General features: G+C 43.3%; 3 protein-coding genes and 2 non-coding genes across 18 annotated transcripts; all 5 read right to left on the bottom strand.

The window, feature by feature from the left end:
• Positions 1 to 17,530: 17,530 nt before the first annotated feature.
• PPP1R8 (protein phosphatase 1 regulatory subunit 8) lies at positions 17,531 to 35,968 on the bottom strand. Of its 12 annotated transcripts, XM_036349686.1 has the most exons (7): positions 35,474 to 35,968; positions 33,621 to 33,681; positions 29,019 to 29,172; positions 27,533 to 27,753; positions 25,591 to 25,735; positions 20,812 to 20,876; positions 17,531 to 18,973 (listed from the first exon to the last, which is right to left on the bottom strand). In XM_036349686.1, exons 1-7 carry the CDS (start codon positions 35,527 to 35,529, stop codon positions 18,620 to 18,622), a joined length of 1,056 nt encoding a protein of 351 aa, XP_036205579.1. In that variant the 5' UTR covers positions 35,530 to 35,968; the 3' UTR covers positions 17,531 to 18,619. The 12 variants fall into 12 exon arrangements, with proteins under 12 accessions (XP_036205579.1, XP_036205587.1, XP_036205584.1 ...); XM_036349694.1 differs by lacking the exon at positions 29,019 to 29,172 and having other exon boundaries at positions 35,474 to 35,559; XM_036349691.1 differs by lacking the exons at positions 27,533 to 27,753; positions 33,621 to 33,681; positions 35,474 to 35,968 and adding exons at positions 27,795 to 28,231; positions 28,787 to 28,910 and having other exon boundaries at positions 29,019 to 29,161.
• On the bottom strand, positions 31,417 to 31,581 carry LOC118678023. The gene has a single exon (XR_004974709.1).
• A 5,206-nt stretch (positions 35,969 to 41,174) lies between the features above and the next one.
• Positions 41,175 to 74,313, bottom strand: STX12 (syntaxin 12). Of its 2 annotated transcripts, XM_036349486.1 has the most exons (9): positions 74,087 to 74,204; positions 60,282 to 60,351; positions 57,877 to 57,976; positions 52,005 to 52,142; positions 50,990 to 51,033; positions 48,857 to 48,962; positions 45,335 to 45,407; positions 44,540 to 44,622; positions 41,175 to 42,662 (listed from the first exon to the last, which is right to left on the bottom strand). In XM_036349486.1, exons 1-9 carry the CDS (start codon positions 74,202 to 74,204, stop codon positions 42,567 to 42,569), a joined length of 828 nt encoding a protein of 275 aa, XP_036205379.1. In that variant the 3' UTR covers positions 41,175 to 42,566. The 2 variants fall into 2 exon arrangements, with proteins under 2 accessions (XP_036205379.1, XP_036205378.1); XM_036349485.1 differs by lacking the exon at positions 44,540 to 44,622 and having other exon boundaries at positions 74,087 to 74,313.
• Positions 74,314 to 82,000: 7,687 nt separating this feature from the next.
• On the bottom strand, positions 82,001 to 105,259 carry FAM76A (family with sequence similarity 76 member A). Of its 2 annotated transcripts, XM_036348818.1 has the most exons (9): positions 104,997 to 105,255; positions 103,856 to 103,920; positions 99,967 to 100,021; positions 98,684 to 98,836; positions 94,826 to 94,983; positions 90,155 to 90,241; positions 88,245 to 88,380; positions 85,031 to 85,132; positions 82,001 to 84,277 (listed from the first exon to the last, which is right to left on the bottom strand). In XM_036348818.1, the coding sequence occupies exons 1-9, from the start codon at positions 105,075 to 105,077 to the stop codon at positions 84,191 to 84,193; spliced, it is 924 nt and encodes a 307-aa protein (XP_036204711.1). In that variant the 5' UTR covers positions 105,078 to 105,255; the 3' UTR covers positions 82,001 to 84,190. The 2 variants fall into 2 exon arrangements, with proteins under 2 accessions (XP_036204711.1, XP_036204712.1); XM_036348819.1 differs by lacking the exon at positions 90,155 to 90,241 and having other exon boundaries at positions 104,997 to 105,259.
• LOC118677838 lies at positions 87,470 to 87,575 on the bottom strand. Its single transcript, XR_004974564.1, has one exon. It is a non-coding gene; the product is annotated as a U6 spliceosomal RNA (small nuclear RNA).
• Positions 105,260 to 106,159: the final 900 nt, after the last annotated feature.

The following is a 106,159-nucleotide window of genomic DNA, read 5'->3' as shown; positions in this document are numbered from 1 at the left end:
GTTGGGAGTCTGTGTAATATTCTTTATTTCAGTCAGTGTATGCTTAATTTCTAGTTGGTTCTTTATCACAACATTGAGGGTCTCATTAGATTTCTTGAGGATCTCACTACATTTATTGGTGGTTTCACCAGTCTTCTTGAAGTTCTCACTACATTTATCAGCGGTCTCACCAGTCTTTTTGAGGGCCTTATTAAATTTATTAGCGGCTTCTAGACAGTTCTTTAAAGACCTTAAAAGTGTGGTTTTGAACTCTATATCCAACAGTTTGCTTTCCTCCAATTCTGTTGTTTGTGTCCTGTTTCTTTGTCTCGGCATTTTTTATGCTTCGCTGTGTCGATAGAGTGCTTTTCTGTGCTAAGTGTCCCAATTACCTGAGGTAGACACTCTTGGTGCACCCCCTTTGGGCTTTGTGCACAGTCTTGTTGTAGTTAAGCCTTGAATGTTGTAGTTATCATTGTGAGGAATTGACCTCCAGGCCAATTGGCTGTGAGAATCAGCTGTGTCTGCAGTGGGAGAACTTCTGTGCTGGAGACACCCCTCTGGGGCTAGACTTGCTTCGATGGGGCTTTGGTGCTCACTGAGTCTGCCCCCTGAGTGTGTCTTTTATGGTTCCACGGAGCTGCAAACTAGATGCCCACTCTGACCTCTGGGCTTCCTGGATCCTGGATCTCTAGGGAGGTGCTAATCTAGCCTTTGCCTGAGGCTATCCAGCAAAAGTCTCCCTGCAGGGCTTGGGCGGGGCAGGTCCCACGGGATCAACAGGGCGAGGTTAGCAATTATGGCTGCTCTCAGTCTTGGGCTCAGAGGCTCTGCTTCTCAGTGTCCCAGTAATCGCTGCAAGCCCCACGGAGAGAAAGCTTCCCTAGGGTTCTGAGCGATGCCAGACAGTCCCGCTTCTCCTGTATGAGTCTGGGTCCCTAGAGACTCGCCCGGAACTGGAGCTCAGAGCCTGAGACTCCCTCCGATTGAAAACGACAACCACGCCCTCAGCCGCCAGCCTGCTCTACATGCACTCCGCACCTTAGTACTTTACTTCAGCACTGCACCTCCTCTGAGTCTCGGTATGTTTTTCTCTTTCCTCCTAGTTGTAGAACTTCCACTCAGCCAGCCTTCCTGTGGTTCTGGGTGATGTCCGTTCTGTCTTTTAGTTGTATTTTTGAAGTGGTTGTTCGAGGCAGCAAACTCCGGTGTTTACCTATGCCGCCATCTTGGTTTCTCCTAATTAATCCCCTTTCAATGTGCACAAATTTTGTGCATTGGGCCACTAGTTTATATCATAAAAGGCCTGTGGTCATGATGCCGTAATGGTGGAACGACCAAAGACTGGTCACCAGGAGGCTGTGTGCACGGTGAGGCGCACGTGGGTGGGTGGGGACTTGACTCTGGGTCCCGGGTCCTGCGTCCTGCCCGGTGCTGCAGCAGTCAGTCTGGGTCCCACCGGCGTGGTGGGTCCTGGTTTTGCGTGATATTGCGCACTGGGCCTCTAGGTCTGTAACCATTAGTTAAACTGTGTGTTTGTTTTATGAATGTTTATATATGTGTAATACTTCACAATAAAAATGTTCTTAAGAATAAATAAAAGAAAAAATACAGAAAAAAAAAGAATATAAAGACAGGCTGTAGAAAGAGAGCTGGGCTCAAATCCTGGCTCCTCCACTCCTTGGGCAGCTGTGTGACCTCCAGCAGTTCCTTCACCTCTCTGGGCCTCAGGTCCCCTCTGTGCATGGGGACTGCGGGGAGCTGGGCTGTCAGAGAAAATGACAGTGTAACCGGGCACGTGGGCACACGCCACGTGCTCACCCTCATTGTCATTCTGGGCTTCCTGAGCCTCTGACATTTCTGGGGGATTCAGGTCTCGTGTGCTTCTATTTTAGGAAAAATATGATTCTGAGTGGGAAACGTCTTCCTTGCTGTTGCACAACATGCAAATGGGGAACTGGAAAGCCCTTTCCACTTACGCACCCTGGTAGCCCGGCTTGGGGCTCCCTGGCTCCTTACGGGCTGAGCGGGGGGCCTCCCCCCTCCCCCCTGCAGCCAGGGTCCCTCCAGTGCTCCCCGCCCCTGACAAATTGCTTCCGAAAGGCAATGCGGAGCCTGAGGAGGAGCTGGGAGAGGAGACACAGCCAGATGAGACCCTGCCGGAGGGACTCTGGGTCTGAGGACATGTTTCCAGAGGATCCAGTCCGCCTGGAGCCTCTCTCCCTCTCTCTCTCTCTCTCTCCCTCCCTCCCTCAAAAAACATCCAGTTTTCCAGGGCAGCCTTGGGCATTGGGACAACTTCCTCCAGGATCCTGGTTCTTCCTGTTGCCTTTGAGACGCAGATGTTGCAAATGGAGCAGCAGCAGCAGGTGCAGCAGTGGCAGATCCTCCTGGGGCCTAACAGGGGGAATGCCAGGCTCCACCGCCACTTCCCAGAAAGATCTAGAGATGGGTCCTGCTGTATTGACCTGTCTTGGAGGGAGACGTTGGAAAGTTCAATACTGTCTGAGCTGCTGTTTATTTTTTTCTTCTTCACCTAAAAAACCTGGCGGGGAGAGTTTCCCCCACATCGTCTCATGGAGAGACTCCCAACTTGCAGCTGTGCCTGGGAGCTCCCCTGACTCCCTCTGTCCTCACTCCCACACGGAGGGCAGCAGCGACGCACGTGGCCACTCCCCTCCGCCCGCCTCTCACTAATGTCTCCTCCCCAGACCTCAGCCTCACTGTGGAGGAGGAACTATGCCATTCCGAAGGCTGGACCATTGACGACTGTCTTGTTTCGACATGTGCACTACATACAAGATGCATGACAGCGATCTCGTAAAAGCAAAAAAACAGAACTGAGCGGGAAGCTCGGGTGCACACGGAGGTGGGGGAAGTGGGTGGGAAGGAGCCCTGAGGAGGAGGCCTGCCCCAGCCCCAGCCAGAGTCTTCCTCGCACCCTCCAGGCTTGTCAGAATCTGAAGGAGAATGGCTCTCACAGCCGCTGGTCCAGCAGCAGGCGACACAGACGGACTGGGGACTGGGGACAAGCGTGGGCCCCTGCCTGCTGCCGTGGCACCCTCCACGCTTGCATGTGACATCACGTGGCCTAGCATTTCCCAGCAACACACCAGGGGTGGGGGGGTCCTGCCTGAGTTTCCAGGAGGGGAAGGGACCCCCATGGACATGACGGTGGTGGTGGTCGCAGTGACCTGCTGTTCACGTCAATGCCACCAACTTGGCACCCACGCAGTGGCCAGCAGGCCACCGTCCGGAAGGTCAGGACTGAGGCCTCTGCTCCTAGCGGAGTGAGATGGGCCAAGCCTCTGCTTGCCGGCCCCTCCGGCCGCCTGGCCCCACAGCCTGGGGGCTTCCATGGGCCCCTGTGGGCTCCTTCCTCTCAGCACAGCCCTGAGTGGCCTTGGACATGTGTCCTTTCACAAGTCCCCAGGCCATCTGTCATGCGTGGACACGGCTGGGCGAGAGGGCGCCCGCCAGACACATGCCCACCTGCGCCCATAGTGGTGGTCCCTCCCTCTCTCCAGAGTTCCCTTCTCCCTGGGAGAGCAAGACCCCACCTCGTGCCAGAGCCTCCTGGGGAGAAAGTGCAGAAAACTCGCAGGATGAGGCCCTCGGCCCTGACACCACGGGGGCCTGAAAGGCGATCTGCTGTCTTTTCTAGATTTTCTGTGTCTAATGGTCTTAGGAGCAGCTCCCTGCCAAGGATCCCCGAGACCATGTGGAGTCTGGAGGGCTGCTCCTTCCCCTCGCAGGCTTCCCTGGTGAGGAGAGTCACTTCTGGAGGAAGACACTCCCTGTCCTCAAGGAGGCCAGCGCGTCTGGTTGTGAAGCTGGGAAGGGAGGAGGCCAGCGCGTCTGGTTGTGAAGCTGGGAAGGACAGGCCTGCTCGGGTGTGAGGGGGAGGGCGCGGCAAGCCTCCTTGCTTTCTTGACCTGGTGAAGCAGGGAGCCGACAAGGGGCCTCTGAGTCAGGAAGAAGATGAGAAGGTGGGGCAGAGGGTGAGGGGAGGAGGGGGGATGAGGAGCAGAGAGGAGAAGGGAAGGAGGGGAAGGGAGGAAAAGAGGAAGGAGAGGATAGAGAAAACCAGGGCGGGAACCCAGGGCCTCTGGGAAGGCACAGGGGATGCTGTCAGGAAGGAGGGGGGTCCCCAGACACCTTGTCAAGATCCGTCAGGGTGGCCCCTGGGGAGTGTTGGTCAGCTGCTCAGACCTGGGACCAGGCCAGGTCCCCAGGGTGAAGCTGGGGAGAAGCAGAGCCAGAACAGAGAGTGAAACCTTTGACCTTGGGCCTGAGGAAGTGGTTTTGAGCCCAGTGAGAATTTTCACCCCCCGAGTTTCCTAGCTGGGACTGGGTGGAAGCCAAAACTGTGAGAGAAGCGACTGCAGCGCCCACCTGGCCGCACGGCCGGAGCAGAGAGGAGGAAGTGGGCCCAGGCTGGGAGGGGGAGATGGTGGCATCGGTTTTTGAGCTCCAAACACTACAGAACCTCTGTGTAGCTTCTGGGTTTGGGGGAGTGGCTACGGCCTTTCAGCAGAGGTTTAATGAAAAGTTCTCTCTTTCTGAAAATATGAAAAGTGGTGTTACCATATGACCCAGCAATCCCACTTCTAGATATATATTCAGAAGAATTGAAGGCATGATCTCGAAGAAGTATCTGTGCAGCCATGTTCGTAGCAGCGTTACTTACAGTACCCAAGAGGGGGGAGGAACCAGTGTCCACCAGCAGGTGGACAGATAAATAGAATGTGACGTATTCACACAATGAAACAGAATTCAGCCTTAAAGAGGAAGAAAATCCGGCCCTAACTGGTTTGGCTCAGTGGATAGACTGTCGGCCTGCAGACTCAAGGGTCCCAGGTTCGATTCCGATCAGGGGCATGTACCTTGGTTGCGGGCACATCCCCAGTAGGAGGTGTACAGGAGGCAGCTGATCGATGTTTCTCTCTCATCGATGTTTCTAACTCTCTATCCCTCTCCCTTCCTCTCTGTAAAAAATCAATAAAATATATTTTTAAAAAAAGGAAGGAAATCCGAACACCCACTGCCACGTGGACGAAACTTGCGGACACTATGCTCATTCAAATAAGCTGAAGGACAAGTACTGTGTGACCCCACCTGTGTGAGCACCTTGGTGTCACTACTACCACAGACGCAGACGGCAGGAGGATGGCCGCAGGAGCCGGGAGCCGGGGACACGGGGAGCTGCCTGGCAGGGACTGCGTCTGAGGCGTGCGAGATGAGACGTTCTGCAGCACAACAGTGCGAATGTACTTAACACGGCTGAACTGCACACTTAAAATGGGAAGACGGGAAATGCTACGTTATGTGTATTGGATCACAATCTTTAAAAAAGTGATCTCAGGCTGTTTCTCATATCCACTGCACAGGAGTGGTCATTCGTCAACAATGACCTGACTGGTATTGAGGCCCAGATTGTAAACAGTGTCCCCCCAGATTTGGCAGCAAGTCTGTGCAGTGACGTTTGCTGCTGGGAAGTCCCACGTCATTCTTTTTTTTTTTTTTTTTTTTTTTTTAAATATATTTTATTGACTTCTTACAGAGAGGAAGGGAGAGGGATAGAGAGCCAGAAACATCCATGAGAGAGAAACATGGATCAGCTGCCTCCCGCACGCCCCACACTGGGGATGTGCCTGCAACCAAGGTACATGCCCTTGACCGGAATCGAACCCGGGACCCTTGAGTCCGCAGGCCAAAGCTCTATCCACTGAGCCAAACCGGTTCTGGCTCCCACGTCATTCTTATTGCAGCCCCCTTGTGTGTGAACATTGGGGACCTCCTCTCGGTGCCGGTGCGCGCTCACTTCACGTGCTCAGCTCTCTGCAGGCCTTCCATTCTGGACACTCGTAGAGCTTTTAAATCTGGGGGCTCATGCCTCTCGGTTCTGGAAACTTCCTTGTTTTTCTCTCTTTCAGGAACTCCTTTTAGTTGTGTGTTGTGTTTTCTGGACCAATACTCCATCTCCCTGTCCTTCTGTTCTACTTTCTAGGAGATTTCATAGCCTCATCTTCTAAGCATTCTACCAGTTTTACTAATTTCATTATTAACAATTTTATTTTCCAAGTATATATATATATATATATATATACTAGAGGCCCGGTGCACAAAAATTTGTGCACTCGGGTGGAAGGGGGGGGGGTCCCTCAGCCTGGCCTGTGCCCTCTCGCAGTCTGGGACCCCTTGGGAGATAACGACCTGCTGGCTTAGGCCTGCTCCCGGGTGGCAGAGGGCAGGCCCAATCCCTAGGTGCAGCCCCTGGTCTGGCTCAGAGCAGGGCCAATTGGGGAGTTGGGGCGCCACCCCCTGTCACACTCAAGGCAGGGTCGATGGGGAGGTTGCAGCGCCACCCCCTGTCATGCACAGAGCAGGGCCCATCAGGGGTGTTGGGGCTCCGTACCCTGTCACACACAGAGCAGGGCCCATCAGGGGGTTGAGGAGCTCCCCCTGTCACTCACAGAGTAGGGCCGATAGGGGAGTTGGGGCACCGCCCCCTGTCACACACAGAGCAGGGCCGATCAGGGGGTTGAGGCGCCACCCTCTATCACCCAGAGAGCAGGGCCGATCAGGGGGTTGGGGCGCTGCCACTGTCACACTCAGGGCAGGGCCGATGGGGAGGTTATGGCTCTACCCCATCACACACAGAGCAGGGCCCCGTGGGGGAGGGGGGGTGCCACACCCTGTCACACACAGAGCCGCAGGACGATCAGGGGGTTGGGGAGCTCCCCCGTATCAGGCACAGAGCAGGGCTGATCAGGAGGTTGGGGTGCCTTACCCTGTCATGAACAGAGCAGGGCGGATAGGGAGGTTGTGGCCCTGCCCCCTGTCACACGCAGAGCCACAGGGCGATCAGGGGGTTTGGGCGCTGCCCCCTGTCGCGCTGATCCCGGTGCCGGGAGGCCTCTCGGCTCAGCTGATCCTGGTGCTGGGAGGCATATTACCCTTTTACTATATAGGATAGAGGCCTGGTGCATGGGTGGGGCTGGCTGGTTTGCCCTGAAGGGTGTCCTGGATCAGGGTGGGGGTCCCCACTGGGGTGCCTGGCCAGCCTGGGTGAGGGGCTGAGGGCTGTTTGCAGCTGGTCACACACCCTTCAGGGTAGGGGTCCCCACTGGGGTGCCTGGCCAGTCTGGGTGAGGGGCTGAGGGCTGAAGCTCCCAACTGCTCCTTTTTTTCTTTTTTTTTTTTTTATTATGGGCCAGCTTTAGCTCTGGCTCCAGCTCTGAGGCCTCTGCTGCTGAAAGCAGGTATCTGGTTTGTTTGAGTTCTATAATCGAAACAATGTATAACTCCAGCTCTGAGATCCCGGCTCGCTGAAAGCAGGTTTCTGGGGTTTTGTTTAGCTTCTATATTTGTTACAATGTTTCAAACTGCAGGCTCAGAGGCCGGCAAGGCAGGCGGGGAAAGTTGGTTTCCTCTGTCACTGAAGCAAGCAAGCCTTATGTTAGTTTCAAGCTGCCTGGCTGCCGGCCGCCATCTTGGCTGGCAGTTAATTTGCATATCGCCCTGATTAGCCAATGGGAAGGGTAGCGGTCGTACACTAATTACCATGTTTCTCTTTTATTAGATAGGATATATATATATATATATATATATATATATATATATATATATATATTTAAAATACATATTTGTATTGATTTCAGAGAGGAAGGTAGAGGAAACATCAATGATGAGAGAGAATCATTGATCGGCTGCTTCCTGCACTCCCCACACTGGGGATCGAACCCGCAACCCGGGCATATGCCCTGACTGGGAATAGAACCATGACCTCCTGGTTCATAGGTTTACGCTCAGCCACTTAGCCATGCAGGGTGGGCTCTCTCATTTTTTATTTTTGTTGTTGTTAATCCTCACCTGAGAATATTTTTCTATTGATTTTTAGAGAGAGTGGAAGGGAGAAAAACAGAGAGAGGGAAAGATCGATGTGAGAGAGACACAGTGAGTGGTTGCCTCAGGCCAGAGCCTGCAACCGAGGTACAAGCCCTTAGCTAGAATTGAATCTGGGACCCTTCAGTCTGCAGGCCGATGCTCTATCCACTGAGCAAACCAGCTAGGGCTCCCATTCTTAAATGTCTTTGAAATTCCTTTTACTCATCCTGTTCTTATGTTGTGGATATTATATATCACTAGAGGCCCGGCTTCGTTCAGAAGGTCATCCGGACGGTCGTCCTGCTGTTCGGTCTAATTAGCATACTAATTAGCATATTAGCTCTTTATTATACAGGATGTGGGGGAGAAGGTGTTGCCACGATTGTCTTCTGCTTAACCCACCCCTCCAAAGAACAAAGCTTATAACTAAATAACAGAGGACAATGTGGCAAAATTATCACGGCTCAGGTTATCAGTGAGGGTAGTCGATTGCCATCCCAGACTTGCGTTTGGAATTTAAAAGCTCCTCCCGCAGAGTGTCCTGTAACCTGAAGTCCGGCTGCCTGTCAGCATTCTCTGTGCGAACTGCCCTCCCACGGACAGGTTTCTACTGACAGTTACCGCGTTCCTCACGACTCGTCCTGCAAGCCCCCACACTCACAGGAAGACAGGGCAGGGCTCTCCTGTCAGGACAGATCTCCTTTGGACCCATCACATCTCACTCTTGACCTCATGTTCCTGGTGGAGCATAGTAAGTATTTTTGTTTCTGCAGCTTCAGGGGAGAAAGGGCAACTTTTCATCTCTCTGAGGTTTACTTTTATAGCAGTGGCTAATCAAGAAGATTTTCATTCTTAGGGCCAGACATTGGAATTTTATTAACACTACTAGTGGTCTGGTGCATGAAATTTGTGCACGGGGTGGGGGTATCCCTCAGCCCGGCCTGCACCCTCTCCAATCTGGGATCCCTGTGGGATAGGACCTAAACCGGCACTTGGACATCCCTCTCACAATCCAGGACTGCTGGCTCCTAACCACTCACCTGCCTGCCTGCCTGATCACCCCTAACCACTCTGCTGCCAGCCTGATCAACCCCAACTGCCCTCCCCTGCTGGCCTGATTGCCCCTAACTGCTTCTGCCTCGGCCCTGCCACCATGGCTTTGTCCGGAAGGATGTCCAGAAGATCTCCTGGTCTAATTAGCATATTATCCTTTTATTAGTATAGATCAGTGATGGTGAACCTTTTGAGCTCGGCGTGTCAGCATTTTGAAAAACCCTAACTTAACTCTGGTGCCGTGTCACATATAGAAATTTTTTGATATTTACAACCATAGTAAAACAAAGATTTATATTTTTGATATTTATTTTATATATTTAAATGCCATTTAACAAAGAAAAATCAACCAAAAAAATGAGTTCATGTGTCACCTCTGACATGCGTGTCATAGGTTCACCATCACTGGTATAGATAAGAAAGAACAGGCCAGAGGAGGCCAAGTTCTAGAACTAGCAAAAATATACAATTATTGAATATTTCCATTATTTAGCCATACTGGAATCTAGAACATTTTGGAGCTTTTTTCATGCCATAGTTTGAGGTAGGAAATACCTTCCTAAAAGATGAAGTTCCTGTTTCTCATTCTCATTGTACGTGTGTGTGTGTTGGGGGGGGGGGATTTTCAAGAAAAAGAAATGGGGAAGAAGATGCCTCTACTCCACCTTCTTGAAAAGGTAGATTTGGAGCATTTTTCTAAATTGTATTGTACTTCTCAGCATAGGGCCTTTGCATATGTCAGTCCCTCTGCCTGGAATGCACCCCACTTCCTTGCCTGGATAACTGTGAGGGGGAACCCTGTCCTCACAAAGAATTTCCCCTCACACCAAGTAACTCCCTGCAACACGGATTGGGTGTCCTACAGTTCTACTCCATCCTGACACTGTCTACCTACAGACAGCATCAGATGACACAGGTTAAGGACTCAGTCCCACAAGACTGCTCTCTCTCTCCTCTCTCTCTCTCTCTCTCTCTCTCACACACACACACACACACACACACACACACACACACACTTCAGATGCCAGTTGCAAACCCAGGTTATTACCTGTGCTTCTGACCAACCACCTATTACAATTCGCAGGCCTCAATGACCCCCTCCTTTGGTTCAGTTAATTTGCTAAAGCAGCTCACAGAACTCAGGGAAATACGTTCTTACATTTGCCAGTCTGTGAAAGAACATGATAAAGGATACAGATGAACACCCAGGGGAAGAGACCCTAGGTGAGGTCTGAGAGGGTCCTGAGTGTAGGAACTTCTGTCCCTGGAGTTGGGGTGTGTCACCCTCCCAGTATGTGGGTGTGTTTGCCCACCTGAAGGTCTCTGAAGCCTGGACTATTGGGGTTTTATGGAGGCTTCCTCACATAGGCATGACCAATTATTAACTCTGTTTCCAGCCCCTTTCCCCTCTCTGGAGAAGTGGGGGTGGGGAGAAGGGGCGGGTAGGGAGCTGAGGATTCCAAGCTTCTGATCCTGGCTTGTTGAGTCCCCATCCAGGAGCTCACCCAGAGTCACCTCAATAGAACAAAAGATGCTTCTAGTGCTCTTATCACTTAGAAAATTACAAGTGTCTTACTTTTTATTTATTTATTTTTTAGAGAGGAAGGGAGAGGGCAAGAGAGAGAGAAACACCAATGATAAGAGAGAATCACTGATCAGCTGCCTCCTGCACACCCCACATTGGGGATTGAGCCCCCAACCTGGGCATATGCCCTGACTAAGAATGGAACCGTGACCTCCTGGTTCATGGGTTGATGCTCAACCACTGAGCCACGCTGGCTGGGCTACAAGTGTTTTTATTTACTTATTTACTAGAAGCCCGTTGCACGAAGATTCATGCAATAGGCCTTCCTTCCCCTGGCTGCTGGCACCGGTTTTCCTCCGGCACCTGGGTGGGACCCAGGCCTTTGGTCCGGCCACAGCGGAAAAGCCAAGCCTCTTCAGTCTTCAGTCTTTGCTCTGTGCCTGCGTATGCAAATTAACCATCATCTTTGTTGGGTTAATTTGCATAGTCACTCTGATTGGCTGGTGGGTGTAGCGGAGTGACACCAATTTGCATGTTTCTCTTTTATTAGTGTAGATTGCTTAAATACATTTTTATTGATTTCAGAGAGGAAGGGAGAGGGAGAGAGAGAGAGAGAAACACCAATGATGAGAGAGAATCATTGATCAGCTGCTTCTTGCATGCTCCACACTAGGGATTGAGCTTGCAACCCGGGCATGTGCCCTGACTGGGAATTGAAACGTGACCTCCTGGTTCATAGGTTAACACTCAACCTCTGAGCCAAGCCAGCTGGGCTGGGCTACAAGTGTTTTAGAAGCTCTGTGCCAAGAACTGGGTCCAGAGGCCAATTCACACACACACACACACACACACACACACACACACACACACATTTTAATCTCACAGTAACTTTTTCATCCATGTAAGCCTCACATCCTCAAGAAGACTTCCCTGAACTACACCCACCTTCAGATAGAATATGGTCCCTTATTACACCCTTACACTGTATGGACCATGAACCACTTCTCCATCGCCCTCCTCACACTATAATGCTACATTTATTTGTGATTTCTTTTTTTTTTTTTTTTTTTTTTTTTTAAATATATATTTTATTGATTTTTTTACAGAGAGGAAGGGAGAGAGAGAGTTAGAAACATCAATGAGAGAGAATCATCGATCAGCTGCCTCCTGCACATCTCCTATTGGGGATATGCCCGCAACCCAGGTACATGCCCTTGACCGGAATCGAACCTGGGACCTCTCAGTCCGCAGGCCGACGCTCTATCCACTGAGCCAAACCGGTTTCGGCTATTTGTGATTTCTTAACTTCTCTTCCCCAGTAGGCTAGATGCTCCATGAGGAACTTATTTCCTCAGAACCTGGGGTTTGTTGAATGATGATGGCAGGATTCTGGGATGTGGCACTTGTCATTCAACGTGAGAGTCCAGGAGAGACGCTTCAGTGCCACACCTGCCTCCAAGCAATGTTTGAGCAGCAGCAACAGTGCCACCACCTCTTAGCCTCAGTTTCCCCAGCTGCAATGAAAAGAGATGGAAGGACAAGCTCAAAGGGCCCTCCTCCAGCCCCAAGGCCCTGTCCCACAGCCCATAGACAGCACATCTGCCCTGATGTCCTCTGTCCCCTCTGCTGGGTCTGTCTCATCCATCCCTGGCCTGGGCATTGCACAGACTTGAATTCTCACACGTGGGGAGGGAGATGGGAAGGCCTGGGGGCCTGAGAGGGGAACTTGGCTCAGCAGGCACGGTGCTTGTTTCATGAACACCCTGTGATGCAGCTTATCTCGTTTTTTCCACTTTACAGATGGGAACACGGCCACCTGGAAAAGGCAGTGCACCCAAGTCCAGCAGCCAGGAAGAGGCTGAATCAGGCAGGGCCCCAGGTTCAAACCACCCCTCTGCGCTGCCCCACCAGGAAGCCCCGGGGCAAGTTCCCTTTCTCAGTGGCCTCTCTGCCTTCCGCACAGGAACTCCCTGTCTCCTACTTCCCCTAAGGGCTTGGGAGTCTTGTAGAAACGTGACTTCGGTTTGGTGGTGTCACTGGGTTTGAGACACAGCCTCTGGACTCAGGCGTCTCCTTCCTTCCAGCTGGGAAGGACACAGCCCTGTCACCCATCGGGGAAGGGAGTGGGGAGGTTGGGGGACGGGGGGAGGCGAGTCAAAGAGCTACATGACGCATTGCAGTTCAAGGCCGTCCATATTCTGGCCCACTGTGGGGTGGCTAGGACCCATGGTCAGCATAGCAGTCTGCCCTCCGGCACTCCGGCGGGGAAAACCCAGTGGATGAGGGTTACTCAACCAGACCCTCCTTCTGCATCCTGGACGCCAGGGAAGGCCGCCCAGAGATAGTGATGAGCTAACCGAGAGTGAGCTGGAAACAAGGGGGAGGGCAGCAGGGAGAACGCACATTGAGGAACTAAAAGAAGTTTCGAGTGGGAGCCACACTGGAGGCCCCAGCAGGGACTGAGAGCTGGCCCCCGAGGCCCCAGGAAGCTTGGCCTTTGACCCAAAGGCTTTGGGATGAGCCCTGGTTGATGTAGCGTGAAATCCATTTTTGGCAGGACTCTGCTGCAGACGTGGAAGAGGACTTGGCAGGCAGGGAGGGGCGCTTATGAGGCCGGGGCTATGCTCGGAGGAGACAGCAGGGAAGCCCAGCCTGGGATGCTGGGCACACGGAGAGGCATTTAGGAGGCAGAATGGAAAGTGAGGGATGGAGCCCATGGAGTCTGGGTTCAGGTGCCCATCTCGGGCAGGGCGGCCTCAGCTCTGGTCAGTCTTGGGGGGCGGGTGGTTGGGACCACTGGGACAAGGAGGCAGTGTGCCAGCCGGTGCCAGGCTTGTCCCGAGGCCCTGCTGTGTCCTGCTGATGGTAACATAGTGCCTGGACTTCCTATGGTGACCACCCACGTCAGCCCCGGTTCTGAGCGTTCCCAGAATAATGGGCCCGAGACCCAGGGCCAGGCTGCCCCTCCACTTCCAGTCGGGGCCCTGCTTCCAGAGCTGCAGCTGGCTGCCTGGGTGCCCGCACAGCCTCCCCTCTGCTCTCTAAAGAAGCCAGGGCAGTGACTTATTAGGAGAGAAAGGAGATCTCTGTCCCAGCAAGTGATTCGAGCCCCTGGGGGCTCCAGGGGGGCAAGGCCAGACCCTCAGGTAGAAGTCTTCAGACGCCCCCTCTCGGCCAAGGCCTAGTACCACTGCATGTCCACCTTCCAAGCCCATGTCTCCAGGCGAACCGAGCTGCAGGGGTGCTGTATACAGCTGCCCGCGTGGCACCTCCCCCACTGTTCACAGCATGAAGTGCCTCACACTCAGCCCCTCCCAGCAACCTCCCTCCCTCTCCCCTCTGCAGGGAATGGCCCCTCTGAACACCAACAGCCCAGGCCAGGGACCCCGGGGCGTCTTCTTCCTTCTCCCCCGGACTCTGCCAGGGCGGCTTTTCTCTTTCCCACTTGAAGGCTGTGAGGGAAGGAGCCACGCTGACATCTGGGGGCGGAAGCCGAGCCCGGGGACAGGGCGGGAGTGTGCCTTGAGGGCTGGAGGACCGAGCAGACCTGGGGGCGCTGCGGGAGGCTGACTGAGGGGAGAGAGGGAGGCGGGGAGCGAGGTAGGGGTGCAGGCACGACGTAAACTGCTCTTACTCTGGAGAAGATGAGGGGCCTCTGGAGTATTCTGGTCAGAGCAGTGGCTAGGACTGGCTGGGTCATTAGCAGGCATGTGTTTTGTGTTGTTTATATATATATATTTTTTCATTGATTTCAGAGAGGAGGGGAGAGGGGCGAGAGAGAAACGTGAATGATGGGAGAACCATTGACCTGCCGCCGCCTGCACGCCCCCACTGGGATGGCAGTTTGAATGGAGTGTCGGTCGGCTGGGGTGGGTTTCAGAGTGAGTGGAGGAGAGGCGCTGGAGACGGCGAGGTGCCGCGAGAAAGGAGGGGAAGCTGAGGTCGCTGATGGGGAAGTGGAGTCAAGGGATGGTGTTTGTTTGTTTTTAACCAGAGATAGGACAGAAGGAGTAGGAAGTAGAGGGGAAATCAGGAAGAGACAAAATCCAGTTTCTCACAGACCCGAGCCAGGAGCTCCGTGCTGTTCACCGCCCGAGCGCCAGCCGCGCGGGGACCCTGCTTCCCGCTTGCCGGCTGCGACCTGGGTCGCGGCGCGCTCTCTGAGCCTCAAGTTCCGCAGGTGTGAAATGGGAGACCTCCCCCCTACCAGGGCCCTGGGGACAAGCAGGGGATAATGCACAGAAAGCGCGGGCGGGTGCCGCACAGGGAGCGACATTCTCTCTGTGCCCCTCATCTCTCACCTCACAGCCCCGCCCCAGGCTTCCCGCCGTTACCATGGCGACTCCATAGATGGGAGCAGGGCCCCTCCTGCTGGCTGACGCTGGAACTGCACCTCGTCCCTGTTCAGAGGTGGAACTTCCAAATCCAGTTCAATCCCCCCCCCCCCCCGCGCCCCCGCAATGATTTCATTCCGCAGCAGATGTCATCCAAAATCAGTAGTGAGCGCTCCAGAGCCTTCCCACCTCCCATCATACACTGAGCGAGATGTTAACCCACCCGCCCCGCTTGGTCCTGCAGCTGCCCCTGCTCGGAATGCGGTCCCTCCACCACTTGGAAACACAAGTCCCCCCTCTGAGGCTTTCTGTGACGCTCTCCCCTTAACCACCCTTACCCCCTGCAGACTGAACTGCTGGAACGTTCTCTTCCATGGTCTCTTCACATCTGTACTTACCTCTAGATTTGCTAGAACACCTGTCTCACCTGAGGTCAGGTATTGCCTTATTTATCAGCTGCCAGAGGGATTTTATAACAACTGAATCTCCCCCACTGTGGGTGAGGGTGTGTGTGTGTGTGTGATGTATGTGTCTCTGGATTATCCAATATTTTTACATTTTTACTTATTTTTTAGTAAAGAAAGAAATCTGCCTGGCAGGCATGGCTTAGTGGTTGAGCATTGGCCTATAAACCAGGAGGTCACGGTTGGATTCTCAGTGAGGGCACATGCCCAGGTTGTGGGCTTGATCGCAAGTGTGGGGCGTGCAGGAGGCAGCCATCTCTCTCATCATTGATGTTCCTCTCTCTCCCTTCCTCTCTGAAACCAATAAAAAAATATTTTTAAAAAAGCAAAAGGAAATCCTTCAGGGCCTCCTGTTACTTTCAAATTCCCTAGCAAAGCTTCCAGGATGGGACCTGGCCTCTGCCTGTCTGATTCCTCCCTCCTCCTTGCCCACCCTCCACTAAAGCTCCCAGCTCGACAGCATTGTAAGTGGCAGGTGCCTCTCAAACAGGCCTCCCATGTTCAGCCCTGCTTAGTTGACAAGAGTTCCCACTGCCATGGTTTGCTCACATGCAAAATGAAGGATCCAAACAGACAAGATTTCACAAATCCTTCTGACTCTAAATTTCTCATTTACGGATAATGGTTAGCATATCTTAGGCAACTGTCACCCAGCAGCGAATCCTGAGCAGGGATCTCCTAGAGAAGGGGCTCCAGGGGATTCGCCCCTCTACCACCCTGGGCAGGGGAACACAGCTGTCCTCTCCCTCCTTTACACATGGCCCATTACACACAGGACCTTGGGGAACCCATGGTCACTTCTCATCCAGGGTGGACTGTGTCCTAGGATGGGGCGGGGCTATGTCTTCAACAGCAAGTTGCTCACCCGAGTGATGAGCGATAATCATGTTAATCCTTGTGGTGAACAGGAGGGGCTTATCTATTCATGGTCAGTGCCTAGAGCTGCATTAAGCTTGTGAGGCAGCTGAGGCCCCTCCTGCAGTGCTCATCTTTGAGGGACACTAAAACATGATCGGAAGAAATCAGAAAAATAGTGCCAGGCAAGCCAGGTTTCTGCACCTACAAGCCTCCTTTCATCACATAACTACCAAATTCAAGCACTCCTGCTGCCATGAATGTAAACTGGGCCTTTGAAGGAAAAAGATAAATAGCTTTGCAGGCTGGGATAGTCTGTTGAGCCTTGAGACACAAATGCGAGTTTCACTCTGCAACTCAAATGCCAGAGCCAAATAGTACAGGGCATGATCTCTCTCACCAATGACTTATTTTACTATGTGAACTAAAGCTAAATCCTTTAATATACCATAATGATAAGTAGGAACTTATCATTTGGAAAAAAATCAACTTTAAAACAAATGCCTAACTACAAATGAATATAACCCCAGCCTGCTGAGAGCATTCCACATGTGGGCCACACACATCCTTCACCAACTCATCCTGGAGGCTGTGTAAACCTGTGCTCGGGACTCAGACTGGTTTCAATCCAGACTTCACTACAGTGGGATCATGAGTTTCTTTTGTCTCAGCCAGTTTCCTCATCTGTAAAATGGGGACAAAAGCGTGTTCCTCTTAGGGCTATGTGAATTAAACGACAGGCCGTGAATGGCTGGCGGGGTAGGTAGGGGCTCCATGTGTGTCTAATGGTCATCTTTGCTATGAGATGAGGGGAAAGTGCTCTCCTAAGATGAAGAGACTCGTTTTTACAGAGGCTGATGAGGTCCGCTTCCTGTAAACTTGTGATTTTATAGACTCTGTTATGAGGTTGCTCCTGCTGCAAGTCCACACTCTCGACCCAAGGGATCTGGAACTTAGCTGGCATCCGCATCACAAAGCCACCTGTAATTCTCACCACACACCAAGTGCACTTCCTGAAAATAGGCTCCCGTATTGAATGGACACATCCATTCAATCCCAACTCTGGCTGAAATCCCTTCTAACCCTCCTCAACTTCGGCACCTGAGCTGCAGCTGTAGCCAGAGGGCGGATGACCAAGTTTAAACCATGCCCGCTCCAGGCCGAGTGCCCCAAAGCCCAATCTTTTGTCACATCTGTGGTTCTGCCTCCTGATGAAGGGCGACTGGCATCTCTCAACCCACTTGGCTCCACGAGGCTTCACTCTGGGGACCAGTATCTCTAGTTAGTTTCTACATTCATTAGGGGGCGTTCTCATTCGTGGTAATAAAATGGGGACAGGCACCACCTCCCAAGCCGGACAGCACACCCTGGGCAACATTTCCTACTGTCAGCGGGAATCGGTGCGGCGACCGAACCACAACTGCACCAGATGCCAAAAGTCACGTTTAATTTACAATGTAATAAAGGTTACAGGTAAAAAGCTACACATAAAGCGTGAAAAGGCCTATTACACAAATGTACAAATCTCTATACAAAGCTCTTATCGATGTTTCCTACCTTCGTCTCCTATGTTCATTAGCCAGATCTCATCTTAGAGCTTCAGATAATAAGAGCTCTCACAGGGGGGAAGCGCCTCCAAACCGACATCTAAAATGTCTACTTAGAGACATCAGTTACTTGCAAAGTGAAATCTTTTCCTTTTTAATTGAAATTGTTCTAACTGGTCAAATGCTTTAAAAATTGCCTTCATAACACACTTGAAAAGGAAAGCCTTGGAGAGTACAGTACTCTGGAATCAAATGAGAAACTTCAGCAAGTAGAGAGTACTCAGGTTTGACAAGAAAAAACAGGTAAAGTTCAAACAAAGTAATAAGTTTAAAACTATCAACCTGTGTCTATGGCATTCACTGGTCACAGACCACAATCAAAATATTCTCATTCCAACGGAAAGGACAAAAGAGAAAAGCCTAACTACTGGACCTCAAAACCACTGACCCAGAAAAACATTATTTAAACTTTAGCTTAACTAAGGAATTTTAACCCTTTTTTATCAACCTCAGATCCATGGCAACCCTTTTGCTATGTGGAACTTATAGGGATAGTAAATATAAATTAGGCTGCTGGACCCATGGCTGGTGATGCCACCATCACCTCTCCAGCTCTGAATTCGACTCTTTGGGCCTGGAGTCTCTCCACAGGGTACATGACTTAAAATAAAAATAACCCTGGAAAGAGGGAAGAAAGAAAAAGGAGGTCATGGAAGGCCTGGGAGGCTCCAGGGCACCAATTTAAAATGACGTATGAAACGTTCTTCTACACTGAAGTGTTCTGAAGAGCAGTCTTTACGGGACATTTCAACCCCACCCCCAGTTTTGGTATTAGATGTTTAGGACCCCGGGAGACGTTCTGAAAGACGATACTGCACACATGGAAAATTTTCCTCCCAAGTTCATCAGCTCCCCCATCACCCTTCCACCCAATTCCCACCCAACCCCACCCCTTTTCCATGACCAAAAATATCAAATCAGTAAGGAAGGCGTCGGCTTCTTGCCCGGCCAAGCTTCTTTTGCATATTTCTTCTTCTTGGGTTCGTTAACAGCTTCGGGGATGTAGACTGCAGGGTTTGGTGTAGGATTCATGTTCACTGCTGATGGCACAACAGGAGTCAAGTCCACATCAGGGGCGAGGTTCGGGTATGGCATGGGCAAACCACCGATGAGTGCTGTCCCGTGGATGCCATGCGGCTGGGAGCCAGCTTCACTGTGTGTGGGGGGCAGGCCCCCGTAGAGTCCTCCACTGAAGGCAAAGTTCTGCATGCGCCTGCTCCCCGATTCTTCCAAGCCCAGGGAGCCAGGGCCTTCCATCCGCTTCTTCTGTGGTTTACAAGGAACAGAGCAGACAAGAGGTGAGGCACATGGATGGTGCTCATTAGCCTTTTCTATTCCAGCCCTAAAACACTGGGGAAAGCCCCTAAACCTCTAGCTTATTTTGTTTCCCAAACAACCGATTTCCCAGTCTTGAAATCTCAGTGATTAAAGAGATTTTACAGTGGTCCTCTAATGTGATGGGTCCACATAAAGTATTTACCATCCCAAGTCACACTGAGAAAAATGAGGATAGTGCGTGAGCATTTTATAAAGTAAACCTTATCCAGTTTAAGTGACTATCCTTAGCTTGTCATACCTCTCCCTCTCTTTTTTTGGTGTTAAAATGCCCTTTAAGGAAATAGGTGATAATGGGTGGTAGTAGGTATTTAGATTTGGAGGGGGGGATCAGAAGTTAGTATTTATCTTCATGTTGGGCACCAAATGTCTCAACATTAATCTCAGAGCAAAACAAATCTGTAGTGAATGAAAGAAGTTTACTGGTTGCCTGGGGCTGGGAGTGGGCAGGTACTGACAGCAGAGGGACATAAAGGAATTTTCTGGGTGATGGAAATCTTCTATATGTTGATTATAATGGTGATGACTCAGGGGTACACATTTGTCAAAACTCAAACTGTACACTTGCCATGTGTGCATTTTACTGTATGTAAATTATACCATAATAAATCTGATATAAAAGTAAAAATATCTTCTGGTTTGTACTTTAATGACAACAGAACATTCCAAAAGAGAACAGAGCTCAGGGGGAAATGTGACATGAGCTCTATGGAGTTGCACAGGAAAACTTCACCTTGTACGTTTTCACAAGAGACTAAAGAAAGTTCATGAAAGATCCCCTCACTTGTCTACTCCTTTTGAGTTAAAGGCTAACCAGGAATTTGACACATCAACCTAGTCTAATATATTCTAAAGACTTTTAAAAAATAAAACTCTATCATTGCAAGTACATAAAAATATAATTGATTTTTGTGCATTGAAAACAAACAAAAACTCTATAGTATCTCTGACCAGCATCTTCCAATTTCTTTTTTTTTTAATATATTTTTATTGATTTCAGAGAGGAAGGGAGAGGAAGAGAGAGAGATAGAAACATCAACGCTGAGAATCATTGACCAGCTGCCTCCTGCACCCTCCTTACTGGGGATCGAGCCTGCAATCTGGGCATGTGCCCTTGACTGGAATTGAACCTGGGACCCTTCAGTCTGCAGGCCGATGCTCTATCCACTGAGCCAAACCAGCTAGGGCCCAACTACTTTTTAAATACCTCTATGTACAGAGATCCCAATATTTAAAGGACTATTTATTCCTAGCTGTCAGGTAGTTCCTCCACATGTTTAGCAATTAGAACATCTTTGTAACTTCCATCTCTTGGTTCTTCAACATACCTGGTCTTTATAAACCTAATCCAGGTTTGGGCTGGCTTTTCTATCTGTGCCACCCCCAGGCACAAAAAATAAAGGCACAGCAAAAGGCAGCAGTGCCATGCAGAAATACCACAACGCCTTTCTTGCCTAATAGCTAACTATGAGTGAAAAGGGAAAGGCTAAAGAAACGTGGGCCTCTCTGCAGCCTGCTGGCGGTAGATTTACATTGAACCATAATTTACATACAGCATCAAGCTGGCTGGTCACCTGCAGCCTTATTATGGGCTCCAGAATCCTCTAGACATAGATGGAGTAAAAGTATGACCACAGGATAAAAAAATGGAAGAGGAGCAAAGAATATGTTTTAAAATTAAGTACACCTAACCTATTTATAAAAGAGTGGATTTTTAAACCAGACTGTATGAAATGGCATTTCAAATATTGTTACAATGTGCTTCCTACCTTCACTGGGACCACTGCAGTCTGTACCATGTTCCGGAAGCGTCCAACTGAGGGATCCACATCCTCTGCAAAAAGACATGAGGGAAGGATTAGTTTGGTATTCTCCTGTGAGGGTTAAGGGAAGAGGGCTCACTACAAACAAAGCAATCACAACTCACATTAAAACAATAAAATACAGCTAACACACCAACTGTTTCTATGTGCCGGGCACTGTGTTAAATCCTCACAACAAGCCTGAGGTGAGAGCATGACTACAGTCAACATTTTTTTTAAAATTTTTATTTTTTTAATATTTTTATTTTGATTTCAGAGAGGAAGGGAGAAGGGGAGAGAGACAGAAACATCAATGATGATAGAGCATCATTGATTGGCTGCCTCCTACACACCCTGCTGGGGATCTGAGACTGCAACCCAGGCATGTGCCCTTGACTGGAATCGAACCCAGGACCTTTCAGTCCCCAGGCCAACGCTCTATCCACTGAGTCAAACCAGCCAGGGCTACAATAAACATGTACTAGACAAGAAAACACCTCAGGCTAAGAGGAGTAAAGTGATGGGCCTAGTCACCCTAAGGAAGAGTGGAGGAGCCGGGATTTAGTCCAAGTAGCCAGAAGTAGGACTGGACCACTGTGCTGTGCTGCCTTCCACGAGTTCTTTTGCATTCGACATACTTCCCTTTTTTGAGGGAGAAACAAAAGAGTACCTATTAGCAATCCCATGATAGTGACAAAACAATGACGTGTCAAGAGGTCACACACCACCTATCTTGGTAATGCCCACTCATTAGCAAATAACAGAATTAGGATTCAGATCCAGGGCTTCCAACTTCACTTGGCCTTTTGACCTGAACAACTGTATACAATCAAGACTTTTACTGCCATGGCCGGTGTGCTCAGTAGAGTATCAGCCTGCCTACTGAAGGGTCATGGGTTCGATTCCCCATCAAGGGCAAAGATTTGGGTTGCAGGTTCCATCCCAGGCCTGGTCATGGTGCATGCGGGAGGCAATCAATCAATGTGTCTGTCTCACATTGATGTTTCTCTCTCTCTCCCCTTCTCTCCTTTCTTCCCTCCCTCCCTTCCACTCTCTCTAGAAATCAATGGGAAAAATATCCCCGGTAAGGATTAACAAAAATAAATAAAAAAAATTATATATATATGAAAAAAAAAAGACTTTTACTAAAGGATCTGAAGCCCTCGTCCAGGCAGAGTGGGAGGGCAGCACCCTTTTCACAGCTTACACACATTGTTATACCCTACAAACTTCTAGCTTCACTCACTCTGCAGGGAGGAAGAGATAAGACCAAGTAAGGGACATGTTTGCAGTGAGTCCACTCTCTTGTGCCTCATTTATTAGACATCAGGCATGGAAATAAGAGCAAGATACTGCCCTGCCTTTAAAGAGTTCACACCGTAAAGCCAGATAGGCTAGAACACACTGGAGGTGCTTCAAGACAGGTAGCAGAGCTGCTCTGTAGCACAGAGAGGATGGCTGCGCTGGGCCGCCTAGGATGAGCAGTTTTCTCGCTGAAGGCTGTGTGTATGGAGACAGGCAGGCTGACTTGTTAGCATTACTAAAGAAAACTACTCCGAGTCCCCTTCATCTTAATGTAGTGACAGGAATTATGTCCCTAACTGATGTTGTACATCTTATTTTAAATGCATTGAGGGAGCTTGCTATTTTAAAGTTGAGCACTCATATGAATTCCTTTGGAAAATAAAGATTCCCTATTTAATCTGAATAATTACACCTGGTTGATTTAAGTCTGACTTTTCCCTTTAGGATGCCTTTAAAGAATATGCCCTGGTATATTCATTGATTAACCAATCTTTGTTCAAGGAATGAACGAACAAATGGCTTCTACGTGGAAGAAGAGAGGAAAGATGACCAGACTCAGGAAGGAGACAAGTTCTCTAAAAAAGGCAACCTTATCTTTCCTCACCCCCACGGGAGCCCTGTTCTAATCATCCCTTCAGCAAGGAAAGCTGAACGAGGCGCACAAGCAATGGAGCCTGACAGGAGTGGCTACTGGGGGATGCACCCCATGCGTGCACTAGGCCTGTAGAGGGGAGAGACTAAGCCTCTCTGGGGAACCCTGTCCTGTGTTGGCTGATGGTCAGGCCCTCTCCTCCTTTCCTCATTCTAGTCGTAGAGAATACGCATGTTCTAGGAGAGCCTTGCTCCTGGAAGATCTACCAGCAGATTCCTTACGAAGTCTACTTCTAGTTTAGGAAAGGTGCACAGGTAGAAGGCAAAAGTTGTGGCAGATAATGATGGGGATAATGGCTAACATTTATCAAGAGCTTACAAATCCCAAGTACTGGTATGAAGTGCTTTTACAAATGTTAATCATTTATTCTCCTCACCAATCCTGTGAGGCCAGTAGTCTTTTTTTAAAAAAATATATTTTATTGATTTTTCACAGAGAGGAAGGGAGAGGGATAGAGAACCAGAAACACTGATGAGAGAGAAACATCTATCAGCTGCCTCCTGCACACCCCCCACTGGGGATGCGCCCGCAACCAAGGTACATGCCCTTGACCGGAATCGAACCCGGGACCCTTCAGTCCGCAGGCCGACAATCTATCCACTGAGCCAAACTGGTCAGGGCAGGCCAGTAGTCTTTTAGGTCACTTGGCCAAGGTCATACAACTACTAAGAGGAGAGGTGGATTTCAAACCCAGGCCCTCTGACCACTATGCTATACTCTGCCTGAATACAGCACCTTAATAAAGCTCTGGGGCAATAATTTTCCAGGAGAAAAACAAAGCAGATCAGACACTGAGTCCTGAGAGAGACTTAGTGTCTAGTCCAGTAATTCCCAAGTTATTGGCTGTTCATCAGTACAATTAAGAGCTTGTTTGAAGCTACAAATTTTTAGGCTCAACCTCTAGAAACTTACTCAAGAGGTTCCAGGGCCCAGAAATAAGTTTCCTAGATTGGTTATCCAGCCCCTGCCTAAAAATTCCTCTCGGGCATTCACTACTTCTAGGAGTAATCGTTTCCACTTCACACACCATCAGAAAGTAAACTTGTCATTAGAATGAATGCCTCAATCTCTTTCAGAGGAATCCTTTTAATTCTTCTAAATATAAAGATTCATTGTTGCTTTTTATGCTGAGTCAAATACTTGCTACTCACTAGCTCTGGTTTTGCGCACTGTTCCCTTCTTAAGGTTAGTCCTGCAAATACCTGACTACAGTGGCCATGCCCCCTCCAATCTGCTCTCCCTCCTGTATGGTTCCCCACATTCCCAGCATGCAGGGCACTGTTTTCTGTATATATGAATCTCCTCCTCCCTCAGGACTACATCACATTTGATGGTTAGGGCCATGCTTGTATTTAGTAACATATGGATGAGTTATGCTCAGAACAGTGATGGCGAACCTTCTGAGCTCGGTGTGCCAGCATTTTGAAAAACCCTAACGTAACTCTGGTGCCGTGTCACATATAGAAATTTTTTGATATTTGCAACCATAGTAAAACAAAGACTTATATTTTTGATATTTATTTTATATATTTAAATACCATTTAACAAAGAAAAACCAACCAAAAAAATGAGTTCGCGTGTCACCTCTGATACGCGTGTCATAAGTTCGCCATCACTGGCTCAGAACACAGACCAGTGGGGTTACTGTCCCCAATTCTCCTATTAATGAATCTTACACTGCACTTGATTAGTTTTCACATACTCCTAATGACTAAAACTATATTTTCTTTCTTCCTTTTTTTTTTTCTAATCCTCACCCAAGGATATTTTTCCATTGGTTTTTAGAGAGAGTAGAAGAGAAGGGGAAAGACAGAGAGAAATATTGATGTGAGAGAAACACATCGATTGGTTGTCTCCTGCATGAGCCCAGACCAGGGCCGGGGCCGGGGAGGACCTGCGACCGAGGTATGTACCCTTGACCTTAATCAAACCCGGGACCCTTGGGTCTACATAAAACTGCATTTTCAATTAACTAAAATCCTTTGACCTTTTTTTTTTCATGCTGGAGCAGACCATCTCCATTTAAATAATTGACATTTTGAACCTAAATGCAGGACTTGAAAGTAATTCTCACTGCATTTTACTTTGGAAATTAAAAGCAACTTGTTAGTCTGGGATCCTTGTTTCTTCTATCCATTGAGATTTATTTTCAAACAAGGTTTTTTCAATTCCAATTCCATCTTCACTGTATAACTATACCTCCCAGCTCTATGTCATCCATCCACCAGAGTACTTAAGATACAACATAGGCCCAATAAATAAATGTTGGGTGATGGAACAAATTGGTAAAGTTAGTGGCCTTCCCATAATACAATGCTCTTACCTTACTGACATTTCCATTCAAACTATAAATTACTTCCTTCCAGAGAGGCAAGTCTTCAATGCAGTTAACAGTAGCAGCAGGAGGTTCTCCAATCTTACAGTTACCACTCATACTAGTACACAGAACCCAAAAAGACAATAACGTTCTGCTTTGAGGTCAAGACAGAAAACACTTATGCTTAACTTAAACCTCCACTAAGACACAGACACTCTGGGTCAGCAGAGAATTACCGCCTTGCTCTGTACACTGAACTAAATGGACTCTCCTGTTAGCTATTTCTTCCACAGTGCAAATGGATAATGCCTGAGTTGTTGAGAGCACTCCACCAATGAACTGTAGAAACTCTCTCTCCTTAAAATAGCACCTGTTATTCTAAACCTTGGGAACATTACAACTGACCTATAGGTTGTGCACACTACTCTCCGAGACCACAGCTTTTTCATCAGAAGCTAGAAAGACACCTCACCTGGGTTGATGATCTCATCATCCTCACTGAAAGTCACCCGTGAATTCTTCCTCTTCCTCTTTGGTCTTTGAATATCCAGATTCCCCTCCTCAATGGTGAGGGTGGAAATCCGCTTGTTGTGGGCAGTGTTGAACTCTGTCAGGTTCTAGGCCAGGGTTCATAGGAAAAGACAAGTCAGTACACAGAAAAGTGAAGCAGACTATCTTACTAAATGACGGGCAGAAAGGCATTCGGGGCTAACCTTGACTTCCCCAGGCAGACAAGATTCTCCTCTGTATTCAGAAAGAACTCATTACTATCCCCAGATTGCTAATATTTATAAGTCACCTTTGACAGAATGTGCCCCTCTTTGACTAGTGGGGCAGTGATATTCAAAAGGTGAGGACCTTGAGCTGAGAACAGGTCATCTGTACAAACATCTTTGAGTTGAGGTTTTGTTGTTGTTTTTTTATTGATTTCAAAGAGGAAGGGAAAGGGAGAGAGAAATAGAACATGATGAGAGAGAATCATTGATTGGCTGCCTCCTGCATGCTCCACACTGGGGATCAAGCCCACAACCTGGGCATGTGCCCTGATCAGAAATGGAACTGTGACCTCCTGGATCATAGGTTGATGCTCAACCACTGAGCCACACTGGCCAGATGAGATTTGCTTGTTGTTTTTTTACAAAGGTTATCATGTCTTTATGCTGAGAATTAAAAGAATGTAACTGGAAGGAACTCCAAAAATTGTTTTAAAGTAACAAAACAGAGATGAGAAAGGATGATTGACAGCTTTCTTCCCAGTAACTCTCTTTGAGAACTCATAATGACACTGTCAGTGCACTTACACTTGGCATTAATATTCTGTCACTCCCCATTCCTGTGTAGGGCCCCATTTCTATTCATAACTATCCATCCATCTCAATGATTAAGTTGGCCTCAGCACTGCTGCCTGCCTCTTCCCAATCCTCTGGACTTATTCCAAACTGCATTGCGGTTTGAGATATTCAAAATGTCTTGAGAATAAAGACCCACAGAGGACCTCACATACTAATTTAAAATACAGGAAAGCATGGAAGAAGGCTGGAGGAGAAATGGGTAAGAGTGACCACCATCAAGGCCTCTGGCTAGGAGGCTACTTCTTTAGAACAAAATAACTTCTAAATTTTAGATTTCCATGGTGCTTTTCTTCCTAAGGGCTGGGACACTGCCTTAGTGTACTAGAATAGTAAGTGCATGTGGGTGGTTAAGGACATGCTTACAGATGGTCTACCTGAATAGACCAGTCACACCAGTGTAGTGACTGACATGTAAAGGATGACGGCCACTTCACATATTGGGGTCAGCCTCTAGAAAAGGAAAACTTTAGCACTTAAATACAATATTGTAAAATTCATAGCCTTCAGGGCAGCCAGGCCCATAAGAACAAAAGCAGTCTAGTTCTATTCAGAAGATTCCTGGGCTATTTGGACAATATCAAGAAAGCAATGTAAATGAATGAAAGCTTCAGTCTAAGTCAGTGCCGTCCAATCGAACTTTCTGAATGATGAAAATGTTCTCTATTTGTGCCATTCAACATGGAAGTCACTAGCCACATGTGACCACTGAGTATTTGAAATGTAGTTAATAGCCACCGCATTTGATAGTGCAGCTCTAGAAAAATTTAACTCCCAGCCTTGGCTTCTAACATCCAGTGAAGGTGCACAGACAACCATGAGGGTCTATTGGCAAGAGACCAGTTTCCTTGTTACCCCTGGTCATACATAACCAAATCACACAATGCAGCTCTCCAAAGTGTGTCACAGTTGACCACCTTATAACTGACAAAGTGGCAAAGGCCCATCACTGGGCTCAAGAAAACCTCCTGCTTCTAAGTCTTTGGCATTTCAAGCTACACAGACAGCTACATAATGGAAAAACTAGAGTCCCAAAAGACAAAATAATGACAGACGTGGAATTACATCAAGTTCGGTTTCCTCCTCTGGAAGCCCCAGTAAGCCCTTGAGTTCATCATCCTCTCCACCCATCTTCTCATCTCCTTTCACAGCCGATGGCAATGTCTGAGGCTTCTCACGTAGAGTGTATGCCCTTGTGGATGCGCCAAATGAGACTGTGGAATCGATGGGAATTTGCTGAGGCTTGTGAGGTTCCAACCGAATGTGACCCAAGAAAGTGCCGTGTGCTGGGAATAACCAAATCAAAAATGTAAGAGAAAAAACCAACCTGAGTTGTAGGAGAGCAGCTCCTCCCAGCATTATCAGTTCTGCTTTTTAAAATAAAAATGACACTGAGTCCACTTTGCATCCCTTGTCATGAGTCACAATGAAAAGGAAAACTCCTTCACTGGGTCTTGAATCTCTTCAGTGGAATTCTTACACATCTTCAGACCTGCTGTTAACCCAGATAACAAATACCACTGCTTGCTCTCCTGCCCGACAGGCTTGGCTCCATTCTGGGTCCAGCAGGATGGCTCCAACCCAGCAATAACCATGCCACCCAAGGCAGGAGACAGGCATCGCTGTGGTCTGACCTCTCCAGCCCCAAGTCTAAGGAATACAGGCCCTGGTGGCAGTTATGCTGGGTTTTCCCCAGAACAGGAAAGGTTGGCTGAAACAGGTGCAATATCAATACCAAGGCAAGCCAAAATCCTACTGCTGAGTCTGAGTATTTTTCGGCATGTTATAAAATGGACAGAAAAGATGAGATAAATTTGCAAGTAAGTACTTGTGAGACAAGGCTCTCCAAAACCATTCTATCAGCAGACTGGGGTGGGGTCTGTGTTATAAAAGTGGGGAAGGAGAACATGGTCAGCCCAGGAAGCAGCATCCTTTCTATTTTACATTGTATTTATATATGGGAAAAGTGAAACACTTCAAGGCTCCATGTAGTTAAGTCTCAACTGCATTTCTGGGATTATCTTTGGCAAAGTTGAAAATCTTATTAGTTGGAGTATATTCATGAAATTAAAATTTATATTATTACTTAGTCAAAGCAGAATGTAGCTGGGATAGAGAACCTTTAATAAAAAATTAAATATTGTTCAAAACAAGTATTGTTGTTAATGTCTTGCACAACTACTCTACTATATTAATGGAGCTACTCTATCACAGCTGCTGCCTAAATTAGACCACAATTTATCATGGTCCTGTAAACACTTAGCTACCCATAGTCCCTAGCTCCTGAGTGTTTTTGTTGATGGTGTTCTCTATATCTACCTAGTGCCTCCTCCAGGACAGTCCTCCCCAAAACCTTCTTCTCTCTCCAGTCATCAATTATTCAGGAAAATAGGCGATATCACAGGAGTCAAGAAGAGTTGATTTAAAAATCAAATGTAAACTTCTTCCTTGGTGAATAATAAAACACAATTTTGAAACTGAAGAACTTAAAGAGAACTTTCACATTGCCCAAAAGAAATGTGTGAGACAGAATGGGATGTGAATTACTTACTACTATTGAGATCTATTAGAAAAACTCTCTTCAGATGCTTGTGGTAGACCAAGGCAGCGTGGACCCGAGAGCAAGACTGGTGGTCAATGGTAAAGTCACACAGATCAGGGTTTCTCCCAAATAAGTAATATTTCTTCTCATCAATAATCAGTTTCTAAATAAACATTAAATTAAATGTTACTTAAATAGTCTCAACAGGGTTAAGCAAAAATTCTTCTTATCAAATAAGTAGAGGATCTTGAATAGGAAAATTCCTTGCCACAGTGAAAAAAGTTTATTTCCTATTATTCTTAAGATAAAGAGCTCAGAAAAACTTACTAACATGTTGAGGGATAGATGACATTTAATATCCCCAAATGTAGCGGTCAAATGTTTACTATTGATATGAAAAGAAGTTTTCCTACTAATTCTATTACGTAAAAGTGACCTGCAAAAGGGGTTGTCTCTGTCCATTGGAAATTTAAGATTTCAACCGATAGTAACTTTAGGTCAAGCAAGAAATAAGAACACAAAGCATGTTTATAAAGTAATGACTGCTTTTCAGAAACATAACCAAAGGAAGATTATCAACTGGTTAGGAAAGAAAGGGGTTATAAATACCTATTTATATTTGAATCATGCTATCATAGCCCCAAAGCACTTTGGGAATACTGAGCTGAATTTAGCTTTATGAAGAACTCACAACACTGTCCTTATTTTTCTTTTAATCTTGGGTTAGTAAACCCTGACACAGCCTGGTTGTAAACTGAGCTGTCAAAGATAAAGGACTCTTGATAAATTTTTACTAACACTTCTTCCAGTTTTAAAAGTCTACAATTTGACCATTTTACAGAATAACCCTTTCAAGGTTTCACTAAGCTCTAGTTCACATTTCACATGGCACTCCTTCTAAAACCCCTGAGAAGACAGCACACAGCTGAGTAGAGAAGCACAGTCAAGTTAGTAGGTTCCAGGCTAGGAATCAAGAGGTTTATATTTCATTCCTGGCTATGTCATTGCGCTCACAGTGGGCACTATTCTCCCTTATGCTTTAGTGTTCCCCTTACAAGACCAGAAATATATCTCATGCACTGATAACAGTAACAGCCGTTGGGTATTCATGAGCCACACACTGGTATGTGTTCTATGCTGTTATTTCACCCTCACAGCCACTCTATGTGGTGGGTACATACTATTATTCCTGTTTTTATAAATGACAAAACTGAGGCATAAAGAAATTAACACATTCAAGTTCACACAGCCAGATATTTAAAAGCTGAATTAAAAATTCAGAGAGACAGAGAATCTGTCTGACTTCAGAGTCTAAGCTCTTTTAACCATATTATATATTTTCTTCACTCTACCTGCGTCAGAAAATGTACTACATGGCAAGGAACATTTTAATGAATAATGGACGATGGGCCACACTCTTCATTTTTCTTTAAACAATCACTTTCCCAGTTTCTTTAAAGCTTAGCCTTAAGGTTCAAAATTAGTTCAAGCGAGTATAGGTATGTGGGTCACTGCTGGGAAACGCTGTCCAGTGACCATCTGCTACTGGCAAGGCTCGTTCCAGACCCCACTATACTGCTAGGCAGCATCAAGAATGAGCAGCCTGACAGCTCAGTAAGACGATCATCCCCAGGTCTGCCTAGGCCAGCGGTTCTCAACCCTCCTAATGCTGCGACCCTTTAATACAGTTCCCCATGTTGTGGTGACCCCCAATTTCATTGTTACAAATTGAACATAATTAAAGCATACTGATTAATCACAAAACAATATGTCATTATATATGTGTTTTCCAATGGTCTTAGGCGACCCCTGTGAAAGGGTCGTTCGATCCCCAAAGGGGTCGCGACCCACAGGTTGAGAACCGCTGGCCTAGACTCAAGTTTTAAAACTTGGGTTAAATAGAAGACATTGTTTTAAAATTGAGAGAGTTCTGAAATGTCAACATCTTATTCTTTCTAGGTAATATCTGCGCAGGTTGAATCTCACTGCATTTCTCATTCATATTTATATGCACCCAGATGATGCCCTCACAAACTTAAATTTGCTAAACACAGGGCTCATTGGATAGTCTCAAGGAAACAGTCTATAAGACCACCAGATCTTGGGTTCTACTATACCACTGACCAAATTTCTATGTTTCTAAGGTGCCAAAGACATACCAGAGATCTAGGTATTTAGAGGGCGAGGGGGAGTGAAAGATCCTCCAAATTAAATATATACATTCATTATTAAAGGCATCTCAATGACAGAAACATAACGATGTAGCGGGAAAATAGTATGTCTTCGGATTAAGGAAAATTGTTAACTCCTGAACAATGTACTTTCTCTGTCCAAGTAAATAAGATAATGCATTGGTGTTTCAATAGTCACCAAAGCCACAATTTCTTGACTAGCTATACCATTACCCAGTTGTGCCACTGAGTTATAACTCAGAGTGTGTCTTTACACACTGGGCTAAAAGACTCACGGCTTTTGTTTTAATATTGCACTTCTTAAACCCAGCTATCACAACACATCACAAGCCTCTGACACAAGGCTAGGATATAGATAGCTCGGTTAGTATCAAGTGCTGTCTAAATCTTTAAAAATAAGCACATAAATCTATTCCTCTCAGAAACAGCACAGTGATGTCTAAAGACTGCAACTTGACAATTGTATGGCAACTCAGCACACCTAAGAGCAATGAAAGACAGAGACATTATCAGTTAATAGAAATCAGTAATCAGAGGAATGTCTGACAACTAAGAGCACTTTAAAAATATAAATTATTTCACAAAGGAATATGATATAATCATTAAAGCTAGGCCTCCTTTCTTTCTTCCAGTAGCAAACGGGAGATTTACTAAATTCTGGTAACAAAAGAGATTCTTATGTCTTCAGAGCTTCATGCTATTTAGCAACAATATTTTGTATCTGTGGAACAGTCTATAAAATAGGTTTTACAGACAATTTAGCGAAATTATTTCATTGAATAATCTTGAAGTTTTGTAACTTAAAATAAAAGAACTCTACACTGATGATGTATTATGGAATTGTACACCTGAAACCTGTATCATTTTATTAATCAATGTCACCCCAATAAAATCAATTTAAAACAAGTAAATAAAATCTCTCTATATAAAAGCCTAATCTGCAAAGTATCCCCTTGGGAGTTTTTACTATTCACACCAAACAAAAACAACTGCACTCAAAAGTGGGACCTTAAATCTAAATTCTATATGAGCGAGCAAACATAAAATTGGTCTAAGAGCTGGAGATTCACAGCTCCATAGTTACAGTGGGTTTAATCTCCATTTCTTGGTAAATAAATGTGCCGTAAGAATTAAAAATAAAATAAAATCTCACACAACTTAGTATCTAATAAAAATTTATGTTATCTTCAAGTTCTATGTGGTGTTCATTCTAGAGACTTGTAGAAAATCTGCAATTCTGCTAAACTTTTCCTTTATAGAACTTATTTCAGGTAATTTTTATGTAGTGTCTTCCCCAGATTTCTTTGAGGATCAGAACCACGCTTGTTTTGTCCACTGTTGTAGTCCCTACAGTGAGCACAATGACTAGAACAAAGTAAGCACTCAATGTTTTGAGTAAATGAATGAATTTCATCACCATTCCATTCTCTTTGAAGGGCTCAGGCCTGAATATCATAAAAGCAACTTAAAAGCTAAACTCAATCTATGTCATTCACTTTCTTCTTCAATTACTAGAGGCTCAGTGCAAGAAATTCGTGCATGTGGGGGTGGAAGTGGGGAAGGCCCTCAGCCTGACCTGCACCCTCTCGCAATCTGGAACCCCTCGGGGGATGTCCAACTGCTGGTTTAAGCCCGATTTTGCAGGGAACCCTGTGGGATTGGGCCTAAACTGGCAGTTGGACATCCCTCTCGCAATCTGGGATGGCTGGCCCCTAACCACTCTGCCTGCCTGCCTGCCTGATTGCCCCAAACTACTCGCCTCCCTGCCTGATACCCCTAACCACTTAGCTGCCTGCCTGATCACCACTAACTGCTCGCCTGCCTGACTGATCACCCCTAACCGCTTGCCTGCCTACCTGATCACCCCTAACTGCTTGCTTGCCTGCCTGATTGCCCCTAACTGCTCGCCTGCCTGACTGATCGTCCCTAACCACCTCTGTCTGCCTGCCTGATCCTCTAACCACTTGCCTACCTGCCTGATCGCCCCTAATGCTCCCTGCCTCAGCTCCCGCCAGGGCGGCTTCGTCCGGAAGGTTGTTTGGCTATCCGGTCTAATTAGCATATTGTGCTTTTATTATTATAGATTGCATATCTTGTACCTTCCACACAACTCCATGTACTCAAAGAGAGGGAATTTACCATATTAAAGGGCTTCCAGTTTGATTAGGGCTCATAGGCCTATGATCTATTAAAATCCTTTATTTAAAAGGTGAGAGAAGTAAAAAAAAAAACACTGAGTGTCTGTGGGAGATAAGAGGTTTGAATGTGTTACATCACCATGTGCTTTTAATAGAAAAAAAAAATCAGGATGAACGAAAGTAGCATCAGAAAACAAAGCACAGTAGAAGGGGTGGAAAAGTGAGTCACTGGCAAAAATCTTTAATGTGATGGGAAAAAGGAAAGACATGTATTTCTGTACCTCAATTAGTTTGTCTCCTTTGACTACATCCAGATGTAATCCAGGTGGGGGTTTACCTGCCCTGAAAAATAAGAAGGAAAAAGCATTTTCAGAGTGAGTTCATAATGCCATTTACAATTACTGTCCCATTCAACACTGCAGCTCTACCAGCCTATAATTAGCTCATGTTCAAGCAGAAATGTCATCTACTTCACTGTTATTACAGCTCCCTTCTAAGTTTGACACTTGCTTCCCCAGTGATTCAATTGCTCTAACACAGATTTTAATGGATTTGTATTTAGAGCAGCACCGAAGAAACCTGTACTTTAACACTGAACATCGACCTCGGAGAGAAGGCAGCATAGAGAGTGCACGTACTACAGCTGGCGTAGTCTGATCCTTTGAGTTTGAATCTAAGCTTTGTGACTACTGCAAAGAACATACAAAGGCTGAGCACATCGCTGGTGTTCTGTGCTGATCCAAGATTAGTCTCATCACAAAATAAACAGAGCTCTGAACTCTGAGACCAAATCAGAGGTATATAATTAGGGAGTTAGGGCAATCCCGTATCGTGCCTATGAAACCAGGTACCAATGAATACAAGAGATGTTTCTTACCCTCGAACAGGTCTTTCTATCTATAATGGCTTGTTCAGGGCACTTTTCTCTGTATTTCTATAACCACAGCATTCAAGAGGGATACATGTCAAAGCACCTAACACAGGAGCTGGTGCATACAGGACTGAAGAAATGGTAGGTGATATGTCTCTTCTAACTATAAGTTTACTATCCTGATCCAACATCAGAAATCACGGTGGCAGGGAACCAAAATGGACATAAAATTTGTAGACTGAAGCAACTGGGTGTTACAAAATGCAAAGGAACCCAGAAAACAGGCACACATTCACTTGCTTCCTGTGTTTGCTCCTTTGAAGTTTGAAAAAAAAGAACAATCTTGCCAGAGTCCTTTTGCATATTTGCATAAAATATGCAATCCAAATTCCCTCTAATTTGAAGAGCAACATAGTTATCTCACAATCCTGCCCCAACTCCTCTACGGCAGTTGCTGAAAACAGTGCATTGGGAAAAGCCATGTTACATCCAAAACATGCTTTCTGAACTCCTACTATGTGCCTGGCTAAGGCCTAGGCGCTGGTAATATAAAGGATGCATCAGACGCCTTGCCCTTGAGGATCTCAACATAGCGGGAGGCAGAGAAGAATAACATTAATCCACCGGTGAGTTACTGCTGAGATAGCTCTAACTCAAGGCAATGAATGCATAATTACTCATCTTGTACTCTACTCCAAGGCGAAATGAAATTATCCCACTCTTCCCAAGAACTTGAGAAAGGATGGAAGGGGTTCCTTCCAACAATCCCAGCGCCGGTCGCTGCGGATGCAGGGGTGGGTCGGCGCCTCCCTGCGCTCAGGGGGCTCCCGGGCCGTTGAGAAGCAAGTGCTGGACCAGGGGAGCAGCACAGCGGCGGGGCACGGGCTCCGCGGCGGGCTCGGTCCGGGAAGCCGGCTCGCGCGCGTTCGGGACAGAGAGCAGGGGCGCGGTCCGCTGCTCCCCAAGAGCACTCGATCCAGTCGGGAGTGGAGGTAAGTTCAGGGCCACGGCCCCGAAACGCCCAGGCAACCGGCGCACCGCCGGGGGGGCTGCGTCAGCGAGCGCCTCAGAGCCCCCAACTCTGGGTTCCTCAGTGCCTGGGCCTGGGCTCCCGGTTCCTCCCCACGCTGCCCGGCCCGACGAACTGCTCTCCCTCAGTCAGTCCCCAAACGTCTAAACCGTTCGGCCCGCTGTGGGAAATGGGCCGCCCAGCCAGCCCAGGCCAGCCCAGGCCAGCCCAGCCCTGGTCTCCTCGCCACTCACCAAGTCGGGCAGTCGAACAGTGGGAGGCTGGAGCCGGAATTCGTGGCTGCCGCCATCTTGCGTCTCCCCCGCCCATTTGGCGGGCCCGAAGCACGCCGGGAAACTGGAAGACTCGGAGGGGAGAAGCGGCATCCCAGTAGCCTGTGCGTGCGCGCCCGCGTGCGCGCGCACACACGCACACACACGCACGCACGTAGGGGGCGCTTCTAGGGGCGGTGGAAACGGGGATGGGATTTCGAGGTGTTTGTCAGTGTCTCCGAAGACTAGGGTTTCTCCTGGCTGGGAGGTGTCTGAAGAAAAGGTGCTTATAAGGGCGGGAGGTGGGGGGTATCGGTCCCCCGTCCGTTCTCCTGCACACACTCTGCTGGACTCTTAAATCTTGTGACTCCGTCCTTGCTACAGGCTTGCACCGCAAGCTAGAGAGGAATTAGAGCGCAGAGCTTAGAAATTACAGTAATCACTCATTCTGTTTCTCTTACGGCCCTTCTCTGCAGAGTTGCATGCTCGCTTCCTCTTCCTAATCCAAATCGGGACCTTGTGGATTTATGTGTATTATCTGGGAATCTGCTTTAAGGGGCCATCTCGTCTATTTATGAAAAGTCTGGATGTGCTGGGGAAGAAGGATCCAATCAGAGGCAGACATCCAGATCTTCAATGGCTCATCAAGGCGTGGCCCCTTCGGGATTTTGGTCATGGTGACTGAATTAGGATTCCAGGCCTGCCCTAGGCCAACAGCTGCCTGAAAGAGACCATGAGCAGGTGCTCTAGTTGTAATCGCTGTTTGTTGGGTGCTTACTTCCCTGGGCAAGTAGATATTTTATGTGGATCATCTCATTTAATCCTCACAACACTCTTGAGGTAGGTATGATCCCTGAACGCTCAAACAGATTGAGTGGCCCAGCCTCACCCTAGAGCAGTGGTTCTCAACCTTCTGGCCCTTTAAATACAGTTCCTCATGTTGTGACCCAACCATAACATTATTTTCGTTGCTACTTCATAACTGTAATGTTGCTACTGTTATGAATCGTAATGTAAATATCTGATATGCAGGATGGTCTTAGGCGCCCCCTGTGAAAGGGTCCTTCGACCGCCAAAGGGGTCGCGACCCACAGGTTGAGAACCGCTGCCCTAGAGGGTGAGTGGGATTCAGACCTAAATCTGTATGATGCCAAAGGCCAGCCATGCTCTTTAATCACCACTGTCTCACAATTAGATGCTGATATATTATCATGCAAATGATGCCCAACACCTTTTCACTTTTGTAGAAAGTTTGGGTTATCTGACCTGTTGTTGTTTTTTTGTATTTTTATTATTTTTTAAAAAATATATTTTATTGATTTTTTTTACAGAGAGGAAGGGAGAAGGATAGAAAGTTAGAAACATCGATGAGAGAGAAACATCAATCAGCTGCCTTCTGCACACCCCCTACTGGGGATGTGCCCGCAACCAAGGTACATGCCCTTGACTGGAATCGAACCTGGGACCCTTGAGTCTGCAGGCTGACGCTCTATCCACTGAGCAAAACTGGCAGGGCTGTTTTTTTCTTTTTAAATTGAAAATTGTTAACCAGAAAGAGGCACTGCACATAATTTCTTTTCTTGATTTCCTTGCTGCTGGTCCTCTAGATTTTAAATTGAACATCAACCTGTTCAAAAGATTTTGTCCTTAACGACATCTCTCCAGGAATCAAGATTTAATTGCAACATAATATTAACTTGGATTTTGAAATTATCAACTCTTAGGCAGGTAGGAGAATCACTTTCCTCTGGCTTTCAAAAGCACAATAAATTTATCCAGCAAGGATGTTAATTGATCAGATGACTTATCCGCTGACCTGTGTATAGCCTCCTTTCCAATCTTGATTCCAAAGACTAGGCTGATGGGGGAAATACAAATTCTAAACTTGGTCTCAAGAAAAGAGGCTCTTCCCTTTAAAAAATAAAATAAAATTTTTTATTGATTTCAGAGAAGGGAGAGGGAGAGAGAAACATCAATGATGAGAATCACTGATTGGCTGCCTCCTGCATGCCCCACACTGGGGATTGAGCCCACAACTGGGATATATCCTGACTAGGAATAGAACCGTGACCTCCAGGTTCATAGGTCAACGCTCAACCACTGGGCCACGCCGGCCTGGCTGACTCTTCTTTTGAGCACAAGGACATGATTCTTGAGAAGGAATTAAATTAAACACAACAGTGTTTTTAGTGTAACAGAAAAGAACACGTTCATTTTTATCTACAGAGACTGTGCAGGCCTCTGAAGTTCCATGCCCCTTGCAGGCATGTGGTGCTGCTGAAGCCATTTCTAGCTTTGAGTGACCTGATAACATCTATGTCAACTTTGCCTTTCAATGTCTCAGCTTTTGTGTGTGGTCCATTATTTAATCCCTCCTATTGCTGACTATACACCCAAGAAAGCTAAAGTTAGATTCTTACCCTTGTCTTTACTCCTTGGTCTGTGTTCCCTGCTTTCAGCACAGCTGACATTCACACTAGCATGTGATGTAATGGCACCTTATACTTACCTAGGCCTTATAAAGCAAAACGTTCTTTGTTTGGGCACCAATGATGTCAGTATAGATCAGCGAATTGGAGGGCAGCAGTCTAGACCCTTAACTTTTTGAAATGGGAAGACGAGCTGCTTTTGGACTTTGGTATCTCAACAAAGATAGATTCATTTCTTAGACACCGAGACTTCCTTAGACTCAAATCTAAAGACATTAGCATATTGATGTTAGAAAACTGTCTTAAAAACAAAACGTGTATATAGATAGTATAAGCAGGAGGCTTCATTAGGGTGGTTAATGAAAAGTTCACAAGGTACTGACAAAAGAAAAGACATTCATGAAAAACTGGGTAGAAACTGCCACTACTCCAGATTTTAAGAGAAAGCTTCATGGAAGAGGTGATACGGACAGTTTGTATCAGTGATGCATGGAGACATTGTCTAGAATCTGAAGGTGTGGAATTGAAGTCTGAGATCAAATCCTGTCTCCATCACTCCTAAACGGTGTGACCATGCACAGGTTACTTACTATGCCTCCTTTTCCTAATCCATACAAAGAAGACAAGAAAACATATCTCCTAGTTGGTTTTGTGGATATGAGATATTAAATATAAAAGGTAAAACACTTAACATTTAGCATTGTAAATTGCTGGCAGCAAGAGTTCAAAAATGACCCTACAAATGACCATTCACATGTAGAGAGCACTTCCTTAAGACTTTTAATTCTTGTAGTAGACTGCCATTCCTAGCCTCAATTTCTTCAGTTGTCAAGTGATGGGACTACTCTAAATGAGTTGTTTAAACATTAGAGATGTCATGGACCAGGAAAAAATTTATAGGAATGTCGACTTTTATTTTGCCAAATAAGATTTTAAAATGAAGACTGCCATCTAATATCACCACCTTTTCATTTTTATAATCTTGATATATCCTTTTAAAAAAGTTGAAAGAAAGAAAAAAATAGAAAATTTAAAAAAAGAAAAATAAGTAAGTTGAAAGGTCATTAGCTCAACCTCAAAAATGGTACTTTGAAAAGCCTACTATATCATTTCTCTCATTTTTCCATGGACTGGTAAAAGCTTGGTCCTTAATCACAGTCCAACATTAAAAACTCTATTATTTCAAGTTTATATTTAAAAGTTCAGTGCTGTCCTGGCCGGTGTGGCTCAGTTGGTTGGGTATTGTCCCATACACCAAAAGGTCTCCGGTTTGATTCCTAGTCAGGGCACATACCTGGATTTTGGGCTCGATCCCCAGTAAGAGGTATGTGGGAGGCAGCCTATTGATGTTTCTCTCTTACATCAATGTTTCTTTCTTTCTCTCTCTCTCTCTCTCTCGCTCTCTCTCTCTTTCTCTCTCTCTCCCTTCCCCTCTCTCTAAAATCAATTAAAAACATATTTTTTTAAAATAAAAAAATAATAAAAATTAAGTGCGACATTGTCAATCAAATTTCATGTTAGATAAGTATTTAAAATGAACTATTCAATTGGCTTAAAAGTAGGTTGGGAATCAAAACCTTTCAAACTCCTGGATAAGCGTAGATTTTAAAGTAGTTGTATTTCATAGCACTGGAAGGCAATACTGAAAAATAATTTGAAACTAGGGATATAATAACATGCTTAGAAAAGCCAGAAGAAAGCAGGTGATACCTAGCCCTAGGAAACAGGATAGACTAAAATCTGAACTGGGTTCTGGTCTGCATTTTTTTTTTTTATTGATTTCAGAGAAGGGATAGGGAGAGAGATAGAAACATCAATGATGAGAGAATCATTGACCGGCTGCCTCCTGCATGCCCCCCTACTGGGGGATCGAGCCCACAACCCCTGCATTTGCCTTTGACTGGAATTGAACCTGGGACCCTTCATTCTGCAGGCTGACATTCTATTCACTGAGCCAAACCAGCTAGGGCTCCGGTCTGCATTTAATGACCAAAAGCAAATGCTTCATTCGCATGACTGAGGACAGCCTCTGAAAAGAAGACAAGACAAAGCTGAATGGAGGAGACTCAGGTTATTTTACTTTGAACTGACTGAACAATAATTTCATTTTGATATTTTTGCCCAATGGTAAGGCAGTATATCACCACCCTTAGCAAAACAAGACAAACCTACCCTGGAAGCATCAGCTAGAAGCTCTTATTCTGGTATATTCCCAGAGAAAGTGGCCAGCCCGACATTTCTACCTTACCGTACATAGTACTACAATCTTAATTCACTTGAACAGCAAGATCTGTCCAGTATTTCTAAAACATTGCATAAAGGAAGGAGATAAGAGGAAAAGGAAAGGAATACAGAGGCAAACAGAATTTGCATGTTTGGACCAAACTCCTATGGTCCGTATAATCAGAGAATTTCACAGCTAGAAGAGAGCTGTTGAGAAAACTTGGGGGTCTATAGGTTATATGACTTGTCTAAATACCTACAGCAAGTTAATGGCAGAGCTGAGATTCTCCAGGCCTTCAGTATCCCAGTCTAGTTTTTGACCTCCAGACCAATGGTTCTCATGAGTTATCTGGAGCTTTTCTAAGTCCTTATGCCTCGCTTATATTCCAAACTAACAAAATTAGAATCTTACAGCAGGGGCACCCAGGTATCAGTAATTTTCTAGTTTCTAATGTGAAGCCATGGTTCAGAACAATTGTCCTAGACCAGGGTGCCCCTAATGATGAATAAAACATAGATAAGGTGTCTATAAATAAATAGGTTTTTAGGACCATCTAGCAGAACCTCTTGGTAACTGCTACAAGTTTCAGGCCATGCAAATTCTAGGCCATTCCAATTCTATTTGCTACCTATGGCCACTATTACCACCACCACCGGGTTATATAGTATTACAGAACAGAACTATGGTGGCTTCATTTTACCCAGAGTGCAACAGTTTTTCACGATCAAGACTTTTTTCTTGCTTGGAATGTTACAAATGATGTATCCAAGTCTAGCTGTAATTTGGAGCTTAAGGGGCAGTGATCATAGAACCAAGAAATTAGCTCTGAAGCTGCTGCTTTGGCCACTGTGACACCCCAATAGCTCTATCCTGTTTTCCAAGGAAAGGATTGCAGCAACACCAACTCCACCCCAAATCAATCCTCCTCTGATTCCCAGTCTTCTTGCAGGTCTCAATTTTTCTAAAGAATAGCACATTACCTAAAATCTACCACATTAGGAGGTTTAACTCATAAAAACTTACTACGAAAGTTTTTTAAATGTTTATTTGTATTAAGTGGGTAGAATGGTGCAAGAATGCATCTGGGCTCTTGTTTCCCTACCATTCACATTAGCTTGGTAAACGAAGATTAAGTAACATTAAAGGGATTGGAAGAAATTAATATATCCAGCGTGGTCAAATCCTCTAATTCACTAAAAGATGAACTGAAATTGTTGGTCCAATTCATATAAATCATGTGACAGCCTGAAGAAATTACATTCCCTTTAACTGTTCTAAACCTGTTAAAAAGGGAAGTGAACAATATTTATATTACAAGACAACAATCTTTTATTGAAACATTTTTTGTCTAAAACTATGCATAGAGAGATTAATTTCTTGTTCATAAATTAAGATAAGTCTAATATCACTATTCCAAACCAGTATTATTTACAAAAATGAACCTTTCCTTTGCTTTATCGCCAGGTTCACAGGACTAAATTTTAAACCAACTACAGTCTAGCCTTTCAAATCTTTCTGCCATCAAATGCCCAGTGACCCTTATAAGGGAGGACAGTGTTTTGACAGTAACATCATCATTCACCAGGAATGCAGAACCACAACTGAACAACAACAAAATGATCAAATCATTCCAAACAATTCCTACTTGCTTTCCAAAAGCATGCTTTGTCTAATTATCCCTTTCTATATAAGCAGGTGGGAAAGGAACTCCTTGGAGTATAGTAATGTCAATTAAATTAATCTCTTCAAAAAGTGAACATGATGGGTTAGTGTGTATATGGATGATCTACTGTGGATGACATTAGCAGATAATAAAGTAAACGTTAAACCCACAACTGGCCAGCTCAAATCGATACTTCTCATTTAATCTGGATCACATGTGCAATTCTTACCTTCTAGTTAAATACATTGCCAAAATCTTTCAAAGCAGACAGAGAATAGGCTTCTTACAAATTCAAATTAAAATGTTAAATAATAAAAATTGCGAGCTTATTATACAGTTTCTGACAGAGTCCAATATGCTGGGTGCTAAAAAGTAATTCTATGTCAGTTGCTAGTAAAAAGGTAAATCTTGTATACACATAAAAAGAAATTTACAAACTGTAGTGTCCCTGTTAAAACAAGAATATCTAGAATGGAATTTTCAGTAAGTACTTGGGATGAAGGGTAAATCAGAATAGAAGAGAAAGCAAAATCTACATAAATTAATTCCTAATTTGAGAAATCAATAAAATGTATACATAAATTGATAAATACTGTCTCCATAGGTCACTGATTCCAAGGACTGGTTAGTAGTTAGTTTCTAACTAAGTTATTCCAGGACGTTCTGATGTATGCTCTCTTCTGTGATCAGTTTGTTCTGGTAGACTCCAGCAAGCATTTGCCCTTGAAAACAGTTCCGTGGGAGAAAGCTCTGAGGCAATCACTTTCCATAAACTAACCACATAATAAGTCCGAAGATAGCAGCAATCACTGTCAGGACAAGCACCAGGATACAGATCTTCTTGCGAGATTTTCTCTGAGAAGAAAAATATGTTAAGAAGACACTCATGAAACAGGTGAAATTTTTTATTCTAAGAGTGCTTCATAAATCTGCCTCCTGGTAATTCAAAATCAACTCTATCCATGAGTGGAATATGCAGAGACCTGCCCAAAATCTTAACAGTTACCAGAGCTAGGAATTAGTGCAAGTTTTAATTCCAGGTTCCCAAATACAATTTATCAAAATAACTGTTTATACCAATACTGCTAGGCATTATGTGCAATGAAGTAAGTTATTTGTGCATGTATATATTAATAAAGGTTTTATACCTATTGTAAAATTTCATGTTCAATGTAAAAAATACAGACAAGCAGAAAGAAAACAAAATAATCACCCACAGATAAAACTGTTGACATTTTGATTATAGTTCCTCATTTGATATGCAAACTGTTATCTGATATAATTGGGATCATACTATATGATGTTTGATGTTTTTCTCACATAACATTTTAGCATAAAAATTTTGTTATTATAAACTCTTCATAAACATCTCCTTTAATTTCCACATAATATAACATTGAGTGGATATAGATAATTTACTTAATTATTCATTTGCCATTAGATACTAAAGTCATCACTCAGTTTTTAAAAGGAAACACTATTATTAAACAAATTTCTTTAAGAACATTCCCAGGTAAAATACAGCTATCCTAAGAATACAGAAAATTATTAAAATGCTATTTGTTTCTAAAAAGTCATGCAACACCCAATTGAGAAATGAGAAGGACCTCATTCACAATATTTGTACACAGATAAAGACTCAGATACGTAATAAAACCAGTTTCAATTAATATGTAAGAGAATATCACTTTCCAGAAAGTATAACGATTAGCTCCTATTTACTCATAGATAAATAATCCCCAAATGATAAATCCCTATATATTCATAGATAAACAGAAGTCAGAGTTGATTTTATGTCCATCCTCTATGGCAAAGTCAACAGAAAGTATCTGCAAAATCCTTCTTTGTACCAATTGTTACCCTAACTGAAACCCTGTATTTCAACTGTTTAGGATATAAAATTAGCCTTAAACCAAATTTAGGTATCATGTTAGCATATGGGGTTAGCTAAGTAGTTAAGAAGCTTTTATATAAGTTTATTCAAGGTTTGATGCCTTTTTGTAGATCTCTCTGCAAAGGAAAATACTAAAAACGGAACTGGCACTGCAATTATGACTACTTGTATCCAACTTAAGCCTAAGAAAAAGGCTGCAGCTGTTCTCAAGTGTCAGTGTATTCCAGCGATTTTCAACTGGTGTGCAGCAAGAATTTTTAAAAAATGCAATACCTGACCTCTTCTCCCTTAGATTGTCAAATTAAAAAATTACAACAGCCAACACAACAGTAGCGGTCTGGTATGAATGAATCAAAATTATACCTATTTTTTGTAAAAACAACAACACACCAGACAACCTAAATTATACCTATTTTATATTTTTTGGTCGGCTGCAGAGTTTTAGAGATTAGTTTATGTGTGCCATGAGATGAAAAAGGTTGAAAATCGCTGGTGTTTTCTAAGGGCCCATAAAGCTTGTAGCACAGAGTGACTTTCTCTGGTACAGTGGGGCCTTGACTTAAGAGTTTAATTCGTTCCGTGACGGAGCTCGTAACTCAAATTACTCATATGTCAAATCTTAAAGTGAACGAGTGAGACACGTGATGCTGGGCTGATGTTGTGGCGTTCACTGTGACGTTCGCTGCGCCAACTAGCGGTGGGGTATCTGAAGCTGGCTCGTAACCCGAATTTTAGCTCGCAACTCAAAGCAAAAAATCAGCCAAGAGACGGCTCGTATCTTGAAAAACTCGTTAGTCGGGACACTCGTAAGTCAAGGCCCCGCTGTACCTCCTTTTACCTGATAGTAAGCAGCTCGCTGTAACTGATCAGTGGCTCTTTCCACATGCACCTCTGAGCTTTCCACATTGGCTTCTATGCTATCTGCAAAAAAGAAGGGCAGTGGAAATTTTACCAAACTCAGATGTTTGCAAGGCAGCAAATTGAACAAACTTCTGATGTTATGGGGATCCTGGTTTCACCACCACCATTCTAACTATCCAGCCATGAAAACAAAAGTTACTAACTCCGGCCCTGGCCAGTGTGGCTCAGTTGGTTAAACATCATCCCATGTACCACCAAAAGGTCACCGGCTTGATTCTGGTCAGGGCATATGCCCAGGTTGTAGATTGGGGTGCATATGGGAGGCAACTGGTCAATGTGTGTGTCTCTCTCTCTTTCTCTCTCCTCCTCCTCCCTTTTCCTCTCTTTAAAATCAGTATTAAAAAAAAAAAAAGTTACTAACTTCGTAAGAGAATAGCCCTATTCTTTGGAAATAAACACTTAAGTATTTACAGGAAAGGGTTATAAAGTATACAACTCACCCACAAATGGTTGAGAAAAAATTATGTACACCTACGACAAGAAAAAAATTTCTAAGCTACTCTAAATTAAAATTATAGCAGCCATGGGGTACAAAAAAGAGACAGAATAGTTAACCTGTTAATAGCCATGGACCAGCTCTGACAAAAGACCGCTCACATTTGTGTATATCTATTGGAATTTAGGATTAATTTCCAGATGGCTACTTCTACATTATCTAAAAGAGAGAATAGGCAGGTGACAAAGGGCCCCAGAAGGTATTAATAATACATACCAATCAGATCACCCTGGTCATGGATCATCATAGCCAAATCTTTAAATATCTGATTGACATCCAAAATGTCAGCCTAAGGAACACAAAAACAATTAACTAACATTAGGCAACATGTTAGAGATTCATTTCCTCTACTTACCTGAAGTTAGTAACATAACTGAAGCTATTAACATAACACATGTGTTTTTTGTTGTTTTTTTTAAAATATATTTTTATTGATTTCAGAGAGGAAGGGAGAGGGAGAGAAATAGAAACATCGATGATGAGAGAGAATCATTGAGTGGCTTCCTCCTGCACATCCCCCTACTGGGGATTGAGCCCACAACCCAGGCAGGTGCCCTTGACCGGAATTGAACCAGGGACTCTTCAGTCTGCGGGCCAACTCTCTATCCACTGAGCCAAACTGGCTAGGACAACATATGTGTTTTTAAGGCTTATAAATCATATATAAAGTTCTTAGAACTGTGTAATAAGCACTTCATAGTGTTAGCTATTATGAATTATTACTTACTTGGTCCTCATGACACCCAATGAGACATGTTTATCCTCATTCTATAGAAGAGAAAATTGGGGCTCAGAGAGGTTTAATGATTTGTGTCAAGGTCTCACAACAATTGGCCAAACTGAGAATTAAAAGTTCATGATGTTTTCATTATGTTACTATACCTCCTTTATATTTAAATTAATCATTCAGCCCTAACTGGTTTGGCTCAGTGGATAGAGCGTTGGCCTGCGGTTTGAAAGGTAGCCAGGTTCAATTCCGGCCAAGGGCATGTACCTTGGTTGTGGGCACATCCCCAGTGGGAGGTGTGCAGGAGGCAGCTGATCGATGTTTCTCTCTCATCGATGTTTCTAACTCTCTATCTCTCTCCCTTCCTCTCTGTAAAATACCAATAAAATATATTTAAAAAATAAAAAATAAATCATTCAAGCCCAGCTGGTGTGGTTCAATGGTTGAGCATTGACCCAAGCACCAAGAGGTCACGGTTTGAGTCCAAGTCAGGGCACACGCCTGGGTTGCAGGCTCCATCCCCAGTAGGGGGCATGCAGGAGGCAGCCAATAGATGTTGATGTTTCTCTCTCATTGATGTTTCTATCTATCTCTCCCTCTCCCTTCCTCTCTGAAATAAATAAAAACATTTTTTTTTAAGAGTTTAAATTAATCATTCAGTAACTCTATGAAGTAAGTATCTTGGAGGATGATGAGGCTCAGAGAGATTATGTAATTTGTCTAGTCACATAGCTCCTCAGTGAGAAAACTAAGTGTTGCAGCTAGGATTACATCTCTAAAACCCATCCTCTTTTTATTGCAATACATTGCCTCTCAGAATGCTACAATAAAAACTGATACCTTGAAAGCAATGACTTCCTAATCATAACTTGACAAGAATAGTTCGTCCTATCACCCTCAATTACTTGCTAAGAGTTTGCTTTTGTTGGGACAAACTACTAGTTGCTGTGGATACAAAAGGACTTAATAGCTAAGTAGGAATTGAGGGGATCAGCACACAACAAGATAAAAAAGAAGGGCTTTTATATGGGAAATGACTAATAAATAGTATAGAACATTGTGTAGAGGAGAAAGACTGCAGGAGAGGTAGGACTTGAGTTGTGCCTTAAAGCAAAAGAGAAGCCATATAAATGGAAAGGTAACTGAGTTAAAGAGCAAATAGCCCAGTTTGGCTATAACACAGATGCAATATTGTTATTTATAATAAATATATATATCTGGTCTTTGTCCCATTCCCATCACAGAGCTCCTAAAACCTTGGAATTTCCTAAGTGATAAAAGATAAAGGTGTCTTGTTATTCATAACAAGCCTTATTCAACCACACCAAAGTTTATGTTAAAGACTTGACTTCTGGATAATCCCTACGGATGGGGGATGCTTGCCTGGGGAACCAACCTTGTGATCAGAGGTTTGGAACACTCAGCTGCACTCTGGGGCGGGGAGAGGTACTGGAGGCTGAATCAATCCCCAAAGGCCAATCATTTAATCAATCAAGCTCATGAAATGAAGCCTCCACAGAAATCCTAAACAATAGGTTCTGAGAGCTCTGGGTTGGTGAACACATGGTGTTCCTGGGAGAATGCACACCTGGAGAAAGCATGGAAACTCCACACCCTTTCCCACATACCTTGCTGGCCTCATGTATCTCTTCCATTTGGCTATTCCTGAGTTGTATTCTTCTATAATAAACCAGTAATCTAGTAAGAAACTTGTTTTCCTGAGTTCTGTGAGCCACTCTAGCAAATTAATCAAAACCAAGGAGGGGGTGATAGGAACCTCCAATTTAGAGCCTGTCAGTCAGAAGCACAGATAACAACCTGGACTTGACAATGGTATCTGAAGCGTGGGCTTGAACTCAACCTGTGGGATCTGATGCTATCTCCAGGTAGATAGTGTCAGCATTGAGTCAGGTTGCAGGACATCCAGCTGGTGTGGCAGAATTGCTTGATGTGGGGAAAAACCTACACATTTGGTGGCCAGAAGTGTAGTGTGAGAAGACAGGAGACACATAAGAGTATGTTATTTCCTACTAGTGGCCTGGTGCATGGATTCATGCACACGGAAAGGAAATTAATTAGAAGAAATATTGTAAATATCGCTATTCGCCCTTTCTCTATAAAGAAGTGTCAACCAAATTCACAATCGACAATGATAGTTCGAAACACATGTGCGATTGGCGCCAGCGAGCGCTTTCTGTGTATTGCGCAGGCGTAAGTCAACTTAGCTTTTTATAGGTATAGATTAGAACAGGGATTGTAGGATTGTATATTAGATATAGGAAATGACTGGACATGAAAATCGAGCCTGGCTAAGGAATTTGGACTTAATTCTGTTGAATGTGAAGTGCCCATTACATTCACTAGGTTACTTTGCTCAGTATGTCTCTCTCCCTGCATGATAGTATTTCTAATGTTAGAGAACCAATAGCAGGGGGGAGAAAAAGAAAGACACGATATCTTTGAAGGAAATTAAATAATCCAACTTGAGGATGAAGTATCTCATCTAAGACCAGACACTGACGGGACCCAGGGCAGTGTGTCTCAACCCTGAATGCATATTATCATCTGGGAAATTAAAAATATATATATCTATCTCTGATGCCCTGGCTGGTTAGCTCAGTTGGTGGAGCGTTGTACCAATATGCCAAGGTCGCAGGTTCAATCCCCAGCCAGGGTATATGCAAGAATCAACTAATGAATGTACAAATAAGTGGAACAACAAATCATTGTCTCTAAAGTCAAAAAATTAAAAAAAAAACACAACCCACCCCCAGGGCCTCTTGTGGATATTTGCCCATTTTTAACTTACAAAAAATAGGAGTTTCACATAGTCCAAACTAATAAATGGTGTGTGAGGGAGGAGAGCTGGGGATTTTTTTAAATAAGTCCAAGTGGTTCTAATGTGCTGTCAGGGTTCGCAACTACTGCCACAGATGAAGGTCAGGGAGGAGCAAGTGGATTATACAGCACTGATACATTAAGTCAAACAAAAAACATGACCTGGCTCTCACCTCCAGCTGCCGAATCGCCGTTTCCCTCTCCTTAATAAGTTCCAGATCCTGCTTGGTGATGGCCACCTCATCCTCCTGGCTTTGCATCTGGTTCCACTCCTCATGGCTGCAGGGAGACAAGCACTCTAGTTGATTCCTCCTCTCAAAGGTGTGCCTGAGACAGCTACAGCATCTCTTCTGCCAGCAGGGCCTCTCCGAGGATACTGCAGGCTCCAACTCCTCTGGTATCAATCAATATAAAGGCCCTGGGGCCACAATTTTCATATCCAGAGGCAAAACGCTTATAACACCAAGAAAACAAAGTCCCAGCTTTCATGGGCAAGACTGGGATGAAGCAGAATTATGAGGGATGGGACTCCTTGCTGTTTCCATTTAGGGGTACACTCTGCAATCTTGCTAGGACTTGCTAGACAAGCAAAGTAGGCAGCGATCTGAAGTCAACAAAGAATACTAGCCCATTCCCCTCCAGGACACTCTCAAAGTGCAAGCTGTGTTGGTATCTTGGGTACCAAATGGGTGGAGAAGGGAAGGCTAAATGACCTGGCAGTCCAACAGAAAAACATCTCCTGGTTTTCAGAAATCTTAAGATTTTGCTTTGAGCCCTAGCTGGTTTGGCTCGGTGGATAGAGCATCAGCCTGCAGACAGAAGAGTCCCGGGTTTGATTCTGGTCAAGGGCACATACCCAGGTTGTGGGCTCGATCCCCAGTAGGGGGCGTGCAGGAGGCAGCCAATCAATGATTCTCTCTCATTGATGTTTCTCTCTCTCTTCCTCTCCCTTCCTCCCTGAAATCAATAAAAAAATATTTTTTAAAAAAGATCATGCTTTGAGTTAAATACCTCTTAACAGAAAACTAAAGTAAAAAATTAGTGAAATGTGGTAACTCTTTTTTTCTTGGTACCATATTTGAAAGAATGGCATGTGATACATTATATTAAATATGCAACACTTTGAAAATCCAGTATTAAGCATTTGTTTTCACCAGTATGTATAAATCATACATTGTCCTTACATTAAGAAAAAAAATTCCTCCATGTGTTGGAGATACAAAGCTGAATAATACAGCACCCCTATCTCAAGGTTAGGGAAGGGAGATAGGTATCTATCTATGACAAAACATTTTAAGTTTTGAACTAATAGTACAAATACATTTCTATGGAATTACAGTAAACACTCAATGTTGATAGGTTCTGTGACTTTAAAATGACATATAATGAAACCAATTTTACCATAGGCTAATGGATATAAACAAAAATTAAGTTCCTATGGCATCTCGCCAAGGCTATAAGAAAATAAAGTTGGGGTGGGGGTGGCCAGGGAGTGGTCAATGGCGGAAAAAGGAGACTTACGTAATACTTTAAACAATAAAGAATTTAAATTAAAAACAACAACAACAGCCGAAACCGGTTTGGCTCAGTGGATAGAGCGTCGGCTTGCGGACTGAAGGGTCCCAGGTTCGATTCCGGTCAAGGGCATGTACCTGGGTTGCGGGCACATCCCCCAGTGGGAGATGTGCAGGAGGCAGCTGATCGATGTTCCTCTCTCATCGATGTTTCTAACTCTCTATCTCTCTCCCTTCCTCTCTGTAAAAAATCAATAAAATATATTTAAAAAAAAAAAAAAAAAAAAAACAACAACAACAAAAAACAGAAAAAAAACAAAGTTGAACAAAACGGTGTTGGAGGACCTACTGTAGTTGATTCAGTGTGAACAAGTTAAGAAAAGGGAAACTGAGTTGCCTCCATTTTAGAGATGAGTAAACAGAGACCTAATAACTTTGAAGAATTAAGTGAGAAAATGATAAATCTCAATTAAAGATAAAATGATTTAGAACTTTAATCTGTAGATTTGTGGCTTCATACTTATTCCTAATGAGCCAGGTTCTCTCCTCAAGATATAGACATCAGGGAGGGTTCCTGATATTTTTTATTCACCTTGATATTACTCCTTAAATAATTCAAAGATCTTTGGGAATCCCGTGTTTTGACATTGTTTTATTTGGTGGATTATAAATCAACCTCCTCTGGTTTCTCTTTATTTTTCCTTGGTTTTTTTCACTGAGTTTTAAAGTTAAAAGTATAAAGAATAGAATCCCATCTCAAGTAGCCAGCAGGTGTCTGAATAATTCCTTTACCTGTCAAACGAGACGAGCTGCTCCTCTCTTTGCCTCTCTTCCGCCTAGAAAGCAGAGGGCATTATTGCTGCTGTTATCCAGAAACATGTCACAGACACACAAAACAATAGCTTTCTTTAGCTAACGTGTCAAGAAGCAACAGCCCTTGGCTCCAACAGGATCTACAAGATGGCACAGGGCTCTGGCAATCTGTCTTGACTAGAAAATGGGCGAGAAAGAAAAACTGCATTCCAGTTTGTGCTCAGAACTGAAAGCATACTGAACACGATGAGAGAACATGGGCAGGAGAGAGGCTTGAAAATAATGAGCCCTGGCCAGCTTTGCTCAGTGGTTAGTGTGTTGGCCCATAGCCTGAAGGGTCTCAGGTTCCATTCCAGTCAAGGCCATGAACCTGGGTTGCAAGAAGGATCTCTGGCCCTGGTCAGGGTGTGTGCGGGAGGCAACCAATCGATGTTTCTCTCTCTGTCTCTCTCTCTAAAAAGTCAATGGAAAAATATCCTCAGATGAGGATTAACAACAACAACAAAAATTGAAGTTTATCCTCAGTAAATGTACTCAGTGCTCTGCTTACTTCTACAGGTTCTCACTTTCTCTTAGATTTTGACCTTAATATTCCCATGGCTCTTAGGTACTTTTGAGAAGTTGGGTTGATAAAATCTAGTATTTGTTAATTCTTTTCAAGGAGAAAGCTAGTCCAAATAACCTACCGTACTATATTCCAAGAAACAGATTCATTCTTTCTTTTTTTTTGTTTTTAACAAAAGACCAATATAATAAAAAAGAAAATTGTACATAATCCTGTCACTTTTTAAAACCTTTGTTAACATTCCTTTCTAGTCTTTGACCATATGCACACATTATTTTTTTTACACAGGTTTTACTAATCTGGCATTTTGCAGCAGTTAATGTCTATATTTATTATTTGGGGAAATAGAAACAAAGGGTAATGGTCAGGGGGGAAAACTTAGGAAAGAACATCCTGAAATTTGCAAAGGTCTTTGGGGAATAAACTTACCGAAAGTCGAGATCCAGCTCTTGCTCTGGCAATACTCTCCTTTTCCTTTTCAGACACCTTTCTCTGCACCGCCTGGAAATTGTTCAAGGCTGCAGAGAAGTCATTCATGAGGCGTTCCTTCTGAAGTCTCTGCTGGCGCTAAGGAAATTAAATGAAAACTTAAAACTTCATACTAATCTCAAACCATTTGGTTTCATACCCACTCAAAGCAGTATATTATACCTCCTAAAGATTTCCTACTGGGAAAATTACTATGAAATAGGATCTTCCTTAAATTAATAAATTTGCTCATTGCTAACTCAAATTCCTGGTTAATACCATAGGCCACGTCAGAATGAAAATATTCATTCTGACAACCCTGGGAACTGGGTGTCATTTACCTTGTAAGGCGATCTCAGAAGGAACTGCAGTTCAGAATTTTGGGTCCCTGAATAATCAAAAGCCAAATAAACGCCTTTGAACTCAGAATGGACCCAGGGGTTGGTTTTTATGAAAGTGTTAAAACTGTATTCATACCGAAACCGGTTTGGCTCAGTGGATAGAGCGTCGGCCTGCGGACTGAAGGGTCCCAGGTTCGATTCCGGTCAAGGGCATGTGCCTGGGTTGCGGGCACATCCCCAGTGGGAGATGTGCAGGAGGCGGCTGATCGATGTTTCTCTCTCATCGATGTTTCTAACTCTCTATCTCTCTCCCTTCCTTTCTGTAAAAAATCAATAAAATATATATTTAAAAAAAACAACTGTATTCATCTATGCTGAGCTCACAGCTTCCCTGAAAACCCTAGGGTCATTTTCCTTTACTATGGTGAGGTTTTAAATCTGAAAACTAGTTTGTACAAATATAGGCTACCTTAACTAAGCGTATCGATTCTATGGCTCAAAAAACACATAGTGGGCCGAAACTGGTTTGGCTCAGTGGATAGAGCGTCGGCCTGCGGACTGAAGGGTCCCAGGTTCGATTCTGGTCAAGGGCATGTACCTGGGTTGCGGGCATATCCCCAGTAGGAGATGTGCAGGAGGCAGCTGATCGATGTTTCTCTCTCATCGATGTTTCTAACTCTCTATCTCTCTCCCTTCCTCTCTGTAAAAAATCAATAAAATATATTTAAAAAAAACAAAACAAAACACATAGTGAGAGCACTTGCTGTGTGCTGAGAACTTAAAACTTCACCCCTGATCTCAACAACTTACCATGTATTTATAGGTAAAGGATGTACACATACAAGTAACAAATCATTATAAATAACTGCTATATCCAGTCAGTACTATAGGAGTTTAGAGGCAGGTATAATCAGTAAGAACTCAAGGAGTCAAAAGGGCCTCAAGAGGAGGGGTCACTGAAGAAAGAGTAAGGCGTGAGAGAAGGGGCTGGCTAGGCAAAGCCAGGCAGGAGGACAGTGTGAGCAAAGGCACCGTGGTAGGAATCTGAAGAGGACCTATAAGGCTGGAAGCAAAGATTTTTTTCACGACAATAGCTAAACGGTGAAATTGGAAAGGGAGGAAAGGGGCTGACCACAGCAGGTTTTAAGTGCCAAGCTAATAATTTTGGGACTTAATCTCTAAAGAACAAAGATTTCTGAGTAGGAAACATAATGGGTACAAAATGGTAACTTACAAAATTAGTCTGTGATATTGTACAAGATAAAACAGAAAAAAAGAAACAAGCCAAAAAGATTACTGCAATAGTCTATTGTAGATTGAAGGTTAGGAGGATACGTCTCTGTCAGTAATGGGAACACAAAAAAATAAATTTAAGAAACATAATGGCTTAGTGAGTGGCTGTGGGGGAAGGGGGTAAAGTCAAGAATGACTCAAATTTCACACTGAAGAGAGTGATGGTAATACTGAAAGCAAACTTAGATGAGGAACTTTTTTTCCTTTTTCTGGGATTTTTATTTTTTCATAAACATTGTAACAATAAGTGGGGGGGAAACATCATGTCCCAATCTATCCAAAAATACTCTTTTAAGTATAGCATACACACTTTCCAAGTTATCATACTCTTCACAATTACGGTCTTTGTTACATAATATTCCATCAAACTGATCTAGTAATTTTATGTAAACATTCCTTCTAGATTGTTCCCACTTTTTAAATATTCTAAATAAAGCTAAAGTGATAGCTAGTATTTATGATAGCTCGTACTGACAGAGTGCCTACTATGTTCATGTACTGATATAAGTACTTTATATAGTAATTCATTTAATCCGTACAAGATCCTACCTTAGTTAGGTACTATTATAGTCCCCCCTTTTACCGAGGCAGAGATTGGTTAATAATTTGCCAGGGTCACACACAGTAAGTGGCACAGGTAGAATTTAAATCCAGGAAATTTGGCTCCAGAGTATAGTTGTTTTTTTCCTCTTAGTACTTTTTCCCTCAGGACAAGTCTGGTTGAGTGGGAATATTAGGTCTAAAGACTAATTTTTCTATGATAATACGTATTGTAAATCAGCTTAGTTAAGATGTTTAGGAGGAATGGGAGGAATTCAATATAACACAACACACTACATTTCAGATGAAGAGGAGAGTTCAGAAAGGAGTTGGCAATAGAGGCTTAGAGGCTAGGGCTGGAAAAAGATCTGGGGGTCACGTTCATAAAGATGACAGGGAGCTTATAAAAGTAGAGAGGACTCCTGAGGGAGAAAGCAGAGTGAGAAAAATCACAGGATCAATGGATGGCAGAGCATGTCCATTCTAGGAAGCAACAGACTCAGAGAAGGAGGCCGAGACGCAACCTGGGGTTAGAGAAAATAAGCCCGAAAAGGTTCACCAGAATTGAGGGACAGAATGAAAGGAAGAAGAAAGTTTCAGTGGAGACAGGCTGGGCGAGAGGATCAATGAATCAGAGAAGAAAAGTGAGTAAGAACCAAAAAGGCATTGGATTTAGCAACTAAATAATCACTGATGATAGTATATAAATATGAAAAAAAATACTGAAAAGTAGAGTATATGGCTTGAGGCGTAGGACAGCAGCACAAGATGGGTAATGTGGCTAAGATTAATTAGATGAACAAAGACTTGAAAGGAAAAGAGTATTCAGCACAATAGGAGGAAGGAAATCAAGGAGTTATATTTCACTAGAAACAGTATGTTTGTAGATCTATTTCGTGTTTTATGATCCAAGATAATGGAAGGGAACGATAACATGCATAATCCAAAAATAACTTCTATCTGATTTTGGAATACATTAGATCCTTTTTTGTTTGTTTGTTAGCAGAGTTGACTTTCTAATTATATTTCGCTTAGGCTACTATTTAATTCTTAAGTACTTTCAATGCTCTGTTTGCCTCAGACCCTTAGACTCCTTTTTTACTACTAAGATTATCTACAAGAGTGTATTCTCTAAGTGCACAACTGGGAGGAAAAGAGGGGTAATTTTGAAACAATTTAGAGATATCGGATGGAACTTTGTCCATATTGAAATATCAGCACGCGTAACAACTAAAACAGCACACATACGGATAACCAAAGAATGAGTACATGAAGATTACTTTCCATCTTAACTACTCTGTAGCAGGAAGAGAAGGCATCCTCTCTTTTGTGCAAGGGGCACCAAAACTCTAAAGACTGAACATACACTTCATTAAATAGCTTGTCAGGTACAGATTAAACTAGTGATCTTCAAACTTTAGAGGCACACAGTAAGACTGACATCTTGATCCAGTATCATATACATACATACTAGTATATATGAAACAAGTTTCATGTAACAACAACACACTCTTATTTCTACTCTATGTCAAAATGATGGTAACAACACACTAATATTATTTTATGTTCCAACAGCCACAACTCACTGAGAACCCCTGTAGGCTTCATATTTAGGGCCATCATAGATAACACATCATCACTTAAAAAGTTCAACAATAAGCCCTGACCAGGTAGCTCAGTTGATTAGAGCATCGTCCCAATATACCAAGGTTGTGGGTTCAATCCCTGATCAGGGCACATACAAGAAACAAGCAATTAATGTATAAATACAGTGGGGCCTTGACTTACGAGTTTAATTCGTTCCATGACGGAGCTCGTAACTCAAATTACTCATATGTCAAATCAAAAAGTGAACGAGTGAGACACGTGACGCTGGGCTGATGTTGTGGCGGTCACTGTGACGTTCGCTGCGCCAACTAGCGGTGGGGTATCTGAAGCTGGCTCGTAACCCGAATTTTAGCTCGCAACTCAAAGCAAAATCGGCCGACAGACGGCTCATATCTCGAAAAACTCGTTAGTTGGGACACTCGTAAGTCAAGGCCCCACTGTAAGTAGAACAACAAATTGATGTCTGTCTGTCTGTCTGTCTCTCTCCCCCTTTATCTAAAATTTAAAAAAAATAATATAAGGTAAGTGCCCCCATGAAAGGTATAAAAGTTAAAAGCAGCCCTAGCTGGTTTGGCTCAGTGGAAAGAGCACTGGCCTGTGGACTGAGGGTCCTGAGTTCGATTTCAGTCAAGGGCACATGCCGGATTGTGGGCTCGATTCCCAGTGGGAGGCATGTAGGAAGCAGCAGATCAATGATTCTCATCATTGATGTTTCTATCTCTCTCTCCCTCTCCTTTCCTCTATGAAATAATATGTGTGTGTGTGTGTGTGTGTGTGTGTGTGTGTGTATACATATAATTTAAAAGTGCCTAAAATGTAAAAAAAAATGGGTAATTTTTTTAAAAACGTTAAAAAACAAAATGGACTCACAACAGGTTTAGGTAGGTGAAGGTTTTTCCCCTGGAAGGGAGAGAATTTGAGGTAGATCATGAATGACAGGTAAGAGTCCAGCCACAATGGAAGGAGCACATCTGACTTCATGAACGTGTGAACAAAAGGCAGGGCAGATCAACGAAACAATGAATCCCTATAAAAAGTGTGTGATTAATAAAAAACATATTTAAGAAAAAAAAATGAGGGCAGCCAGTGTTTTTTAGTGGTTGAGCATTGACCTATGAACCAGGAGGTCACAGATTCCCAGTCAGGGCACATGCCCGGGTTGTGGGCTCGATGCCCAGGGTGGGGTGTGCAGGAGGCAGCTGATTAATAATTCTCTCTCATCATTGATGTTTCTATCTCTCTCTCCCTCTCCCTTTCTCTGTGAAATCAATAAAAATATATTTTTAAAAAGAAAAAAAAAAAAAGTGTGTGTTTCTACCCTAGCTGGTTTGGCTCAGTGGATTGAGCATCGGCCTGCAGACTCAAGGGTCCCAGGTTCGATTCCGGTCAAAGCCCAGTAGAGGGCGTGCAAGAGGCAGCTGAATCGATGTTTCTCTCTCATCGATGTTTCTAACTCGCTATCCCTCTCCCTTCTTCTCTGTAAAAAATCAATAAAATATATTTTTTTAAAAAGTGTGTATTTTTAAGGATTTAAATGGCCACTGAATAAAATTACTTGAAAAGAGAAGTCTTTTTTTTTCCTGAGCATTTCCTCAACCTGAGACCTATGAAAGACTTGTGATGGGACGTGAAAGTGAAGGCAAAATGTAAAAGACATGTGACTGGAATATAGAGATACTAGATACAAAACAAATTAGGATGAAGCCTGAAAACGTAAAGCTGCTAGCCCAAACCCAAAAAGATGCAAACGCTGAGATTCTTCTTCAGCTAAACCTATTTTATTAGTATATTAATGTTATTATTAGTAGTAACTGCAGCCACCACATATTGAGTACCTACTAAATGCCAGGCACTTTGCAAGATCTGGTGCACACATTCTTTTTCTTGTCACAATGGCCACATACTCCCATTTTACTGATAATGAGGTTGCGGTTTAGAGAAGGTCTATCTAGCACCAAAGGCCAAGTTATTTTTGTTTCACACACTGTACTTCCATTAAAACAAATTCCTTTTTTATTAAAAAACAAAACCAAAAACCAGAAAATACCTACCTGTTCTGAGGTCGATAAGGGGAGGGGCAAGGACCCTAGTTCCTTCAGTAATTCATTTGTTTCCTTGGCAAGCTGATTTGTCGAGTGTTGCAACTGCTGCCTAAGAGAGAAAAGACAGGTTTCAGAATCTTCTCACTTCCTGCGAGCTGCTACAGTTAGTATCAGCTTATCCTCCGAGTGTCTCACAATGCAGAGAATAAAAGGGTACACGAAGAAATAGGTTCCTAGATGCCTGCGTTCACAACAAGATTCCAGAACTACCACCCAGTCAAACCCATGTCAAGGCTTCCTCCTAATACCGAGTAGAAAGAACGTGTCTCAGTGAAACCTGATGGTCAGGTATTTTACTCTTTGGGGAGAAAAGAAAAGCATATAGCGGTTGTGACAGGAATGTAAGAAGAACCACTGCCCCACAGCTAAATCTAATAGTTTTAACACGCTGGACCCTCTCACAAAACTCTCTCAATGAGTTGTCCAGGAGTTCGCACGGCTATGGTCACAGTCCACTGCCTAGAGACAGAGTCCTGGCAGTTGGATGAAATGTGCATTAAAAGCACAGCTCCTACCCTAGGGAGCAAGCTCCAAAGATCTACTCCCAAGTTCTTGCTAAAAGTTGATGCTCCTTCAGCTTTAGCTTTGACTCCCTAACCAGCCCTTTATGCTTGACTTTCTGCTTCTTCCCTCTAAAACAAAAAGCCCTATAGTGTGAAAACATATATCAGGAGTAGAGAGGGAAGGACATTAAAGAGGCAAGGATATATAATATATTAGGTGGAAGTGAAAAGTAGTGGAAATAGCCCAGCCGGTGTGGCTCAGTGGTTGAGCGTCAACTTATGAACTAGGACAGTGGTCGGCAAACTGCGGCTCACAAGCCACATGCGGCTCTTTGGCCCCTTGAGTGTGGCTCTTCCACAAAATACCACGTACAGTGCGAATGAAACTTTGTGGCCCACGCGCAGAAGTTGGTCATGGCACATGCCTGGGTTGCAGGCTAGATCTCCAGTAGGGGATGTGCATGAAGCAGCCGATCAATGATTCTCTCTCAGCACTGATGTTTCTATCTCTCTCTCCCTCTCCCTTCCTCTCCGAAATCAATAAAAAAAAACAACCCTTAAAACAACCCTTTTCACTTTTTTTTAAAATATATTTTATTGATTTTTTACAGAGAGGAAGGGAGAGAGAAAGAGAGTTAGAAACATCGATGAGAGAGAAACATCGATCAGCTGCCTTCTGCACACCCCCTACTGGGGATGTGCCCGCAACTAAGGTACATGCCCTTGACCGGAATCGAACCCGGGACCTTTCAGTCCGCAGGCCGACGCTCTATCCACTGAGCCAAACCGGTTTTGGCAATAAAAATATATTTTAAGAAAAAAGAAAAGTAGTGGAAATACAAAAAGAGCTCCTGTCAGTCATGATTTCCTCTATCTGGCCATTTCTACAAAGGTTTTCAGGGAGGACAGAGAAACCACACTATTAATTATTAATGTTTTCTTCACTGCAAAGGGGCCTTCCAAGATAAAAAACAAGAGGGAGTCCACAGGAGCCTGAACATCCCAGACAGGACTAACATATCCAGAGATATTTCATATCTCCCTGGAAAACGCTCAATGTAGTAAGTTATTCTCTCATTTCACAAAGTCTAGGACAGGAAATAAAGAACATTATTCAATATCTTTTAAAGATCAAGAAGAGAACTTCTAAAAGCAGAAATGTACTCAGAAGGATATGATCAAAAGAATCAGCCCTCGCTGGTTTGGCTCAGTGGATAGAGCCTCGGTCTGTGGACTGAAGGGTCCCAGGTTCGATTCCAGTCAAGGGCACGTGCTCAGGTTGTGGGCTCAGTCTCCAGTAGGGGATAGCTGATCAATGATTCTCTCTCCTCACTGATGTTTCTATCTCTCCCTCTCCCTTCCTCTCTGAAATCAAATTTTTTAAATACAAAATTTTTTTTAAAAAAGAATCACATGTGCCTACTACCAGTCTACTATTCTCTGACTCCCCCGGAATCATTCTGAATACATTTTCCTAATAATGTATATAGTTGGGAAATCCAACTAGATGAAATGAGCTCTGCAGATCATCAGGCCTCTGCCAATAGGGAGGCTCATTTAGGCAAAATATAGTTTAACAGAAGTAGGGTTCCCTTCTTTATTTCCCTAAGCTGTTCTGCTAAACTGCCCAAGGGAAGAAAGATCCAGAGATCAAGGACTTTAAGAGGCAGGAAGATCACAATCCATTGATTTATTTTGTTGCCCCTCTTCTAGATCCAGCTATTACCTCATGTCCCACTGCCTCTCATTCTGACTTCATAGGCCTGACACCTAAGCAGCCACGCACCAATGACTTTATGTGTGTCCTTGAAGGACCCTCACAAAACCCAGCCTTGTTAGGAAGCTACTTACAGATTTTCCTGTAGCTTGGCGGAGTCCTGCTTAGTTTCTAGTTGGCTCATCAAATTCTTTAGCTGAACAGCTGCAGAGAAGGGGGAGAAAGACTTGTTTAAAGAAAAATAGATTCATCATGAGCACCCTACATCTAAGATCACCAGTTTCTTTCTATATCCTGAACAAGTACATGCAACTAATAGAAAGCTTGCTATGATCAAAACCTTGGCATATACATATACATTCCCTTTAAAACTAAAGTCCTGCCCAGCCAGCATGGCTCGGTGGTTGAGCATTGACCTATGAACCAGGAAGTCACGGTTCAATTCCTGGTCAGGGCACATGCTGGGCTGCGGCTTGATCCCCAGTAAGGGGTGTGCATGAGGCAGCCAATCAGTAATTCTCTCTCATTGATGTTTCTCTCCCTTTCTCCCTCTCCCTTTCTCTCTGAAATCAAAATATGTATTTTTTTAAAAAACAAATTTCGGGGTTCACCTTTGTCCTAAAGAGTAACTACATCTCTAAGTAGAGGGTGATGGTTTTGTTCATCACCCCCAAAGAACTTCTGAATTCTTCCAGATTTCCCATGGTACTGGATAAAAATGAAATAACTATTTATTTATTGATGTATTTATTTATTTATTTTTATTGAGTTCAGAGGGGAAGGGAGAGGGAAAGAGAAATTGAAACATCAATGATGAGAGAGAATCATTGATCAGCTGCCTCCTACACATCCCCTACTGGGGATCGAGCCCTCAACCCGGACATGTGCCCTTGACCTGAATTGAACCTGGGACCCTTCGGTCCACAGGCTGATGCTCTATCCACTGAGCCAAACTGGCCAGAGCTGTAATCACCTTTAGAATTGCCTTAATACCAAATATCAATTCACAATAAAAACTACAATCCACTAGTACACAATAATTTTTTTTATAGCACACTTTTTATAGCAAAGACAATGTATATTTTAAAAAAATATTTTTAAAATTGATTTCAGAGAGAGGAAGGGAGAGAGCTAGAAACATCGATGTGAGAAAATCATCAATCGGCCACCTCCTGCATGTCCCATACTGGGGACTGAACCTGCAACCCATGCATGTGTCCTGACCGGAAATACGCTCAACCACTGAGCAACACTGGCCGGGCAATGTATATTTATTATTAATAAAAAGTTACCACTGACTGAGCACCTCTGTGTGCCAGGCACTATATCAGGAGCTTTGTATACATCATCTTACTTTCACAGCAAAAAATCTGAAGCAGATATATCTTCATTTTGCAGGGGAGGAAATATAAAGAAGTATCTTATATAAGGGTACACAATAAGTAGAAGGGCAAAAAAGTCAACCTCAGTTATATACCTGTGTTCTTTCAACTATGCTAACTATAGTCAAATACATGGTTTTGTTAGATAATTCTACCTTTTCCTAGATATTTTGCTAAGACTAAGGAATGATCATGTTTGAATCCTGGATGTTTAAGCCTCTAGCCCTGAACCAGCAGTGATCCAAAGGAATTGATTATCTAGCAGTAAGAAGGAACACTTTTTAAAAAATGTATTTTATTGATTTTAGAGAGGAAGGGAGAGGAAGAGAGCGACAGAAACATCAATGATGAGCGAATGATTGATTGGCTGCCTCCCGAACACCCCCTACTAGGGATCGAGCCTGCAATCCAGGCATGTGCCCTTGGCCAGAATCGAACCTGGGACCCTTCAGTCTGCAGGCCGACGCTCTATCCATTGAGCCAAACTAGCTAGGGCAAGAAGGAGCACTCTTAACAACAGCCTGCCTGGGAATCTGAACACCCCCACCCGTCCTCATTGATTTCTGCAACGGGAATAGAGCCCTCAATTTCTTTTGTGTCCTGCTACCATGTCCTTTTTTATGCTGTGGAAGTTCTAAGTTCATTGAGCATCCTTATAACCAGTGTTTTGAACTCTGAATCTAGTAGATTGCCTATCTCCGTTTCTTTTTCCTCTGGAGTTTTGTTCTGTTCTTTCATTTGGGACATATTTCTTTGTCTCCTCATTTTGGCAGCCTCCCGGTGTTTGCTTCCATGTATTAAGTAGAGCTGCCACGTCTCTGGGGCTTGATACAGTGGCCTAATGTAACAAGTGTTGTGTAGGACCTAGTGCCACAGCCTCCCTGATCACCCAAGCTGGGCACTCCAGGCGCTCCTCCTCCACCCCATGTGGGCTGTGTACACCCTCCTATTGTAGTTGAGCTTGGACTGCTGTTGGCACATCGATGGGAGGGGTTTACCCCCAGGCCAGTAGGCTGCAAGGATTGGCTGCAACCACTGACTACCAATCCCTGATCACCGTGCAGGATCAGCTGTGCAGGGACCACCCCATGGAGCAGGACTTATTTCAGCGGGGCTTTGGTGCCCACTGAGTACACCCCTTGAGTGTGTCACTTGAGGTGGTTGGGTGGTGCTTCGAAATGGTCTGAAGCTGTCCACTGGGTGTGCTGGGCCTCCTGAAGGTACAGGCCAACGTCAGTGCCACCTACTTTCTGCCTAGGGCAGTGGTTCCCAACCTTGGCTGCACATTAGAATCACCTGGGAATCTTTTTAAAATCCTGATTTCTGGGCCTCATCCGCCGGAAATTCTGTTTCTTTGTTATGGGGTGGGGCTACAACATTAGTAACAAAGAAACTGAATTTCCGGAGGATGAGGCCCAGAAATCAGGATTTTAAAAAGATTCCCAGGTGATTCTAATGTGCAGCCAAGGTTGAGAACCACTGGCCTAGGCCCTAGGGCAGTGATGGCGAACCTTTTGAGCTCGGTGTGTCAGCATTTTGAAAAACCCTAACTTAACTCTGGTGCCGTGTCACATATAGAAATTTTTTGATATTTGCAACCATAGTAAAACAAAGACTTATATTTTTGATATTTATTTTATATATTTGAATGCCATTTAACAAAGAAAAATCAACCAAAAAAATGAGTTCATAGGTTCGCCATTACTGCCCTAGGGTGACCCAGCATGAGCTACAAAGTGATCTGCAGATGGCTGCTACCTGTTCTGGGCTTAGAGGTGCCCAGGTGAGGTCAAGCTGTGAATCCAGACCAGCTGCTGCTAGTGCTCGGTGTGGGGCCACTTTTCATGAAGTATGGGCACAATGAGACCATGTGCTGCTCTTTTGAGAGGTTTTAGGAAAGTCAAAGCATGAGCCAAGACAAGCCATTCCTATAAAAAAAAAAAAAAAAAAAAAAAGCCACTAGAAACAGCTTGGGTGGGCCCCACAGGTTGGGTTGGGCAGGCTCTCTAGAATCACTAGGGTGGGGCAAACAGTGTGAGCCTGGTGGATGCAGACTTAGATATGGTGCCTGCCTGCCAGCTCTGGGGGTCTCAGAAAAGGAACAATGGCCTCTGCCAGCACTTTTGTGTGACAGAAAGCCACCCCACCCCAGCTTTTACCCTGATAACAAATGATTCAGTTCCTCCCCTCATGTCCCAGCTGCCTTTCAAGCTGCTTGCCTCCGGAGCTGGAACACAGAGGGAGTAAATCAGAGTAAGTCCACGTGTGGGCCCTTTAAGAGGAACTGCCTTGGGCTCCAGCAGCCTTCTGTCTCACTCAGCCATAATCCCTGCTGATTTTTACAGCCAGACGTTATGGGGATTTCTCTTCCTGGCACTGGAACCCTGGGATCAGGGGCTGGTGTGAGGCTGGGATCCCTCACTCCTCAGAGGGACCTCTGCAGCCAAAATATCCCTCCCGATTATTACCCATCACACGTGTGGGACCAACCCATTCTGCGTCTCTGCCCCTCCTACCGGTCTCAATGTGGCTTCTTCTTTAAATCCCTAGTTGTAGGACTTCCATTGAGCTAGATTTCAGGTGTTCTGAACAGTGGTTATTATGTAGTTTAGCTGTAATTTTGATGTGGTCGTGGGAGGATGAGAGGACTGCATTTACCTACAGTCATCTTGATGGGAAGTCTACTATCTACTGTCTTTTTGCATCTACAATAACATACCTTTGGAATGTCAAAGTTATCTTTTCCAGACCCCTCAGGACACAGCCATCACACCAGAACATGAGGCCCCACAGAACCCTTCCTTGTTATCTTATTGTCTACACACCATATTTGTGTTGTAATTGGTAACTATTGTGTACCTACCAATGTAAAAGAAGTGTCTCTTTGTTTTACTTTCTATCCAATTTCAGAGATTTCCCTGCTTTGCTTTCTCCCACATCTCTAATCTACCAACAATGGACTTCATGTAACGCCCCCACCCACCCACCCGCAAGTCTCCTTTGATTCTAATGTATAAAATAAGCTGTAAGCCCTGAGGCACCTGTTAGTAATTAGTGATTTCTGACAAAATATTCAGTTTAAATATATAGAAATATGGTTTACCCAGAACATTGAAAATTAAACATTTAGAGCCTCCAGGGGCATTCTTAAAAATAATAATGAGCTGTAAAACTGCCATTACCTGGAGCATTTTCTCAATTCATTGAGATTTTGCTTCCTGGCAATTGTCATCAGTTTGGCTCAAGTAAACGCTTCTACAAGACTTTTTCTCAAGCTGGACTTTCTTTTGTGGACAGTCTCTAACTTTGATAAGAAACAATGATTAAGCAAAATCTTCTAATTGATTGCTGGGTGACTCTACTCCTAAGTGGCAATTGAACAACCTAGTCCTTAGCAATATGCACAAGTTACTTCTCCCTAGCCAAAACAATCACTATATCATGGATGTGTGAATCCAAAATTTCTAAAGTCAAGAACATATAGGTTTATAGCACTTTTTCCCCCATTTTTTTAAAATCCTCACTTGAGGATATTTTTCCATTGATTTTTAGAGAGAGTGGAAGGGATGGAGGAGAGGGAGAGAGAGAGAAATATCAACATGAAAGAGACACATCCATTGGCTGCCTCCCACATGTACCCTGACTCAGGCTGGGAATCCAACCCATGATATTTCAGTCAATGGGCTGATGCTCTAACCACTGAGAAAAACTGGCTAGGGCAGGTTTACAGCACTTTTAGTTATGATTTTATCTTATTTTGAGACCATGTTTTTCTAGCAAAAATGTAACTAACTTTATAATGGAAATATAGGATTCACTTGATTATAGGAAGACGTAATCACTATAATCACTGCATTCTGCTAAGATAGCACTATATGACCAGCTGGTATGGCTCAGTTGGTTGAGCATTCACCAGGAGATTGCCCATTCAATTTCCAGTCAGGGCACATGCCCTGTTGCTGGCTTGATTCCCAGAAGGGGGCATGCAGGAGCAGCTGATCAATGTTTCTCTCTCATGGATGTTTCTATCTCTTGCTCCCTCTTCCTTCATCTCTTTGAAATCAATCAATTAAATAAGTAAATAAATAAAATCAATTACAGCATTATATAAGCTATAATTTTTCACATATATAAGCTACAATTTTTCACATCAATTTCTTTCAAATGGGAATCAGGATATCACTAAAGGTATCAGCTGGCTAGCCAAACAAATAATTTATGAAAGAAAGCAGACATTCAAATTTACTGAGCATTTATTATGTGTTATTGGGCTATATTTTCGATATAATAAAAAGTATATTTGATCTTTGTTTCTGGTTCTTGGCACAAACCCTTGGGATTTCCTGAGTGATAGGAGTGTCTTTAGTTATTAATAAAGAGCCCCTTTTGAGCACACCAAGTTTATGCTAATGAGGTGACTTGGGTGGGGCCTCTAGATAACCTTAGATTGGGTGGGACCGGTCACCACAGTGACCAAATGATTAGGAGGTTGGAACTTTCAGCCAGACCCAGGGACCTCTCATTTTGGCCTGTTTCACGTAAATGGGGTTTCCAAATTGTACAGCTCTGATTGGCCTAAATCATGCAGTTATGAACGGTTGGTATAGATGCAAATGAGGATATTATTGGCATAGTTCTGACTGAACTGGGCAGGTCCCGGTCCCTTGGTAGAAAGACTAAAACCAGGGTTTCCCCGCTGTGGTGGACTCAGACAGCATAAACAAGTGGAGGGTGGGGGAGGCATTGTGTACAGAGTTCAGTCAAGACATTTGCTCTCAATAAACTTACATTTTAAGGAAAAGAATAAATAATAGCGTATGCCAGGTTGTTATAAGTACTATAAAGAAAAATAAATTCAGGTCAGGGCTAGAATAACAGGGGGTGGGGAGTGGGTACCAGTTTATATAGGATGGTCAGAGAAGACTTCTGACCAGGTGACACTGAGCAAAGATCTTAGAGGAAGTAAAAGATCCAGCCATGTAAGTATCTGGGGGAGAAGTTTTCTAGCAGAAAGAGTATCATGTACAAAGTCCCCAAGGCAAGAGCACTTGGTGTGATGGAGGAACAGAGAGGAAGCCAGTGTGACTAGAGAAAGAGAACAGAATGGCCAAAGAGGCAGAGGGGAGCTAGATTGTATAGGGCAGTGGTCGGAAAACCACAGCTCACGAGCCACATGCGGCTCTTTGGCCCCGTGGCATGGGCCACGAAGTTTTAATTGCACTGTATGTGCGCGCCCGCACGTGGTATTTTGTGGAAGAGCCACACTCAAGGGGCCAGTTTGCCAACCTCTGGTAGAGGGCCTTATAAGCTAGTGCAAGGACTTGGATTTTAAATGAGAAGCCACTGGGTTTTGAGCAGAGTGTCATAATAACCAGAATTCAAACCCAAGACTAATTTAAATGGTTATATTCTTTGTACCATGTTATGTTATCAAAAGGCTAACAAAGGAAATAGACTGTAGTGACACAGGGCTGGCCTCCATATCCCAGTGTTCCACTTAGCCCCACCTTGCCTATCTGATACCTCCCTAACTTAATAGCTCTCTACTCTAGATAGGCTAATGTCCTTGCTCTCTAACTTGCTCCTTTCCCAACTTCCTCCCACCTTTGAGAATATTCCTGTGTGCTCACCAGAGTCCAGCAGAGTGACACTCAGTGGGTATATAAGTAATTACTGATTAACTGAGTTAGCCTTCCTTTTATATCATGACAGTCTTTAAGGCAGAAGATATGAATGAACATGAGCTAGCAATGAGACCTGAACTCTAAACCAGACCTGACTAGGTATTAACTAGGTATGTGGCACCACTCAAGTCATTTCATGTGCTGGGTCTCTTTTCACCAACTGTACATGACATTCAGGTTGAACTACCATATACTGCGTACTTACTATTTGCCATTGTACTTTTTATTTGTGTGGGTGGATTTGTTTTTCTCATGAAATCTTTACAACTCTGTGAGGATTAAATGATCTCTAAGTACTCCCACCACTGCTCAATGCTAAAATTCAGTAATAACAAAGACGCTCTAAAAAAATTTTAAAAAGCTCTAGTCCCAGAATGATACTGTGTAACCAAGGAATTATTTTGCAAGCCAGAATTTGGCTTAGAGAGGCTCTACCAGTGTACAAATGGGACTGGGTTGATTATATGCTGCTGGAGAGCAGGAACCACATTCTTCTCATTTTTGTATTTGCATAACCACACACTCGCACACACATCCCTCTAGATGACACATAAAGGTAGATCTTACAAAAGTTCAAGGAAACATCTCCTTTTATTGACTGTCTTTATAAAGTAGAGCGCTCTCCGTAGAAACTATAGCAATGTGTCAAAACATCAAGTTATTAATCATCTATCCAAACTTATTATCCTAGAGAGCAATGGGAATTTTTATTTAGAAAATCCATTAAAAATCAATTGTTATTTCTGTATTCCCATCTGAGAACTTTTTTCATGTAGATTGTTTTTTACTTCTTTTGTTGAGCTTACCTGAATTTGTGTGTGTGTGTTGGGGGAAGGCAGCGGAGTCAGGGAAGTATGGGAGAGGGAGACCTTATAGGATCATTTGCTAGCTAAGCACCAGAATTAATCCAAGCCTCCATCAACTCCTTCTAAATTCCTAAATATGAAGAGATCTTCCTAGCCCGGCTGGTGTGGCTCAGTGGTTGAGTGTCAACCTATGAATATATTTTAAAGATATCTTCCTAAAAGTTTTTATCAAGATAAATATCACATGATCTTACTCATTTGTGGAATATAATGAACAACATAAACTGATCAACAAAAATAGAACCAGAGTCATAGAAGCATCGAACAGACTGTCCAACCTATGAGGGAAGGTGGGGGATGGGGAGGTAAGAGATCAACCAAAGGACTTGTATGCATGCACATGAGCACAACCAATGGGCACAGGGATGTGCTGGGGGGTGGGGGCGGCCGGGGAGAAGTCAAGGGGGAAAACAGAGACTTATGTAATACTTTAAACAATAAAGAATTTAAATTTTTTAAAAAAGTTTTTATCAAGATTCAAGTATCAGATACCCCAAATTTCAAATTATAAGGACCGTAGTTTACTGGAACCTAAAGAAGCAGAATATTTTGCATACTGCCCTCCATAACCACCACCATCTGGGATTTATTCAAAAATAGTGTCACAATGACCCATTTATTTTACATCTAAGAATTGTGTCCCTTAATAAACCTAAAGCACAAAAATAAATAGAATGTTTACATATACACTTCTTTTCACTTGAGTGTATTTAAAATGTCAAAAAGTAAAGTGATACTTTTTGAAAAGATTTTTATCAAAATGAATTGAATCTAAAAGGGTTTTCTGATCAACCTGGTTAATAAGAAAACTCTTTTCTAAGCATTCTAGTTCCATGTAAGCAATTTTGTTATTTATAAAACTAGGTTTCACCCAGCTGGTGTGGCTCAGTGGTTGAGTATAGACCTATGAACCAGGAGGTCAAGGTTCAATTCCTGGTTAGGGTATATCCCCGGGTTGCAGGCTCTCGCTCCAGTGTGGGACATGCAGGAGGCAACTGATCAATGATTCTCTCTCATCACTGATGTTTCTATCTCTCTCCCTTCCTTTTATTGAAATAAATAAAAAAATATATTTTAAAAAAACTAGGTTTCAATTTCTCCTATCACTGACATTTTTTTCTTTGTGACTTTTCATTTTTTAAAGGATGTCCTAGCTAAAACTTTTAAAAGACTACAGAGCAAATCAAATTATTTGTCATTACAGCTAACATCCACACTAGGAACTACTCTAAACTGAACACTCTTTATGTGCTTTTAGCTGATATCAGCTTTAAGCAGAATCTGAATCTCCATCCAAATCAAATCAAAGTCTAGTCATATCAAAAGCATCATGGCGGGGGGGGGGCGGGGGGGGGTAAGATCCTCTTCATTTGACAGACTCTAATGCTCTAATTTATACTTCAAAAAAACAAAATTCAACCAAAAACACATTACTTACAACAAATGAGAAAATGCTAGCCTATGAGGTGCTTATGAAAATGATGTCATTTTGTGTCTTATTCTGAAAATTAGGTTTACATTGTTTTTATATAGCTTCAGTGAAAATGACCTGACTTTTAAAAATTAACTGTAAGCCCTGGCCAAATAGTTCAACTGGTTAGAGCATCGGCCCGACACACCAAGGTTGCAGGTTCCATCCCTGGTCAGGGCACATACAAGAAGCAACCAATGAATGCATAAATAAGTGGAACAACAAAGCAATATTTCTCTCTCTCTCTCCCTTCGAGTATCTCTCTCTCTCTCTCGCTCTCAAATCTATAAATATTTTTTAAATAAACCACTATATTACAATAGTAAAGCTCCAGACTAAACAGAAAATGAATACTAAATATCAAAGGTATGATCTTCCATTTACCAAACCAGTGATAGTATATGTAATGAGCAAAGACTAAATTATGACTGCCTATGTGTTATTCCTGGTTCCACCACTTTCTAGCTTCGTGATCCTGAGCAATAAAGTCCACTCCCCTGTGCCTCAGTTTCCTCACCTTAAAAATGAGAATAGCAAGAGAATTTTCATGTGGTTGTTGTGAGAATGAAATGAGATAATATGAAGCTAAATTTAGAACAGTGTCTGGCATATAAAAGAACTCAATTAAAGATGGCTATTATTATCAAACTCAAGAATAAGAAAAATGTACTTGGCAATGATAAAATCAACTAGGGACATATTGAATGCCAATTATATATCCACTGCTGTGCCAGGAACTGTAGCTAACTGAAGAGAAACGTACAATGTATGGTCTCTCTATTCCCATAAAACTAACAGTGATCTCTCTAGTTGGAATGACAAGGTCAAAAAGCATAAATTAATTAAAGAATTCAGAATATAAGCAAGCGTGAAACTGTGAAAACAAATTGCCTGCAAATTCAAAGAAAAATAAAAGATAGCTAACATTTCCTAAACACTATGTTGCAGGTACTGTTTTAAACGCATGAGATTTAATCCTCATAGCCTTATGAAGTAGATATTATTATTAACTCCATTTAATAAATGAGAAAATTGAGAAAAAGAGGGGTAAAGTAACATATTACATAGCTTATAAGAAGCAGATCTAGGATTCAAATACAGGTGGCCTGACTCCTGAGCCTGCTCATCTAACTAATAAACTATAGTTGGGCAGGGAACTAAACCAAAAATACTACCATTTACTGAATGACTACTATGTGCCAGACACTATACTAAGCACTTTCAAACATCCCATTTTAACAATACTATTCATTTTTAAAATGGATAACAGATAAAAAGGGGAAGTAACCTGTTCAAGGTTAACAGTACACAGAGGAGCAGAGACTCAGTCACAGACCTACTGACCCTAAAGCTCATGCTTTCTGATTTCACTGTCAAAAGCAAAGGAAGGCTTAGTTAACAAGTGGCAGTAGTTAAGTACCACTAGCTATCCAATGTGTATAATTTGGGTAGCTAGTGAGGTAGGAAAAGATATTAAAGAAAGAAGAATAGAATGAGCAAAAGCTAGTGATTAGGTATGTTAAGAAGGAAAGCCTGACTACAGCAAAGGGTGTAGAGAAGAAGACAATATGGCTAATTTGGGTTAAGATGATAGAGAGGGTAAAAGCAAGGAGGAATGTTAAGATCTGATGCAGGAAAAATTCAGAGCCACTCAGGCGCTTGAGAAGGTGAGTGGTATAATGAAAACAGGATTTTAGATATGCTGCAGATAGCATTATCAGGATGCGCCTGAATGAGAACAGAGACACTGAGAGAATGCCGTTGGAATACACATGCTGAGATCATGAAAACTTGAGAGGGTGGCAATAAAATAAAAAGCAAAGGGCAAATATTAAAATAACTTTGAAAGAAAAACCTACAGAGTTCCATGATAATCAGTTTTAAGAGTTCAACTGTTTTTTATTTTTTGTAGACAAAATAATATCAATAAATATCAATATTTATTGATAATATCAAAATAATATCAATAAATTAGCAATAAACTAGTTATCTATTCTTCAATATCAATAAATTAGTTACCTATTCTTCATAACTTAGAGGCTATTATTATTTTTCCTATATTTGCCTCAGCAATACCTGCTCAGACCCGTCATTCCACAACAGGAAGAACCAAGTATTTTTCTTCTGTACCCCACACATACTAACAACCCTCTGTACCGAGCAGTCAACCTTAGCTGTGCCTACAACAACCCACACAGCGGCCTCACAGTGACCTGCTGTATTTCAGGGTTGTTATAATATTAATATAATGCATGTAAAGAATGTTTCATACTGCCTGGCACCCAGTATATACCTAAATGTTAGTTAGTAATGTTATTAATGGTTGACTCCGATGTCCCTTGGGCCCAATTCCCAATCAACAGTTAAACCTTATCAATTCCATCACCAAAGAAACCTCTCCTATCCTTTCCTTCCTTTTTACTGTCACAGCCCCTAATGGTGTCTCTGAACCCAGTGTCTCCCTTCCAATTCAATTTACACATTCCTAAAGAATTAAATCCAACTCCCCCTAGTTCAGCACTTCAAGCCCTTCCTGTTTGGACCCCAACTTACCTTTCCAAACCTATTTTCCACTACTTTCTGAAGTCCATCACTCTAGCCAAACCAAATCACTTTACTTTTTTCTATATACAACTCATGCTGTCCCACTACCACGACTTTCTCATTTTATTCTTTCCTGGGATGCTCTTCCGCTCTTTACTGTCAAAAGTTCAAATCCGCCCTGACCGGCTTGACTCAGTGGATAGATAGAGCATCGGCCTGCGGACTCAGGGGTCCCGGGTTCGATTCCGGTCAAGGGCATGTAACTTGGTTGCGGGCATATACCCAGTGGGGAGTGTGCAGGAGGCAGCTGATCGATGTTTCTCTCTCATCGGTGTTTCTAACTCTCTATCCCTCTCCCTTCCACTCTGTAAAGAATCAATAAAATATATTTTTTAAAAAAGAAAAAGTTCAAATCCTTTCCATCACCTTTCCAGACCTAGCTCAAATGCCATAATGCCTTCCTACACCATTCCCAACTGAAAAAGATCTCTCTCCCCCTGGAATACCTACATAATGTTATTTATACCTCTTCTAAAATTGTGATCCCTTTCAACCTTATATTTCAGTTATGTGCTCCATAGAAACCCTTTTGAAAGGATCCATGCCAGTTCCTATAGTATTTAACACATATCCTCATGCTCAAATGTAGAATGATTTCACAGACATTAAAATGAGATTTCGCCCCAACAGAAAACTTTCATCGTTGAACCAGAATTTTCTGATCTAACCTGTATTACAGCTCCCTCACGAAGAGAAATTGCAACACAAAGTACTGTATTTCCTAGCCAGTGGTCATGTTAATTTTTTTTTAATGCCTGGATTAAACAGGCCACTTACTCTTCTTTCCATTTTCAAATCACCCGGTCTCAATCCCTTCCCATCAAAAACTTCCCACTTCTCAAATTGTACATTGTGTATTTAAATTTAAAAGCAAAGTGATAGACTGTTCTTTAATACCGAAAATAATTGTAACTCAGGACCAACTAGTTCTGCCTAATACAGTACAGCCAAGCTCCCAAAAACACAACAAACAACAAGGCTGAGGATCACCATTTTCCAAGTAAAGTTGCTGCTGATGACCTATTGATAAAGCTCTGAGCTGATTTCCAGGCACAAGAAATGGCCAGTATTTGACTCATTCAGATAGTCTCCCTCAGACCCTACTTGTGGGGACGTTGTTTTAAGACGAACAAAGACATTCTGAAATCCACCACCGGCTCTACCGTGTCTTACTTATGTGATTGTGGCCAAGTCCCTGAGCTGCTCTATGTATCGGGTTTGTAAACAACTGCCTCTTAGGCTTGAAATACAAATGTATATGCAAACCTTTTGCTACAAAAGGCAGATGTCAACTGAAATGTTTTCGGTGAATTCTCTTCGTTAAAACAGAAGTCATCTTCCTCCTCAAATACAAGTCACTGTATCTGATGTCCAAATTCATTAAAGGAAGAGCTGTTTTAAGTCACCCAAACACAAGCACTCTCCACTTCCCTTAATTGAAAGCTGCTGATTTCCAAGGAGCTGGAACTGAGCAGAATGTAAACTTAAAGTCTAAATCAGTAAACAACAACCGATGCAAACTGATCAAAGAGGAAAGAGAGGTGGGGGGCGGGGCGGGGGCGGGGGCTGGGTGGAGGCGGATGACAGGAAATACTCGGCTGACCACTGCGCCCAGTCACCTCACTCTTGCATCTCCAGGTGACACACACACCCTCCCACCCTGGGGCTGTCAGCCTGCTGTTCTGGCCCCAACACCAGGAGGGCATAACTCTAAGAAGAGACTCGAGCTTCCTTCCAGCTGGGGCTCGGGACCCTTGGGGAGTCCAGGCCTGACAAGGCTGGGGGATGACAGCTCGCCATCGCCAGAGTGGAAAGCCCGACACGGTTTCAGGTGTGGCCTTGGCCGCAGCCGCACCGGCTCCGCGTCCCAGCAGCCTCCCCCAGGCCTGTTCCTGGGATGGCCCCCACCCCCCAGCTCGTCCCCCTGCTCACTGGCTTGGCTGATCCGCTGAATATTGCCGCTGCACGTCTGGATGATGCTGCTGAAGTCCCGAGGCGGGGGCCCCGAGGGCCCCGGGTTCCGGTACATGTCTAAGGGACCGTAGGACATGACGAGGAGCTGAGACCGACTCGCCCTGCACCGCGGTCCCACCGGAAGCAGCCACCAAACCCGACCGCAGGCTGACTGGGAAACCGGGAAGAGAAAGGGCGGGGAAGGGGCTGAGGCTGCGTGCGCACTTACCCCACCCCCACGCAGTGCGCATGCGTCTGCCCCGCCCTGCCCCACAATGCGCCTGCGTGGCTGGGCGAGTGCCCTTGCAGCGGTTCTCAACCTGTGGGTCGGGACCCCTTTGGGGATCCAGCGACCTTTCACAGGGGTCGCCTAAGACCATCGAAAACACATATATAATTACATATTGTTTTTGTGATTGATCACTATGCTTTATGTTCAGTTTGTAACAATGAAAATACATCCTGCATATCAGATATTTACATTTCGATTCATAACAGTAGCAAAATTACAGTTATGAAGTAGCAACAAAAATAATTTTATGGTTGGAGGTCACCACAACATGAAGAACTTAAAGGGTCCCGGCATTAGGAAGGTTGAGAACCAAGAGCCCGGGCCTGGAATGCCTGGCGGGGCGATGACGTCACGTCGTTGGAGCTGGGATTGGAGGAGCTGGGGGTGCGGTGTTGTTTCTCAGCAGAGCACGGTGACAGAAGGCAAGAATTTTCGATTAGCATAAAATTGTGCCAGATGATCTCAGCTCTAACATCCTTTTCTGTTCTATTCTGAGAATTCAGGCCCAAATATGGGAGTATTAGACAACGTTGAAAATCGGATCCTTAACCAGACTCCTGAAATTCCTCATTCTACTTCCATCCTCTATGGCTTTGTTAGTATTTGGAGTACTTTTATGGTTTACAAACCACTTTCATTTCTCCTTCCACCCCTCTTCTAATCAAAACTATAAAATAATATAAGATTTATCGAGCAATACTATGTGTGAATCATCACTGCAATTCAGTTGTTCATAAGCTCTTTCACAGCAAGGGACCATGTTCTAACTATATTTTTACCTTCAGAACAGATAATGTACAACTAATTTTTTTATACAATTAATTTTTTATTTTTTTATATATTTTATTGATTTTTTACAGAGAAGAAGGGAGAGGGATAGAGAGTTAGAAACATCGATGAGAGAGAAACATCGATTAGCTGCCTCCTGCACGCCCCCCACTGGGGATGTGCCCGCAACCAAGGTACATGCCCTTGACCGAAATCGAACCCAGGACCCTTGAGTCCGCAGGCTGACGCTCTATCCACTGAGCCAAACCGGTTCGGCTACAATTAATTTTTTAAATGTTGAAGTAAAGTAACTGAACAAAGTAAGCGTCATTATTTTCCCTTTTACAATTGACAAAATTAAGACCACAGAGGTTAATTTGACTGTAAAACCCAAACACTAAGCTAACTCCATTGTCATCTCACTACTTTCCTAAAACGCATTCTCATATTCCCAAATTCATTCTTCATCTAAATTTCATCCAAATAGCCTCTTCATCTGTATCCCAAACCAGGATTTCTTGGAGAACTAGACCCTCAAAATTTTTAAATCATTTCTTTAAGTAATTTGTAGTGTATGACCTCTTCCCATAGAAGATGGCATTCTATGGACTGAAGGGTCTCAGGTTTGATTCTGGTCAAGGGCACATGCCTGGGTTGTGGGCTCGATCCCCAGTGCGGGGGGGGCGTATGAGAGGCAGCCGATCAATGATTCTCTTTCATCATTAATGTTTCTCTCTCTCCCTCTCTGAATCATCATTATACAGGGTGGGACAAAAGTAGTTTTACAGTTGTTTGTATGGAAAATAATACAATAATAAATAATAAACTTAAAAAAAAAGAAGATGGCATTTTGTGAGCTATGGTAAATGGAAAGACATGGGTAGGATTTGGGATAGGAAGCTCCAGATAGGGAGAAGTGAAGGGGAACTGGTAGTGTTTGTTTCCTGTGTTCACCCCACCCCACCCCAGCCTGCTTTCCAGTCTCTGGGGAATGGTAAGGAGAGGAAGCTCCTTGCTGGAGGGTACCCCAAAGGGGTGAATGCATTCAGCCTTAGAGCTTTTGCAAGCTAGTCTATCTCTATTTTTTAAAATATATTTTTATTGATTTCAGAGAGGAGGGGAGAGAGTGAGAGAGATAAAAACATCAATGATGAGAATCATTGATCGTCTGCCTCCTACACGCTCCCTACTGGAGCTCGAGCTCGCAACCCAGGCATGTGTTCTTGACTGGAATCAAACCCGGAACCCTTCAGTCCACAGGCCAATGCTCTATCCACTAAGCCAAACCGGCTAGGGTTATCTGTATTTTTGTTGGAACATTTATAAGAGCATTTCTTTCTCTATAAAGAGACAAATAACATTTGGGGGCTCTCACTCTGGTTAAAGCCCTACCATTTTCTAGAATCCATGGTTTTATGTCATCTTATAGTAAACTGTACTTTTTTAAAACTATAAAAGAGCCTTTAGAATGTTTTCATTTACATTTTACACTGTAAAGTGAAGTAATAAAGGTATTTTTCTCATAGCAATGGAAGACACTGTGGTTGCTGTTATTGTTTTCTTTCTCCATCTAAAAGTAAAAGTAGGCCCTAGCTGGTTTGGCTCAGTGGATAGAGCATCGGCCTGCAGACGGAAGGGTCTTGGGTTCCATTCCGGTCAAGAGCACATGCCTCAGTTGCAGGCTCAATCCCCGGCCTGGGCCCCGGTTGCAGTGCTTGGAGTGCATGTGGGAGGCAATCAGTCACTGTGTCTGTCTCTTTCACAGACACATCAATGTTTCTCACTGTGTGTCTCTCTCCCTCCCTTCCACTTTCTCTCAAATCAATGGAAAAATATCCCCAGATGAGGCTTAACAAAAAATAAAATAAAAAGTGGTTATTGCCCTGGCTGAATAGCTCAGTTGGTTAGAGGATCGTCCCCATACACCGAGGTTGTAAGTTTGACCCCGAGTCAGGGCACATACAAGAAGCAACCAATGAATTCATAAGTAAGTGGAACAACAAATCAATGTTTCTCTCTCGGCCTCCCTTTCTCTCTTTCTCTTTAAAATCAAATTTTGAAAAAGAAAAGAAAGGATAGCACAGGACACAGATGGATAACCACTTTTTATTTGACTTGATTTTTAGAGAGAATGGAAGAGAAAATTGCTTCTTGTGTGTGCCCTAACCATCTGCAACCTTTTCTTCTCAGTGTGATGCTCTAACCAACTGAGCTCCCTGGCCAAAGCCTTGTGTATTCATTCATAGCAATACATTTTTTTAAAAATATATTTTATTGATTTTTTACAGAGAGAAAGGGAGAGAGATAGAGAGTTAGAAACATCGATCAGCTGCCTCCTGCACATCTCCTACTGGGGATGTGCCCGCAACCCAGGTACATGCCCTTGACTGGAATCGAACCTGAGACCTTTCAGTCCGCAGGCCGACGCTCTATCCACCGAGCCAAACCGGTTTCGGCCATAGCAATACATTTTTACCTTGCAAATACTAGATGTCAAAGGAACATATACCGAATTTATACATGAATAATAAAAAATAATCACAGTTTCTTAAATGCTTTCTCAGGCGATGTGAACAAATTTTACAAACATTTATCAGTAATCCCCAAGATAAAGCCCATGAGATAAAGACCACGTGTGGTCTGACAAAGTTAGGTTTATTAACTGAATGCTGTAAGGGAGACTGCACACCAGAGGAATCTCGGAGCGTCACATCAAGCACAGTAAGAGATAGTCATTCTAGGATTTGGGGGGGAAATGGAGTGTAGGTAAAATTTAAAAGAATTGTCTCAGGATAGCCTCAAAGCATACCAGGCTATTTGTAAAGATATTCTCATCAGGCCTGAGCTGATAAGAGGATTCAGATCTGTTTCCTTGGAAACTGCAAGGTGAAGATAAATAGGGAATGTTGTATCTGGAAACCCCTTATCTGAAGCGTTGCATCCGGGTTGGAAATTGAGGCTGCTTCTCTGTGTCAAAATAACTCAGCTCCTCCAAGCAAGAATGTTCCATTCTGCCTGATATTTCAATTTGCAAGTTTTCTTGAACTCTGTGATTTTAAAGAATAAGTTTCTCAGCGTTATGTCCTTTTGTTAATTGATAAAAACAGTTTTCATGGTTGGCACCCTTCAAGATGAGATTAGCTCCTTGGTTACAGATAAGGAACCTGGTTCTCCCTAGAGGTTCTAGGACGTACTTGCCCAATGTCATACAGCTATTATGCTGCAGAGCTGATTCATACATAGTTTATGGCCCCGCAATTCTACACCTAACTATAAAGTCAACGCATATGTGTTTCAACAGCCAAGTATAGGAATGTTCAAAATAGCAATTTTTAGGATTAAGCAGTACTTTTCTGTATTAACTGTTGTTATAATTGACATACAATAGAATGCACAGATATTAAGTGTTCAGAGAATTTTGACACTTGTCTATACCCATGTTACCGCCACCCAAACCAAGATATAGAAAATTTTCATCATCACCCCAGAAAGTTTTTTTTTTTGCAATAACCCGAATAATTTTATTTTAAACATTTACCAAATTTAAGTTGTGCTAACTTCTGATGCATAGAAGTATGTATCAACATACTATAAGTGTGTGCATACATAAATATATAGATACATAATTCATATACATGGTAATATTTGGACCTTTACCAATTCAATTTCAATTGTGTCAAATAGTTCATCTTTTACAATAATCCTAAAATGTTCAAGAGAACCTTTAATCTATCTGAAGTAAGGAATATAATCCTGGCTAGGACTGGTGTATGGGGGTGGGAGGGTCCTAGTTGCTCCTAACCCGTACAGGGTGCCTTGGCGCAAATCAGAAGGAGCCGCATTGCCTGGGCAGACACCATGCACCAGGCCAGTCTGCTTGGTGAGTGGAGCTCAGCAGGATGTCAGCTCCCATTGGCTGCCTCAGCCAGGTGCCCTTGTTCATGGCACCACCTGCATATAGGTGGCTGGCAGTCCTGGACGGGGCTGCTCAGTGCTGGTGCGAGCAGAGCATGGAGATCTGGCCATCTTCGCGCAGCTTGCTTTTAAAAAAGACTGATTTGTCTGGATGAGTCTGGCCGGGTAGGGGTCCCTTCTTCTTCTCACCACTTCTGATGATTTAGCTGAAGAAGGCCATTCTTCATGTTCAAGTGTGCAGAAGGCTGTGCAGCCTCCAAGTGGGCTTTCAAGGTTTAATCTTAGGAAATAACCAATGTTGATTCTTGATTCCTAGACAATTATGCTGTCAAGCTGACTATAGGCGAACTTTGCAATTTCCCTTTTCTCTCGGAGCCTCGGCTCGGCCGCCTTAGCCCGGGGTTGCGCAGCGGGGCCGCGGTCAGGAGAAAGGAGCCGGCGGGGACTCTCGGGGCCGCGACCGAGCCCCGGAGCCGAGGATCGGGCCGGGCGGGGACGCCCCCACCGGGAGCTCCGGCGGAGGCGGGGGCGCCGGGTTCCGCGCCCCGGAGGAGGCTGGCTCCGGGAGCTCCGCCGGGCCCCCACCTCCGCCCGCCGCCGCGGCCCGCCACCCCCCCCCCCCCAGAAAGTTTTTTTGAGCTATGCTCCTTTCTAATCAATTCCACTTACCCCCAGAAATCACTTTTTTATTTTTATCTTACACATTAGTTTTGCCTGTTCTTGGACTTCATAGTGATGCAATCATATTCCGTGTACTCTTCAGAGTTTGGCTTGTTTCAATTTACATGTTTTTGAGATTTATCTATAATGTTGCATATATCAGTAGCTGTATCCATTTAATCCTCCAGGATATGTGCATGTATGTATTTATTTTAGAGAGAGAAGAAGGTAGAAGAAGAGAGAGAGAGAGATTGGTTGGTTGCCTCCTGCACGTGCCCCAACTGGGGATCAAATGGCAACTTGGGTATGTGCCCTGACCGGGAATGGAACCCACAACCCTTTGGTGCATGAGACGATACTCCAGCCAATTGAACCACACTGGTCAGGGGTTTGGTCTTTTTTATTGCTAAATAAATGTGTAAGGCTGAATAAATGTATAAATTAAGATGATTTACACAATAAAGGTGGTCATAAACATAGCCCACAGTCTTAGTCTGTTTGGGCTGCTATAACAAAAATCACAGACTGAGTAGCTTATAAACAGAAATTTCTTCCAGTTCTGGAGGCTGGGAAGTCCAGGATCAAGATGCTAGCATGGTTGCTTTATAGTAAGGGCCCTCTTTCCAGTTCACAGCCAGCTCCTCCTGGCTGTGGCCTCACGTAATAGAGCTTCAAAGGAATCTCTCTCTGGAGCCTCCTTCATAAAGGCACTAATTCCGTTCATGAAGGCAGAGCCTACACACCCCCACCTCTTAATACTATCATGTTTGGATTAGGATTTTGACATGAATTTTGGGGAGAACACAAACATTCAGACCATAGCACCTACAAAATAAGACTATCTTAAACTTATTTAGAGAAAATAAGTTGTCATGGAGTCTATAAAATAGAATGACTAGGATGTAAGTGATAATACCGGGAAGGTACCTGTTATTAAACTAACACCAAGGTTTCAAACTAACACATTCTTCTCCTTAAGATGGTATCTCAAAAACCTTTCACTCATACCATAAGCTCCTCCTATATTTATATTTTGAATAATAAGGATAAAATATAAAATCAAGGAACAATGGAGCTGTGCAATATCCCACTTAAATGGAAGCCACATGAGGTCAGTCACTTTGTGGATGTTCTTCACTGCTGTATACTCATTGCCTAGCACAGTGCTTATAACAAAGCAAGCACTTAAACTGGATAAAGTCACAAAAGAAAGAGGATGAGCTATTCTCTGATGGACGTGAAACTCTCCATTAGCATAGTTAGGCTTTTTTTTTTTTTAATATATTTTATTGATTTTTTACAGAGAGGAAGGGAGAGAGATAGTTAGAAACATCGATGAGAGAGAAACATCGATCAGCTGCCTCCTGCACATCTCCCACTGGGGATATGCCCACAACCCAGGTACATGCCCTTGACCGGAATCGAACCTGGGACCTTTCAGTCCGCAGGCCGACGCTCTATCCACTGAGCCAAACCGGTTTCGGCAGCATAGTCAGGCTTTTAAGTTTGTTTTAAAATATATTTTTTAGAGAGAGAGGGAAAGGGAGAGTAAGAGAGAAACATCGATGAGAGGCTGCCCCCTGCAACCGAAACATGTGCCCTGACCAGAAATTGAACCAGCAACCCCTCAGTGTGTGGGATGATGCTCAACCGAGCCACACTGGACAGGGCAGACTTCAGATATTTTAGGTTGACAAGCAAGACAAACTGTTTTCTTTTTTTTTACATATGGGTGTGTGTGTGTGTTAATCCTCACCTGAGGACATTTTTCCATTGATTTTTAGGGAAAGACAGAAACATCGATGTGAAAGCAGCACATCGATTGGTTGCCTCCTGCACAAGCCCTGACCAGGGCCCAGGCTAGGGAGGAGCCTGCAACCAACGTATGTGCCTTTGACTGGAATCAAACCCGGGACCCTTTGGTCCACAAGTGGATGCTCTATCTGCTGAGCCAAACTAGCTAGGGCTATATATGGATTTTTATTGGTTTTTAGAGAGAGGGGAGGGAGAGGAATAGATAGAAACATCGATGAGAGAGGAACATCATAGAGATGGGCTGCCTACTAGGGATCAAGCCCACAACCAGGGCATGGTGCTCTGACTGGTAATTGAAAGGGAATCAAATGGCAACCATTTGGTTCCTAGGTCCTCAACTGCTATGCCACAGCCACCGGTCAAAACTGTTTTCTAAGTTGAAGGGAATAGGATTTACTGGTGAACCAGCAAAAAATAAATGAGAAAAAAAGCCACACCAATGATTATACTTGACTCAATATGAATTTTTATTAATGCACATTTGTCAAAGTCTGTACAAACCAAAACATTCCTGTTTTAAAATGTCCATTATCACAAACATACAAATAAACAAAAGGTGTTACCAAAAGTTAGCTACTCAATTTCATGGTAAAACAGTGTCATGATTTTTAAAAACCAAAATTGCAAGACTGAGGTTTCTTCCTTCCCTTTTTAGAACTTGTAGAAAGTTAGAAAATGCGTGAATTTGCTTTATATAAGTGCCAAGATCTTAAAAAAAGATTTAGTATAAAATATGCTTTTATATTGTCACTTCATGTAACAGAATTTCTCAAGTCTTTAAAATTAAACAAAAACCAGACTGTAACTTTTTTTTACAATCTTTTCCCCACAGTCAACATATGTGCATTTGAAAAATATTATCTGACAGTTTGTCTTTACCTAAAAGTTTCTCATTCAAAAAGTTAGAAAACTATTTAGCACTGCCTTTTCCCTTGCTTGGAGGGAAACATTACAACCCTTCCGAGAGTGATATAGAAACAGCACGGCCTATTGTTTCTCTTATCAGAAGGAAGCCTCCCATTCCCACATCTGCCCCTTATATGCCTGGGTCCACTTGTGAGAATGCTATCACACTGGTAAGTGTTTGCTTCTAGGAAATGCCTAGTAAGTTAAACTTCCTGCTACAATATTGGTAGCCTGAGGTACAAATGTCCTCTGCCCTCATGATTTCCTCTAACTCAAGTACCCTCCTGCGTTAATGATTCCAAGATAGCTGGTTTTACTGTATCATGGCACACTACATGTCTCTAATTTCTTTCACAAACATCATATAGAGGATCTGAGAGTAAGGCTAGAAATGCAAACTTATCCCCTCTCCTAGAAAAGTAAAACCATGTGCCTGTTTATTGGGTCAAGAAGAGAGAATAGGACATGAACAATTCTGGCTAAGACCAAACTGCTTCTGAGAACAGCACCTGTTTTCAATGCATTTATGTTAAAAACAGGGAGTATACAGGCTGGAGAAGGTGAGGAGGGGAGAAGTTACAGTGATATCATTTCTTTCAACCAGACTCAGAGTTCATACTTGAGCAGCTGTACTGACCCCCCAAAAAGCTCTGTAGTTTAAATATTATCCCATTTTGAATCTGCTCATGTAAAAAAAATGTTCTCTGACAATGGCCAAGTATGACAACTGATCTAAGCAAGTAAGGGTTTTTGGTTTTTTGTTAAAAGAAGTGGCAGTGTGAGAATTTAAAACAGTCACATAAAAACAATCAGGAAAGGGGTAGGGGAGGGAAGTGTCCAGTACAACCTGGACAACCTTTCTTTCTGCCCTTACTTACAAAGACAGACCATTCAAATCTCTGCTACCACCCTAGGTATGCTCTTAAACGCTCTCCCAGGAAACCCTCCAGAAGGCACTTAACTCCATTCTTATGCACTGAGTTGTTTCACCTTAACAATCAGTTTTTAAGACTCCAAGATAACAAGAAAGAAAAGATTTGATTCTTTTACTAAAAGCTAGAGTAGGACTTTTTAAAAAAAGAGGCATCACTTTTACAAGAAGAACAAGCTAGGCTACCATTATTCCTTTGCCAAGAAAATTTCTTTTTCTTTTTTTTAAATAAATAAAATTCTGGCTATACATAGTACAAAGTTCATACGTAATATACCTGGAAATAAACCCAAGGGTATACCCTGAAGCAAAAGGTTTATTGGAGAGAGAAAGCTTCGTCCATTATACCAAGTCTTAAGGTGGCAGTTTTCAAAGTTCAGAGGGTGGCAGTGATATGAAATTAATGCCAAACTATTTGTTCATGGGTATGGCAGGATTCAACAATGGACAAAAAAATCATTCTGCACATAACACTGAGCAGTAACCACCATAAAAAAGAAGAAGAAAAAAAAAAGCAGTACAGAGAGAGACAGAGCTAGTAGTACTGTGAGAAGGTGGGGGAAAGGGAGGAGAGAGGATTGGGAGTGTGAGAGTGAGAAAAAGAGCCTGAAACTCCAAACATTCAAGCATGCAGTCATAACACAGTGAAAAACAGGTGTTTCCATTCAGCCCACTGCAATCACACAAAGGCTAACTGTAATAAAATAGAGATTTCTTAAGAAAACTTGCAGTTCCCAAGTCGCCAACCCTAACCCAGGAATCCATTTGCTGTTGCTGGGGACCTCCTTGTGGTCTCTCACGGAGAGGTTATAGCTCCTGACTTCTCCAACTTCTTGCTCTTGGACAAGGCAGCTGCTTGCTTCAGAAGCTCTCTGTTTTTGGCCTTAAACAAACAAACAAAAAAACAGTGCAAGAAGGATGTTTTAACAGGATAGGATACACTTTTCATGCAGATGCAGGCAGATGTATATGGTCAGAAAGAGATGAACATATTTTATTGTTTTTTAAAAGATATTTTATTGACTTCAGAGAGGAAGGAAGAGGGAGAGAGAGAGATAGAAACATCCATGGTGAGAGAGAATCATGGATCGGCTGCCTCCTGCAAGTCCCCCACCGGGATCGAGCCCACAACCCAGGCATGTGCCCTTGACCGGAATCGAACCTGGGACCTTTCAGTTCGCAGGCCGACGCTCTATCCAGTGAGCCAAACCGGCTAGGGCAAGAGATGAACATATTTTAGAGAAAACAACAGCAAGCTCTAGAGCTATATTTGGGGGAAAGAAGATATTTGCTGGAGGTTAATCAAGATACTTCAATCTCCTGGGATCCACCGTTACAAAAGGATGTTTTATGCAACACAAACCATGGAGTGCCCTAATGTGCTGGATAAACAGAATTTATAATTCAGAAATTTGGAATCACATTTACTTTATCCCAAATTCAAAGAAAATATTTATTAATTCCTCTGTTTTTGAGGGGGAAAGATCAGAACACATCTAAGAATGAAACAATAGAAGACATGTATAAGGTGGATTAGACTTGTCAATACTTGGAAAAAAAATAAATCTAAGAGATGATCACTTAAAATGTAATCAATTAAACACACGAGTTACTACATAAAATGAGCAGTCATCACCTGCAATTGTTCTGTGACTTCTTTGTGGGTTTTCTCCATTTGGTTCATTTTGGCTCTCATCTGAGATTCTTGGTATTGAAAATCAGCCTTCAACTCTGTGATCTGAGGGAAAAGGCAAAGTAACCAGAATAAATTTCTGCGCAATAAAAAATGTTTCATTACCAGAGAACTAAATAGTACCCCAAGTTAATAAAGTCCAGGGCTTTCCTGAAGATCCATACCTAAATCAAAGCCAGAGAATTCCATATCCTATTTTTCTAAGCATTTCCTGAAAATGACACAAAATCCTGTAGTAGCATTTCTGACACTTAACCACTAGCAGGTTTGAAAAATTTCATGTATACCTCCAAAAAAATTAGTGATTATAATACACTTTGACGCTTTTTCTTAAAATATGTTTTCACTGATTTTAGAGAGGGAGGGAGGGAGAGGGATAGATAGAAACTTCGAGAGAAAGACATCGACTGGCTGCCTCCTGCATCCCCCCCTACTGGGGTTCAAGTCCGAAACCCGGGCATGTGCCCGGACCATGAATGGAACTAGTGAACTCTTAGTTCTTGGGTCCATGCTCAACCACCGAACCACACTGGCCAGGCTGACTGATGACTTGAGAATATCCATGAGAATAATAGCTGCTTCCGTGTACTGAATTTTTACCCTGCTCCAATAAAACTGATGAATTACTTCATTCAATACTATGATAACCCTGTGGGGAGTAATATTCTTCTTCCCATTTTATAGATGGGAAAACTAAGGCTTAGAAAGGGCTAGGTAACATAGCCAAGATCATATAGGCTAGCAAGTAACAGAGCTAAAATTCAAACCCCAGACCTTCTTCTGTTGACTATGCCATTCAAGAAGCACAGAGAAAAGCTACTTAAATCACATAAATCAGGTGTAAGATGCGTTTTGAGGTGTAAGCAGCAACTGGAACATGAGGAAAGGAGAATGGTACCTAAGCAAAGGGTACAGCAAGGGCATAGGCAGAGAGAATGAGATAACTGAGAGCTTGTTCTAATGACTGATGTGCACGGGGAATGACAGGAGATGAGGCTAGAGATAGGGAGGCAGGACATGAAAGAGCCTGCATTCCAAGCCAAGGAGTGTGACTTTGATCCTGAAAGTTTTAGGGAACAAGCTACTATTTGTTTTTTGCTCCTTTTAAACCCTAACTTTGCAAAGCAGTAGAAACAAGTGTTCATTTTGTCTCTATTTTGCAAAAATCCTTTTATGTGCCATTCTGATCTAGTCCATGAAGAAAATATACTTGAGTCTACTTTCATCTGACAGTCATGTGGTAAAGTGGAAGAATATTGGTTTCTCCCATGAATCTCCATCTTACTGGAAGAAGAAAGCACAGCACAGTAGAAAGAACGGTATAGTGGTAATGACTTGAGTTCATTCCTTTGCTCTGCCATTTACTTAGTTATGTGAATCAGACACATCATTTACTTTCTTTAGGTCCATTTTCTCATCTGTAAAATGAGGTAGAAATTAGATTGAAAGACTGCATGTGAAGGTTTTAATGTTATAAATGTCTGTGTTAGCTCCTGGAATGAGTAACAGCATTCCAAACCCGGCACAAGATAATATACAGCTCAGGAGAAAAACAGCTAGTTGAAGGAATTGGAACCCTAAGAGAAAAAATATTGGAGGCACTCTTCATCTATAAAATGATAATGATAATAGCCCTGGCCGGGTAGCTCAGTTGGTTAGAGTGTCAGCCTAATTAGCCAAGGCTGCAGGTTTGATCCCCTGTCAGGGTACACACAAGAATCAACCATTAAGTGGAACAACGAATAAGTGGACCAACAAATCAATACTTCTCTTTCTGTCTCTCAAATCAATAAATGAAAATTTTAAAAGTCTTCATTTAAAAAATAAGATGATAATAATAATTCCTACCTTAAAGGGTTGTTATGAAGATACATTAGTTAATATATATAAAGTACTTAGAATAGAGTCAGGCCCATAGTAAGCATCCAACAGAAGTTAGCTACTATTATTTTCATTGATATATATATATATATATATATATATATATATATATATATATTTTTTTTTAAATATATTTTATTGATTTTTTACAGAGAGGAAGGGAGAGAGATAGAGAGCTAGAAACATCGATGAGAGAGAAACATCGATCAGCTGCCTCCTGCACATTTCCCACTGGGGATGTGCCTGCAACCCAGGTACATGCCCTTGACCGGAATCGAACCTGGGACCCTTGAGTCCGCAGGCCGACACTCTATCCACTGAGCCAAACCGGTTTCGGCTTCATTGATATATTAAGGCAAAAATTAGATACTCTCTAAGAATGTGAAAATAAATACTAGACACAAATCAGAACAAGGATGGAAAAAGTCCCCTTGAAGAGGAAGGATGGCTCATAGGACAACAGAATAAGACTTTACTGAAGATATTAACGTTTTGTTTTTCTCAAATATGGAACGCTTCATGAATATGCGTGTCATCCTTGCACAGGGCCATGCAGATCTTCTCTGTATCGTTCCAATTTTAGTGTATGTGCTGCCAAAGCGAGCACAGTGTGCTTAATAAGTGGGTCACTCAGGAAGAGGGTTGTCAGCAATGGAAGCAAAGTGACACAAGAGTCATAAAGGAAGGCCTACCTGAACACTGTCCAGGGAGAAGGGAGACCTCGCCCACATATTGTGAGTATTACTGTCCCACGGACATGCCATCCCAATAACAGAGATGGAGGCATCAGGTTCTCTTAGCCTGAGAGCATTAAAAATTCCAATTACATAACTACCTCCTCCTATCCCAACTCCATGTTCATTTAGCACTTTCTCATTACAACTTTCCAAGGAAGCTCACACTGAGAAAAATAATATCCAGTTACACGCCGTCTTGTAAATTAAGAGGAAGCACTGTGGTTTTATACATTTTCTCTGTAAGCCTGGTTAACACAAGTTCTCCCTGAGAAATGAAAGCTCCCTCCAAATGCTGAGAAAATCAACTTTCTAAACCCACTTGAATGAGGTGGATCCATTACAGTGATACCATGCCATGAGTTACCTTGGCAGACAACAAACCTCTCCCCAGGATATCCCAACCTTGCCACTGGCTCTCTCTCAAAGCATCCATGTTAAGTACCCAACTAATAACAGTTAAATAGAGTTAGCATCGTGCCCTAGTCCACATAGCTTACCCTGTCATCATTCTGGCCTGAGAGGCACTAATTAAATCATACCTTCTTCTCCTTCTCTAAAATCATTTGATCTTTTTGATGCAGCATCTTCTTTAGAGTGGCCACTTCTTCCTTCAGTTGGGCAATGATGACAAAGTGGTCAGTGCCTGGTGAGTCCAGAGCCAGGTCTGGGGAAAAGCTGAGTAGAAAAATGGATAGAAAAAAATCATAACTTGGATGGATAAACTTTTTTCTTTTTTCCCCTCTTAATTTTTATGAGTTTGAGTCAAACTGAAGATACACCTGGCAGCAAGGTCCCAACAGACTGAGATAAATGCTCAGGAAATTTTTTTTCTACCTGAGGACACACTGTAGGCCACTGACTGCAAGCTCAAGGGAGGAGCCACTATCTGAATTCCCAGCATTAAGCACAATGTCCACCCACGTCAGACTCAACAGCATTTGCTAAACTGCACAGGCAAGGTACCTTGATCATCAGATAGCCAACCTACAACCCAAAGCATTCCTGTAGCATTTCCTCTCACATTCAGGACTAAAATAAATGCCATTTCACAAGAGCAAACCTATTCTGTTTCAGGTTCACTGAGGAGCCCCAATTATTTATGGGTGAAAATCATCATTTTTTTGTGATTAGATAATTTCCCTAGAATCCGGACCAATGATCAAGAAGTTTAAGCACATGCATTTTTCTTTAATGCTCCCCAGAGAGCTCCTCTTTTGATTCTGTTTTCTGCCCCAAAGCACTGTGATGTGGTACAGCTGCTAAGAAGCTGCTGCATTCCATCTCAGGAATGAACAGTCAGTCCTTTTAAAAAATGATAAAAAGAAGATGAATTTAATAGGAAAGAAGCCAATTTTCCCTACACTACAACTGGTGGGTTAACTGACACTTCCAATATCAAGAATTCTGTGACTTTTGTTGTTGTTGTTCCACTTATTCATGCATTCATTGGTTGGTTCCTGCATGTGCTCCAACCAGGGATCGAACCCACAATCTCGGGACATTGGGATGATGTTCCAAGCAAACAAGCCACTAACACTATCTGAGAAGTTTAAAATCAATGATGCTAGTTGTTAAAAAGATACCTTGCAGAGGTAGTAAGAAAGAGTAAACTTCACAGACACTTTGTACCCCATTAAATAAGCAAAATTCAGCCCTGGTAATCCTATATGCTGGTCTGTTCCCAAATCCACCACTAGCTGGAAGGGAGAACTGAGATTGGGACAAGAATGGAAATAATTTCAAGGATTCAGGGAACAGTATATTAGTTGGTAACACTTCAGGATGCTGGGCCCATGGAGAAACAAAAAAAATGGTTGGGTCTAATACTCTGTTGGGAAGCAATCCACTGCACCAACACAGATGGGACACTCTAAGTATTAGGACAGTGGAGTTCGTAAAAGAAAGCATCGTTGAGAAGGAGGGATGAAAGGCATAAAAATATACATTTAGACAGGTTTAAAATGAAACAAAAATATTGAAATCTCTCCTGATCTTGCATCTGCATTGCACTGTCTCTCTGTAGGCTAAGGAAGCATGGAACATCCCTTAGACTGAATAACACTACCTTAACTCCAACTTGTCTCTGCTCTGCCTCTCAAGACTGTCTTCTATCCTGCCTGGAGGAGGCCATAGGCACAGATCATAATGAAAAGCATCCCGCTGGTGACGTCTTAGAATGAGTGTGGTGAGTTATTTGTGGGTGGCAGAATTTAACTGCTATTAAAAATCCAGTTATATGTTCCTGCCTATTACTTAATAACAAGGTTAGATTTATAAATAAATATCAGTACTGCTTATTTATAAGATATCAAGTGGCTGGTGTAGTGACCCTAAGAGGTTCACTGAAAACCATACATTAGCTCCAAGCACACCCTAAAATATATTCCTGTTTCAGGAACTGTGTATGCATTTCGAATGGAAGCATGCACACACACTCCAATTGGCTCACCTGTCTCCATTGGTTGTAATTGACTCAAACTTGGGCTTTTTCTTTGGGATTTCATTTTGAATTGAAGACGTAGAAAGAGTTTTCTGGCTTTTAATGGCAAAAACAGAGAGATACACGTTAGAAATAAAAAAATAATAAAATATCACAATGAAAGTGCCAAATGGGACCAATAATAATATAGCTCTTCTTTGCAAGAGTTATTTATTCTTGATTATCAAAATTCACCAAGGTGTTGATTTCATAGGTTCTGGATGTATGGGTGGTTGGTTTCCATAGGCCCCCAAAATTCTTAGCCTCAATTAAATATAAAATTAATACCTGCCTTATTAATTACAGAGAACAGTCAATAAAACTTTAATAAGTATAAATCTATCTTACAGTTTAAAAAGTACTTTTACATTCAATGTTTCATATGCTGTGAGGTATATACAAGATATTACTTCTAGTTTGCAGAAACTGAGGCTCATCAATGTTATTGAGCTACCTAAGAATATAGCTAGTTAATAGTAAAGCTGAGACTAGACACCAGGTTGACATATTTGAACTCATTTTTCTTCATTATGTCTCTGTGAATCTACTGGTGTCTTGAATCCCACAATAATGCTAAAAATCAGTTTTAGCTGTAAGTAGTAAGTTCATCCTCTAAAACTGGTTTGCAACCCTTTTGCTTTAACAGTTGTCCACAATTGCTAAGCTTAAAGGATACTTTAGACCCTTTCTTACTTGATCTCTTTCCAATATCTGACACCACTGACCATGCCATACTTTTATCCCCCCAACTTTATTAAGGAATAACTTACAAATGTAATTGTATATATGTAAAATGTACAATGTGACATTTTGATATACATATACATTATGGAATGATTACCAAGATCAAGATAATTAATACATCCATAACCTCACATTGTTAACTTTATTTTTTTTATGATGAAAATGCTTAAGATTTACTTTCAGCAACTTTCAAGTGTATAATACCATATTAATTATAGTCACTGCTATATATCAGATCCTCAGAACTTATTCTTCTTATAACTAAAAGTTTGTACCCTTTGACCTATATCTCCTCATTTCCCACTCCTCCAGCGCCTAGCAAACACCATTCTATTCTGTTCCTATGAAATTGGTTTTTAATAAAAGATTCCACATAAAGTGATGCCATACTTTCTTTGTCTTTCTCTTTTTTCACTTAGCACAATGCCTTCCAGGTTCATCCATGCTCTCACAAATGGCAGGATTTCCTTCCTTTTTATGGCTGAACTAGAAGCCTGGTGCACAAATCTGTGCACGGGTAGGGGCTAGGCCTGTAAAGGGGCGGGGGCTGTGGGAGGTTGGCTGGCAGTCACCACCCCCAATTGGGGGGGGGGGCGCCGCCGGCAGGGGGAGGGGCCACGGCAGGGGCCATGGGAGGTTGAGAGGGGCTGATTGGGGCCCCTGATCAGGCTGGTTGGCCCCCTGACAGTGCACATCATAGCGACTGGTCATTCTGGTTGTTCCAGTCATTCCGGTAGGTCGCTTGACTTTTATATCCTATGTAATAAAACCCTAATATGCAAATTGACCGAATGGCAGAATGAGTGGTTGCTATGATGCGCACTGACCACCAGGGGGCAGATGCTCAATGCAGGACCTGCCCCCTGGTGGTCAGTGCCCTCCCACAGGGGGAGCACCGCTCAGCCAGAAGCCAGGCTCATGGCTGGCGAGCGCCAACAGCGGTGGTGGGAGCCTCTCCCATCTCTGCTGCAGGCGGGCGGTAAGGAAAGAGGGGTCCCAGACTGTGAGAGCCTCAGACTCTGAGAGGGATGTCTGGCTGCTGGCTTACGTCTGATCCCCGGGGGGGATCTGGCCTAAGCTGGCAGGCGACATCCCCTGAGGGGTCCCAGACTGCGAGAGGGCGCAGGCCAAGCTGAGGGACACCCCCCCCCCCGCCCCGAGTGCACAAATTTCGCACACCGGGCCTCTAGTATATAGATAATGTTCCATAAATATACCACATTTTCTTTATCCACTCATCTGTTGAAAAACATTGAAGTTGTTTGGATATCTTTGCTATTGTGTAAAATGCTGCAATGAATCGGAGATGCAGGTATCTCTCTGAGATACTGATTTTATTTCCTTTGGATATGTACCCAGAAGTGACTGCTGGATCATATGGTAGTTCTATTTTCAATTTTTTGAGGAACTACCATATTTTTTGCCACAGTGGCTGTACAATTTACATTCCCACTAACAGTGTATAAGGTTCCTATTTCTCAACAATCAGACCAACATTTGTTCCCTTGTATTTTTTATAATAACCATCCTAACAGGTGTGAGGTGATATTTCATTGTGGTTTTGATTTGCACTCCCCTGACAATTAGTGATATTTAGCACCTTTTCATGTATCTATTGGCCATTTATATGTCTTCATTGAAAAAATGTCTATCCAGGTTCTTTATCCATTTTTAAATTGTATTCTTTTTTTTCTTCTTGGCTATTGAGTTGTATGTTTATATATTTTGGATATCAAATATATTCAGTCCATCCTTCTTGAATGCTTCTAGAGTTCTGTTCTCAGCCTCCAAAATGAGTTATATCAAAACTACCTATCATAATCGTTGGAAACAGTGTTCCTCAGATCACCTACAGCAGAATCATCTGGGATATTTATAAAACAATGCAGATTCCTGAATTCTATCCTAGACCCTACTAAATTAAACCCTGGGGTGGGACCACAGGAATCTGCATTTTAAATAACCTCTAGTCTCACTGACAAGTGTATGGCCATATCCAAATCTCTCTTCTGAGTTCTAGGCTAAATTCCCACTAAATAATTCTTTTTGATGCTTCAACAAATTCAACTTTCAAAACGGAACTTCTCTTCTCCCCTTCCTATACTCTCTGTAAGTTAAGAATCTAAGAAACCTGAGAATTATCCTTTACTCACCCAGTTCCTGCCCATCTATATGTTCATCAAATTATCTAACTCTCCCTCTAAAGCAGGGGTGAGGAACCTTTTTTCTGCCAAGGACCATTTGGGTACTTATAACATCATTTGTGGGCCATACAAAATAATCAACTTAAAAATTAGCTTGCTATATTTGGTCAAACATTTAATTAACTCACCCCTCTTGCCTTGGCAGGGCCAGACCAAATGATGGGATTGGACATTTCCCACCCCTGCTCTAAAGTATCTTCCTGAATCTGCCTCTTTGGAGCCACTGCCTCAGTGAAGTCTGTGTTCTGTTTTTAAAAAAAGATATGTTTTTACTGATTTTAGAGAGAGAGGAAGGGAGGAGGGAGGGAGGGTAGAAGGGAAAGAGAAAGAGGGGGGGAGGAAGAGGGGAGGGAGAGAGAAAGAAAGAGAGAGAGAGAGAGACAGACAGACAGACAGACAGACATCTATTGGGGCTGTAGGAGAACCAGGAAACTGGGTGAATGGGACACTCAACCAACTGAGCCACAGTGACCAGGGCCTCAGTGAGGTTCTTGTATTAACATCTCTCACCTGGACTTTACAAAAACAAAGAAACCTTAACTAGCCCCCAGTCTTTTTTTCCTTTAATGTATTCTCCATAATAATCAGGGTTAATTTTTTTATTGACTCCATGATTCAGTTCATGTTCCTTACCAGAGCTGCAGAATCCCTTTTCCTCCCATTTCCCAGCTCCTAACCATAAGCTCCAATAACATAAAAGGATTTTCAATTCCCCAGAGTTCCACATCCTCTAGGTCTTTGTGTAAATGCTATCCCCTCAGCCTAGAACGCCTCTGCCCATTGCTTATCTGACGATTCTGACATCCTACGATAAAGCTCCACCACCAGCTCTTCTCCAGCCTTCCTAAGGCAGTCATTTACCACTGCCTCTCAAGCCTGTATCGTGACGTTTCCACTGTGGAATTAATGTTTCCATGCTTCCACAGAACTATACTGCAATGGTTTGATTACAGGTCTGCCTTCCCTACCAGACTGCATTCTTTTGGTGAGCAGCATGATTCTTTTATTCATCTCTGCATTCCTAGCAGAGTCCCTGGCCCATAAGAGTACTTAATGTTTGCTAGATGAATAAATAAAATCATACTAGTAATAATAAACAGGAGTAACTAAAATATATCAAAAGCTTCCTATATGCCAGTTATAAAACTAATCACTATGCATGAACTATATAATTTATCTTCATAACAACTCCATGCGATAATGCTATTATTTATCTCATGTTACAAAAGAAAAACTTGTCCAAGTTCTCATGTAGAGAACCTGGAAAAGCCATGATTCAATCCAGAGCCAGAACTCTTCACAACACTACCAGGAAAAACCCAGAACAACTATCAGCCTCCTGGCCAAACAGCTGCATCCTTCAGAAAGTGGAAGGACCAATCTTCCAGGGAAATAATCCATTCTAAGGGTGAGGAGAACATTACATGTGAAAGCGGAGTAAGTTCACAAACTCTTCAGGCACAATACAAACCAAGTCAGAAAATTCTGACACCTCATAGAAGTCACCGTGGTTCTTGGAAAACATATGAATTGTAAAATATGACAAAGGAGATTCCTCCAGAGGCTAGTAATAGAGAGAGGGAAAAAAACAACAAGAAAAATGTATACATAGTGATATCTTCTATGGCTAATTGTGTGCGACTACATCTGACCTATCAGCACCTCTAGGCCTATCTTCTGCATCAGGGGTCACCTGTTATAATGGCTGCCACTACTCAATCGACTGTACTGCTCCTTCTCCTGGTGGCTGGCGCGGGAAGAGCTGGTCAAGTGCTTCCTCTGCTCCTTGGTCTTCTGAAGGACCCGTTTGTATGAGAGTGTGCACAGCCAGCACAGCAACTTCCCGTCTACCTGGAAGACAAGGAGACAAAGATAAAGAAGATGAAACCGTGTACATGGATATGAGAGAACACGAACATAGGAGCTAGAACCTTTGAGCTGAGTTCCAGCTCTGCCATTAATGAGCTGTGTGAACTCAGGCAAGTCACTTGAGCTCTCTGGGACTCAATTTCTTCATCTGTAAAATGGGGGGTAACAGTACCTACTTCAGAGGGCTGCTGGATTAGTGACATAATGTGTGTAAAGCATGGTGCCAGGCGCATAAAAAAATTGCTTAATAAATATGAGTTGCTAATTTTATGTATCTTTTTGTTGGGTTTTCTTCAACTTAACAAATAGAGACCAGAGGAAAGTTCCAAGAATTTAAAAAGATACAAATAACTCCCTGGTGCTTGTTAGGAAAATTCAGCAGAGAGAAGACAGGAGATAAAACAAAATTTATATTTCAGTTTTAATACCTTATAAATGGCTCACAAAATGGTATGCTATATATCTTTTCTCAGATAGAATATCTCCAGAAAAAGACCAATAAATGAGTAGATTCGAGGGCCCCAGTCCCTGGTAGTAGCACTCGGAATTAGAAAAAGTTAGTCCCTTTGAGCAGAAACTGCTCTGCACCAGGGAGAAGGGCACCGGGCTAGGAAAGCAGAAGGGCTTTCAAAATCCTCTGAAGCTGGGGTGCCTCTGTGCAGCATTAACTAAAAAATCGGGTTGTGGGACAGCCTAGTGCTGGTGACAGGGCAAGAGAGCTGGTTGGAATGCATCAGGGTAGGGAGGGAGTGGGCTGATATTTATGGAATTTTAATTTTCATGTTTTTATTCCTGAAACTAGATCTCTTGCCCCATCTTGAATATGGGTAGGTCATACCATCATTTATCTAAAATATTGTCTTGTTAGCAAAATCCAATTTGCACCCACCCTCTAACCCATTAGCAGTCCATGAGTTTGAATCTATTCCATTTCACTGTTTCTACCCAAGGAAAGCCATTCTTCTCTCTCACAACTGCAAGAGCCATCCAAATTGAGCTAATTCCACTCTTAGGCTCTTATAAAACCATTTCCACCTAGCTACGAAAGAGGGCTTCTTCTTTTTTTTTTCTTTATTGATTAAGGTATTACATATGTGTCCTTATCACCTCCATTGCCCTCACCCCCCTGGTGTCTGTGTCCATTGGTTATGCTTATATGCATGCATACAAGTCCTTTGGTTGATCTCTCCCTCTTATCCCCACCCTCCCCTGCCTTCCCTCTGAGGTTTGACGATCTGATCGATGCTTCTCTGTCTCTGGATCTGTTTTTGTTCATCAGTTTATGTTGTTCATTATATTCCACAAATGAGTGAGATCATGTGATATTTATCTTTCTCCCCAACTGACTTATTTCGAAAAGAGGGCTTCTTAAATGTAAATCTGATTATATCTCTTCTCTCTTTAAAATCTAATGGTTTCTCATCGTATCTAATATAAAATCTAAACTTTTTATCATGGCCTATGTTGACTTAAATGTAGCCCCTACCTGGGAATGTAATGTACAGCATGGTGACTATAGTTAATAATACTGTATTGTACATTTGATAGTTGCTAGGAAAGTAGATCTTAAAAGTTCTCATCACAAGAAAAAAAATTCTGTAATTATCAATAGTGATGAATGTTAACTAGACTTATTGTGATCATTTCACAATATACACAAATTTCAAATCATTGTTATACACCTATGACTTATATAATTTTGTATGTCAATTACATTTCATTAAACAATCAGTTTAGTCACTTTTTAAAAAGTAGAAAAAGAGAACCATAATTTTTCTCAATAAATAACAGTAAGCTAGAAGATACATATTAATATTTTGGCCTTGCTAGGTAAGACAATTAAAAGGGAGAGGAGACAGTTTTCAATAATGTAAAATCTTATCAAAATCTATCTATCTCCATCTATATACACACACACACACACACACAAAGAAAGAAAGAGAGCACACACATACTATATGCCAGAATGCAGAAAATATAGCAGAGAACAAGAAAGATAAAGACCTCACATTCTATGCCCAGCTGGTGTGGCTCAGTGGTTGAGTGTCGGCCTATGAACCAGGAGGTCATGGTTCAATTCATGGTCGGGCACATGCCTGGGTTGTGGGTTTGATCCCGGTATGGGGCATGCAAGAGGCAGCCAATCAATGATTCTCTCTCATCATTAATGTTTCTATCTCTCCCCCTCTCCCTTCCTCTTTGAAATCAATGAAAATATATTTTTTAAAAAAGACTTCACATTCTAGTGGGTGTGGACAAACATTTAAGCATATGAGATAATTTATCATAATGTTACATGCTATAAGACAATAAAGCAGGGTAATATGATAAAGAGTAACTGAGGGAATTAGTAAAAGGTCTTTGTAAGGAAGTGGCAGCTGATGAGCTGAGATGTGACATAAGAAACCAGTTAAGAGAAGGGTGTATCAGGCAAAGGTGAAAATGAGACTGCCATGTCTGATGGACTAAAAGGTGGCCAGTATGACTGGAACAAGGTAAGAAGTGGTGAGTGTGATGGCAGCTTAGACTGAGAGTCAGATATAGGCCTTGTAAACCATGGAAGGAGTTTGGGTTTTATTTTAAGTGCAACTGGAACTCACTGGGGGGCTTTAAACAGAAAAACAAACACACTATGTGCCATTTGATTCCACCAAAATACCATCATTTCACATATAGCTTCCCTTTATGTCATATTCTTGTGATCCTTAACTTCAACAGATAGAAACAATTAAAGAGCCAGACAGTAAGCCTGGCCAGTGTGGCTCAGTTGGTTGGAGTGTCGTCCCATACACCAGAAGGCGGCAGGTTTGATTCCTAGTCAGGGCACATACCCAAGTTACAGGTGCGGTCCCCAGTTGGGCACGAAAGAGAGGCAACCGATCAATATTTCTCTTACATCGATGTTTCTCTCTCTCTCTCTCTCTCTCTCTCTCTCTCTCTCCCCCCCCCCCTTTCCTCTCTCCCAAACCAATAATAATAATAAAAACAAACATATCTTCAGGTGAGGAGTAAAAATAAATAAATAGCCAGACAATAAAACTGTTAGTACGACTCTCTTGAGTCACAATCTCTCCTTTACAGAGTTCTATAGAATTCTGCCAATCACCAGTTCACTTATGTGGGATATTGACCACTATAATTCAGGTTCTCATGAGATACTAACTCATGAGATGTTAGATGTAAGGGTCCACATTTGATAATGAAGTAAACAAAAACTGAGTATCTTCTTCAAGGTCAATAACAGAACTAGGAGTGGAAGTGAGAAACCTTTCTCTGTTATCTCTCTTTTTTTTTTTTAAATATATTTTATTGATTTTTTACAGAGAGGAAGGGAGAGAGATGAGAGTTAGAAACATCGATGAGAGAGAAACATCGATCAGCTGCCTCCTGCACATCTCCCACTGGGGATATGCCCGCAACCCCGGTACATGCCCCTGACCGGAATCAAACCTGGGACCTTTCAGTCTGCAGGCCGACGCTCTATCCACTGAGCCAAACCGGTTTTGGCTGTTATCTCTTTTTTTAATGAATTTAATGGGGTGACATTGGTTAATAAAGTTATATATGTTTTAGGTGCATAATTCTATCATACATTATTTCTGTTATAGGTCTTTTTAACACAATTGGCTCACCTTCATATCTCTGAAAGAAAAAAAAAATCAAGAAAAACACAGAGATTTACCTTCTTTCTGTCATCTTTCCTGTCAAATGCACACTGCTGCTTGCACTGTTCACAAGAATATGGCGGTCCATACTTCTTCTCTGAATTTGTGCAGCGCTGGCATTTGTTGCCAATAAATGCTGCAATTATATTGCAATACTGACACGGTTTGGGCTAAAAGAGGAAAAAACAGGGTCAAGTAAGTATATTATAAAATACCAATGCCCTTTTTAAAGCAATTATTCGTATTACATAGTCATGGTAAAACTTCCTAAGTTTCCTTTTATATTGATGGATCAAGTGCAGTCCAATTCCTAACACTATGTAAAGTGTTTTTATGTGAAGGACTATTAATTTTAAAATAAATAAATGAAAACAAAAACAAAAACTCATTAGTGTAAATGCTAGGACTTCTTTGAGAAATTCAACAGAACCAGCTCTTTGAAGAAACCAGCAAGTACTTCCAATTTTCTGGAAAAGGCCTCTTTGCCTTTATAATAATAAAAACATACTATGTTAATTAGATCGGATGTCCTTCCTTCCTTCCTTCCGGACAATGCTGCGGTAGGTGGGGCCGAGACAGAGGCGGGAGAGGCCCCCAGCTGTGGTGGTGGTGGGCCAGGGCCAAGGCCCTTGCACGAGTTTCGTGCATTGGGCCTCTAGTCATTGTATAAACATGTTGGAAGAAACGCCTGCAAGACCATAGTATCCTGAACCCCTCACCCTGAGAGGAAAAAAAATCACTCATCAATGGCTGGCTTGGTTCAGTGGTTAGAATGTTGGCCTGTGCACCAAAGGTCTTGGGTTTGATTCCAGTCAAGGACAGTTACCTGGGTTGCAGGTGTGATCCCTGGTCCCAGTCCAGGCACGTGCAGGAGACAACCAATCTATGTGTCTCTCTCACATCGATGTTTCTCTCTTTCTCTCTTTCTCTCTCTCTCCCCACCCTCCCCACCTCTCTTCCACTCTCTCTCTGAAAATCAATGGGGGTAAAAAATAGTTGACTGTTACCAAACAAAGAGGTCAAGTCATGGAATCCATCTTTCTCCTTCTCCATACTGGTTGCTGTAGCCTCCGGGAAAATTATAATCACAATCCTAAACAGTGACTATAAATACAGAACTCCTCAAAACTGAGTATTAGCTGAGTTTGAAAATTCAAACACTAGATATATTTTTATGAGAAAGTATTTACACATAACTAGTTCTTCCAATAAAAATATAGTAATTACATTAATAGTCCACAGAATGTAAGGTTCCAAGAGACCTGAGCACTTACTGTTAGGTACACAGAAAATTACTTACGGTTCCATATAACTGCACGTTCTGAGCACATTTCTTGCATATTGTACTGGTTTTACTGTAAAGGAAGAAAGAGACACAAGGCTTCTATAAGAAAAAAGTTGTTTTAGTTAGGACATCTGAACACTGATTCCTCCTTAAGCCCAAGGAATTTGCTCATTGCTTTGTGCCAAGGTGAAATATAGTCTGGACATCTGGTTATCTGAAGGTTGAGTATCTGGCCAATAGCTCTTTTAATTATTTTGTAGTTATTAATTTTATTAACTCAGATAAATGAGGCTTTGGTTTAAAATAGTGAGTTATTTCTGATTATGACATCTCTAAGTAAAATTATCAGATATGGAAAGGAACCTCAAAAGAATATAATGTTAAAGCCCTGGCTGGGTAACTCAGTTGGTTAGAGTATCATCCTGATATACCAAGGTTGTGGGTTTGACCCCAGTCAGGACACATACAAGAATCAACCAAAGGCCAGGCTGGTGTGGCTCAGTAATTGAGCATAGACCCATGAACCTGGAGGTCACGGTTCGATTCCCAGCCAGGGTACATGCCCGGGTTGTGGGTTTAATCCCCAGTAGGGGGCATGCAGGAGGCAGCCAATCAATGATTCTTTCTTATCATTGATGTTTTTCTCTCTTTAGCCCTCTCCCTTCCTCTCTCTGAAATCAATAAAAACATATTTAAAAAAGAATCAACCAAAGAGCCCTGGCTGGTGTGGCTCAGTTGGTTGGAGTGTCATCCCATACACCAAAAAGGTGGCGGGCTTGATTCCCAGTCAGGGCACATATCCAGGTTTCAGGTTCGATCCCCTATTGTGGTGCGTGCAGGAGGCAGCCGATCACATTGATGTTTCTCTCTCCCAAGTTAAGAAAAAAAATAAAATATACTTTTTAAAAGGAATGTTATGTTAGACTGAATTGGACTAGCAGAAAATAAATTAATTCTCCTTAGTTCAGATGAATAGTTGAAAAATTTGAGGTTAATATTAAATATATCTGTTTGAAATAGAAACTCAGAAATTGTATCCACGTTGACTTTTCTTTACCTATGCTCCTCTCTATAAGTAAAAGAATATAAAAATCCCAGATGTGGGGATATAGATACTATAACCAAATTTTTTTTTTTTTTTTACAGAGAGGAAAGGAGAGGGATAGAGAATTAGAAACATTGATCAGCTGCCTCTTGCACCCCCCCTCCTGGGGATGTGCCCGCAACCAAGGTACATGTCCTTGACCGGAATCGAACCCGGGACCCTTCAGTCCACAGGCCGACACTCTATCCACTGAGCCGGATCTGGCCCGCGGGCCGTAGTTTGCCCACGGCTGCTCTATCCACTGAGCCAAACCGGTTAGGGCCCAAATATATTTTTTAAAATATTTTATTGATTTTTTACAGAGAGAAAGGGAGAGAGATAGAGAGTTAGAAACATCGATGAGAGAGAAACATCGATCAGCTGCCTCCTGCACACACCCCACTGAGGACGTGCCCGCAACCAAGTACATGCCCCCTTGGCCAGAATTGAACCTGGGACCCTTCAGTCCGCAGGCCGACGCTCTATCCATTGAGCCAAACCAGTCAGGGCTCTAACCAAATATTTTGTCAATATTTCCAATTTGTCTAAGAGCCAAAGACTGACAGAAATAAAAATGTCCTTTGCCAGAGTTCATACATAATATTACCTAAATGCCTGAACTGATGAACCGCCTTAGGGGAAAAAAATCATCTTTAAATAAAGTCTAACGCTTCAAAAAGGGATGTACAAACAAGTGATTGGTGTGCAAGAACAGTTTAAACAATATTCTGGAGATAAAAATAAAATCACACAAAATTATAATATAGCAAATCCAGCCTATTCACTATTTATGATTATTTTACCATACAGTTCCTATGAAAGTGACCATAACGTTAAAACAGACAAAAGAAAAACCTCAAAGTAGAAAACATTTAAATTAAAACGAGATATTCAAAGAAAATATTTTCCAGGGCAACTTTCTGCAATTTTAAGAAGGCAGTACAAGAAGCGAAGTACATTGAGAGACTTCTAAAAAAAGGATTAGCATCAGTGATTCTGTGATGCTAAATATTTTGGTATATACTTAGATTTATTATTGAAGAGGTGGGATATATTATCAATATATACAAGTGTTCCTAACATCTTAGAAAATATGCAAAGTGAAACTATTTCCATGATCCATCTTGATTAACATTTATGTATGGTATGAATTAAGGGTCAAACTTCTTATCTTACCCCACACACAAAAATTAAAGATGAATCCTAAACCTAAATATAAAAGCTAAAAATTAAAGCTTCTGGAGTATATTCTGTATGTTTCCATGTGTGAGCTAGCAAATAGGCCCCGCCGTGCTTAAGGCACTGTCGCTTACACGTGCAGTTCCACAAAGGTTGAACTTACTAAGCTAATAAACCACAAAGCACTTTACTGCTATAGAAAAGCACCTCCCCCACAAAGATGTGTTTACTCATACCTAAGTACCTACATGTTTTTCACACTTTTAAAAATAAGTTTCAAATGTGAATAGGGCTAACAAATCCTCTTCCAGGATTGCCACATTTCCAAAAGTATCTTCTTTTGGCTCATAAGTTCTTCCAACTCTGTATATAGACATACTGGAGCATAAGGCTCATGCTGAACTCCTGTGGTTTCCGAGTGTCATAAAGATTATAGCCACAATATAAAATGATCAAGGATCTGAAGAAAAGTTTACTTTAAAAAATTTAAGCCGCCTGGCCAGTTTGGCTCCGTGGATAGAGCGTCGGCCTGGGGACTGAAGGGTCCCAGGTTCGATTCCGGTCAAGGGCATGTACCTTGGTTGCGGGCACATCCCCAGTAGGGGGATGTGCAGGAGGCAGCTGATCGATGTTTCTCTCTGATCGATGTTTCTAACTCTCTATCCCTCTCCCTTCCTCTCTGTAAAAAATCAATAAAATATATTTTTTAAAAAAATTAAAAAAATTTAAGCCTAACTAGGTGGCTCAGTTGGTTGCATGCCCTCTGGTTTACTGAAAGGTTGCCAGTTGGATTCCCAGTCAGGGAACATGCCCAGGTAGAGGGTGCAGGAGGTAGCTAATCCATGACATGTTTCACTCTCACATTGTGTTTCTCTCTCCTTTTACCTCCCTCTCTAAGAGTCAACAAAAATGTTTTCTTAAAAAAAAAAAAAATTTTTTTTAAGCCATCAAAATTAGACATAACTAGGGAACATGTGTATTTTATACCCATCAACGTGTTATAATAAACTACAGTGCTAGCCAGTTGGCTCAGTGGATAGAGTGTGGGCCAGTGGACTGAAGGGTCCCAGATTAGATTCCCACAAAGGACACATGCTCGGGTTGTGGGCTTGATCCCCAGTGGGGGGCATGCAGGTGGCAGTCGATCAATGATCCTCTCTCATCACTGATGTTTCTCTCTCTCTGAAATCAATAAAAATATATCAAAAAAAACTGCAGAATCATACTGTTTTCCCTTCAGATCACATAAATCTTTTGCCTTTTAAAAAAAAAATCCTCGCCTGAGGATATGTTTTTTTATTGTTTTTTAAATCAATCCTCACCAGAGGATATTTTTCCTCACTGATTTTTAGAGAGAGTGAAAAGGAAGAGAAGAGACAAAGAGAGAGGAACAGCGATGTGAGAGACACACATCCATTGGTTGCCATCAGGGCTGGGAATCAAAGCCCCCGCCATTTGGCGTACAGGACAAGGCCCCCAACAGCTAATCCACCCAGCCAGAGCTAAATCTTTCACCTTTTACTAAAGATGTCCATGGAGAGGAACAAAAAACTGCAGAATTCTGTGTAAAGTGAAATTGATTACAAGTTTTAAGAGGAAAAAAAGCCTCTTAAAACCGTTCATGGTCAACAAAAACGGTACCTCTCCTGCTGGTACTCAGTCCTACAGTAGGTGCACTTCACAACAGGGTGTGCAATCCGACATTCCTGCAACGAAATGAGGATGTGATTTTAATAGGCGGTCAGAAATGGAAACAGCCTTCAGTACCCCGCGCAGCCACTGTGCTTCCGTGAGTCACTGAAACACGCCGGGCCTCCCTTTTTCCCTCTGCCACACCGGCATCACTGTCCTGCGGTGAGATGGGAGGTAAGTTGGCCTTTACACGGAACTGCTCTGTAGTCATAAATTGTAAAACAAAGGTATGTATGAATAAGCCGAAGGCTGGAGTCAGGAGCCCTGGACTCTAGCCTCGTGCTGCCGCTACCACTGTGTGATTCTTGAGCAGGTCCACTTGTGAAATGCAAGTGCTGCATTAAATTCATCACTGCTTACGTATATAAAACTACTGTCTAATGTAATTTTGGAAGCCAGCTTGGCGACTTTTAACTGTGGCCTCACAGCTCTTCGCTCCCCTTACATACGCAAAGCAGGATGAAGCAACTTCAACGAAAAAAAAGGGAACTTAAACCTTCAGGGGTAAAAACTGACCCACAGCTGGTTAGGATGCGGACCGAGGTCAGCAACTGGATGTTGAGACAATCAGCCTTTGGCTTCCTGCGCTTGACTGTGGGCGGGCCTTTTCTAAAATCCTCTCCACCTCGGACTCTGAGACTAGCTGACAAGTGTCCGGGAGGCGCCCGAGTTCGAGTCACTCTTCTCAGGCAGCACCGAGCTCTGGAGTTGGGTCCCGGGCGGGGCAGGGGGTCCCCCAGCCGGCAACCGGGCGGCAGACCACGGCGGGGGACCCGCCAGCCCAAGAAGGGTCGCCAGCGCGGCTGGCTGGGGCCAAGCAGAGGACCCGCTGTCCACTCCCCCGCCCTCCCCGGGTCCGAGAACACCCCGCGGTTGCTAAGCAGCCGGACACGCCGCCAAGGGGGCCTGGGCCGGGGCTGGGACTCCCCCACTCGCCCCGCCAGCCCCCAGCGGGAAGGGTGCGGCTCCTCAGCTAGCCGAGCGCGCCACGCCCTGAGCGGGGGGCCCCGCCGGGCGTCCCTGCAGAACAGGGAGCTCCGGCCCGCGCCTCCAGCGTCCCAGTCCCAGGCCGCCGCCCCGGCCCGCGCACCTTGCACAGCTGCTGCCCCTGAGACAGCGCCTCGAAGGGAAAGCGCTGGTGGCACTTGGTGCAGGCGTAGAGCGCCGCCATGTTCGGCCCGGGCCGTGCTCGAAGCCCCGCCGGCTCAGTCCGCCGCTTTATCTGACAGTCTGAGGCACAACCGGCCAGAGGCAACGGAGGCGGCGGCGGCGGCAACGGCGGCAGGCTGCGGGCTGCGGCAGGCGGGCGAGCGGGTGCGGCCGGACCTGGGCGGGCGCGGCGACGCTGGGCGCCTGTTCACTGGTCATTCCGACATCCATCAAGCACGAAGGGGCGGGACACGGAGCTCCCGACGACTCTGATTGGGTCTGGACTGGAGTACGCCACTTATGACGCGCGCGGCCTTGATTATGTAAAAGCACAGTCACGCGGGGACGCGCCTGGGAGGGACCGTCCGCCGCCTCGACCTCGGAAGCGCCCAGGCTCCGCCCCCTTCACGCTTTGTTCCCGCCCTCGCTCCTCCTCTCCGGGGCCGGCGCCGGGGCCGCGGCCTCCTCCGCGCCTCTCGCGATACCTCCGCGAAGTTGTGCAGTTTTGTTTCCCGTGGAACTGCTCTGCGGGAGCCCCAGGGGCACCGTCGGGCCGAACGCGGCACGTTGTTGCTGTAGAACTTCCGCACCACCGAGCTGGAAAAAGGCGGGGCTTGTGTGAGAATCCCTCCATCATCGGGGCAGGAGAGGCCCGTAGCCCTGTCACTCGAGGGGTAAAGGAAAACCATGAGAGGCAACTTAGAGGGGTGCTCTCTGTCTGGGATCCCTAAAATGGAAGAACTCTAGGGTCATTGACCTCCAGGGAGAAAGGGGGAAATCCCAGAGAGGACACCCCTGTGTGGAGGAAGAGGGATGCTAGGGTGATGACAGCTCCTCCGGGAGGGGGAAGACAAATACAAGGCGAGGCCTTCCTTGGTGTCCTCTCGCCCTGGAGGACCCCTCAGAGTGGGTGCACTGGCCTGCGGCTGCTTCCTACTCTGTGCTCTCCAGTTGCACCCAGCTTCTCTGGGCACCTGGGGTTTCGTGGCTGGGCCTGGCAGCCTGCGGAAGGCAAGCCACACCCTCCTGGCGACTCTGCTGCTCTTCAGCGCCCAGCTTGGCCCTTTTAGGGGCTGCCCCGGGAATTAGCCAACTATTGTTCTT

The sequence above is a fragment of the Myotis myotis genome, unplaced genomic scaffold (genome assembly GCF_014108235.1).
Source record: "Myotis myotis isolate mMyoMyo1 unplaced genomic scaffold, mMyoMyo1.p scaffold_m19_p_2, whole genome shotgun sequence".
In the NCBI taxonomy this organism is placed as follows: Eukaryota; Metazoa; Chordata; class Mammalia; order Chiroptera; family Vespertilionidae; genus Myotis; species Myotis myotis.
Note: the sequence above shows the minus strand (reverse complement) of the source record. Positions and strands in the feature narration are given on the sequence as shown.

Coding starts and splice junctions, on each gene's coding strand:
- FAM76A (XM_036348818.1), bottom strand. CDS start 105,077: ATGGCGGCGCTCTACGCCTGCACCAAGTGCCACCAGCGCTTTCCCTTC. Junction 94,984..98,683: donor GGAAAGATGACAGAAAGAAG/GTAAATCTCTGT, acceptor CTTGTCTTCCAG/GTAGACGGGAAGTTGCTGTG. Junction 85,133..88,244: donor TTTTAGAGAAGGAGAAGAAG/GTATGATTTAAT, acceptor CTTTTCCCTCAG/ATCACAGAGTTGAAGGCTGA.
- PPP1R8 (XM_036349686.1), bottom strand. CDS start 35,529: ATGGCGGCAGCCACGAATTCCGGCTCCAGCCTCCCACTGTTCGACTGC. Junction 33,682..35,473: donor CTGTTCGACTGCCCGACTTG/GTGAGTGGCGAG, acceptor CTTATTTTTCAG/GGCAGGTAAACCCCCACCTG. Junction 29,173..33,620: donor AAGGAGACAAACTAATTGAG/GTACAGAAATAC, acceptor ATGTTTATTTAG/AAACTGATTATTGATGAGAA.
- STX12 (XM_036349485.1), bottom strand. CDS start 74,204: ATGTCCTACGGTCCCTTAGACATGTACCGGAACCCGGGGCCCTCGGGG. Junction 51,034..52,004: donor GAGCTGGATCTCGACTTTCG/GTAAGTTTATTC, acceptor TCTGCTTTCTAG/GCGGAAGAGAGGCAAAGAGA. Junction 45,408..48,856: donor CGGCGATTCGGCAGCTGGAG/GTGAGAGCCAGG, acceptor TGTGTTCCTTAG/GCTGACATTTTGGATGTCAA.